The 118,878-nt window shown below is 45.0% G+C and overlaps 5 protein-coding genes across 10 annotated transcripts; 2 read left to right on the plus strand and 3 right to left on the minus strand.

Moving 5' to 3' along the window:
- Positions 1-247: 247 nt before the first annotated feature.
- Positions 248-10,919, plus strand: LZTFL1 (leucine zipper transcription factor like 1). Of its 2 annotated transcripts, none has more exons than XM_080385925.1 (10): positions 248-415; positions 1,987-2,111; positions 2,592-2,786; positions 3,271-3,331; positions 4,221-4,289; positions 5,703-5,768; positions 5,877-5,954; positions 8,386-8,544; positions 9,026-9,129; positions 9,941-10,919. In XM_080385925.1, exons 1-10 carry the CDS (start codon positions 413-415, stop codon positions 9,957-9,959), a joined length of 879 nt encoding a protein of 292 aa, XP_080242051.1. In that variant the 5' UTR covers positions 248-412; the 3' UTR covers positions 9,960-10,919. The 2 variants fall into 2 exon arrangements, with proteins under 2 accessions (XP_080242051.1, XP_080242050.1); XM_080385924.1 differs by having other exon boundaries at positions 266-415; positions 8,371-8,544.
- Positions 10,920-11,050: 131 nt separating this feature from the next.
- SLC6A20 (solute carrier family 6 member 20) lies at positions 11,051-32,389 on the plus strand. Of its 4 annotated transcripts, none has more exons than XM_080385903.1 (12): positions 11,051-13,340; positions 13,414-13,608; positions 21,414-21,554; positions 22,268-22,359; positions 23,032-23,259; positions 24,852-24,962; positions 25,358-25,599; positions 26,473-26,635; positions 27,122-27,326; positions 28,016-28,175; positions 29,219-29,384; positions 31,195-32,389. In XM_080385903.1, exons 3-12 carry the CDS (start codon positions 21,440-21,442, stop codon positions 31,342-31,344), a joined length of 1,632 nt encoding a protein of 543 aa, XP_080242029.1. In that variant the 5' UTR covers positions 11,051-13,340; positions 13,414-13,608; positions 21,414-21,439; the 3' UTR covers positions 31,345-32,389. The 4 variants fall into 4 exon arrangements, with proteins under 4 accessions (XP_080242029.1, XP_080242028.1, XP_080242030.1 ...); XM_080385902.1 differs by lacking the exons at positions 11,051-13,340; positions 13,414-13,608 and adding an exon at positions 16,791-17,493 and having other exon boundaries at positions 29,219-29,263; positions 29,350-29,384; XM_080385904.1 differs by lacking the exons at positions 11,051-13,340; positions 13,414-13,608 and adding an exon at positions 16,791-17,493 and having other exon boundaries at positions 25,325-25,599.
- Positions 32,390-32,661: 272 nt separating this feature from the next.
- Positions 32,662-39,146, minus strand: SNRPD1 (small nuclear ribonucleoprotein D1 polypeptide). Of its 2 annotated transcripts, none has more exons than XM_080385928.1 (4): positions 38,908-39,146; positions 38,233-38,309; positions 35,158-35,349; positions 32,662-32,843 (listed from the first exon to the last, which is right to left on the minus strand). In XM_080385928.1, the coding sequence occupies exons 1-4, from the start codon at positions 38,919-38,921 to the stop codon at positions 32,767-32,769; spliced, it is 360 nt and encodes a 119-aa protein (XP_080242054.1). In that variant the 5' UTR covers positions 38,922-39,146; the 3' UTR covers positions 32,662-32,766. The 2 variants fall into 2 exon arrangements, with proteins under 2 accessions (XP_080242054.1, XP_080242055.1); XM_080385929.1 differs by lacking the exon at positions 38,908-39,146 and adding an exon at positions 38,403-38,425.
- An 800-nt stretch (positions 39,147-39,946) lies between these two features.
- Positions 39,947-71,302, minus strand: SACM1L (SAC1 like phosphatidylinositide phosphatase). The gene is made up of 20 exons (XM_080385899.1): positions 71,077-71,302; positions 63,309-63,406; positions 61,660-61,734; positions 59,072-59,199; positions 57,909-58,058; positions 55,405-55,464; positions 53,833-53,866; positions 51,031-51,132; positions 50,250-50,335; positions 49,974-50,060; positions 49,461-49,529; positions 49,285-49,364; positions 47,218-47,316; positions 44,577-44,715; positions 44,277-44,346; positions 44,118-44,190; positions 43,583-43,676; positions 43,407-43,499; positions 42,701-42,758; positions 39,947-42,028 (listed from the first exon to the last, which is right to left on the minus strand). Exons 1-20 carry the CDS (start codon positions 71,136-71,138, stop codon positions 41,892-41,894), a joined length of 1,794 nt encoding a protein of 597 aa, XP_080242025.1. The 5' UTR covers positions 71,139-71,302; the 3' UTR covers positions 39,947-41,891.
- A 3,625-nt stretch (positions 71,303-74,927) lies between these two features.
- Positions 74,928-108,633, minus strand: LIMD1 (LIM domain containing 1). Its single transcript, XM_080385900.1, has 8 exons — positions 107,011-108,633; positions 96,456-96,557; positions 85,043-85,110; positions 83,683-83,745; positions 82,089-82,219; positions 80,924-80,975; positions 79,687-79,755; positions 74,928-78,875 (listed from the first exon to the last, which is right to left on the minus strand). Exons 1-8 carry the CDS (start codon positions 108,164-108,166, stop codon positions 78,738-78,740), a joined length of 1,779 nt encoding a protein of 592 aa, XP_080242026.1. The 5' UTR covers positions 108,167-108,633; the 3' UTR covers positions 74,928-78,737.
- Positions 108,634-118,878: the final 10,245 nt, after the last annotated feature.

Consider the following 118,878-nt stretch of genomic DNA (forward strand, 5'->3'; position numbering starts at 1 on the left):
TTTAACACTATTTTTTCTTTTGCCTTGCCCTGCCGTGCCTTCTTTCTTCTCCCTTTCCACTTTCTCGCCCCCTCTTCGTTTCAGCCCCAAACTAGAGCCTTTTCCAGGAGGGCCCTTGCCGCACAGGAGGCAAACTGCAGGGTCCCACCAAACCCCTCACACACGCGTGCGGACGCCCCCGGGCCGTCACTGTGCCGCTACCCAGCCGCACCGGGCTGTGCACGTACAAGCGCTTTTGAGAGGGCACCGCCGGGCGCTATTGCACGCGCGGGGCACGCCCCGGGGGCGGGCGGTCACGTGGGCGGGCAGCCGCCAATAGGAGCACAGCAAGGGCACTCGCGAGGCTTCGCTCTCCATAGCAACCGGCTGCGCGCAGCCCTGCGGCGGTCCGGGCGCCGGCGGACGGGCCGCCATGGTGGGTAGCGCGGCCGCCCGCGGCTCCGGGTGGCATCACGGGGCAGAGCAGTGCCGCGGCTGTGATGGGGGGCTCCGTGCCGCCGGAGGCCAGGCAGGGGGGCGGCCCGGTGGGGTCCGGCCGCAGGAAGGGGTGGCCCGTCGTCGTGCGGGAGCGGCTGGCGGGGCCGCTGCTGCCGCCTGGCGCCCTGCGCGTCCGCGGCACCCCAGCTCGGCCCTGCGCAGGGCGGCCCCGGTGGCGGCCCCGGTGGCTGGCTGGGACATCACGAGTGGCTTTAGCCATTTATTTGTTTATTCAAATTTTGGGGGTTTAGGTTTGGGGGGTTTTTTTCTTGGGTTTTTTTTTTGGGGGGGGGTGGTGTTGGGGGGGGTCGGTTTTTTGTGGTTTTTTAGTTTTAACTTATTTGTTAGTTTAATTTCCTTTCGAGGCTGCTTTCTGGATTGTGAGGTTTCAGCACTGGTGTTGGTGTACATCTTCCTTTCTCTCCGTGCTGGACAAAAATTTGTCACTTAAAGCTCAGCAACAGCAAAGGGAGCGTTAATCGAGCTTTTCATCTGTTCTCTCATGTGCAAGATGTGGGACTCTGGGGGAGACACCAGACTTGCAGCCACATTGTGAGAGCTTGTGTTTACTGCTGTTGCTGTTTCCTAGACCACCTGTAATTTCCAGGCAGTCAAGATCTGTGCCCCCTTTTTCAGTATCGTTCATCCCGGTATCACAGTATTGCATTTTTACCGAAGCTACCCTGTGCAGTCAGATTAATAAGGACAGGGTGATCAGATTAACTGTTTGCCTGAGTTGCCACGTTGCTGTCTCCAACACCAGCAAGACTAACCAAGTCCATTGGAGAGAAAGAAATGGGCTTCACCTGTGGTTGCATCAGCTCTCCAGGGACTGTGCTGATAACCTCCTGTTTGTGCCCTGCTGTGCCTCATTGTGATTTGTGCTACCTGCATGAGCAAGGCTTACTCCAGTGTCATTGGCCATGCCAGTAGTCTTTCTTCTGAAAGAGAGGTATACATAGTAGGACTAGTTAGCCAAATCTTTCTTCTTATTTTGCCCTGGGAATATTTGTCTCTGGACAAATAGGCTGTTGAGAAACAAATGCAGATGGGAAGTCTCAAGATTTTACATATAAACTAACAGAGGAACATAACATACTTTCGTGTATATTTTTGTTAGTACCTATAAAAGATGCATCATTCAGCTGCATTATATATGTGCACACATAATACAAAGACAAATTTATCCATGAGTTTTCTCTCCCCTACAGTCCTCCTGCTTTTGATCCTCTGATTTTCTCTGTCTCTGATTTTGTATGACTTTTCTGAGGGTACTGGTCACTTGAGGCCTTACTTCCAAGTACTGGCACTTTTAAAGTGGGGGCACTTATATGAGGTATATGTAGGGATTACACGTAGGAAAATGTGGTGGTTTTTTAACATACTAGTTAATGTGATAAACCCTATGAAGGCAAGCATAGAAACTAGTCAGAAGGGAAGTCTTCACAATGCTTATGCTCCTTTTTACTTGGTATATATTTGTCTTCGTGCTTATATCCTTATCCACAGGCAGAGCTGGGCTTTAATGAGCACCACCAGCATGAAGTCATCAACTACATGCGCTTTGCTCGTTTCAAGCGTGGTCTGTGTCTCAAAACAGTGGATTCTTGTTTCCAGGACCTTAAGGACAGCAGGTAACATGAGGGACAGTTCTACCCAAGAATAAAGCAAAACGTGCTAGCAATACTTGCAGGTTTAAATGATTTATGGGGCAACTTTTTTCCATTTACATTTGTACGTTCTTAGGGAGGAAGAAAGACCCAATAATTTTGTGAATGTTACAAGTCAACTCCTTTTAAAACTGATTTGTTCAAAATAGATATTGAGAGCATGACATTGCTTTATGTCTTGCTTCAAAAGACATGTCTAAATTTATGTCTAAATTTGATGCAAGGCTGTAACTGAAGTAATATTTGTAATTGTAATGTTTCCAAGGGAAAATTTAAGCACAGTAACCAATTAGCAGTGCCATGGTCATCTAATAGCTACTGACAGTCGATGTTTTCAGAAGGACATTGCATTGTATAAGAATGATACCTGCTTGAAGAGATCTCATAACAATGCAAAATTGTTACTGTTATCATACATGACTCATCTTGACCGCTTTGTTTTAGACTTGTTGAGGAGACCTTCACAGTTGATGAGGTGATAGACATGCTGGATGGACTGCAGACTGTTGTACACAGTGAAGTGGAGTCAGAGCTCATAAATACAACTTACACCAATGTTTTACTTCTGCGGCAGCTCTTTTCGCAGGCTGAGAAATGGTACCTTAAGTTACAGACAGACGTCTCTGAATTGGAGAATCGGTAACATATATTGGACTATACAGCATGCCTCTCAGTAATAAGAAAACTTGAGCATTGACTATTTGCATTCTTTTCCTAGCCATAGAAACCTATTCTTTTACTCTTGTATCAATGATAGTCAGTTTAAAGTCTTTAATCTGTAAAGTAGCAAGGTACACAATAATTTCAAATTTGTCAGGAAGATGTTTTTATTGGTAATGCTTTTACTTGAATTAATCGGTTCAGAGCAGGTGATGGGATTTGATTAAAAAGCCTTTGTTGTCTGAATAGATTATATTTTAATCAAGGATACTAAATCTCACAGTTGTAATGCATATACCGTACCATTGCGTGACATGATTTGTTGCATTTATTGTATTTGCTTAGGACTTCATTCTGTACTGAATCTTACATGCAATGAAGAGCATAGCATCAGCCTGGTAAAATGTGTTTCATAGCATAGCTCTCTTACTAAATAAATACTTCCTTTTTTTTTTTTTCCAAGAGAATTGTTGGAACAGGTTGCTGAATTTGAGAAGTCAGAATTTACATCTTCAAACAAGAAGGTAGAGTTTTATTTTCATCAAATCCTAATCGATTGTCACGTGGAGTCATTACAGATGTTTAAAATACTTAGTACTCACTGTTTGTGCTTAAGTGAGAAAAAGAAAACACCCACCCTTTTTCAAAACAATCTTTGAAAGTGTCCAAATAGTAGCATTTTGCAGTTTGGCTTCTGGGCTCACACTGAATTGCCTTGGCTGTTCCCAAATTGCAGATTCTGCATAGCTGGGGCATGCCTCATAATCCTTATCCCAAAGTCAGCCAGACCAGGGATGTGTTGGAGCATCTGCTCCTGGGTTCCCTTCTCCTGGAAACTGGGGTAAGACTGGGACATGCGTTTGTCCCAACATGGAGTCAAGAGCTGAGAAGATTCCGCAACACAAATATGACTCTAGTTTATCTTGTATGATTATGACTGCACCTTACTTGGTTTGTAGTGTAAAGGTACATTTAGTTAATATATATTAAATTTAAATACTTATGAAAATTATTTAGAGCTGTAAAAATATTTTTTACTTTTACAATCGCTCAAATATTTTTTCTGTTTTCCTTACTCCTTTGTCTTTTGGTTGCTGCAGTATCAGTAGTCTTTTGTAAACTCAAGTTTGCAATCCTGTTATGTCTCTATGCGGTATTTTTGTGTAACTTTAGCTGAAAGTGAAGTATATAACTTAGGGGCCAAGTTACCATTAAAAAATGAACTTGAAATAAAAGGTCTTTCATTTGCTTTACAAAGTAAAGTTGAATTGGCTGTCGTTAGTTTATATATACATACATATATATATATATACACACACATAGGTAGATAGATAGATATACAGGCTGAAGGAATACTTATCTTCCTCCTGCAAATCTGTATAATTTTTTTATTAACCTTTGTTATTTCTTTAGCCCAGTGCAGATCTCATTAAACCAAAACTGGCTCCATTAAATGAGGGTGGGTCAGAGCTGCTAAACAAGGTAAGAACTTGTCTGTTCATGCAGTTGTGGTCAATGACCATTCTTCATGTTCAGCTGAACAGGATAGCTGTACAGTAATGTTTGTATAATGTCCCTGTCTCTGTATAGATGTCAAGGTAATGTACTGGAGAATGTAAGGTAAAATGCTAATAAATTAATAAATATTGGACAGCATTTTAAAGTTACTGTGCAGTTATGGTCTCTAATACGTATGACAATATTGACCTTCCTTTTGCAAAGATGTTTTGGCCTTTGCAATTATTTATTTTTCAGTTTGATGAGGTAAATTAATAGAAACCAGTATTCAGTTTGTTCTGTGCAGCTGGCTGGCTTTCCAATAAGGAAGTGAACTAAAATATGTAGCTGGCTGAAATTATTAGATTATTGAACATGTTCTGTATCACTCACAGATAATCTTATTACATTCAGTCTTTTCTGTTTTTTAAGTTGGTTAAATTCCTCCTAAAGAAACTGTCACTTAAAGAATTTGGAATTTACTAGTTTTGAAAATGTCTGATTTCCCACGCTAAAGATTTTCAGAATTACAAAACACATTCTAGTATTTAATGGTATCAGTAGTTTTTATTAGGTATTGAACTCTTTAGTTCAACTGAAGCTTTTTTAAATGCCACACTTATTAGAATACACTTTTAAGTTATGGGCAGTCAAGATATTTAGCGAGGAGTTGTGTTTCCTGTCTTCTAGCCGGCATTACCAAAATGATCTGTCAAGTAGTGTCTGAATCAAATTGGTTTTACCCATTAAGATAATTAAAGCATTCAAGAATTCAGACTTGTATTTTACTTATAGATCAGTGTAGTTCTCTTTCAAAAAAAAATTCAAAATCTGTTTCGTAACAGCTTTTGTTGAATATATGCATCCGATGTCTTCTTTTTTTTTTCAAAAACAGTTCAAAGTTTATATGATGAATTTACTCTTGACTGATAAAACATGGTTATTTCCTGTGATACAGAACATGACAAGCGGTAACCTGGATTTGTCTCCTTTTAAACTGGAACTATGAACAAGTTCTTACTTGCCTGTTGATTGAAAATACAAATGAAGAGCAACAATGAGATCTGCATCTTTGAATATGCCATTTTCTTTGTTGTGAATCTTGATATTAACAAGACACTGAGCTCACTAATCTCAATTCAGTAAAGCATGTGCCAAATTTAAATGAAGAGTCCTATATATTAGACTAGAATTGGAGACTTAAATGTCTTGCTGACTGAGGCAGAAAACACAGTAAATAAATGGATAACTGATTTCTTATGAAGGCCATTTTTGTAAGCATTTAGGAGCTTGTTTGCTTTCCTAAGATATGAGTTGAATTTTCTTACCTGAAATATTTGGAAAATTCAAAATATCACAGGAGTGTTCACAAACTTTTTCTCATTCATTAACCCAAAGACTGTTGCTTGCCTCCAAGAAGAAAACGAAAAATTGAAGACCAGACTCAAGACCATAGAAACACAGGTAAATTCCCTGTAAGCTTGGATACTTAATGCTGTTTACATAGAATCCCATTCTTAGGTTTTCAATTAACATATGTTTCTGAGGTTTTATATTTTCAATGTATCACAGGCTACAGCTGCACTAGATGAGAAGTCCAAGCTAGAGAAGTCACTGAAGGATTTACAGATGATCCAAGGAGATCAAAAGGTAAATATATCAAAATTTCCCCCCACCCCTCCAGTTTAACACAACTGTTGCCTGTATGTCTAAAAAGTTGGTCTGTGTGGTATGTTTCTCTTCTGGCAAATATAAAAGTTCAAGTTAGTATTGTCATGTTCCTGATGATGTTGTCTGGTCCTGCTGATCTGTCAGTCAGCAGATAATCCAGAACATTAGCTGATGTTGTGACATGTATTTTGTGTCACATAGGACATGCTAAATTATTATCAGAAAGTAGTATTCCAGGTCCTATCTGGAAGTAGTATTCCAGAGTTCATATTCTTGGGGGTGCTATTTGTATTAACAGATACAATTGTTAGAATTGTATCTAGAATGATATCTAACCTGGTTTCTATAGCAACAATAAAACACTAATTCTTTCAAGCATTTGTCATGTTTGGTACTGACATGGACAAGCCAGACTTGCTGCTTCTCACTTCAGATTTTAAAAGCCTAAATACTGACATGTAAGTGTCCTATATTCTTAAAGATCAATTAAGTTTTGCTACAAATGTCGATGATCATGGGTCAGATGGCAAATGTTTGATTTTATGTAGTTCTGTCCATATCAACGTACTGTCCAAAATGGTTCGTTGTTTATTTTTACTACTTGAGGTTCTTAATCTTGAAACATTGTCATTTGCTGCTGCAGAAATCAAGCTGTAAAAACCTAGAAGGCATGCAGGTTGACACACATAAATCTGTTCAGGTCACCTAAGTAGTTTAAGTTTATACCTTTATTTTGTCAATAATTAGTTTTCTAAGGATTGTTCATGTGTGATTGTTTCTTAAACTTAAAACAGTTTAGTTCAAACTTTTAACAAAATTAGAGCACTTTAATCCCATTACTTTGAGAAAGTGACTTTTGTAAAATTCCTGCAGTGTTTATAGATTTGGAAGTGAATTTCAATATCATAAAAATTTCCACTTTAATTTTCACATTTTAATCCTGATTTCTTTTTATTTTGCTTTCTAACTGGTTTATGGTATGTACCTGGCTTTCTTAATGTGTTAAGGTTTTATCTAGTAACTTTCAAAATCTGTATTCAATAATATTATTGAGTAGGGAACTTAATTTATCAGTCATGGCAAATATTTTTATCTGTTTTGTTAAGCCTTAAAATATTAAAGGGGTTTATTAAATCCTGGATAATAGTATTTGTAGTTTTAGAAGATTGAAACTAAATCTCCTCCTACTTTTCTGGTTAAACATGAATTGGCTTCCATGTCAGAGCTGCTGAGTATCTTCAGCTTTCATGTCCTAATTTCCTCTCTATAATCTATCACTTGCTTTTACAGCTTTTACATTTTCTCAGCAGAATTCTACCTTTTCTTTTTTCTTAATAGTTAATATGATTCTACACACCAAGTGTGAACGACAGTTTGGGAGTAACCGCTCTGTTGGATCGGTTTAACTTGAGGATTTAAAATTTTTACATAGTTGACTTATGTCACAGTTTAGAAAAATGATCACTGTCTGTTCTGATCTGAAACACTATACAGTGTAGTGCTTCTCAGCATTGCAGCCTTGGACTCTGTATCAAAATGCAAAATAGCTTTTCTTCTGTACAGGTACTATTATCAAGTGGTTTCCTATGCTCAAATCTTACCTTCCACACAGAAAAATGAGCAGAGCTTCCTTAGGTTTAGATTTTTGTTTTTTAAAGCGCTGCTGGTTCAGCGTCATTCTGAGTCACTATACTTTTGACAGTTTGAAGTTGAGCTTTTAAACCTGAGAGGGGGTGTGTTTGTTTTTTAAATGGAAATCCATTAAACAGTTACATGAATATAATGTTTTGTGACCCAGAACTGATGTCCAGAAGAATTTGGGTTGTTTCTTCTCACAATGAAACAGGAAAGTTGCTTTACTAGCAACTTTTTGGCTCTTTTTGTAATGCATCTGATAACAGAGCAATATTGGTACTTGATCGATAATATGAGCCTTAACACTTTCATCCTGTTCTACCTGTACTACACCAACAGCTTCTGAAATGTCTGTGATATTTTACCTGCTTTAAAAATAGATTATAGCATAGACGTTCAGATCTTAGACTGTAACTTACTTCTGTACGCTAAATAACTTCTTGTGATATGCTTCATCCTGTGGCTTCACCTAATTCCTAAGGCAGTAAAGTACAAGAACTTGAAATCTCAACTTCGCAGAGAGGTCATTCCAGCCATCTTTAAAATGCATTAATTAACTTTTTTTTTTCAAAGTTAGTGCTTTAAGTTTCATTTTTTCTTTTTCCCAGTTAGAGCACTTCTAATTTAGGCTTTACAGGAAAAATGTGAACATAATTATTAAAAATTAAGATGTATTCACTTTATGTGGAATTCTGCATTTGACATTTTAAATATTTCTTCTCTTGCATTTGACATATTTTAAAAACTTCTTCTATTGAAGGCTAATGCAAACCAGGATATCGCTGAACTGGAGAATAAAGTGGCAGCTTTGAAATGCCAGTTTGAGAAGACTTTGAATGACTCTACTGCAAACCAAAAATTCTTGGAAGAGAACTTGGTGACAACAAAACATGACTTACTTAAGGTTCAGGATCAATTGTCCACAGCTGAAAAGGTTAGCGTTTTATTATAATGTAAACATGAGATCCTTACGTTTTAAATTATTAGTAATTTAAGAAACATATGCTACAGGATGCAGGGTTTACTGGGTCACACTTGTGCCTGCATATTTTTGTTATTTCCATGGGAAAACATGTTATATGTAAAATAACAAAAACACAACTAAGTGTGTGGTTATAGCTAGATGAATACTTAAAAATTGCCTGTTTGTCTGCATAGAACTTTTTGAATAAAATGTGTATTCCCAGTCTTCAGAAGACTTTTAGCCTGATTTCATTAGAAAATAAAGTTTGTGTTTCTCAGTCTCTCCCAGTAATCTCATTTGAATCTACTAGCTGACTTCATCTAAATTTGAATAAATTAAAGAAACTACTATTCTGAAAGTTGAGGAGGAAAAGCAAGTTATCTTTTTCAAAAAGCATGTTAGCCTTGTTTTCGTAATATGTAAATAATATGTTGATGGTGTTATTATGTAGGAACTGGAGAAGAAATTCCAGCAAACAGCTGCCTATCGCAACATGAAAGAGATTCTCACTAAGAAGAATGAGCAGATAAAGGATCTACGTAGAAAGCTTTCCAAGTAAGTGATGCTGTTCTGCCTGTCCAGAGAGGATCCTTGTTCTGGATCCATATTCTGTGCCCGTTTTCTTTTTGGAAATGTGAAGCTGTCTCTAGAGCAGGCTGTAAGTTTTCCCTGAAAAAGAATTTCAGATAGGCTGTTCCCTGCTTTTTGGCAAGCCAGTCCTTTTAATGGGTGCTAGGTGAAGAGGACTGGTGTGTGCAACAGCAGCTACCTTGTAGCAAAGTCATGAGAGAATTTAGTATGAAGAGGATACAAAGTATTCATGGGTGTGGTAGATAAGCCCCTAAGTGCTACACACAGAGGTAAAGATGGGAGATGTGCCAGATGCTTCGGCATTATCTTATTTCTTCCACACGTGTTAATGGACATGGAAGTCCAGGGTATGTAAGCAGGATTAGGCCTGTATTGAGTAAAGGAGGATGCGCCGTGGCCATTATGTTGCATAGAACACTATCATTCTGCAAATGTCAAGTGAACTTTGGCAACATGGGTGCCTTAGACCTGTGCAGTAGGACAACAGAGGTGGAACTTGAAAACTTCTGTCTAAATTTCTCTCTGTGTTTTGGGATTTGTGGTTAAGTTTCTGGTCATTCTTTCATTCTACTGTTTGCTAAACCAGCCAATTTTAAAAGGAGAAGATATTCTCAAAAGTGTGTATGTTTCTCTGTGCCCCAAGTCATACAGTGAACCTTAACAGGAATGTGTCATTAGTGGGAGTAATTTGTTACTTGGGTTTCATATTTTCTTTAGAGCCAAAATGTCTCTTGGGTATTTTCTGTTCTAATGATTTTATTTGTTTAATCCTCAGATATGAGCCAGAGGACTAAAATACTGAAACCATCTGATCTATCAGAAGCTGCCATGGAAAGAAAATGTAGACTGGTATTATTTTTCAGTAATTTTTGGTTTGAATGGTATATTTTTTCCTTCTAGTGCTTAAAGTAACTTTTTATTAATACTAATAACATGCTGAAACTCCTACCTTACTTTCTTGTAAACCTACAATTTATAGGTATTAGTTTCTGTAACCATGGTTTTAATTTTTAACCATCAACATTCCTTGAGAAATAGCAAACAGGAGCTTATTGAAGAACTGACATAATTCCCTACAAAGAAAGGAGTTTATTTTTATTAAGAAAAGAGGAAAAAAGAAAAAAAAAAAAGCATTAGGGTTTTTTGATGTCTTTGAGGTGGACCATTGTTACTTTTGTATAGGTAGTGTAGCCATGAAGTGGCATTGTATGTGAAAATTCCGTCAGTGGAAGTAAAAAAGTAGGAGGAAAAAAAATGTAACCCACTGATTCTGTAATGTTGTTTCATGCCAGACATGTCATACCTCAGCAAATAGGGTCAGTAATATTTTCTAGAGAGTGTTCATTAGATTGTGAAGTAAATACTTCATAGCAGAAGCGCTGGACCCTTTCAAATAAGGCCACTAACTGAAGTTACGCTTTTTCACTTGAATTTATTTGAAACAAAGTTGAATAGCAAAAGACAGATTCTGGTTTTGCCAGTATTCTTAACATTAAGATGATCATCTGAAAACACATAGGGAAGTTGCTAAGGGAGCAACTTTCTTGGGAAATCAGTGGGTTTAGATGGTTATCATCTCCTTTCTTAATGTAACCTGACCAGAAAACAGCTTACTTCTCTCAAGTCTTTTACTTGTAATCCTCTGCCTTGCATTTATCTGGCAGCCTCTTAATAGTGCATTCTACTTGTCCATCTGTCCCTGTTCATATGTATGTTGTATTTTACTCCAAATAAAACCATTACATTTTCAAACATTTAATCTTTAAGGAGCTGGATTTTTTTTATAGGAATGTTTTGTATAGCTGTTTTCTTAAGTATCTGTAGAAAGGAGTAGCAAACCAGTAAAGAATATTGCTAGAAATGTGAACATGTAAGTTACAGATTCATGCTCAAAGCCATACCACATCAAACAGCTGTAAAAAAGCATACTAGTAGCAGGGCTGGGGGAAAGGCTGGGGGGTGGGGGGGTGGTGTGTTACAGAAACTGGCATTTAACAGTGCTTGTCTCAGGAGCTGCTTGAACTGAAATAGATCTTTCTTCCCCTTTCTCTCTCATATGGGCAAAGCTGTTAAAGTTGCTCAAGCAGTGATGCCCCAGTCAAATCTGCCATACTCTTGCAGCCTGTAAATTCTCTTGTCCTTTTCTCCCCACTGGATAAGCAAGATTGGTTTGGGATAAAGTCCTGTGTCTGTAGCATGATATTATAGATGTAGCGCAATAGTTGGGCTTTATGGGGTGACGTACTCCTCATGCAGCGTCAGTTTAAATTCATGAAAGGTAGTATTTTGCCTCTTGCGTACAGTCACTAAAATGTTACGCTCTTAATAGGGATGTACTAAAGAGCTTTCTGGCCTGTGTTTGCTCAGAGCAATTATGTTGACAGCAACAGAAGTACTTATCTGCACGAATATTGTGTTTTTCTTCATAATAAAACTAATTTTGTTGAGATTGGTTACTGTTTCTAAAATGGCAGGCAAAGGGTGAAGAAAGGCAAAGAATCTCATGACTTCTGCTGGTCTTCTCTTTTCTGATAAATCTTTGGCTGTTGACTTAGCTAGAATATTGACTCTGTGATAGACCTTCATTATCTGCTTAGAAACCATCTCAACAAGAAAGCATGCTATCAACTTCAGTGTATGGACAGGTCTCAATAAAATAAGTTGGCTGTAGGCAAGCATGGTTACAGACCTTGTTATCTCCTCAAATGAGTAAGGCAAATCTTGTAGAGAACTGTGCAGTGCAAAATTGAAACCAACTTTGATTGCCTGTCTCGCAGATTGCCAGTTTTGTGAGTGTGAGATCAGTGAGATGCTCTCATCGGTTTGTGTTGCAAAATGGCGAAGTAAAGGTCTAGTTTGGAGCTCCTCATGAAAAATACGTCATCTGTCAAAGGTGATGTACCTGTCAAAGAAGACCTGGAACATTATACAATAGCGATTCTCCTTTTGTTGAGATAGGTACGACATTTTGAAGATGAAGATGACATCTGAACATCTCCTGACGGTGTCTGATGTTTCTAAAACCTCACTTCTTTCCCTGAGACGCAAATTCTAATACTGCTTTTACCAGCCTTTGTTCTTTGGAAGTTCATTATACTGCTTGAGTAGACATCATCCATTTCTTCTACTTCAGCTGTTAATTCCCTAGTTATGCCTGAAGGGAACATTTAAAAAGAAAATTTCTCTATAACTGGCTGATCTGCAGGAATCAAATCTTTTTCAGGCTGGGTGGGTTTTTATTTTGCTTGCAGACTGAAGAATATTTTCTGTGGGAATGAAATCTAGGCAGCTCAGCTTCACTAGTATTAACTCTGACAGCTAACAAACAACCCTATGCTCTAACCATGACTTGAGTTCAGCAGTTGGTCGTTAATAAATGAGCCAGGAGTGCTGTGTGCTACCATCTTAATGAGACAGTATATTACCCGATGTTCTTTAACTGTTAATAAAGTACTCCTTAATCTGTTTTTCTCTTGTGAATAATAGCCGTTTTTTAAAATGTCCTCAGATGAATACTAATTTATGTTGAAACTTAAACTGCAAGTGCTCGTCTTTATTTGATAGACTGATGTGAGGACAGCTGCAATTTGGACATTTCCCATGGGAAACCCACAGTCATCTGCCAGGCACTTAGATTTCAATGCAGCCAAAATGTCATTAAAATTCCTCAGTTCGATTCCCCTTTTCTGGCATTTTCAAGGATGGCTCTTGGCTTCTGTGTGATACCAAATGCTGTCAGACCACAGTGAAATGAGTCTTGCTGCCTCCGGAAACAAATGTGAATCGTCTTGGGGTGTCAAGTGGCTGAATGGATCAAGCTTGAAATGTTTGGTCTGGTCTGTTCTAGGAGGATGTGCCTTTTAAAACATTAAAAACAATTGAATGTAATTTGAAGGCAAGTTTGTATGTGAGCAGGTAAGAATTGTTATTGTAATTATTACTGTAAATGTTTCTCAACTGGCTTTGAGCAGAGAATGTTCCCACGGGAGTTACCCTAAGGCTGTTAATTTTGACAACGTCCCAGTGAAACTATTGGCCCAGGATTCCTGCCCTGCTCTGGCTGCCTGCAGACTCCCTGAAGGCACCTAGATCTGCCCTCCTTATCACAGTCTCCTCTCAGACATATGCTGAAACATTAGGCAGCCTATTTGGAGTTGACTCTTCTCCAAATAAAGGTGGGTAGATACATGTCATTCTGTTTCAACAGTCTTAATATCTAGAGACTTTTAATTATTGTTTTTCTTTTAGGATCCTATTAATATAGTGTCTTGGAGTGTCCATAGAAAGTAATGGTCATGCAGGACTCTGACAGGGCGGCCCATGACTGACAGCTGCTGGTGAACAAGAGAGCTGCCCGGAGATCTCCCCAAACTGCAGGCAAGGTTTGACAGAGAATGCACAAACTGGCAGATGACAAGCAGAACAACTGACTGGATAGGCCAGGTATCTTTTTTTTATTTTAGTGAGATGTCAGTTTGTGGCTCTCTTGTTTTACATAGGCCGGTTCTGAGGTCTGGGCGCAATTGGGTGAATTGGAACTGTGTTGAGTGCACCTTCATGGAGGGAGTATCCTAAAAAACCCACGTAGTCAGAAGATATATAGAGCTGAGGTGCTAAAGAAAAACAAGGAAAATAAAAAGAATGACTTTTCTCAGGCATGCTTTTCTTGGGAGGCTGAGGTAATGCAAAACAGTTTTAAGGATGATTAAGAGGCTGGATATGACTTCAGGGTACAGAGCTTAAGGGCATCATCTACAGTTTGGAACTAAGCAGCAGGTGGTAGTGATGAGCTTGAAGGAATAATTGCAGTCTAATAACTGCTTAGAGGAGTAACTGTAACCTCCAGTTACACATAAAGCAATCACCCAACAGTTGTCATGGTCTGTGTGTTGTCAAAGATCTGGAAATCCAGCTGGATTCTTTCTTTCCCCTAAAGTAAGGGAACATGGAGCTTAGATTAGCATCTGTAAACAGTGAATCCAAACAGGAAAACCATATGTGGGAGCTGTTACTCTCTTGACTACATATCTGTCTCCCTTGATAGTATCACTAAACGCTTGCAGAAGCTGTTTAGTCTCTTCTGTCATTCCCCTTTGATACTCATCTAATACACTAACAGCCAGCATGTTTCCATTTGGAAGTCAGTGCCTCCAGGAATAAGAGGTACTAAACACCAAAGCTAGCCACTGCTGACACTTTGTCCCCCTCCCATGTGTCTGGTTCATCAAGGAAAGTGCAAAGGGTTTATTTTTAAATCTAGGGGTTACAGGTCCTACATGTTGGATGTACCATAATGAAGTCCAGGCTACCTGGTAACGTAGGAGTTGTCAATACCAGACTTCTTCCACCGCTGCTTATTATTCCTCCCTTCCTTTTTTCAGTCTCTTTTGCCAATAGAAGCGTTAAGCTTCTCTCACACCCTCAAATCATGGTCACCAACCTGTTGCTAGGGCTCCTTTTGTCTGTATTTTAAGTAGCTGGAAAAGGCGCTTGGCTTCTTACTGTACGGGCATCAAGAGATGCAAGCCCAGGATTTTTAGCTGGTACCTTCACCTAAGTACTTCCAGTTTTGCTACAGTGAGAAATGGAGTTCTCTGCTTTATTTACCAGCTTCTGACTGTTTATATAGGGCAGTTCTCATGCTGTCCCGTCAGTCCCTGGCCCGCTGTGGAGATGAACCCCTATCCTTCTCAACCACCCCCCCAAACCCCACACTCTCAAATTTGATAGGTACTAGGGGGAAAAAATTCTTTCTAATTCTCCTTGAACATGAGCAGTGAAATGATCAAAATGTCTATCACAGGCTTGTCTTTGTCCCTGAAGATAGAGCCCAAGTTGTCCCCCCACCCAAATGAAGGAAGTTCAAAGGAGATAAAATCTTGATGAGCATCAGAAATAGCGTATTGATTATCTGAGGTGTGTATGAGAAGTCCCACATCAAGAATTCCTGAATGTTATCTGTTTAAATACCTTTAAATGTATTGAAAGCCTCAATATCCATCTCAAGGAGCCACTGGATGATGGGCACTTTGCTGGGTCCCTATATGCATGACTGCCTGTTAAAAAAAACCCATAGTAGTTTGTGGTCGGAGTGGCTTATGAGGCTGATGTTTGTGAGAGAAGCAAGGATTCGTTTCATTGCATCTGCACCTGATCTGGCCTGACCTGAGCTAAGGACGCCACATCCCTCTGCCTGCACAGTGTCCCTGGTCCATTAGTAAACTAGTTTGAAATGTAATGGGAAGGAGGTACAGAGCCAAGGAAATGTTTAACTTGATTACGCTCATCAGTAGCAGTAATCTATTCACACAGAAGCATCCCAAGTGCCAGTGATGTGCTATTTTTTAAGGCTGCCCTGTCTGCAAGTTATTAAATGCTGTAAGTTATTTATAAGCATCATTTGTAATAAATCCCACCGGTAGTGACAGACATTTCACTTTTTAACAATTTGAAAAGTTTTCATCATGTGGGACAGCTGACATATCTGTAGCTTCTCAGTGTCCTTCAGTTTAATAGATCTAAAACTACCTTGGATTTTTCCTTCCAGCCGAATTCAGGGTGATCCATGAGATGTATTTCCAGGGCTAGGGTGGCATGTTGCAGTTCTGCAGGCAAGACAAGAACTGCAAGGATGTTGCAGAAGAGCCATGAGCTCCCTCAGAGCTGTACTCTGGTAGGGTTTGGCAAACCCTGATGTTTTCCAATGACAACTTTGGTTTCTAGCAGTGTTAAAACACACTGTGAAGAATGGATTCATTTACAGGAGATGCATAAAGCTCTTGCAGTCACCTTTTCTAGCAAGCAAAGAAGTGGCGTCCCACTTTGTGACTTTTCTACTACAGATGGCTGGTCAGCAAGTCCACCAGAGTAGTTCTGCCATTCTCAACAGCACTGCGTGACACACTTTGCAGTTCGGGCTTGTGTCCAGAGGCCCCATGGTAGGGGTTCTCACCTGGACCCACAGCTGGATGTCTTGGCGCTGCCAGCACCTGATGGGATGCTGGAGCAGCACACGCAGTGCTGGCAGGGAGCAAGTTCCTGGTGCTGGAGGAGTAAGACTGGCCGCAGCTGAGTGAGTCTTATTTGTAAAATGGACCTGAAAGGTGCACAGTCCTGATCCAAAAAAAACACATTTAGAAGAGGAAGGAAGCTGAGTACTTAGAGTTGTTCAGCCCTTTTTGATTGCTACAGACGCTGCCAGCAGCCTCCTTTGCTGGGAGACCTCTGTCTGAAGTGGTTGAGCTCAAAGTGTACCTTGGCAGGGACCCAAACGCACGGGGTTCATGTTCAGACCTGGCTTCTGAGTGTGCATTCAGGTGACCCAAAGGCCTCCTAGGTCCTTCTGCCTCCGCAATGGGCCATGGACACCTTTTCCCAGTGGCATCCGTATATATTTGGTCCCTGCCGCTTAAAAGTATTTTAAAAGCAGCCCCTCAGACAAGTTCATCTGCAGCGGTGGGGTTTGAGCCTGAAGGCAAGTGAAAAGAAACTGGGCTATTTCATGCTCTCACACGTACACAGAGTATGTAGAGGGAGGGTGGTATTCCCAGAGGGTCAAACTGGAGTATCGTACTCAGGGCTGCGGCAGGCTGCAGACCTGTATGGCTGATAGGGACTCTGGCTGGTTGGGGTGAGCACTAGGGCACAAGTGACGGGATGCCCAAGGACCTGTTTAGGGCAAAGGATATCGGAAATAAAAGGAAGCTCTGACAACCACTAAGCCCAGTCCTGATGGTGTGGGAACCCCTTCCCTGTGCTACCAAATCCAAGCTGGCACCTCATGCACATGAATGCCACTCCTGGGGAAGAGAGCCCTTTGGGGAAAGAGTGTGCTGATTCCAAAACCAAACTGTAGCCCCAGTGTTATTTCCTCCCAAGTGTCAAGTTGGCATGTGAGCTGACAAAAATCCCTGGGCTCACATCCTTCCCAGAAATGCCAGTCAAAACCCAAGCAGCTATTCACCCAAAGTACCAATTTTATAGTTCTGTGTGTGTCTATAATCTATTTACCAGCATTCCTACTTTAGTATGTGCCTGTTAATAAGATTAGTAATTAAAAAGCTTGATAGGAATTGGCAAGCATAGCTCCTCCGCCTTTCCCTCCCCTCCAAGCTGGTCTGGCGTGGAGTCTGAGGCAAGGCTGGCAGAGTACCTGAAGGAGTTGAAGGCAGCAGGGCTCTGCTGAAACCTCTGCCTCCAAGTAGGCAATGGAGAAATCCCGGCCACTATGGGACAATCCCCTGCAGTTTGTTTTCGCCTGCATTTCCTATGCCGTGGGGCTGGGAAATGTGTGGAGGTTTCCATACTTATGTCAGATGTATGGAGGAGGTAAGTGTGGTTTTATATTTCTTGCTTCCCTCGAGGAGGAGTGTGGCAAGCTTTAGATTATGTTGTCCGTGCTAATGCCCTGTCCACCCAGCGGGGTCCAGGGCAGAGCAGGAGGTCAGGGTTTTTGTTGGTGTGCAATATCTTCTATTGACGCTTTATTTTACGTATTCTTTAGTATAAAGCTTTTTTACTTGACAGCTGCCCCGATATGGTGGCCTTGTTTCCTAGAAGTGCAAAGAAACAGTGGGAAGGCCCTGTTTTCTGAAAGGATGGAGATAGTGAGAGATGTAGGTCCACGTACTATTTATTGCTTTCTTGTCCTGTTGAACCACTCTGGAGGCATCAGAAACTAGTTTGCTTTCTGGTGGGTTCACATATGGGGACTTGGAACTTAAGGAGAAGGGGAGATGCTTATGCTGATTTAATTTAAGGATCAGCAGTATCATTTCAAATTTCTGTCATTAATGTATTGTCTTTTGTACAAAGCCTTACTTTAGGAGGTGATAACTTGGCTGCAAGTCTGCCTCAAAGTTGGCTGAAACTCCTTAATCAACAGGAGTTCTGCCGCTAAAGCCTCCCCAGAAGCTTTGAAAATGGAGAATAAATTGTTTTGGGCTCCAAAAAAAATAAAGTCTTTGAAAGTTTTCCTTCTCCTAGGACAAACTGAGTAAAGATGATGTCTATATCATATACCAGCCACAGAAGTTCTTCCTCAGAAATCAAATGTCAGTTAATTTGATTAATTAAAAGCCAACACTAATAATCTCTTCTAGTATACAGCTACCACTGCTTAATGACCACATTTTGAAGAATCCTTATAAAGACCGTCTCTTAAGACATCCCAGTTTTATACTGCTTCTCCTACTGCATCTGTTGTCATAGTGTTGGACCCATCTCAGTCACACATTAAGCGGCGGCTTGAGCATCTGCCTCATTTGCTTCTGGTCTGTTTTCGCCTTTTCCTCCTTTTAGGATGAAGCACACTGAGATGTTTAAGTGCTTTTTTGCTGGTTTTGTGCTTGTTTTGTTGGCTTGTAGCTTACTTCTAAATGCACATGTGATGGTAGAAGTTTGTTCACGCTGGTTTTTGAAAAGCCAGCTCAGCACAGGGACTGCATCACAGCTGCTCTGTGGGATCAGGTCAGAAAAATCCAGATAATACAGCGGGTGAAATTACAGTAGAAGCTAGATGCTGCAGTGGCTGAAGCTTTCTCAGACAGTTCAGATAGCAGATACGACAGACGTGATGCAGTTCTAGGTGTATTCCTCTACAGGGATGCTTTTGAGGGTAAAGACTTCATGTCTGACACTGAAGTTTAGCACAAAGCTTAAAATGCAAATATACCTGTACAGAATTAGACTGCGTGTGATTAGTTCGCTAGCAGCGTATTTTGGCAGACATCCTGAAGGACAGCAAAACTCAGACAGTGAGGGGCTTTGTGTGGTTTAGGCTCTTCTTATCAGCCATCAGTAGTGTACGTAGGTGGTGAAAATTCTCTGAAATGTAACCAAAACTGGAATGCTTGATTAACCTGACAAAAAGATTAAATAAACCCAAGTATTTTCTAAAAAGCATGTTTTTACACATGCACTATTTTTATCCTCCCTGGCTAAATTCCGCAGGGGAGAGGTAGCTCTCTCTGCTGTGAAGCTAACACTCTTGACAGCAGGCTTTTCTTTTCTTAATTGTTTTTTACTGTCCTCTTAAAAAGGATTTGGTTGCTTTTAAGGGGTCTGCAAAACCCATGCAGACAAAACATAATTTCAGGAACTTAAAAGCTGGATAATGCCAGGCACCAGGCTTAGGGAGGATGCAGCAACTGCTTGTTTGGCATCTTCCTTCTAGAGAGACACAGAGCCAGTCCCTGTCCTGCCCAACACAGCAACAGAGCCCTTATCGCTGATGACACTCATAAACAGGGTGTTTGCAGACTTTGTGACCTCCTGTCTTTCCATCCGTCAGCAGATCGCCTCCTTCTCCTCGCTCTCTTCCAGAGAGCTTGACCTGAGCAGAGCACGGGGGGTTCAGACCTCGCAGGTGCAGTTAGTCTGTCCGTAAGCAGGCTGGGCCAGGCTGGAATGACACCGGGATGGGTTTACAGCAGGGCAGGTGTTCAGCAGTGCTGAGCCCTGAGCGAGGAAGCCCCTGGGCACCCGGTGGGATGCTGAGCAGAGGCAAGGGTGCCGCTGGCCAGGCCCAGCGCCTCAACCAGACCCAGCGCACACTCTGCGTGTTGTGCCAGCTCTGGGGGTCTGTCCTGGGAGCCGGTTTTTGCAGGCAGTTGGCACCGTAGGGAGCAGCGCCAGGTGTAAGTGAGCGGGGAGGTCGGTGGAGCTGTGCTGGTTCACCGTGTATAAGGAGATGGTTCATACGGCTGCCCTGAGGCACTTACATGAGGTGCTTTAGTTTAGGAAAAGTAGCATCGGGAGCAAGATCTGCATGCAAACAGGGTGCAGAGCAAGGGGCAAGGGGGCTCAGCCCCAGCACTCCCAGCTGTGGGAGGACATCGGGGCGAAGAACAAGCCTGAAAGCACTCCTCCTCCTTGCAAGGTGGCAAAGCCGATGCCAAGCACGTGGCAACGCTGCTGCGAGGATGGAAGAGCCTTTGCAAAGGGCCTGACACTGATTTTCTGCCCCCCCTGGTACAGGGCAAAATTCCCCCGGGCGGCTGTGGGGGCAGCTCTCACCCCACCGGGGCAGGGTGGCTGGGAGAGCTCTTAAACCTCCGACAGCTCCCTTGCGGCATAGGAAGTTATCTAACAGACTAACAAAGGGGTTGTTAATAACAAGGGAGCCAGGAGGTGGGAAATTAATTCCCAGAATAAACCGGATTATTATTCAGTGTTTATTTCCAGTTCTTTGCTTCAGTCGCTGCCCAGAGTTCATTCCTCCGTGGTGCTGCACAGAGCCCATTGCAAGGAATGTTAATGCTGCAGATTAAATCCTAAATAAGAGATATTTACGTAAATATTTTTGGCTTGCTGTAAAAAGAGAAACAGGAAAGCCTTCACAAAAATCCAGGTTTTGACTCAGTCAGCAGCTCTTTCTGAAGTGAGCTCCAAGTCGAGGACAAGGATTTTTTTTTTTTTTTCCAGCAGAAATTTAAGCAGAAGCGCATCCTGGTTGCTGGGTAGGAAGGTCCTTTCCCCTCCACCACCACCATCCTGCCCAGTCCTGCTGCTGCTTTTCTGCAGGAGCATCCCTTTGGCTCTCTGTGCGGGGGGAGAGGGATGAGCAGAGAGGGGTGGGAGGAAGCTGTGTGCCTCGGCCTTGGGGTCTGCTGCCACAGGTGGGACCCTGGGGGAAAAGCCTTCACCCTTTTTCTGGTTCTTGTGTGCGCAGCATAGGGATTTGGGGGATATTTTGGGGTTGTTTTGGGGGGTTTTTTAAGCCCGGCCAGACTTCAACAAGTCACTCAAAACCCTATTCAACACAGACGTTGCTGTTACTTTTTCATTGAGCGCTTTGGCTCTGCTGCAGAACACCACGCACAAAGTAAATCTTTCCCTCGTCCTCCTTCTCTCATTATCTCCCGCAAGGTTTGACTGGCGGTTGGTTACCCTTTAACAGCCCCGGCCCGAACATTGCTCAAACCGCCTGCGAAGCACCTGGGCAGCCCTGCTGCACCAGCCAGGCCACTGGCACAGTTTAACAGCGGAAATCCCAGCTCTGCCAAGTGCTGGTGGAAAATTCCCTGCACCCAGGTGCTCAGCGCCCACCAGCACCTGGGGCACCACCTGAAACCCTGTGAGATGCCCTCAGGGTTGGGTCGTGCCCTTGATACACGAGGTGGCCAGACAGGACCTAGCCTTAGCCAGCTCCTGGGACACTAACAGGGTGATTTGACCACAAATAGGGCAATGTGGTGTTTAGTATGCTGCTCATATGCTGAAGGCTATCTGTTGGTTTTTTCTTGCAGGTGGCTTTTTGATCCCATATTTTATCATGCTGATCGCTGAGGGGATGCCGCTGCTCTACTTGGAGTTGGCCGTGGGGCAGCGCATGCGCCGGGGCAGCATCGGTGCCTGGAAAATAATAAGCCCCTACCTCTGTGGTGTCGGTATGTTCCCAATTTTCATCTTCAATTTTAAACCTGTGGAAAATGGGTGACACTTGAATGGAGAACTTTTGACTTTCAGAGGAGAAACCAGGTGGGAGCTGGGGTTTTACTGGGTCTCACCAGGCTGAGCAAAGCGGTGATCCAGACGCCACACTGCATGTATTTACCCCGTCCCCTGTGGGGCACTGGGGCCAGACCCCGGCTCAATGTGCTGGGTCCCTGGCCCTGGAGGTGTGAGTCCCTGCCAAAATTACGGTGTGAAGGCGAGTGCTGAATCCATTCCCTGGGGCTGCCTGGAGTGGGTTTTGACCCCAAGAGCATCTTCCCATGATCCCACTCAACATGGAGTGATAAAACAGTGCCCTAATTTCTTACCATCACTGCCTACTATTTACTAATGCCCCCTCTTATCTCCATTATTACGTCATTAAATTACCCTGATAACCCAAACTATCATTAATTTGCTTATATGCATATTCTATTTTTAACAATACATTGAATATTCACTCCCCAGTGGCTAATGTATAAAATCCAGTGGAAGATCGCCCTGATGAGAGGAGGAGCAGCTGCAGCAGCAGGGGCATGCCCTGTGTGCAGGACTGTGCGGGGGCAAAGCCCCTCCACGTGCCAGCTGTGGTGCCCTTCTGGGTATTATGGGGCCAGTGGCGTTTTGGGTTTTCGTTGCTGACCGAGTGCCTCTCTCCATGCCGCAGGTGTTGCCAGTGTTGTCGTCTCCTTCTTCCTCTCTATGTACTACAATGTGATAAATGCCTGGGCCTTCTGGTACCTCTTCCACTCTTTCCAGGTGTGTGGGCACCAATGGTACGGCTTGACCCTGCTGTGGCCACGGACATTCGTGGTGGCTTTGCATCAATGCTGGGTGTTGAATGGCACAATCATCAGTTGGGAGTGGGGGAGCCCAAAAGCTCCAGAAACCCTTCCAGGGCTTTTGTGGTGGGGAAAAAATGAGGCAGTGGTGTCCCCCTCCAGGGGGTCCCCAGGGGCATTGTGGTATCTTCTTCTCATCATGAAATGCTGGCCAAGGCCGGCCCTGTGATGCCATGCTTGCATGTGCCTTGGTGGTGGCCGTGGTGTCCTGCACCCTGGGATGGGTCTGTCTGAAGGTTGGGGAGAGGGTTGGCCCTGGGGATGAGGATCAGAGAGGGTCAGAGAGGCTCGGTCCTCCAGGAGAAAGTCAGTCTGGTCACCCCCAGGGAAAAGGGTCAGAGTGGGTCTGTCCTTGGGGAGAGGGTCGTTCCGTGGGTAGATGATCAGAAAACAGCAGTCCTTAGGGAGAGAGGGTCCGTAGATAACATCCCCAGGGAGAGGGTCATCCTCAACCCCAGGCAGCATGATGCAGGGACAAGCAAGCCGTGGGCAGAAAGCCACCCTCACCTTCATCCCCCCCACCCTCTGCTGGCACCCCAGCTCTCCCCACCACGCTGACGGCTTCTCTCCCCGCTCCCCTCCCTCCCAGGACCCCCTGCCATGGGCCACTTGCCCCCTGAACAGCAATCGCACTGGCTACGAGGAGGAGTGTGAGAAGACGTCGTCCACCCAGTACTTCTGGTACCGGCAGACCCTGAACATCTCTCCATCGCTGGAGGCCAGCGGGAGCATGCAGTGGGAGCAGGCGCTCTGCCTGACGCTGGCCTGGCTGGTGGTCTACCTCTGCATTCTCCGTGGCACCGAGTCCACCGGCAAGGTGAGAGGCGGGCGCAGCCCCACCAAGCCCAGGCAGGACATGGAAAAGATAAATGTGTGCTGAAAGGCAGCAGCCATGGCTGCTGTGACTTCAGGTTATGGCATCTCCCCCCGAGCAGCCAGCCCTGCTGCCTCTGCCACCCTGTTAAGTTGTAACTGAAGAAGGCACAACCAAAACACTGAGTGATATTAAAAAAATAATCCAGAAAAATCCTTTAAATGCAGCCACCTCTGCTGCAAGACCAGCCACCAGGCTGCTGGCCCTGCGGAAAGCCATCTGCCACGGCAAAGCTGCAGCAGGATTCTTTGGCCTTCGGAAGTAAAGAAAAAAAGACATCTACCAGGCAGTGTTGCTCACTTTTTATTCACAGCAGAAGGTGTGAGGAAGGGGGGGAAAAAAGCCCTAGCTGAGCCTGCACTAAGAAGCATGCTGAGGGTTGTAATCCCCAAATCGTCTTAGCTGAATGCAGAAAGCCAAGAGACTGTAAACTAGGAATAACCCCTTAAACTTGCTGTAGCTGGCTTTGGGGGCAAAAAGGCTATTTATATTAATATGAATAATAACAGAAATAATATAGTAATATTATTTATGGAATAATATAAATATGAATAATATAATATGAATAATGTATTTAATAAACAGCCAAGGAGCATTGAAACAGCATCATATAGGCAGCGTTTCATCACGGGGAGGTGGGGCGTGGGGGGTTTCCCCTGCACCCCTTGTGCAGGAACAGCAGTGGATTTGGGCAGTGGGTGCAGGGCTGTCCTGCAGTGGCAGGTGAAGCTGCTGCATCTCCGGGTGTGTGATGGGAAAAAGCAGATGCCAGCTGCCACCACAGGCAAGTGCATATTGGAGGAATATTGGTAATTACTCAGCCGATTTTCTTCCTAAGAGCTTAGGAAAGTGGGTTTTTATGAGTCAGTTTTTGTGTAAGTTTTGGCGTGAGCCACTGGGGTACATCCCAGCAAAGAGAAGGTGAGTGCATTCTCCCTTTTATTTTTTTTTCCTCACAAGTGTCTTTTTCCAGTGCAGAGATTGAACATTTTAGATTCAAATTCAGGGGTTTGATCAAAAGCTCATGGAAGACAACTGAAAGATTTCATTCCCCCCCATCCCCCATCTGAGTTACATTAAGTTAAAGTCTTTTTCACATCTGAATTAAAATGGTTTCGTTCAAGTTTGAGTTGACCTTTTATGAGGTCTGCTCGCCCTTCTTCTAAAGCAGATGATGGATGACCTTTGTCTAGTGAGTTCTTGAAAGATGGATAGATAGTTGCAAACTGGCGTTACTCCACTAAATACTGCGGAACCCAGTTTGTAAATGCTGCAAATATTTTAGATTTTCTTATTTCTCCAGTCAAAGAGAAGACTTTGGGAACAGTAGCACAGGTCATTATTACTAATAAAAACTTGACTCCCATAAACGTAGATCTAAAGTTAGATGTATCTAAAAGTATTTTTTCAAAGATGAATACAAGGTAACAAACACAATAATGGAAATGATTTATGCAAAGTAAGTGAGACTGACCACAGCAGATTAGCTGTTTTACGTATTCTTTAGACCAAGGCATTTCCCCTTCTTTCCCCAGGTCGTCTACGTAACAGCCTCTTTGCCATACTGTGTTCTCATCATATACCTCATCAGAGGATTAACGCTTCATGGAGCTGTGAACGGGCTCATCTACATGTTCACACCAAAGGTACAGAAAAGCCATACCAATTTTTTTCATTAAATGTTATTAGTTACCAAATGTGTAGGTTTTTAAAAGATATGATACTCCTTTTCCTTATATTGAATTTTTGCAGCAGTAGCTTAGGTCAGGCAGCTGGAAACACTGCCTGGGAGTGGCTGGAGCATGCTCTGCCGTGGTGCCCTTAAGCTGCTTGCTTTCTCCTGCAGAAAAAGCCCTGCCCATTCACACAACCTGTAGCATATTACTTTCAGTAATACTTTCAGACTGAGCAGTAATCCTCCCCCAAAACCACCCCTGAGCTCAAACAGGTGCAGGAAGGGGCCCATCCCCGCAGGGTGGAAGGGGCAGTGCCCGGCATCCTTGCGCAGCTTCATGCTCCTGCTCTCTGTCTGGTTTTGCAGCTGGAGCAACTGTCGAACCCCAAGGCGTGGATCAGTGCTGCCACGCAGATCTTCTTCTCACTGGGCCTGGGTTTTGGCAGCCTCATCGCGTTTGCCAGCTACAACGAGCCCAGCAACAACTGCGAGAGGCACGCCATCATCGTCTCGCTGATCAACAGTACCACGTCCATATTTGCCAGCATTGTGACTTTCTCCATCTATGGCTTCAAGGCGACGTTTAACTACGAGAGCTGTATAAACAAGTAAGAGCCTGGTATTTCACTTGTTTTCCATTCCAAGCCATTCTGGGCAAGGTAAGAGGGGAAGTAAATAAATAACAGCATGCAGCACTGCCAGCACTGCCCCAAAAACAGATCTAATACTGCTCTAATAAAGCTAATGGCACTATTTAAAGTGATGAAGTCTGAAACGAAAGGTCAGGGCTGGCTTTCCTTTTGACACCTGGGTGCCACTTCCAGGCACGGGCCAGGTCGAGAGGATGAGTTTGTCTGGGCGAGTCACAGTGGCACTACCCTGTGCCCTGGTCCTGGCACATGCTTCTGGGGGTGTGCGGAAGCTGGTTAATAAAACGCAGCAATGCCCAGCTCCCTTCGTTTAAGGCTAAGCCCAGTGCCAGGAGCTCAGCCTCCTTGGCAGCGATGCTCTGGAGGTGCCCAGCAGCCTGCAGGATCGTGCCCTGAGGCAGCAAGCTCACATGCAGCCCCTGGCACAGGGCCCATGGCGGTTACACTTTTACTCACATTTTTACAGTCTTCAATCTCTGCTGATCAGAGAGGAAACCAAGCTGCTAGTCCCTGCTTGTTGCCAAAAGGCTCGTTAAATTGATGGGCTGTGGACGTGAGACTGGAGGGCAAAGGGGAAGAGACGCCAGCTGGCACTGGCTGGCACCCAAAATACCTGCCTGGGAGCGACGGAGTGGGCACAGGGGCCGCTCCCTCTGCCCACGTCCCAACACGGTGCTGGAATTGCTGTGGTTCTGACTGGGGGAGACCGGAGCCCTGGGGCTGGCAGAGCATCCCTGCGTGGGGGCCAATGGAGAAGGGGATGAGGTGCAAAACTGGCCTCAATTCTGTACCTTGGCCTGAAAGCCATTAAATTCATGTCGTCTTTCCCAGGGTGATTCTGCTGCTGATGAACGCTTTTGACCTGGAGGAAGGCTCTTTAACAGCAGACAACCTCGGCGAGATGAAGGACTACCTCATGGCCACCCACCCCCAGGAATATGCCCAGCTATTGCCGCAGCTTAAAAACTGCAGCTTGGAAGCTGAACTAGATACGGTGAGTCCCCGCCTTGTGCTGGCACCTGGGCTTCACTCTCCCCTTTCCTCCCGAGCCCAGGCAGCCCCGCAGCCCCACGCAGGCACGTCCCCGCTCCCAGGAGCCGCCTGGCCGGGGGCTGCGGTGAGGGTCCTTCCTACACTTGGGGATGGGGCGGGGGGCACTGGCTCAGCCCAGCGAGGGGCTCGCTCGGGTCATTAGCAACTGAGCTGGGTGGCGATGCAGCCAGACCTCCGGCTCCAGCTGCAGGACAGGGCAGATCTTAAAGGTCTGGAGCAAATAATTTTGCTACGAGCGTCACTGCCGCACCTTCTGTGCAGTTTGAATAAGCTGGTGAAGATCTCATCTGCCTCTGCTGTGCAGAACCACCACCACAGGTGTATTTTGTCCGGGTACAGGGTCAGTCTTTTAAGTCCCTGTTCTTACGTCCTTTATCGAGCCGAGGAGCTGCCTGTAACTCATTTCTTCCCCCCTTCTTGCCGGCAGGCCGTCCAGGGGACAGGACTGGCCTTTATAGTCTACTCTGAAGCGATCAAAAACATGGAGGTGCCCCAGCTGTACTCCGTGCTCTACTTCTTCATGCTGCTGATGCTGGGCATTGGCAGCATGCTGGGCAACACCGCCGCTATCCTCACGCCGCTGACGGACAGCAAGGTCATTGCCACCCATTTCCCCAAGGAGGTGATCTCGGGTAAGCACGGTTGAAGCGTAGGCTGTGCAGCGAGAGGTCAAAGGGGGGAGCGGGGAACAGCAAATACGCTGCAGGAAGGGTTTGCCTGCCCTTCAGAAATCCTGCCCAGCACCTTCCTTCAGGAGGTCTCAAAGCACTCGGGCAATCGTGTGCTGTGTTGCAGGCTTCCCAGCACACCCCAGCTCCTTCAGACTGGTGTCTACTGACCGGTGACATTCAAATGGCCAAGACAAATCTTAAGATACCTGCACTGAGTGCCTCTTTGGCCACATAGCCAGTGTCCCAGCTGCAAACCACCTCCCTCAAAAAGCCACACAAGCAATATACCCTGCTTGGCCAGGCATGGAAATCAGTCATCCCAACTTAAACCTGTTTTAGCTGGATGCCCAGCAGTAACCACAGATGATGCGTGCACTCACGGCACTGGGTTCTCTTGACCCTACTGGGATGATGGACTGTGACTGTGCAGGTCTAAGGAGCAGCAGTTTAAGGATACACCAGAGTAGTCACACACACACACAGATAGGTCTTTTCCAAAGGGAAAAGAATTATCTTCCTCCTTGGAGAAAGCTGCTCCTTGACAGAAAGCAGTAGAAAGCCCACCAGCTCTTCAGTCACAAGCAGTATGACATTTCCCAATGCAATTAGATTTCCAGGCTAATGGCAGGGTCCCTGTTTTATCCATGCAGGTGTTGTGTGTTTCATTAACTGTGTGATTGGCCTGATCTTCACCATGGAGGCTGGAAATTACTGGTTTGACATATTCAACGACTACGCAGCCACCCTCTCGCTGCTGCTCATTGTGCTGGTAGAAACCATTGCTGTGTGTTACATCTACGGGATAAGAAGGTAAAAGCTTGAACCCTTCTTTTTTTGTAGCAGGATAGCTGGGGGAGTGACTGCTGGCCCAGATGATAATATATATATATATAACAACACCACCGCGCAGGCTAAATACACTATGGTATCAGCAAGGCAACGGGGATCTCCCCTGCCCTGCAGGACCCCTTCCAGGGCCTCTGGCTCAGGGCTGCGTGGGGACCAGGCTGGGCTGACACCTTCTCTGCAGGCAGGGGAGAGCTGAAGAGCTGTATGTGCTGCTCCCTGCTCTTCCCGTCTTTGGTCTCAAGAGCACCTTCTGCCAAAACTCCTCCTTGCGCAGTAATTCAGCATGAGCACGACAGTGCCGGTAAGCCTGCTTTCAGAGACGGTCACCTTGGGCGTTGCTGGTCTCCCAAGTCATCCCTTATGGGTAAAAGCAAGATTCGGCATCAGGGGAGGTTTTAAACAGCAGAGCTGTTTGCTCAGGGCGTCTAAGGGAAAAGGCTTTAGTATTTGCTTTGTTAGTCCGCTAGCACAGTTTATGTACAACACCTACGTTGGTATGACGCCCCCGAGGAGTTCAGAGCCTTCAGTCAGATCCAGATTTCCTGCACGAGTTCGGTATTCCAGCATTAATACTCCCAGCACTACTACTTCCCCAAAGACAGCTGAACCAACGGTGGCGAGAACAGCTCTTTTCTCTTAAGTTTCACTGCTCTTCTCTGTTAGCTTACACCAGGAACGGTCTGAACTTATGCTCCAGGCATTATTTCGTCAGGAATTTTCCTGCTGTACCTATTCCTAGCTACTCTTCTGCAGTTTGGGACCCTTTTCAAAGCCCTGCTCTCATTTTTTATTCAATTTCACCCTCACTATATGATCCCGCTAAGCCAGTTCTTCAGACAATACGCCTCTGCTTGTTACTCTTCTGGTCAACTACTCCCCTTTCCCATCTTGCATATTTAGTTCTGTAGGTGGTTTTGAAGTAACTCAGATCAAGGTATTAATTGAACATATACAGCCATTCTCAAAAATGTTGGTGGTGGTTTGTTTTTTTTTTTTAAATACAGATTTGAGAAAGATCTTCACACCATGATTGGACGCAAGCCAAACTGGTACTGGAAAATTATGTGGGCTTTTGCTAGTCCTTTGCTAATTATAAGCCTACTCATATTTTACCTCACCGACTATATCCTCACAGGAACGCTGCAATACCAAGCGTGGGATGCCACACAGGTAAAATAGGTTTGGTTTTGTGTTTTTTTTAAAAAAACTTTCCTTAATTCCTGCAAGGACACAGCCTTCCTTCCCAACTACACTGTTTCACAAAACTGTCTTCCGTAAGCTTGCAGCTTGAGCTGGGGCCACCCCTTAATTTTGCAGAAAGGTAAAGCAGGGAAAACTTGACCTAGTGACGACGCAATGGTTCTGTAAAATGGACTAATTTCCCTCTACAATTCTTAGTCGACCCCTTGAAATACCAAAATTTTGTTGATCTTAAAAAATACACTTTAAACAGAAAAAATACTTTCAAACTGTAGCATTTTGAACAGAATTAGTGCCACTTCCACAGAACTGAGCTGCTGCTGGAATAGTTTTCAGAATTTCCCTATACATTTTTCTTCACTGTCAAAACACTTTTGTACGGATGCTGAACTGTGTATTTATCACAGCGGAATTACAATTAGGTAAGTCATCACTGGTTTCATAACCTTTTGTTGAAACATTCCTAGCACGCAGAAACAAATTACACAATTGTTTCCATGTCATGGCTGATTTGGGACCCACGGCAGGCCTGGCATGTTGACTGGGTGTCAGCATGAGCCCGCAGGCTCTGGAGAGGAACAGAGACCTGACAGAGGTCAGGGCCAAGCCGTTTCATTAAGAAACATTAATCAAGCCTAAATCTGCTCTTTACCAAAGCCTGCAGAAGTTTTCCCCAGTATTTTTGTCAGCAGCTCTGTTTGTGTCAATTTTAAGCTCTTATGGTTGGACAGAAACAAAAGCACTGACATTCGTGAGCTGCTACAGCTTGCAAGTGCTTCTCAGATGTCCCGGTTAGATACGTAGTTTAATGTCATTATCAATGATTGGGAAGAGGGGATGGAGCCCACCCTCAGTAATTTGCAGATGCCACCAAGTTGCCAGGGACTGTTGATCTGCCAGAGGGCAGGAGGCTCTGCAGAGGGATCTGGAGGTTCAACAAGGCCCAGTGCCGGGTCCTGCACTTGGGTCACAGCAGCCCCAGGCAGCGCTACAGGCTGGGGGAAGAGTGGCTGGAAAGCTGCCTGGTGGGGAAGGACCTGGAACAGCCACCTGAACACGAACCAGCAGTGTGCCCAGGTGGCCAAGAAGGCCAACAGCATCCTGGCTTGTATCTGAAACAGTGTGGCCAGCAGGACTAGGGCAGTGACCGCCCTCCTGTGCTGGGCACGGGTGAGGCTGCCCCTGCAATCCTGCGTTCAGGTTTGGGCCCCTCACTTCCAAAGGGATGTAGGGCTGCTGGAGCGTGTCCAGAGATGGGCAATGAAGCTGGTGAAGGGTCTGGAGCACAAGTGTTCTGAGGAGTGGCTGAGGGAGCTGGGGTGGTTTAGCCTGGAGAGGAGGCGGCTCAGGGGGGACCTTGTTGCTCTCTACAGCTCCCTGGAAGGAGGCTGGAGGCAGGTGGGGTCTGTCTCCTCTCCCAGATAACAAGCAGTAGGACAAAAGGAAGTGGCTTTAAGTTGCACCAGGGGAGGTTTAGATTGGAGATTAGGAAAAATTTATTCACTGGAAGGGTGGTCAAGCACTGGAACAGGCTGCCCAGGGAGGGGTTTGAGTCACCATCCCTGGAGGCATTTGAAAAACACATAGAGGCAGCACGTAGGGACATGGTTTAGCGGTGGGCTTGGCAGTGCTGGGTTAACGGTTGGACTTGATGATCTCAAAGGTCTTTTCCAACCTGAATGATTCTGTGATTCTGTATGCACAGCTCTGCCCCAGACCTGACTCCAGCACACTAAAAACCACAGATCCCACAGATCCAATACTGCTTTCTCCCTTGCAGGGGCAACTGGTGACGAAGGATTACCCAGGCTACGCCCTGGCGGTGATTGGGCTGCTGGTGGCGGCATCCACCATGTGCATACCCCTGGGGGCACTAGGAACTTTTATAAGGAAGAGACTGAAGAGGGAAAGGGTTTCAACCGTTGCATGAATGCCAGCAGGATTTGGGAAGACCTTACCCCCATCGTCTGTGACTGGGCACTTCTGGAAGACAGCAGCAACCATTATTTGTAGCGGCTATTTATAGAGTTGAGAATCGCGGGTGCTACATTGACCAAAAAGTGCTCTTAGGAGGGTCCGCAATGGTTTGGAAAAAAAAAGCTTTTCTGTAACAAGATGAAGCTTTACAATGGCCTCTGTAAGAGAGGGGAAAAACAGAACAGCAGCTCACAAAATGATAGCTAGCACAAATTAACCAGCATATCAACCCATTACGCAATGTTAGGTAATTCTTTTCCACTCTGTTGTAGCGCTGCCCACGCGGAAATACACGAGCACCCAACTAAGCATGTTCCTGCACCAAAGTACTGGCAAATACCCTTTCCATTCAAGAAAGCCATGCTTAAACATGCACGTTATTTGAAATGACATCTGTATTTCAACAGATGAAACTGTTCAAGTCTTGCAGTGGGAATGTGATAATCCCTTTCCTACAAGGGAAAAGTCAGTAGGACGGTATTTGAGATGAGATAAATGCGGCCAACACTGCTTCTTTTATACTTGTGTCCAGCAAAGCAGTTTATATGTATATTTCTATATATACAGCCACACACACACATATGAGCTGCAGAAGTTCTCTTACCTCCAGAAGAAGTAAGCTTCCACTTCCAGTACGCAATTGGGCACTGTGCTGTACTTTGTATTTTCTAGGGATGCACTGTAAATACACTAGAAGAAATCGGTGATAAAGCTGCTTTACAAGCCCCACCCAAACAGAAGTATGCCATATAATTAGCTTTGACAAAGTTCATATCCAGGTATACTTTAATCATCAGATGTAACAATGCAGCAGTTCCACAGAACTGGTTAATTTCCCTAAGTAAACTTTTATAAAGACAGCAATACCTTTAACTTTAAGCTTCATGTAATAGAAAACAGTAAAATTGTATCTATGAACTTTAAAGAGGACACTCTGAAGAACAACAGTAGAGACACACTCATGGAATGTGGATTCTTAATACAGTGACTTAACTATGTGAAGTTCTACTACTATGTGAAGTTCTTCTACTTAACATTAGAAGATGGCAAGTGCCTTACAGAAGAGGGATTAATTTCAAACAAACATCATTAAAGCACACCAACCATTGCTTGCTATGGGGCAAAAAGCAAGAGGCAACTGTACAGCCTTCAGGGGTGGATGAAATCTTGACGATGACAACCAAGAGCCACAAGGCATGCTTGGTCCATAACAGCCTCTAGAAATAGGACCTGCCTCCCTCCCCAGACTTAACTAACACAGGAAAAGACAACTTTTTCACATTTGAGTTTATTAGAAATGGATACCATAAACAAGACCTGTACAAAAAAATAGCCGAAATTGCCCAGAATTTGGTAACAGTTGCACGGTGAGAAGTTATCGTCTTGGGCCCCCTCTTCCTCTTCCACGACCTCGGCCTCTGCCACGGCCTCTGCCACGGCCTCTTCCCGCAACTAGCAGATGAAACAAAAAGGATAAATCAAGTGAGACCCAGAAGTCCTTTCATTTTGGTTAACACATTCTGTTTCAAGCATAAACAATGTAACACACTGTTCCTCTGTGATGAGACAGATACTAAGTCTGTTAATGCTTAGGAAGTACCAGACAATATTTTCATCTTTTGTGTTAGGTTTTTCAGTATACCACCTCCACAGACCACTGTCTGTGGCTTCACTGCAGAAATAAAGGGATGTAATAGTTGGCTGGTACCAAATGCTAGGGTAAGTCTGACAGAGAACTATGATTCCTCCTCTTTTTTTTTTTTTTTGTACAAAATCTAGTTTTTCAGGCATCAGTAAAAGCGTATGCAAGACAATTCTATTTTGTTACTATTCATTACAGTAGAAAAGATTATTTTTTTTTTGCCACAGCTCGCACTGTGGTTTATAAAGTAGTCTGCTAAAAGGAATGTGAGTTTTAACACTCTGTGAGATTCCCAAGCTCAGCCTTTCTCAGGCACCATGTGAAAGGGCAGAATTTTGAAAGGATCCCACCACCAGACAGCTCCTACTGTTTTCAATGATGCCTCTGCCAATTTCAGATGTGATTCTCAGGCCAGGGACTTGGCCGTGTGCTCTTGCTTTTAAATACTGCTATTTAATGGTAAAGGGAAGACAACCACAGAATAATTCAGGCTGTGAGCAACTGCTGGAGGTCAGGTGATCCATATGGTGATAACATGTCATTTCACCCGTTTCTCCTAAAGAAACATAACCTGTCCCATCAGATTGCAAGGCTACCTACAAACTTTTGAAATCACTGGTTAATTTCAAGCAAGTTTGTCAGGCTAGGGCCCAAAAAGATACTTAAAATTCTGTGGAGGCGGGTGGACGGGTAAGAGACACACACTAGCATCCACATTCAAGAAAGAGGCTGTAACAATTATTCTGTGCCATCTGATAGTACGTAGGTTAGAAATGCAGTGAAGACAGAAAGACCAGAGGCATGGGACAAATTTGCAAGAAGCAAGCCATCAATGACTTGTTTTGCTGGTAGTAGACTGTAAAAAACCAGAAGCATCAACACCTGACTAAATGATTACAGCATCTACACGCATCAATATAGTAGTGTTCACTAAGTGGTCAGACCCAAGGCACACGTGTCACGTACATCGCTCAGCCAGCACCCTGCCTGCCACTGACAATCTCATTTCCCGAGGACAGATCATGTGTTACACACTTTTGAAGCCCAAGGGAAAAGCACAGCACAACAAGTTGCAGTCAGAGTGCTTTGGTACACTGAAGATACAAGGAGTATTAAACTGAGGTAAACAGTGCTATCACAGCTCCTTTCCTTTCTTCAAAGTTAAAAAGAAATAGTGATGTTCCTGTTCACATCACATCATGAGGTTCAGAAAAAGAGCAATCCAGCCGCTCTCATTTTTCCATGTGGTCAGATTATTTTTAAGGGACATGAGAGGAGCAAAATGTTTTCAGGAGCTTTATCCTTATTTTCTATAAAGCCAACAGCTGTGCCACTTGCACTGTGTGCTGCACCCACCTGAGGGTTGCTTACACCATTTCAATAAGGTAAGCACACCAATTCATGACATATGCATGGATCAAAGACCACAGATCCAAATACTTAAACACCAATTACAGGAGAATCAGTATGACATTATTTTAGAGTCAATTACAACTTACTATTTTAAAAACAAACAGATTAACTGCTGAGCAAAATACATGCTGCCTGAAGACAAGCTACAGATTTTCAGGGGTTTGCTGGATATTAATCTTTAATAGTATGGATCAAAACTGAATTACTCTCTAGCCTGTTAGGCTTCTAGGGAAAAGGGTTTTTTAACAGCCTTTTTTTTGGGGTGTGGGGTGTGTGGTGTCGCAGTTACAGGAAAAGCGGAGTACAACACTGCTGGGAGCCAAAGCTAGAGAGTTGCTCATCCGAATACAGCCTTGACTCCCTTAGATTCTCACCTCCCAAATTTGGTTCTCTGACAGATTGTTTTTACCCATTACCAAGTGAGATTTCAGTGAAGCATTCAGCACTGTTCAAGAGGCTTTTCTGTACTTTCTTATTAGGCTATGTGAAGTTCCCTGTACAAACCGGGGAAACACACATGAAAGAAAGCTCTACAGATGCCAAGAAGGTGGGCAAGGCAGACTTAGCTAGTTTGGTATCAACCCACCAAAGATGAAAGAAATAGCTGCCAAAGGCAGATATTAAGACACTCAAATCTGACGTCTTCAGATTCAGAGTATTAAAATGCATACAAAGGCAGAACAAACATGTACTGGAAAAGCACAAACTAACCTGCTTCTCTTTTCTTCGATTTGACTTTTGGTTCAACATCCACTAGCAAAGTATCCAGAGGCAAACTGTCTGGCAGAATGAAGTATCGGATGTTATTCCCTCGAATGCTCAGCGTCTCCAGCTGTACAGGTTCTCTGTTCTTCAGTGTCATTTTAACTGCCTTGAGATGCGTATTCATACTGACATCCACCCCTGAAACAACAGCAAGTCTAATTTCAGGGATGAAAGCCTATAAGATGGTCCCTTGTTAGCTATTTTTAAGCATGCACATACTTTGAGATTTATCCTGTTCATTAACACCTGCTTCTGCCACTCATTAATTTCAGCCTCTAACTGAAAGAAATTAAGTGTCTTTTTCCTCTCTTAAATCCCTAATTTATCAGTTGCCGTCTTTAACACCTCATTGCTAGAGATCTTTATCTAGGTTCTGGCAATAGCAATTTCGTAAATGGTCAGAATTGAACAATAAATAAACCGCCACTTATTACAGAAGCCTAATACTAGTCTTTTTACTCCTTTAAAAAGAAAGGAAACAAACCTTTTGAGGAAGAGATCTAAATTGATCATTTCCTCTTTCTGTAAGCCTTAGAAAAATCCAACTGCCAAAGTAGTGCTTATTTTCTGATAAATACTAGTTATTTTCTGAAAAATACATCTAATACTAGTGTGGCATCTTCTATGAAAGTATGTAAAACACACTCCTGTAAGGAACCATCATTGTGGTTGCAAACTCCATGAACAGCCAGTATGTAAAAATGTATGGAATCAACACCATGCTCACTATATTGTGCTATGCATAATCCAAAACTGGAAAAAAGTCTCAGTTGGATGCACGTATTCAGTAACACCTTGAGAAGCATTTAAAAAAAAAACAAAAAACCCCCAACCCCACCCCAACAAAACCCCTGTTTTAAGTGTTTATTTTGCACATCACACATTTGTGTGGAATCCGATCTCAAACTGTTAAGATCAAAATGAAACTAACTTTTTCAGATGAAAAAATGTAGGCAAAAAATACAAACTGCAGTTTACAAGCACCTGCTGACTCAGTGACAGGACACTCACACGAGCAGAATTCTAATGTGTTCCAATACTTGTACAAACAACCCTTTGTGGCAAAAATAATTATTGTCTTGTTTCATAAACACAGAAAGACAAACTGTAAGGCGTCTTGCCAAGGTAAGGAAGCGAGTGGCAGGCCAGAAGAACCATTGTGCTGTGCTTATTCCATGCATTTTTCTGTCTTCTCCCCTTAATTCTAGATTTCACAGCTCACTCCACCTGACCGGCCCCCCTGGTGTGTGTAAGGTATGCATTACACGCAACGGGCCGCTTCAGCAAGCCTGCTCCGGCCAACCGACACACCGAGAGGAAGAGCTTGTACCGTTCGCAGATGGCACAGCAGTCACAAACAGAAATTCACAGACCAGTGTGAAGGGAAAGTTGCCGTTTTAGAAAGAGGGATTGCATTCAAAGTTTTTACAGATTCTTAGCAGAAAAATGAGAGAGAACTTGCTCAACAATTAAGCCTGCAAGAACACCGAGGTCAGGAGAGAAGCAGCTTGTTTGCTTCCTACCTAGCTGGGTTCAACAAAGCGTGCTGCAATCAGACACCAGGGTGGTGCATTCAGGTCTAATCAAAGCTGATGAATCTGGCTGCAAAATAATGGCAGTTTTGAACTTTGCCAAATCTCAGAAGATACTACTGGCCAAAAAAGCACCTCAGCAATCCCCTGGAATCTAACTCTGCCAAGTTTGAGTTTTCTTTTCTTTAACAGTGGGGAGAAAAGCTCCTAAAGGCAGCCTGGGGTGAGTGAAGGAGATCAAGCACATTCATCAGCTTAACTGTAAGGGTTTGCTTCACTGTATACAATGTGCCCCTTCGACATACCCAATCGTCTCTAAAGTAATCCTAGCACCAATATTCTCAGAACAATACCTGTTATTGACATTATTAAAGCAAACAAAAATAGTCCGCACGTTTTTCAATACATACGAGAACCATAAAATGAACCATAAAGGCTTTCCCTACAACTTCCAGTTCAGTGACACAGGGAAGCACCTGCTAGACAGTAACACCCACAAACTTGCACACAGACAGTTGGCAACAGCAGGGGACCAGATTCTCAACACCAGGATTCCTTTTTGCCCAAGCTATGTGTCTTCAAACCCATTTCAGGAAATCTATGCAAATATATGCAAAGATGCATTCCCATATAATGGAACCATTATTTTAACCAGAGCAAAACCAAGCTCAACAGAAATAATTCATTTTTTACATTAAAACTGCCTATACACAAAATTTAACCAATGTAAGACCATATCAGCACTTAAGATTTGCCATTTATCTGTGCTACCATTAAAAAAAAGAAGTCCCTCTTCTGATGATTCAGCTGTAACGTTTTTATCGCTTACTGCAATTTCACAGATCGAAGTCAGATATACTGAAACATCTTATATAAAAATTTAGCTGCATATCCCCTACCAGTTTGATACGGTAGTAAAACCACCTCAGCAACATTATCATGCTGCTAAAATTCTAAAAAAATATTGTGCTTACACCGCCTTTGCCACCAGTTTGGAAAAGTTTACTTCCTTCACCCTCAAGCCCGTTTGTAAGCAAAGCCTGCAGTCTGGCGCAGAGACTCCCAGGCCTACAGCAAATTTACTGCCTCCCAGCACTTTATAGAAAAGAAAGCTTGTTATAAAATGTTTCAACAACGTAAGTTTGACCATGGGTGAACTCACCCACAAGGATGTCAAAAGATGATCTGTGACCAACTGAAATTTCCATGCGTTTTCATGGTTGCCCACTGAAAGCTGGGCGGTCACAGCTCTGCACTTTGTCCCCAGCAGCTTTTGCCATCGCCCAGACTCTTTTGTAACAAACATAATTCACGGCTGTACGTAAAGATCTGAATTAAAAAGAACATCTCCTGCATCTTACTGAGAAGGCCCCCACAAGAGGGAGTACAAACCGAAAAAGCTCAGGCCAAGCCAGGGCTGCCGACTGTTAGCAGAGAGGTGACGTTAAGGCCACGCTTTGCTGCAGGCCCCCCACCCGCCCTGCCGTACCTGTGATAGTTCCATGCACTTGTGTCCCATTCTTCAGTTCAATGGTCACAGTCTCGTGGCTCAGCTTCATCAGAAACCTAGGGGTTAAAAAAAAAAATAATCAATTGTTCACTCCCACGTAAAGCCTTAACACTTTTAACGCCCTCCTGTTGAAGAAAGCCAATATATACCGAGTATTCACACCCCCGAGCTTCCAGAGCCACCGCCCCCCGAGCTCGGGGACCCTACGGAGCGGTTTCGCGAGACGGTGACGACTGCAAGTGACAGACACGCGAGTGCCCCCCGGCCCGGCAGCGGGGACGCCCCACAGACAGCGCGGACCCCGCGCCAACCCCCGCCAAGCGGCCGTCACTGCACGCCGGCGGCGCCGCCCGTTACCGCCTCAGGCCGGCGCCCCGACCCGGGCGGGGTTCCCCTCACAAGGGTGGCTTTGCCGAGCGGCCTGCGCAGGCCGCGCCCCGGGAGCGCCCCCCTCGCTGCCGCACGGCCCCGCCAGGCCCCACAGCCGGCTAACGGGGGTCGGCAGGCCCCGCGGCCCGGCCCGCCGCCGACACTCCGCGGGCAGCCCGAGGGACCGTGGGCAGCCGCCGCCGCCCGCCCCCGCGGCGGGATGGGCAGCCGTCGAGCGCGCGGCCTCCCCGGGCCGGGCGCTGCAATCCGCCTCCATCCGCTCACCTGACGAGCTTCATAGCGGCGGGAGGCGGGCGGCCCGGGGCAGGGAGCGGCGGGCGGCCCGGGGCAGGGAGCGGCGGGCGGCCCGCGGGGCGCGGCGAGCCGCGGGGCGGTGCGGGCCCGGGCGCTGCGGAGGCCTGGCGCAGGCGGAGCGCTCGGAGCAGGCCGCGGCCTCCCGCGCCAGCAAGCGGCCACCGAGCGCGGCGATGAATGGGCGGAAGCGCCGCTGCGCGCGGGGCGGAAGGGGCGGGGCGGCGCATGCGCGGGCGGCGCGGCGGGGGGCACCGGGCCACACCCCGCCCGTGGAAGGGGGGGCCCTGGGGGGTGTTACAGCCGCTCCTGCCTTACACTTTAGAGAAAAAGAAATAAGTTTTTCAGTGAATATTTGAGTAGTTCATTTTAAACTTGTCTAAGCTTTGCAAAAAAAAAAAAAAAAAAACCACACAAAACCCAAACCCAAGCGTAAAACCTTTAAATAATTTAATTTTTTTAAAAAACTTGCAGGCTCAGGATCCGAAATTTCGTTTGTAACAGTTTGGTCTGTGCACGGCCGTCTGCTCACCGAGCACAGCCCCAGCCTGGTGCGGCACAGACCAGGCACCGGTGACTGACAGACCCAGGCTGGAAGAGGTGCAGCTCTTACCGCGATACAATTTAAAAAAAAAAAAAATACAAGAAAGGAGACGTGCGCCTGCAGCAAGGGAGGGAAAGGAACGACCCCCTGCCTTTCCGCCCCGAGCACCCATTACCGTGGTTAACAAACCCCGACAGCCTTGTGAGGGAAGATTAGCCCCGAGCAGAGGTGACAGTGCAGACTTTAAGCATCAGAGATGCAGGCAGGTCTCGTGCAGAGGTCCAGCCGTGGCTGTGAGGACTGGCACATGATACTAACACGAATTTGTGACATAGGGTGCGGAGCCAGATCATCAGTCTTCACGCACAGAATAGCAAGATCTTCACATGCAATCACCAAGCATCCTTCTGGTAAGAAGGAGCTCCCAAGGAACACTTTGGGAACACAAACTGCACCACAGGCAGTGTATCTAGAAAAGTTGAACATTTTATTGTCATTTATGAGAACACCATTTGTGATTTTAGAAATACAGACTCTTTGCAAAGCTCTGAAATACAGGTGCCTTCCAACTTCTAAAACCTAGCTTATTCTATGTCTTACAAATTTCTACTAGCTATTCCAGTTTGGTCTTTGCCGTAACAAGTTTTTTAAAGATGCAAAGATTTAGTTATAGGCTGCAAGACAACTGAACTGAGTTTCAAACACCACCTACCAGTGAGCTACCGAAACCATTACTTTCAAATATTGAGTCTAGGATGGTCTTGTACTTCATGCCCATAATGGAGTTCACCTTTGAAAATTTTAAGTTAGAGGATTTTCCAGTTAGCCATCAACTGGTATTTCCATTATAGCATCTAGAAGCAAACAGATACTTTGCAAGTACTAGTGCTTATGAACAGGTTATGTTTACACAAAACCCAGAGAGGCCTCCAGAAACATTCAAGGTTAAAATGAAGTTAACAGTTGCAAAAAAAAAAAATCTGTACATATTTTCAGTCATAACACAAGGCAACACTGAAGTATCAGCATTTTGTGTTTTAGCTTCAATAATGACAACTGTGCTACTCCTAGTATTCTACATGTTTCTCCCTTCCCCCCATTTAAATTTTATACTCGCAATCTGAATATACAGCTGTACTTACAGGAAATATTAAACAATGCACAGCGCCTTAAGCAAGCTCCATGTCTGGTTTGGAACAAACCATATAAAATAAGTGACAAAATAGTTTAAAATTGGTCCTTGATTAGGATTACTTGTTTTTATACAGCTTGGAAGCACTAAATTTAAAGACACACATTTATTAACCAGCACAAATTATTCTGTAGCTTTTTTTGTCTCTTTTAAAGAGTGTTACAGTATCATGCATGAAAAGCAAGCTGCTGCTCCCAAGTGCAAACATGGGGTTTAGACTAAACACTTTCTCCCCTGGTTGTTATTCCTTCCATCACAGATTACTTCAACATAACCAAGAATAGAAGCAGCTGACTAGCAAAACAATATGAAGTTCACCTTTACATTGTGACCCATTCTTAAAATTAAAGCAATACTTTGGACCTTTAGCATAAGGAAGGTTCAATAAACACTGTCAAGGACTTTTACATTCTTCGATTTCATTTACATCTTTAGAAAGAAAATTCTGTATTTCAACTCGCTACCTAATGGATCTTCATCTGGAGACTGTAGTACTGAAACAGTGCAAGACATCTGCAACTTCAGGAACATCCAATTACACTGTCCTTTCACCCAAACAATTAGTAGAATATGCATCAGTCCTAGATAAACAAGACAGGATGAAAAAGCTCATTTTGGAAGAGCATTAGGATTGAAAACCTTTCATATTTAGTGAAAAGAATCCCCACACAAATACGCATGAAGGACTCCTTAACATGGACTATCACAAGTGTAATCCAGCTGTAAATCTCAGAATAGACTTTTATTGGTATGAAGCCGTATTTGTTCAGAGACCACGATTTGAAGCTCCATTATTAATGCTTCAACATCTGGGTCTTTTGACACAGGAACAGCATCAGAGCTCTCTCCTGTCAAGCCAGAGACCAAAAATTCAACTGAAAGAGCCCAGGTGGACTATGAGCTTAAGCAGTCCACTTCTGCTCTAACACACTCCAGAAAGCTGGCTTTTGCCTTTGCATTACCTCAGCAAGAGTGGAGTCCCCTCCACCCATGCAATATTCCAAAGACCATTGCAACTAAGACTGTTGAGTCGGGTCTCAGTTGACAACTACCACTGGCAAAGGACATGATTTTCTCACCACCCCCCCCACCCACCCCCCCCAAGGCTGCCAAGGAAGAAAGTTAAAAAGACCACTCTTTGGTGTGGAAAGCAGGTCAGTAGAGACTCCAAGTGTGGCTTGAGGAATCCTCAGTACCAAGCCGCTTTCCACACACACAAATTCAGTCCATCTTCTCTTTCTGGACCAGCTTGGGTGCATCTACAAAATCCTTGCCATTGTAAAGGATGATAGCAAAAGTTCCAAAGCTTGCACTTCCCCAGAAAAGCACATAGGCCAGTGTCTCAGTCCATGTCTCACCTGTTAAGAGTCAGATAAACAGTTTATTATCTCCAGCTACCACAGGAAGTATTTTTAGTACAAAAAGGAAAATATTTCAAGCTCTCCCTCAGAGATCTGCTGCCCACTGAAGCGAGAAGCCCTTCATGGGTACTGGTGTCTTTTCTCTTTCCATTTCTACCTAGGAAAACTGTTTGCCACACAGTTCTTGGACTTTGAACAGACAGGTACAGAAGTCAGTCAAGAGATCTATTAGCACTAAGGTCAGAAAATTCAAGCTAAAAGCAGAAGGAAAAAAGCCTTCACAACTCCTAACACAGATTTAGATTAGGGGGACATCCATCAAGATAGTCTTATGCCTATATTTAAGTTTTCAAGATTGACTTTCTGCCCAAAATTAGGTAGGTATTTTGGGGTTTCATCCAGCCTATACAGCTAGATGTCTACTCAGCGACTGCTACAGTCTACTCACTATTAAAGCGACCTCTACAAGAGTTTTAACATTGTTTTCTACAGTACCTCAGGTTTTTCCACACTAATGTTATGGAGTAACCCTCAACCTCCAGAGCCATGCTCAAACACCTTTTAGTATGACTGAAAAGTGATTTTTTAGTGAATAGTTTCTGGGAAGCATTTATAGAAAGCCCACACATGAGCAAACTTTTTGTAAAATTAAACAAAACAGTGACTTACCAGCCATCAGCAAACAAATAATGCACATTGAGAAAGCAACCACCATAATAATAGGCAACTGGGGAAAGAGAAGAAGAATAATCACTTATTATAGCAGCACATCTATTCCTTAATCTCCTTTAAGATGGCCTGTACTGCAGAGCTATTTACCTGCTATCAGGTACAAAAAAATTTGGATGGCTCCAAAATTTGGAAGAGTGTGTTCAATAACTACTAGATAGGTGTATTTTAATTCTTAACCTATTAAGAGAGGTTGAGGTTCATCTTTTGTTTAAAAAAGAAAACACACCAGCCACTAGTCAAACCCATAACATCCCCAAATCCTGTTTCACAAAAACAGAAGGGAGAGGAAAAGTTTGTGTGTGTTACTTCATGCAGAAACAGACTGTATGAGAAGAGATTTCCCACAAAAGAAGCTTGTGAAGGAAACAGTCATTGATGGTGACTAGTAGAGTATCTCCCTCTCCACTTCATGAAGCAGATCTTAAAGAAAAGCAAGCAGTGGGTTTTTTTTCAATACCTCAAGGACACTCCGTTTTCTGTCAAGGGAACAGTCTGGGTTTGGTCTATAAGCAGGTATCATAGAAACATAACCAGATTATAGGGATGCTTCATTAATAAATAGACAAGTTCTACTTAATCATATGAAACAAGTGACTAAAAGGTTGTACATGTTTCTCCAATCATGAATAGTCTCCATACTCACAGCTAAGAACTTCCAGTCTTTCTTGACATGTAGAGGACTAGCAGGTTCTACTTCATCCACTGAATAATTTCCAAGAAAGAGATCAATTGCATCCTGGAAGAGAAAGGGAAAGCAAGAGTTAAAATGCACAGCAATGTTTATCAAATACATTTCCCCACGTTAAAAGCTTAACTTACTTGTCTAAATCCATCAGAAAAGTTATTTTTGTAGTAACGTATTAATGAGTTCCAGCCATCCATTATTAAGCCCCACTGAGTTCTCTTCCCAGTTCTGCAAAAAAGTTTCGAAAGATATTTAAAATAGATCTGTAAATCTGAAAATTACCTTCCTGAATTTATGAATTTATAGCTCATTAGTCAAGTGTGTAGTATGTTTAATGAATACCTGCATGTAAATACATTTGCCTAGTGTTGCCTCTGCGTTATTACCACACATGTAACAAATTACACTTCTCTCCAGCCCACAATATATGTCCCTTGAAGAGACACATTTTCTTGGTTTTACGTCCAAATAGGCTTCTCTCCTTTCCTACAAACACAGTGAAGAATGGTGTTCTGTAGATTTTAGTCTGACATTTTACTAGTTGAACCACTGCAAAACTCTGTAATGTCTAAGCCCCAAATTAATAACCTTCTCAGATAGGAAGACCTAAAAGAAAATCCCAAACATGCCCAAAATCCCAGAAGGCCTTTACAAAAAAGGCTGACTTGCCTTGTATAATCTGTCTTTAAGGCACCAGTTCCAGCATATTGTTTGGCACAAGCATTAGCATTATCAGCCCATGCTGTGAATAAGAAAACATTAACATTAAGGAAGTTATGTACTCTGTTTGGGAAAAAAGCAATTGTTTGAACTCTATAAACAGCTTACCATTCTTGTAGATTTTCTCAAAGTCTGCTTGTTCTTCAATTCTCTGTCCAACATGCAGAACACCTAGCCTCTAAAACAGAAAGCATGTTGAGGCTCACTAGTAGTTTGTGAGAAAAATTAGGATTTGCTTCCAGAAAAAGCTATGTTTATTAAAATAAGAGTCTGGCCAACGCATTTCAAATACATAGTACAGTGACTCAAGTATGCAGAATGTTATTGTAGTGTTAAAGTGACATTTCTGTTCCAAACAGAAAGCCTCTCCTCTTCCAGCTCATTAAACAAGAATACAAAAAAATGTACCTGAAGCTGAGCTTGAAGTGACCTGCGTGCTAACAAGCTCTGAATCACATTAGTTCGATCAAGGCAGTCCATGCAGTTACTGCGGAATATTCCTTCCTGCTGAGTCACAATGTTGCCATCGGAATCAACTAGAAAATAACTAACACACACAATGGACTTCAGTATTTATAGATAACAGTCCATATAAACCACACATTTTCAGAAGTATTCTAGCAACCAAAATACAGCTGTCTTGAGCATATGAAGAGTTCTTAGCCATGTCTTTGAACTTTGATGCCTCCCTGAATTCTTCCCCTCCCACACTGATAAAACATTTAGTAATCTCAGGGCAGTATTCACTCTGATTTAGATAGCCAACCAGCAATACAGAGTTACATGCCACTGCAAAGAGCAGCTTCTGATGCAAAATCAGTGACTTGCGTTTTATTTTTTTTCTAGTGACTACAGGCTGCTAGCTCCACAGATATCATTAGTAAAGTCTAACAGCAGAACTAGCCAGATTTGTATGTATCTGGGCACCTGGTTCAATCCAGTCACCTCTGCACAAAGAGTCATATAAGCAGTCAGGCATGCTTCTTCCAGGAAGGTATTCAGATCTTTAAGTCCACTACTGAAAATGTGCTACTGCCACACTTATCTCTCCATTATGCAAACATCTGGGGTATCCAGATGTTCTCTTGCAACTGCATATGCTGATTGTTACCTCAATATTTTTTAATCAACAAAACTAGGTATTTCTAGTAATTGGTAACAAACAGCTCACTTTAAATACTAAACTGCATGCAAGTAGTCTGATAACAGAGCTGGTAAAACAAATATGATGGTCAAGTTACAGGCTAGATGTGTGAACAGGACAGAACTATACTTGTCCTTCTGCCACAGCATGAAACTTTCTTGCCTAAAGATTTACAGACCATATTCTACAGATTAAGTTACTCCATTATGCAATTAAGAACCCTGAATGTGGACTAGCATACAACCCACTCTTACTATACAGCATTTCAAGATTATAGTCTTAGAGTCATGCAGTACTAAAAGTCAAGAGCCTTAGAAGCATACGCATTTACTTTGATCAACCTTGTGTTAACAAGATCCATTTTTGTCATTCTTTGAGAACTAGTTTTGTTAAAACATGTTCTACATTGTTGTATGATTAAAGGAGACCATAACACCTGTTCTTCATCTCCCCCTCAAGCTTTGCCTAGAACTGATAGTAGAATAATTGGCATAGTTGAAGCGTAGGTATTTCTGACTAATGATACAGTTTAAGTGCTGCAAGTAAGTAATTTCTCAAAGAAAAGTAAAGAGCAAACACCATGCCACCACCCCAAACCCAGCAAGCCAGCTCTCATTTCTGACAGGTCTTTCACAAGTAGATTTAACCTGCAGAAAATAGAGTTGTTAATCTCGCTTACAGATGCAGTATTTTCTGAGAATATCGGAACTCCGCTTTCTGTTTCTATTTAAGCAATAGTCACCCTAGATGAAACAAGGCAAGGTAGAGCCAACCTAACCTTGAGGAAGAGACTTCAGTTTTGTATCTTTAGAAACACATGGCCTTTTTTTGTTCTTTTCCTTTATTTCAAGGAAACCCAGTTCTTTTGTAAGCCTCCAATGGCAGGTGACAGTAAACAAGTTATGGGATTCAGTATTCATTCTGAGAATATGAAGGATCCTTGCTGTACAGGAAACCTACACACTTATTCCTCCTTATTTGAAGTCCTTAAAGCCCATTTATTCTTCACCTTGTCATATGTTTTTAGGCTTTTTTTTTTTGGTGGTGGGCAGAGAATATCATTGATTAATTTCTACTTTCCCATAGCCTTCGTTCCAGGCAGGAGATCTAATTCATGAGACTCCTACCTTAAAAAAAAAAGTGAGGTGTGGACCAGAACAGAATATACTACTACCAGTTTTGTAATGTTTTAACTGACCTACTTTGTGCTTTATGCACAAGACTTCAGGTGTATAGGAAGGAAGCAACCAGAAAAGCAGAACAAAGTAAAGCTTCCTTAACACACTACATGCCTACAAGTAGCAAAGACCAGGAAGTGCTTAAAACACTTGTGGGACATTTAATCTACTTTTATATGACTAAACAAAATGAGAATTTGTTTCCTTGTGGATTACTTGTGCTAGCAAGGGCTAACAGCACCAGTGCCAAGGTTTGGTGCCACAACAATGTGTGTTAGAGAAAACACCCAAGAGAGCAGGTGCCTGTGGAAGGAGCACTGTTTGACACTATGTAGCAGAACAGTTTGCTGTCAACAACACATGGAATTAATACTGGATGAAAAAATACCACCTGAAGAGACTTTTTTAAAATAATAGCTTCAGTTGTATGCACACTTATTTCTGTTTGACCTTTCACCCAAAAGGTACAAAGGCAGCTCTTGCGTCACAATGCGGGGTTGCTACAATTCTCAAAAACATTTTACTGGGACATAAGAAGGGCTCTACATCTTACCCACCACCAGGTCTCCAAACCTGCACATGGTTATTGGCAAGAGAGCAGAGATACAGAAACACTAATGAATACATCTTTAGAACATTACAGGTCTGTTTTGCTGTGCCTTAAGGCACTAGAACCTATGAGAAAGTGGTCTCATTTTATAAGTGCAGAAGGACTGCACAGCCTTACCTAAACTCATCTTGCTGCTCTGCTAGTTGATCCATCAAAATCTGAAGTCGATCCCACCTCATCCGACTGCACTCTTTATGGAAGTCAAAAGCTACATACCTGTTCAGAAAGAGAAACATCTTTTCAGGTTACATATGTATCGCAGTGAAGGTCTCAAAACCCCACAGGGAAGATATGACCTATAAACCAGATAGTGACAGAGGGCTGTTTTTTCTTTAGATATGCCTTCCAGCAAATATCTGTGGATTTTGTCAGTGCTCTGTAATCTTCCCGAGTCTGCACCCTTGCATGCATAGTGACAACATTTACATTTCTTTACAAGATGCCACTAGTCTGGGGAAACACATCCAGTTTCAAGTTACTGAAACTACATTCTGGCTAGTGTTTTTCCTCCAGTAAGTACAGAAAGGATATGAGTCTGATTTCACATCTTTTTTCCACCAGGATTCTTTTGCCCTCCTCTCTTCCAAGGAAATGCATTGGGAACTTCAGTTCACTTTGAACTAGACCCAGGTGTTGAAATGCAACATTCTACACTGGCATGCAGCATAATTCCCTTGATAGCTCTCTAGAAACCCAAGACAAGTTCTGTTTAAACAGCTAACCTAGCCTGTCATAAGAAAATAAAAAAGCTACTGACTTAGAACAAGATTTTAACAATTCAACTCTGGCAAGAACTACTCTAAATAAGTGGCATTTGATTCAACACACATGAATATACATGTTTAGCTGTGAATTACCGGGCATTACATTACTCCCCTCAAGTATTTATAATCCAAAAGTTATTATTTGCCAAGTTTTCAAGACTATTCGCATGAAAAAAGGTATATATATACACAATGAAGCCTCAAGTCTTAGTCTGGCAGGTAAACACCATCAAAGCTAATTAACAAAGAAAAAGGATTTTGGCAGCATTAATAAAATGGGGCTACCAAACACCACTTTAACATATACAGATCACTAAAACAGACCCTGACAGAATTTTACATCTTTGTTACTACCAGATAACTTCATACCAAACATGCACAGAATTCCACAAGCTTTGTATAGCTAAGGTGTCAATACCAGCCTAGGTGTAGAGTGAAGAAAGAGCTCACCATTAGAAGTGGTCTTTTTAAATTAAAAACTAAAGAAAAATGCACACCCACACACCAATAACACACACAGACACCCCTGAGGATAGTAAAAGCAGCACACAAGTGAGACAGACATCTATAACTACCCTGGTGAAGGCAGCAGTAGGGCATCATACAAGCAGAAAAAAGTTCAAGTGTGTCAGGATTTATAAGGACATCTTGAACATACTCTGCAATTCCTTAATTATGCTTAGACAGAAGTGAATCCTTATTAAAACAGGATGACCTTTTTGCTTACAAGTAGGATTTTGTCCTTTGACATACAGGAGTGACAGTAATACTGTATAGCAGTTTCAAGGAAACCTGAGGGGTAAGCATCTGTGGGAGCTGGATGCTAGCCCTCCCTCTAGAAGTTAGTGAAAGCAAGCACAGGGAGGTTGTAAAATTGTGTCCTGCACTCAACATTCCCACAAAGAGATGTAATTTCTCTTGTTATCAAAGTGCATTCTCCACTCTCTTGGTCCATTGTTACACTGATGTCCAGACATTTAAACTACATGTTCCCCTCAGTGTTTCCTCCTTTACATCAATACCAGTTTGCTCACACTCAGCACTCCCTTACTAGGTTAGCAATGTAACTACACCCTTTTGCCAGAATCTAGTACTACAGGGCATGATTTCTTCTCCCTAAAATGCAGATCTCCACAGTTCTCATAGCATACTATTACTCCAATACTAGCATTACCATTGCCTCTGAGCTCCCTTCTTTATTCTGTTTCTTCTTTGTCCCATATTCACTTCACAGTCTCACTTCTGCTTAGAATGTAACCTCTGAAGTAGGGACATTGGTCATATGCAAGTTACTTCACAAAAATAAAACTCAAACAAATCAGACAGTTGGTAAAGGCTCCCAAAGAACTGATGATCACTCTGTGGGTCTCCGAGGCAATGCTCACTTAACACAGAACATATCATTTCACTTCACATGTACCTGACCATTCCATTTGCCATGCTGTTTACCATTTTCGCAAACGTTTGCTCAAGAGGCTTCTCTGAACCTTTTTGGTTAACCTGAGAAAGAAAATATTTTTTTAAAAAACACAGTATTACTCAAAAGCCTGCTTAAAAGAACAACAGCTTTTTCAGGAAGAAAAAGTAAAAGCATACCAGGTTGACAACCATTTGCTTTCCATAGCTAATTATTTGTGAGTCAAAGTGTCTTTGGAAGCCATCCATCTAGTAGAGAAAGGAAATGTGTTGACAGATGTACACTGCTATTAAGATCTGTGGTTTACAAGAAATATGTTCTAATCTTATTGATGATACCGCATAATTTTAACTGTTTGATGTTCTCTATTGTGCTAATATATTCCTACTTTCACCCCTCGAGTCCACTCAGCTCTCCTTAATAAACATGCCACATAAGTATTGTGCAGCTGTTTCATTTGCAGCTGCTGCTAACAAGAACCAGAAAAACTATCCCCATTGATGTACGGATCTTTTTTTTTGTCAGGCTCTGAGCTCATCTTAAGGAGTACAAAACTTCTCACTACTACTTTTTAAAAATTAAGCTCAATTCAGTACTGCTGATTTTTATTCTTCTAATTACCATCCGTTACCCTATCACACACGAGCCCAGAAATATATTAAAGCACCAATATACAACAAACACTCACATACATGGTTTACTGACTTGCTGATCTGTGGCTTTGGTTTATACTTGAGGTTTGGTCTTTGAGACCAGAAAAAAGGAATTGATCCACGGGTCTGCAAAAGAATGGGAACAGTTTTAAACAAAAAGACTTACAAACTCACTTGCCATTTAAAAATCAAGCAGACTGGTTTATTTTATTTGTGTGCATGCACATCTTGCATACAATCTATATTTAGAAACATATATAGATAGGTAGCTCTGTCTAATTTAAGCCAGTTTGCCATTCCTTACACTGACTTTACCTGAACGAATGATGCCTTGCTCCCCTTGTAATGCACAATTTGTTCTGTTTCAACAAAGTTAGCAGCATGTCCTTCTGAATCAATACCTATGTAGGAAAACAGAACTCGTTAACCAGCTCAGACAGGCTGCAGTACAGTGACAGTTTATCAGCAAAAGGCTTCCTACCCTTCCCTTTCAAGTGCTCACAGAAAACATGAAAATACCACAGAGCTACCTGAAGACTGTAAATTAAACACTTTTGGAAAAGTTTAACATGATCTATATCACATTTAACTTGAAAAAACAAAGTATACTTAACACATTTTGATATTTCTAGCCTTAGAAATTGAACAGTTGAATACAAAATGAAATATGAGTGCTTTGATACTAATATCCACTATTTAATAGCAATGATACTGTGGAATCTGCCAGTTTCTTCAGAAGTGTGTATGTTGGGAGTAATAACAGAAAGTAATTTAAATCCATTTCCTTGTTCACTTCTTAACTTGAAACAGTTAGAGAACATCGCTATTTAGGGCTCCCCTGACAGCGCCAACAATGCTCTTAGTTGAATCTATTGCTAGGCCAAAAGGGCTATTACACACTTGCATTTAACAGTGTTAAAAACTCCTACAAAACTGTTGCAGTTACGTCTAGAAAGAATAAAGAGTCAGTTTTAAGAAACACCAGAACATGCTTGAGTTCATCATACAGGTTCCTAATATTTGCTTCGGAGCAACAGCCTCTGTCACACATATAGATAGAGTTTGCATTATTTTCAAAATAAATTTGCTATTTTACCTCTTACATAGTAGCGTACACCAGCCCTGAAACAGCTTCTTCTGGAAACCAGCAGCCAGTCAAAACACTTGCCATTAATAGAACAAGAGTGCATAGTGATAACTAATGAATAACACTAAGGAAAACCCCCAAGATTTCATTAGGATATTTCTATATATCAAGAGGTAGGTAACATCAAGGAACCAAGTGACCACATTCAAAGAAATTTGTAAACATTACTCATATCAGTAACAGTTTAATATTCAACTTGAGAGAATATTAGCATCAGCATAAGCATCACAAAAAGACAGACTGCAAGCAATGTCACTGATTACTACACATTAAAACTGCTTTAATTTTGAGAAAACTGGATTCCAAAGATTAATCTGTTTTATGATCCTATGTATATCATTAAGTGGACTGACTTCTGAACTTCTGTTCAGTGCTTCACCCATCTTATCCATAATTAAGCTATCTTAACATTTTATTACGCCTATTGCTTTTAACAAAAAAAACAAAACCCCACACTTCAAAAATGTTTCCTAGGCTTTTAGAAGAATCAATACCTTGGGCTGTTACAGGTGCAAGGTATAAGTGCAACACACATCACATTTACAGATGCCAGAACTAGCAGTAGGCTGGCTTTCAAATCAATGCCAAGAAAAATATACATGTATCATCTCCAGTGCAAGTTTCTTACACAAGAATGGTTTCCTGCTCAGCCTAGACAGCCCAAGTGCGGCAGATACACCATAATCCGGGACTAATCAACAAACAGCAGCCATTAATAACTATTTCCATTTTAGAGTCTTGTTCTGTGCTGCTTATAATTGCCTTTATTTGGACTATGGTAAACTATCAAGTCTAATAAAAAACAGCATTCATTGTGAGTAATTTCTCCAGGTAAATTCACAAGCTTTCATCCTTTGCCCCTAAAAACTGAAACCCACAACTCCAAAGCAAGCAAAAGATCAAAGTGGTTGTTTTCTGCAAGCTGCAGTATTAACATACTGCAGTTTTCTATTCTTTGAGGAATCTAGATACTTTGTCTTAAGGCTGGTAAAGTAAACAATTTATTTTCTCTTTTAAAATAGCACACTTTACAGTAAAATCTACATTCTGCATTTATGATTAATTAGGACAAAGCAGCTGTGTCACACAAGCACCTAAGCTACGTCAAAGAGCACACTGGCTGCATACACTGAATATCTTGATTTGTGTGTGTTCACACTAATACTCTCTGTAAAGAATTTGAAAAATATAATACAAACTGGCCCTACATAATCCAGAACATTCTCACAGTTCAAGAATTAAGACTGCAAAAAAGACCTATTCCTCTGCTTTCGTGGAAAAGCACTGCCAGATCCTACACCCTTTGATTCAACACTTGTACAGCCAACAGTTTCCTGCAAAAAAGGTTTCCTCTAAACTTAGCTGCTTAGAAATAGTCAGCCCATTTTCTGTCTGCAATCTGTCCAACTTAAATGACAACTTGCTATTGGCTACTTCCACACAAAAAAAGAACTCTTCCTTAGAAGGGGGATTTTTTTTTTTTTAATCAGCAAGGGAAATATTAAACAGTTTGGGTAACCAAGACTTTTATCACCTATAGCCTAAGTATGCCCATTATTTCTCATCACTGCAAGACCTGAACCCCAGTACAGACTGTCGAGCAAAATGTATTTAAGTTATATGGGGCAGGGGATATAGGGGGGGAAGAATCTTATTTCATTTAAATAACTGCTAGTGGCACTGTAACAGGTCTGCTTAGGGCTCTTCCTAGCATTTTCGTCACTAAAAATCCAGTTTCTTTCAATTCTTGGGTTCTCTAAGGTGTTTGGTTTGTATTAGAACTACAACAGAACAGGTATTACTCATGCTAATTATTTATATAGTGAAAATAGGACAGAGGAAGGTGTTAGTTGCAGTCTGCTAACTGTGGTCCACCCCGACTCTTCCACCCAGGACCTGCAGGACAAAGATTCGGTTGTTTTGACAGTTCCTATTTGCTATCTTTCCTTGCTTCTCCACTTACTCCTACTACATTTTCCATTAAATGAAGTCACAGGAAAGAAGGACTGAAGATCTGCCAGCTGCTTACAGTCCTACTGGAACAGACCCAGGCTGGAAGCCATTCCCTGCATACACCTGAGGGGTGTGCGCAATGGAGGAACGAAGGAGGACAGGCAGTCCAGTTTTGCTATTCCTTTTCATGCTGCCAGTCCAGGAGCACCTCAATCACACACTGCATGAACAACACAGCCTCCAGAAAGCATTAGGCTTACTCACAGCATACGGCCTCTCTCAAAAATAAACTCATGATTGCTTTGCTAAAAAGGCTATTACCCAAAGCGCTGGTGCAGGAAGAGCAGCTGGCTAAGAGCAGCGTTCCAGCAGCCTTCGGCAGAACTCCTTATCCTTTTACCATCAACAGGAACATCCAAAAGCACTCCAAGTCAAAACTGTTCTCCCTTATTTTATATCCAAAGCAAATGCTAAGTGAAGGTATACTTACAGCAAAATAAAAAGTACTACTAAGGCTGATGTAAGTATTTGCCACATTCATCTTAACCTTCAATCCCATTGAAAGACAGTTGTGCAAATCATGCCTCTAAAATTAAATACGTTAAGCCTTAAAAGCAGAGTATTTGAGTTAACATGAGTGGGCTATCAAACAATGTGATGCTCCTATCTGAGCTACAACTTAATTCTGACTGTGTTCTGTTACAGTTGCCAACATGGCCACTAGAGCAGCCTCACTGGCAACCATTTTGCTGCTAGACTACCACACTCAGCACAGAGCTTTACAACATAAAAGGATACATCCGTGCATCACTGGCGTAGCAAACCTATGGATCTGAAACACACACATAATACATGTTAAAAATATTAAACACTAGCAACCAAAAAGGATAAGTGAGTGACTATGCCTTGTCTAGGTGGTGGGTTTGTTTTTTTTGATAGTTATTACTTTTTTACTTTGTTTAGGGTGCAGTATTTCTTTGAGAAAAAAGTTCAAGGAAAACAGCACCATACATAATCCTTATTAGCAGGGAAAAAGTTGAAGTCTAATCCCAATTAAATGGCCTTGACAAAAAAACAAGCTGCTTTGTCCTCCTGTGCATGGCATTTACTCTTCCACAAACATGCCAGGTATAAAGCAGTACACACTGAAAACCTTTTGATATTGTATTTGCTGTACGTCCACAGCAGGATGTAAGCAGAGGCAGTAATTAACACAGGGCTTCAGTAGGGAGTACTTTTATGCCAATACTCAAAACACTTGTTCCAGGGTTTCTCCCACCCTGCCACTCCTGAAAAACTTGGTCTTTCAAGAATGTTTAAAGTTCTCCAGAACTAGAAGTCCTAAGAACTTTTACCTAAAACTATTACTATAGCAAGCCACTTCTAGTCAGCATTAGGTCATGCTTCCCCCCCATATCATTTATCTCCTTTTTTCTGTTTTCATTGAACAGCCTCACTTTGCTTTCTTGGCTGTTCCCAACACTGCTACTCTCTCATTGCCCAAGCTTTGCTTGCATAGCACTATCCAAACCACATACCCAGTCATATGCCTCTGGAATATGCACAACAGCCCTTGACCAATTCCTATCTTCACATTCCAGAAGCACTGCACAAACCAGCCTTTTAGAACAGTGCTGTAACGTAAGAGCACATCTCCACAGGTGACCAAGACAGAAATAGAAGCAGTGCACCATTTACTTCAATAAATAAGAAGTACTGTTAGAGATAAAAGGTTGCTGTAGTGCAGAGAGTTTTAGAAGTTTAACACACAGCTGAAGTCTCTACTAGGAAGGAGCTTTGATCAGCCTGGTCATTGAGGTACTACAGCTATAGCTCACAGCCATGCACTTGTATTTGCTGGACTCAGTGAATTCAATGGTTACACTGTGCTAGTCCTCATTTGAAATAAACTGAAATAATCGAAATGGTTAGTCTTACTCAATTATCAGCTTTATGAGCTATTCACTAAGCAAATGGAATTTAAACTACATTCAGAGCAAGATGTTAGCCAAGAAAGTGAAGAGTGAACCTTGACTATACCTAAAGATAAATAAATAGCCAAACTTCAAAAGCTTGAGAAGCATATGCTGTGCAGTCAAACTTTCCCTTTGGTTTACTAAACATGATCTCAGTACATCAGATCTTCAAATGTAGACATTCCCAAAAGTCAGCTTTACTATATGTACTACCAAGGATGCTGACATGAAGTTTGAAAGCAGAAGACTGTCACTGTGCTAAACTAGAAGATGCATAGCCACATTACACTAGATTCTGGCTGTCTGAAGTAAGAGACAGAATTACAGGAAACTTGTATACTTCTAGTAAAAGTATATTAGTCTTCTACCAATATAATCATTACGAAGTGTTTACCTCTGGTTGAGCAGCAAATTCTCTAAGAAGATGTCCATTCCACACAAACCGTGGGTCTGCCTGTAGCAAGCAAAAAGCCAACATGCTTTTAGAGACCATCAGTTCTGTTTAGTTCAGCATAAAGGTAATACTGTAGTATCCAGATGGGACACCCTTCTTTCATCAGTACCCTTCATATCCTCAACATCTAAATAAAATAAGTTAAAAAAAGAACAGTTGTCTCAAAGCTCTAAGGGTGCTGCCTGACTCTTCAGACATGCGACACCACCACCAACTAAGCTGCAGTATCAGAAGAGCATTCTGGTCTTTGCCCTAAGTAATCAGGCCTTGAAGAAATTATCCAGAATTAAGAACAGCAGTAAGGTAATAATCCTAATGGGCAGAATGTAAAAATGCAAAGAGTCCTGTATGCAACAATCAACAATTCTGAGAACTGAAAGTTAAACAATATTTGTAGTTTATTTATATTCCACTACATAAATGATCCTCTTCAGCTTTGTGTATTTCCTATTCTTAATTCACCTCAAAAGTGTCTTGAGCAGGTTGCTGAGCACGTTCCAGAAAGCTACCAGATTAGTTACAGAAGCGCCATTTGCTGCAGAATGTTAGTGCAGACTCTGGGGAAGTGGCATAAATTTCAGCTTTATGAGGCAGCAAGCAGACAATACATCGCTGAGTATAAGGGTTAATTCAAGCTCGGTGTTGGAACAGTTCTTTGTCTATCAGGAAACAACACACACAACTATCTGCCAGAAACTGTTCAAATCCTACTTGCAGGACCTTGGACTAGTGAAAGAACACAATATGATGCTTTGGTGCCCCCCTGCATTGGGGCTGTTTCTTTCTACCAGCACTGTTTAAAAAAGAAAACGCAAACCCACAAGTACTGAACCAAGACACCCACACATCAACCACAGGCCAGGCTTCTCTTGCAAAGGTGGAGACACCCAAAATTGGTGCCATCCTTTTGTTAACCCATTATACTGCAGCCACATGACTGAAATGACATTAAAATTGTTTTAACCATCTCACATCTGAACTTCCTTGAAACTGATGCCTTTTTACTGTACTTTGCCTTCCAAACAATCTGAAGTGCCAAAATTGTAAGGCAAACCAATCCTTTTGTATCAGCAACTGCTCTTCCTGGTAAGAGTACTGCCGAGCAGCATTTGATAATGCAAAATAGTCCCCAACTATAAACTGATTTTAATTTATATATATATATATATTTGTGTGCTGCTTCTCCAGCTTAGATAGTTACTGTAACTAAGAGACAGCTTCTCATGATTCCACTGCCACCTTCTTGGCAAAAGAAGTACCACCATTGACTTCCAATATTTCAGTATTTCGGTGCCTAGACAATTTAGACCTCGTTTATGCTGCCGTGTAATAAGTTACCAAATTAAAGATTCTGGAACTCTGGAAACAAGATAATTTCAAGCTCAAATTGCATTTAAGACAAAAGCAGTATGTTGAATTCATGCTTCAAACATAAGTAATAGGCACAGTTTAGACAGAATACAACATCCCAAGGGAAAGAGCCACAAACCCCACAGTTTCTGTTCCACGTTATCCTGGAACAGAATACCAAGTTGCACACCATTTATTCCACTTTGGGTGTGTCCACCCCCTTATTCTAGGTCAGAGAAGTGACCTGCTTTCTTAGTTTTTTTCTGCTTAGTTTCCTCTTGTTGCAATTAGAAGTGCTCAATATTAAAATCAGAGACAAACTTTCATTTATTTTGAATTCTTAAAATCCATTTAAAGCAGAGTTCAAAAAGTACTTCTAACTGCCTGATCCAGAAGTCTAACATCACACTAGAACAGATTTCTAGAACTTCATGTTGCTCACAAGCTATAAGACTTAAGAAAGGGTGGACTAGTAAGCTCAACCACAACCCCTAACAGTTTTGATAAAATACTGCAGCACTGAACAAACTCATGTGCTGAAGCTTTACAAAACAGCCATTTCCACCCTTCTTCTAAGTACCCTATGATGCAAACTCAAATTGTAACTTGACTCTGTATACTTCGCACACTTGCCTAGTTACTTGTATTTCCTCTTGCTATCAGCTGCTTATTCCAGACAACTGTCACAGTACAACTCAATTAAAATCAGAAATAAGTCTAGTTACACAGTTCAGCAACATTGGGCTATTTTTTGCTAGTTCAGTTATAAGGACTTGCATTTAAGCAACATATAAATCTGTCTCACTAGTCTAGGGATTAAAATAGTAAAGCCATTTTTAGTTTTAACAGAGGACCATAAAGGCTTTAAGTGTCTACTACCATTTAACATACTAAAACATTGTTAAAAAAAGGTTTAAGCTCAGGTGCTGCTGAAATTTGTGATCCCATTACATCATTCTAAGCTTTACATAGTTTCCTTTCGTTTGTGATAGTTTGTTTTGACATCTAAATATCAGCTGCATAAGCTAAACTTAAGCCATGTAGAACTGATTGACAATGTCTGAGAGAAATAGTAAGTAAAATTAAATCCTTACCCTCTCTAGGAGGCTCATTTCCTGGAACTCTGGGCTCGTGTTCGCTAACCGTTGCAGAGTATGTGTTAGGTCATATGTTGTTGAGAAGTAAAATCCATCCACACTCAAGACATGATTAAGCATTGATAAAAACACTTTATTGTCCTGCAACTGTGGGGATGAGAAAAAGAGGACAGAAGAGCTCTCATTTATTGCCATTGAATATCTCAAACTACTGCTACTTTTAGAAGTGATGAGATTAGCTTTGCTAGTGCTCTAGCAACACCTGACATCACCCAGATATTACTGTACAAGAAGGAAACTATGAGATTACAATTTTGATACCAGTTCACTGATAACTTAGAGCTAGCTAGCACACTGCAGCCAGATTCTGCAAGAACAGTAGAAGGGAGAGTAGAAAACTGTATTCCTGTGAGGTATATATTCCAGCTACTGGTATTAAACTAATACTAGCTACTTCCAAACAAAAAGGAAGCCATTAGTTATCCTACAAACCATTTGGTCAAAAATACCAAAACAAGATGGCAATGCAAAAGGAAGGATATAACTTACTGTCAAGATTATGCCAATAATCTTGTTCTGGTTCAAGACTATGCTCATTCCTTTCCTGAAAGAGCATCAGATTTCCTTTCAGCTCTGTTGGTTGGTTATCCACCCTTATCTACTCTATCAATCCACAGCACATCTGTTTTAAACGATCTTCATCCTTTCCCTCCCTCAAAAAAAATATCAATTCTTCCTTTATATCAATTATGTAATTGAACAATTCTACAAATTAGGCAAGAGATAATTAGATAACAGCAAGGCATCTTACTGTAGGGACTATCAGAATAGCAGAGCTGTGAGAAAGACTTAACAGGAAGAGCATGAAGAAGAGTGTGCCAACTCAAGAGGGGGGAAAATGCACAATATGCAGATCAAACTCTGGGGATGATATTATAAGTCACACAAAGTGACTTTGTTATCTTGAATGACATAACTTTATATACACCTGTACTCAAATACTGCAACAATATTTGATGCCTGAACAAATCTGAGGGAAAAAGTATAGTTCAAAGAGCTTCTTAAAAAAAATGTTCATAGTCTCATCAAATTAGGTCCTGTGGTAATGGACATTAACATAAGGTAACGTTCCCCCACACTCCTCTAATCAATCCACCTACCTGAATATCAGTTAAGTGCAGCATGGTCTTCTTGTACGAGAGGATGTCAAAGTCTGTTGCTTTCCAGATTGCATGACTGAAAATCTCACCTACTTTTTTCTTTTTTGTTATTACAATAAGATACGTGCCTGCAAACCAGAAAGAGCAAAGTTAAAAAAACAATAGATGCACTATATTAAGAAAAGCAGCCTACAGCCATACCAGAAAACTGAAACCAATAGCTAAGAGTGAGGTTTCTTCAACTTACACCTAGGATTTTATATTCTATGTTCTCAACAGCAAGCGTATGGAACAAACCAAACACTTCCTAAGCTCCCCATTTCTCTATGCTCACAGATCTTGAGCTATTCATTAAGTTCAAGAAATTTTTTTAAAAATGGACAACATAAGTATCAGCTACACTTTAGACCTGAGACAGTCTGAAAGTCTCTAGGCTTGCAAATGCAGAAAGTGGCCAATGGTCTTGAAAGTGGTTTGGAAAGCGAGTCTGAAATACACAAAAGGAAGCATGACTCAGAATCCAAAAAGCTGATTCATCATATCCTGAAAAAAATATTTATCCTAATAGGTTCAAAATGGAGCAAGGAGAAAAGGGGTTCTTTTAATAATTTAAGACAGGAAGCTTGCCCTTTTCCTGGATGCATAACTAACAAAGCAAACAAACCCATAGTCATGACAGTTCACTTAAAGCAATTTTTACACTTTTGGTAAACACAACATAGCCTTATTTCTAAGGCTACCTTACTCTGGTGCCTTTTTTTTTTTTTTAAGTAAAAAGTTTGTTAATTAAATTGTATGTTGATAGATAAAAACGTCTCAGCATCTACATCTTATAACCGTTAAATGCTTGCTTACAATTCCAATAAAGCAAATCAACAAGCAGGCCATACAGAAGCACAGAGCCAGAAGTCTAGTACATTTTTGTACTAAAGCATTCAAAATATCAATGCCAAAGCAGAAACAGTTCACACTGTATGTGGTAAGTTTACCCATTATTTGTATTTACTACTGTATCTAGCTATACACCAAGTTTTATGGACAAGTGAATTATATCAGGTATCTATTCCATATAATTAGTCAAAGAACAGGTACCACCCCCACTTTGACATCCACAGCTCTAGTGTTACACATTTAGATGGAATATTCAACCACTTGAGATGCAAACATGCTAGAGCATTTTTAAGTTTAAGTATTGCTTTTGGCTGGTATGTCAGCAGAACCCAGATACCTTACGAGAACAGCACATTACATCCACAACTATGCTACAAAGATGCTGCACAAATAGATACATTTAATCTGACGGGAATTTTCAATGTTGTCTTTTCCTATCTGGGTATCCAACCTTCTGTTTGATATTTTAGAGCTTCAGGTGTTACTTCAGCAATTTTTCCCCCCTTAATACTGCAATAGGCAAAGAATATTTATGCTTGTTAAAGATACTGCATTGCTAGATAGGCAACCAATTTTACATTTATTTGTTAACTGAACTGCCTCACCACTTAGCTAAATATTTACTTTAACTGTATCTTCTTTAGTTTGACAGCTGTATACTAACACACTGCTTGGCAGAAGTGGAAAGAAAAAATCCAACCTAGTAAAAGAATATATTGCCTATATTATATAATAGTCAGATGAATGAAAGTCATTATCAAGCCTGTAAGTTGTGAAAATTTCCCTTTGGGGCAGTTCAGTTTTAAAACTGTCAGGGCTTGTCAAGTACCCAAGACACAGGTCTCCATTACATTGCTCTTACTCTGCAAGATCCACACTTCTTTAGAATATGTGCATATGAAGTTCAGCAGATCCTGCCACAAGTTACTACTTTTAACACAATAATACTTCGCTTCTGTTGAGAATACTGCAGTGAGTGAACCTAAATCCTTTCTGCATATGGAAACTTACTCAGTATACATGGTTCTTATTACACCATTTTTCAGACTACTTTAGCCTCAAATAATAAAGTCTACACAAGAGATCTTTTGAATAGCAAGTTACTTTCTTGGAAGCTCAGACTTTACACATCAGGTTTATATGTGGCAGTAACTGTTTAGATCGGAATGCCACCGAGACAGAGAAAGCAGACAGCTTATCCTTCCTTACCTTATCCTACAACTCCCTAAAATACAGACTTGTTCCAGTCTGTCCTTTTTCTTTTAATGTTGAATTTTCTTTATATTTGTAGGATAGCTGGCGCACAACCATTACTTGCACATGTGCATCTACTAGTCTATCACCCTGAGTCACTCCAAGTTATTTGTGTGCCAAGATTACTGATTTTAAGTCAAACTTCATGACCCAATATTTGACTGCTGCATGAAGTCCTGCAACTAAGATCAAAATAGTTATGAAGAGTAAGTAGATGAAGTTCTTTGCATGCATTTAAAATGCATTCCTTAAAACTCAACAAGCTGCCAGTTAACTGTACCTTTAGAGCAGCTACACCACCCTCTAGCAGCCACAACGAAAGCCCATCATACTGACGAAAGTGTATCCTCAGACACTTGCAAATACTACTTTTGACATTAAAGCTTCTTTAGCAATGTATTTTGCCTAAGTATTTTCAAAGAGTACAGATCTCTTTTCCTTACCTGCCACCAATCGGATTGTTCCCAAAATACCATATATAGGCCTCGTAACAGCTGAAGGAGGAACATCTTTCTTAACTGAAAAGCAGAAGAAAAAATTCAGAATTTCTGACTGCATCTTTCAGGACTATCTAAAAAATGATCAAACTAGGTTTGACAAAGCTTCTTGGTCAAACCTCAAGTTTTGCTAGAGTCTGAAGTACAAGAAGCAATGCATCAGAATTTCAAAGCCTGATGGGGGGACAGAGGGGAAGATGTGGAAGCATTTCTCATGTTTAGTCAAAGTGGCCATTCAATTTAATAAATTCAACCTCATTCACACGATAGTATAGCAAGTAGACCCCTCAATGTATTGTCCTGTCAGCTTCCAGAACCTTTTTATTTTGAATACATCAAGGACAAACAAACTGTAAATGCTTGTGCCTCCCACTTCTGACTGCTTCTTCTGAGCCTCAGTCTATTGCCATTTCAGAAGACCTAGTTCACTTTTTTATCTATCTCTGCAAAACTACCAACAACAGCATTCATGTGGCAAGGGATACAGTATTCCAAACAACATACTAAGAGATCCAAAAGGTATCCAGATATCATTTAGAAGTCCTAGCATGTTAAACTTTCATTATCCACATTTTGAGGATAACAGAAGGAATACTAGAGAAGTTTAAAAAACACACACCCACACCAGAGTTTGGCATTTTCCCAGAGAATACAGAACAGAGAAATACAGTGCTTGAATTTTCCTTTGCTTTAAGCACCTCGCAGGTTCCTCTGATAGAACACCAGCAATGAGAACAGACGTAGACCAATAAGATTTGGGATAGCTATCTTTACAGTTTTGAAGGAGAAATTGAAATATTATACTACCACACCAAAAGTATCAGTGGGAAGAGCACACTGCTCTGCATGAAGTATACAAGAGGCCAAATAAAAGAAAGAGAATGACTGCTTTTACATTAATATTACTGTAGCATTTCTGTCTGTTTAGAGATTAGTAATACTGAGGTACAAACTCCTGAAGCATCACAAGGGAAGTCACCCATTGCCTTCATCTCATGTTGTCATTTAATACAAGTTCTTTGATTGTTTTTATGCATTAGTTTCACACTCTCAAAAAAAACTAAAATTTTGAAGACCTCAACGTCAGAATGCTTAAGAGTACTTGCACTGACATTTGAATCCAGATTTGCAACACAGAACCAAATTTAAAGTGAGGGCTTTTTACTGGTTTTGTTTCTACAGGCTTTATTTAAGGCTAAAACCTGAATTTTCACAAAAGACAGCACTTCAAAAATTCAGCAAAAGCTGCAGAAGCCCAGTGTTCAACCCTTCCCATGTTTGATCTTCCAAGCCCAGCTAGCTTAGACGAGTCAGTTCTTACTATTGTGCTGGGCAGTCTTACAAAAAAAAAAAAAAAAAAAAAGGCAAGCACCATCACCCTGGTCACCCACTGCATCAATCCCACAGCAAAAAGGCATTTCAAACAAAGTTCTCTGCAGGACAGAATACCCAGCACAGTTTTAAAAAAGTCACTAAAGATAAAACAATTATCCCCATACCAACTTAAGGTTCTGAAGTTCTTCTCCGAGTGCCTAAGCAAGACAGACAAAAAGAACAAAGATGCCTATATTGAGAAATATTGCTGAGGAGAATACCTGTAAGAGTAACTTCCGTGGAGACTCTATCAATTGCAAGCACATCATCTGCTCCATCATCACAAGCTTCCACATAGAACTTCTCTGGTGTTATATGCCTTTAAGAGAACGGATAGAAAAAAGGAATTTGTTTAGCAACACTTACTTCAGGTTTGTTTATTCTTCACAATCTGAAGAAGATAAAAAAATTAAGCCTTATTTCAGCTGCAAAAAACAATTCTCACTGAATTGCTTCCCAACAGCGGGGAAAAAAATAAGCCAAGCTAATCAGTTTTTGCAAAATCTATGGCTTGTTTAATAATCTAAATTCCAGTAATAACCAAGAATTAAAAGACATGTAAGTGAGTTTGTGTACATAGTGGTCCACTAATTCATGTAAACTTGAACTATAGACTTAGAAGTCTGATAAGCCAAAACCAAACTTCAAAATCACAAGTTTAATCAAACACTTTTAATATAGCAACCTCAAGTACTACATCCCTTACACAAGTCTAGTAAGCAGAAAAATCACATCCTAGGTGATAAAAACCACCTACTACACATTAGTATTGTAAGCATCCACTGGAAACAACACAGAAAATTGGAAAAGTTAAAGTAGCACTAGTTTATTGAAGCAGGTGTCTCAGCATTGCCATGTCACAGCTTAGTTAGCCAGGGCTGTGTGACACACATGGGGTCGGTAACATGTACCCTCCCCACTGAACACATCAGACAAGCCATACACTGACATCCTGTTCAGACTCCATAGCTATCCTTCCTGACAGAAAAACTGTATGTAGTACAATGCTAGCCATAAAATTAAACATAGTTTTCAGAAATATTCTTTAAAAATACATCAGCTGAGGTACTTGCAAGAAGCCAGACATGTTATACTGTGCAACAATTCAAGAGTTATGCAGAAAGGACTCGTAGCTGTGCATAGGAGATGCTAAACAAACAAACCCAAACGCTCTTGAACTAGCATTCTTAACTCTCATAATTATTTTTACTTTCTTTAAAGCTTGACAAGAGCAGAGATCAGAGTTTTAAATATCTTGTTCTGGGAACTTATTCTACCAGATAGATATTTTTAGGCTCTGTCTCCCTAAATAGAACTTGCATTTCTTCACATCTTTTGTGCATTTTTAATCCTTCAGAAAGCTGAATTAGAATCCCAATTTAGATCAGAAAAGCCCGTGTTAAAAGAGGTCTAGAGGACCACTTAACATGTGTAACACCCCCTTCCACCCACCAAAAGCAGGACCAGCTTCAAAGTTTATCCACCTTCAAAGTTAAACCCTGTTTCTTAGGATGTGTTTTGACTCTCCCCAAGAATGAGGGTTCTACAACCTCTCTGGGCAATTAGAGGAAAGCCAGAGACCACCAAATGCTTAGCTGAACTAAACCCCAAACAGCATAACACAACAAACTGAAATCTATAGTTAAGTGCTCATCAGGTCATTTAACTTCTTTAAAGGAAAGTTAAGTCTATGGGCCCTAAAATGGTAAATGTATCAGTGTTCCCTTTGTAGAACAGCCTCCTTAATTTTCACGTACATGTATGAAATGCTTTATCTTTGAAACTAAAAACACCCGACTAAGAAACACAAATGTGCTGTTTGTTAAACACTGAAGCCTTAAAACCGCTGCTTTCATTGCTTTTAGTTTTGATGACATGCACATGTGCACCCCTGGCTCTTTAAGGGGGTTTCATGACAATAATAGGAGCCATTTTTACAGTGAAAAGCAAACAAGCTTACACAGCTAAAATGGGCAAGACAAGTTTAAGGATACTTAGAAGCCCTCAATTTGTTAAAGAACTCAAAAAGAAATCAGGATATGCTATCTAAGCTGCAGTCAGGAACTTATTGCTACTTGGCAGGAGACAGTAGCAGGCTTTCTTCCCCACAGCAGAAAGCTGCAGCTACTTCTATCAGTTTAGTTGAACAGTCACCTTTTTCTGGGACATCAGTTGACACACAAGACTCCAGCTAAAAAAACTGAGGAAAAGATGCTGCAAAGTTTAATATTGGACCCGTTATGCCTTTAACAGATGCTTACGTACTCTTACTCATCTGACTCTCTTAAGCAAAATCATTTGAAAAAATCCTTTAAACACAGCAGGATGTAAAATAGCACCTAAAGTTGTGAGAACGATAGTTTCGTTTTTTAAATACTCTGTACAAAAACCACAGCCTAGGCAAGACACTTACACTGACAGTACAGAGCACAACTGAGTATTTCCATCCATGATCAGTATTTTTAAAAGCTGCTTTTTTCATTATAAAACACAGCCATGACAGTATCATAGTGTCAGCACTCATTCACCTGTGTTTAGTTATAGCCTGTTCTCAGACAACTGAGAAAGTTTACAGGTGTAGAATAGTCATCATATAAAGAAGTTTTATATTTACTACACTCGAATAATAATTTCTCCTTGAAGAACATGAAGTCTTTTACTCTCACCATCCACAAGTTAAGATAAATGAGAGAATTAAGGTGCAAATTATGCCTGGTCTCTCAGTATGTGTCATATGCCCTGCATCACTAGACCAGCCCCCAGCATTTCTCTTTCAAATCCTCACCCATATTTTGCCTTCTGTCACCTACCACTGCCTTTTTAAACATTTTTTTTCATCACCTTGATCTCTTCTTACACAATGCTTGCACATTTCTAACTTTGCTTAAACTACATTTTGCCTTCAACACACACACACAAAAAAGAAAACTTTGCAATCAAAATCCTCCTTCCCATGGTCTTCTACAAGACCAGATTTGGTCACAAAAGCATCATGGAGAACACAAGACAACTTATGCCTGTTTTCAGTTCAATGAACCAAATCAGCTCTAGGCTTCAGCAGCTTGCAGCACACTAGAACAGTCTCATTGTTGACTGTTTCAAAGCTTTGGGTGGTTTTGTTTTGGTCATCTTTTAGGCGGGACAGGAGGACATCAAGCTGCTAGCCTATGAAGTTGAGAGAACTTAAATACTTCTCTCTTGGGATCACCATTAAAAACTGCCTAAAACACAACTGTACAACACCAACTGAAAAGCCTAATGCCCTGCAAAATGTTAAATCCTTGCTTCAGAAGTGGGAGAATTAGTGCTCTTCAAAGTTTTTAACAGGAAGATGAATCACTTCATCCTTGCTTCATTTGTGTAAATAGCTGAAAGTTTTCTATAGTTAATATGGTTGAAGGAGAGGACAAGACTCAAAAAGGTTTCAGCTCAAGTGTTCATTTACAATCTTAACAATTACCAGAACTAGGCTAGTAGTCTCATTCTCATTTAGATGAGCTTTTAAACCGTAAGACTGCTATAACTAAGATTGCCTCTCACTTCTCTTTCAGGTAGGAAACTTATGAACACTGCTTGCAAGAACGGTGTTTTTTCCACAGACTCTACTCAGCATCAATCTGCAAGTCTGTGACAAGGTTGGAAAGATAACACATGCTTATTTTAGTGATCTTAGGAGATATTAAATGCTGAACAAAGGATCATTCACAATGAGTAGGAATCTGTAGACAGATTCATTCTATTCTTTTAATGAATTAAGGAACAGATGAAAGTCCAAGTGCTAGTATTACATGAAATATAATAAAGAAATCTGTATTTTCAAGATGCCCATAAAGTCTGTAGTTATTTTTGAAACTGGTTTCCATTCAACAGGCCATGTTCTGCTTTTGTATAACCTTCATGTTTGATAGCATAGCCTACCTTCTCCTTGGCTATGTTGTCACTGCTGTCTATAGCCATCCAAAACATCAAGAACTTTAACAGCAATATCTTGCTTCCCCTACAGCTTAACAGCACATAAAACCTTCACAAAATTTGGGTTCTTCTTACTTTTCTAATACAAAAAAAAAAATCATGACTACCATCATCACGGGCTATTTCTCAGTATTGCTAAAGAACAAAGGGAGTGATAAATGGAAATATTTGGCATCGATACTACTCAAGAAAAGGAAAGGTATTGAACTGCAACCACCAAATTCATGTTTCAAATATTACTGAAGGTGACTTGGATGTCATTTTGAAATCTTCTCCTACTGAAACTGTGTGGATTGCTGCCAAGAGATAAAGCAACTCACTCACTAGATTTCATTTCTACAATTCCAAGTTGAGAAAAGTGTTGATTCCCAACACAACAGAAATGTAAAAGCAAAAATCAACCTCTGCCCACTTACACCAAGTGCAAAATCAGGCTTTTTTTCATTTGTATATTTGTTGTGAAATTTCACTTCATTACTTAGACTATATAAAGCACTGTTGTATATCACGAAGATGATGCAGAGTTACAGCCCACATTTTAGTTCGGTTGATCTTGCAAGAATATTCCTGTGTTCAGATACAGCATGAAAGAGGACCCATCGTGCTCTAATGGCAACTAAAGATAGTACTTCACTCAATATCATTTAAACCTTCCAGGCCTCAATCGCCAAACCCTTACTTCAGTAATTGATTATTTCACTATAAATACTTAACATTGCTCTAATGCAGGAAAATCTTTGATGTCAGCCTCTAAATACTGTAATAAAGCAAGCCAAAAAGCACACCCTGTACCGCACAGCAATGCGTTTGCTGTACTCAAGATACCGAAGTGGTCTGCAGCACGATACAGGGAAGGCATTAGTATATGCAGAGTCCCAACAACATGTTAAGTAACAGTGCTAACACGCTGATGGTTTCAACACTCCAGAGATTCCAGATTTTCTAGGTGAACAGGTGTGCTAATTATACATCTACCATAAATATTACTCCTCAAGCAGAAACAGCTCAAGGAATTGGAACATCTCCCATGGAGCAGTAGTTGTTGCAGGGAGAAGAAAGGGAGTATAATCCCAGGATTAAAAAACCACTAATGGAAATACCATTTAAAACAACAACAAAAAAAGCACATATTAAAGGCATAGCTTCATAACAGCTATGTCCAGTTAAGTGTCACTTAAGATGACAAATAATTTACTGCATAAATAAATGCCCTCAATCAACATCCCTGAGCTTGTCCATGACAGCCACTTAATTTAAGTACAAAAAAAAAAAAAAAAGATGTGTAGCTGTTTTTTCCAGAAGTATTATCCAGTCTCTGAAAACTCAGTCTAGAAAACAAGCAAAAAAAACCCAGAAAGACAAGATGCACTTTTGATCCCCTCCCCAAATACAGACAGGTGGAAGGCACTGTGTTCAAGTGCAATAGCTACTAATAACTGACAAGTACTTTCACAAAGCATGCAGGCATAACTGTAGGCAAAAGGAGTTAAATTTGAAACAGACAGTATCAGAGACCCACAGGATACTGAGAATGCTATCAGCAAGATAAGTCATCATCCAAATACAAAGGAAAAGTTATTTTAACTGAGCCTAAACAACAGCCAGAATTCTCTGTTCTGCAGACAGCTTTACCGATCGGTTTTTATTCATTAATTGGAGTGGTAGCTTCACTACCATCTACTAGCTTGCTACCTACAGCAGCTGTTTGAATTTTACAATTTATTCATGAGGCTATGAGAGGAAGCTAAATAAGTATAACCGTGACATAGATGACAGCTATAGGTAGCAGTTTTCAGGTTAATAGTTTTCCCCAATAACTGCTGGTGTAACTCCACTAGCTCTGATGGTAGCAGACACTAGACACCAGCATTTTTACCTGTATCACCTGAACTCGTCTGATTACATTGGTCAAGGCACAAAGGGTTTGAGTCACTACTTTTGACAGAAAAACATAAGGTTTGCCTTCTGAGCTAGATCCTGTGATTGCATGTAATGAATGGGACCCCACAGAGCGCTACAATCAGTGTGGCTTCGTAGAGGGCCACCAGACTAGCCAGAAAAGGTGCAACTGCAGTATCTGACCTCTTCATAGTGAAAATGAGAGGTCAGTTAAAAAAAACCACCAAAACACTGTTACCACTAAAGCCCCCAAACTGATATCTAGCCTGGATTTCTCAGAACATTCTCCTTTGACTTTGCCAACCTAGTAAGTTTGACTCATCACCCAAGTTGTGGCCCTGTATCTTAAAATGCTTGGCAGAAAGTCTGCAGGCATCACCGCAGCTTGGTGTAACAACAGGGAAAAAGCCCGTTTTTCAGAACATGAGACAACTGTTTTCAAGTTTGTAAAAAAATAATTCATGTTAAACCACATTTGAGACAGCCTTGTTCTAAAAAAATTCACAGCTTACTTTTAGTTAAGATTAAATGAGAAAATTCTTTACTAGCCTGTACCCAGAAAAGTGCTTTTAGTTAAAAATTCTCAGTAGGAATGACTGCGTACTACAAGTCACACAACTGCTACTCCTACAACTTACCTTTTCTCTTCTGCTGGCAAAAAGATCACAAATTCAGCTTAAAGACAGACAAATACTGTTCAGGTGACAAGAGGAGAAAAGCTTTCTGCCAAATAAGCAACTCTTTCAGCCATCACTAATGACCTTACTTTTCAGTAATACTCAATTTTATCTCCAGTGTCTGTGTACCCTCACACAGCTACCTAACCAAAATAAGGAAAGAAGCCCAGTGATTTTTAAACACATAACAGCGTTATGTCAATCTGTTTACACAGATCTGTAAGAAATATCTGTTTGCTCCGAATCCAAAAGATGACAGTCAAATGAAATTTAGAAGAGCATTAAATACAGTTAAGCCAGGCTTAAAAATCACTTTCAGATACCGCTGCCTGAAAATGGCATCAGTAACTCAATTACAAAGTTTCAAGCTAATCTTTAGAGGTCAGAAGCCTGGGAATGCCTTTAGGACAACACAAGGACATTTCACTTGGCTTCAGCCATGGAGAGTCTCATGCTCACAGTCATTTTTCCAGGAGTCCCAGCCGGCCAGGACGAGGGCTTATGGCAGAAACGCCTCTTCAGTTTTAACTTTGCAGTGCTTGGGTTACGCAACTTCTTTGGCTGTATAAAAGGCAGCAAGCAAACATCTGGCACGCGTAAGTTCAAAGGGCTACATTCTCCCCCGAAAAACTTTAACAAAACGATTCCAGCGTGAGGTTAGAAGAATTTATTTGAAAAGTTACAGCAGGTGCTGGGCAGAAGAGTCCTAAACGTTTCAAATCATCAGCTGGCATCAAAAAAACACCACCCAAAACCAAAACCAAAAAACCCCAAACCCAAACCAAATCAACATGAAAGAACCAACTGTGCCACAACAGACTGACGGGCAAGTACGCCTAAGGAGCCTTCTGCTGGCAAGCGCCACTGTACACACAGACCTTTACATCAGCACCGGCACTGGAGCTGCTACGAGTCACCCGCGGGGCGGGCCCCAGGCAGCCCCCGCCCGCTGCTCCGCCGGCGCCCCCGGGACAGGGCCGGGCACTGCGGCTCGCCGGCCGCGCCGCGGAGGGCACCGGGTAGGGCCCGCCGGCACCCGCCCTCCGGTGTGTGCAGGAGCGGAAAGGAGCCGGCCGGGTGGCCGCCAGCAGCGCCTCTGCCCGGAGCGGCGCTATCAGGCGGCGGGCGAAAGGGGATCGGGTCCGTGCCGCGGCCAAAGTCCGCCCGCCGCGGGGGCTGCACGCAGCCGCTGCCTGGGGCCGAGCCCTCCGCGCCGGCCCAGGAGGCGGGGCAGCGGCGGCAGGCACGGCACGGCGGCGGGGGGCGGCGGGCAGTCGCGGGGCTCCCGGGGCGCGCGGGTCCGTGAGGGGAGCGCGGGACGGGCGGGGAGGGCACGGGCGCCCGCTTCCCCACGGCCGGCCCCGCCCCGCCCCTCCGGCGGGACCGGTAGCGGCAGGTGACCGAGCCGCGTACCCCCCCCCCGCCCCGGCGGGTCACTCACAGCTTCAGGCTGGCGTAGGCCGCCGCCGCCGCCGCTGCCGCCGCTCCTGCTGCTGCCGCCATTCGTCCGTCTCCGGCCGCCGCCGGCTCCGCGTCGCTCTCGCCCCCTCCGGCCCGGCCGCTCCCTCCCTTCCAGACTGACGCGTCCCCCAGCCGCGAGGGACGGGACCCCGCACAGGACAAACCTACTCGGGCACGTTAGCGAGCCCGCAGGGCGGGGCACCGCCTATAGAGGAAGGGGGAGGGCCCGGCCTGACACTCCAGCCCCGCGATTGGCCGGACCGCCGCGCTCTAGCCCCGCCCCCGGCGCGGCACGGGCCAGCAGGAGGCCGCTAAACGGTGACGCGCTGCCGAGAGCGGGAGGGGCGGAGGCGTTCGAACGGAGCCGGTGGGGACTGACTAGCGCGCGGGTGGGTGGGGAGCCACGCTCCGGGAGAGCCGCTGGGAGGGGCGTCGGCGGGGAGATGGTGTCGGATTAGCTGTCCTCTGGGGGACGGCCCCGCCCCCAGGCGCGAACTGTGGTGAAGTGAGTGTGAGGAAACACTACAACCCGAGCAGGGCCAGTGGCGCAATGGATAACGCGTCTGACTACGGATCAGAAGATTCTAGGTTCGACTCCTGGCTGGCTCGGCTGCTCATTTTTTCCTCCGTTCTTGCCCCACTTTAACTCTCTTTTTTTAACCTCATGGACTCCAGCCTGAGGGTGCTGCCTGCACCACCGCTCCTGGGCAGCCCCCGCTCCTGCTCAGACCCACCGTGGCCACCTTCATTCCCCCAGTGTAGGGGTCTGTCAGGTGCAGGGGCTGGCTGGCGTTACAGGGGTTCATGCTCTTGCCAGCACCCCCTGACCCCGCAATCGCCACCTCGGAGATGGCTGCTGTGGGGGAGGCTGGTGCCCACCTGGGCACCCTGGCTGGGGCGGGGAGCCCAGTTCTGGGGGTTCAGTATAGACCCAGCCTGGGGCACCTCCTGGCCAGTTTCCCACTGGATCCAACCCCCTGGGTACCATCCCCCAGTTTTGGGCAGCTTCTTGCCTCGAAGAGGGGGAACCCCACACTGTAATTACAGTTAATGCTATTTATTCACTTCATTTTAGCCAATAGCTCCATGTTGCCGTGGTGCTCTTCTGCCAGTGGTACCTGAGCATCCTGCCTTCAGACATAAGGTGGCATGGCCACTGATAATGAAGCCTATGGTGGCACCCCAAAACCCTCTAAGGAACCCATCCCCACCAGCACTGCAAAGGAGAGCCCCATGCTGGGACCAGAGCCTGCTCCCACCCATAGACATCCCTCCCCAGTCCCTCACCAAGGGAACCAGGTCTCCCCAGAGGGACGCTGGGGCAGGACAGCCTCCGATGGGGCTGCAGCAAACACGGCCTGCTTGTGAAGGACTGAAAATCCCCAGTGAACCCCACTAAGGAGGTTCCCCCGACCAGTCACAGCCTCAGCCACTGATGTGGGGGGGGGGGGGGGGCAGGAAGAAGGCAGAGCTTGGGAAACAATCATTCACAGCGTAACTTCCTCCTCGTGGACTCTGGGCGATGACAATCGCTGTAATTTTAGGAAAGAGTTCACGCTGAGCATTGCTTGATGATACTGTCTTTAATCACTGAAATCACAACAGGCCCATGGCTTCGCTCCCGTTGCCGGCCTTCATTCTTTATAAATATTTAACAGCACAGAAGAAAAGAGGGCTGTGTTCACAGGTGGCTAAGGTTAGTTACACCAGCACAAATCCTAAAATACTCTCTCCCGGAGTTGAGCTTTGAAGGAAACACGAAACCAAATAATTAGTACCGTTCAGTATCGTTAGCGAGGCTCTGGATTTGCTCTCTGCACACAAAGCCACAGCCTGCGTGTGTGTGCCCAGGTCCCCGCCTGGCCGTGCACCGCAGACCTGCTGCGCGGGGACCAGGGCCGGTGCCAGCGTGGGAGCTGCAGCCTGGCCACCCCATGGGGACAGTTTCTTCCCGTCTCTCATCTTGCCTTAGCGGGCTACGGATGCATGTTGCCATGCGAGCTTCTGGCTGCCCTGGAAGAAAGCAGGGGGAGGATTTTTATTGCTCTGAAAAGCTTAATGTTGCTTCTCCTTAAGAAAAGGGTGGGTGAGCAGCTCCAGGCTCCCTCTGGGTTCACAACAGGCAGTCTGCCCAGCCAGCTCCGGTAAGCACACCTAGCGCCACTGCAACCAGCGAGTGGCAGGACGCAGAGATGGAAAAGAAAAATGAAAGCGCAAATGCAGTGCCATGAGAGATGCACCCCCCTCCCAGCTTCTCCCAGCGACGCAGGCGCTTGGCCTCAAGAATCTGGGGCAAAAGGGACGTGTATTTGGCCATAGCCCTTCCCTGCCCACAAGTACTGACTCCAGAGATGTTTCTCCAGTGATGAAGCCTGGGTCAACTAACTTGTCCTTACACTCATGCACAGAAAGTTGCTCAAAATGCATCTACAGACACTTGGTATGGGCACAGAGGCATGAAGGGCGGGTGTCTCACAGCAGCACATGCCGCGTATGTCCACGTGCATAGTCACGACAGCACACGCCACCCCCCAAAAGCGAACACAGAGCATGAAGCCAAGGCTGACATGGGAGAAGCACGGTCCAGACCAGTGTATGCAGCTGCACTTCCCCACAAAACCCCCTCTAATAAGTGTCCAGGAACACGACAAACTAGAACAACTCCTCTCCGTGCCGCCTTCTCCCCTGTTCTCTGTAATCACCTGCTCTCTTTTTCCTACAGCTACCGTATTTTTAAAGTCGCATCCTTCTTTCTCTGTGCACCCCCACACTGTTTTTTGAGCAAGAAAGTTGACAGTCCACTTCAGTGGTCATTTCAAGGCAACTTTTACACTGCCACAGATTTACCCTCAAGTATGTCTCACCTGCAATAAAATAACTCTGCCCTTGATCCCAACTGCCCTACACACACACATCGATTTTCATGTACATGCGCATCTTACTGGTTTCAGTGGGACTGCCTGCGCTCCTCAACTCCAATGCTGATGGAGCCCTTCATGTGATTTTCTTAGCAAAAACAGTACAAAGCTTCTGCTGCATCGACTGGCAGCAGCCTGATAATCAGGTAATTCGGAGGATCAGGTCAAAGTAAGGATGGAGAGCGTGTGTTAATTTTCCTTCCAGCAAGGACCTGGTTTTGCTGTTGCTGAAATAATGAAGTGGTAAGATTTCCAGGAAAGTGCAAAATAGGGACTAAATTCATTAGGAAGCATACACTTGTGATTCTCCCCATGGCGGTGAACTCATGGGGGACAGAGGCAGAGGTCACAGCAGTCCTTATGAACAGACCTGAATACTGAATTTCAGGGATGCCAAATATTTTCCCAGTGCTAAAAATCAGTACAAGGAAAAAGCATGGGAAGATATTTACTTTTTTCTCTCGGCAGCCAAAGATAACCCCTTTGTTGAACAGCCAGCCAGACCCACACCAGCTCTGAGGGGCCCAGTCTCCTCCTTTTGAGGGCTGCCACAGCACACCTGATGCTGATGGAACTCCACCATTTCCACACCAAGGAGCTGGTCACTTTGTAGTAAAAAGATCTACTGAAAAAAAATCACTTAAACCCTGAAAGACTAGGAAAACATTTTAAAAGCCCCCCAATGAAACTTGGAAACTGAAGAGCCACAGACCTCACCAAACACTCCTTACCAGGATGTTTGAAACTGCTGATCCGTGTTTAGCATCAGGGCAGTTCCCTAAATCGCTCTGATCACACAGGTGTTTGTTACACTTCAAATGACAGAAAAATGTCTGCTGCTTCTATAGCTGGGGCTTTTCCCCAGCTTTCATGCAAGAATCCCGATTTAAATGAGTTTCTGTATTCTAAATGATAGAAATTTAACAGCATGATCTGATTGAAAAAAAAATATCTATTAAGCCCCGGTTCCTGAAAGCAAGTTTCAGAGAACTCACTTGAATAACTATTTGCATGACAGTTACTCATTACCAGCACAATGGGACTTCCAAGGGTCCCTTACCCTAAAACCAGTCAGAAGAGCACTCTGGGGGAGGAATAAAGACTAACTTTTCATAGCACATTTCAGCACCTTAATAAATAAAAACCCCAAAGTTCACACGAACAGCAAAACCCAATGCTATCAGCCAGGAGATAGGCAGAATTCAGCATGTTTTCTGACATTCTTCTGCAGAGGATGCAATTCTCACACCTCCAACTCCAGAGCTACCTGCCTGCCCGTTCTTCCCTGCGGGGGAGCTGCCTGGAAGCAGGCAGCGAGGGTTTGCAGCTCCACAGATGTCTGGCGGGGGGGTCAGGAGGAGAAGCCTCCCCCGTGCAGGACACTCCTGCCTCCCCCCTCCTTGGACCCACTGTCAGGCAGCTGCAGAGCCAGGGACAAGCCCGGGACAATCAACACGGACTCAGACACCCACAGCCTAGGAAAAATAACAACGTGGTTAAACGAATTCAAACTCCCAAAGATACAAGCGGTGCAAGTGAGCCCGCGTAGGGGAGCAGAGCAATGCAGTAGTTGCCTTCGCTTTAAAAGCATGAACTCACACGCTCCATCTGCAAGAGCTTCACATTGTCATTCCTAGCTCTTTGTAAATACAGGAAAGGAGAGCATTGGCACTAAATAATTTATACGGGACCTCAAAACTGAAAGTAGGGCAGCCTTCATTTCCCCAGCGCTGAGGGACATGGGACAGCTGGTAGGAGTAAGGTGACACGGCGTGGGAGCAGAGGCCAAGCTCCCCGGCGATGCGAAGGGGGCTCCTGCAGACAGCTTACCGCACAGGCTGCTCCAGGCCTTCCACAACGGGAAACCGTCCTTCTCCCCCTCCCCTTCTTTCCTGCTTATTTTGGGGTTGTGGGGAAGGCCGCAAGAGTTAGACAGCAGTTTAAACCACAGTTTAAAAAGAAACTCTCAGTCCCATTGGCGTTTTTCAGATCTTTCCGAAACAAAAGCCAGAAAATGTGCGTGAGGGGCTGCTCTAAAAATCAAGAGCCAGCGAAAGCGTGAGCCACACAGCAGCAGGTATTGTAGAGACAGAGTAACAGCTGATGGAAGCTGGTGTTTCCAGCTGATTTCCAGAAGCCACTTCCGTATCTCCCTGCCTTTGCTGCCAAAGGAAGCTCAGAGAGGGAAACCACTTCCCCGGGACTATCTGACTTTTTTACCAGGGACATCAGCTGGCATTATCTCTCACCTCAGTCCCTTCAGACAGTCCTAAGATCACAATCACACCTTGAAATACACATCCCCCTGGCCCTGGCTGTGCTGCAGGACACAGCTGATGCCATGCACCAGGGTGAGAGCACTACAGGATCTGCCGCGGCTGTTGCTGCCCCGATCCATACTGCCTGCATGCAGCACCGGCTGTATCTTGTGTCAGCTCCCATCCCTTTGCCATCCAGCATTTGGAGGCTAAATTTACGGCTCTAGGGGGCTCACATATTTGAGGTCAATTTTACCTCCTCTAAGTTCACGGGTAAAACTCTCCAAAGACAGATATGCCCCAGAGCCACGTGTACTGGTGGGAAAATCCCCCCACTCAGGCTTTTGGTCACTCACTGAGGGGCTGCATGTCCCCAGGAGAAACGGTGCCACACAGCCAAGCTACACAAACCTGGAACTCTGGATGGTTTCTAGGGCAGGACCCTCCAGCCACTTGCTGCCACCCCTGTCCCCAAGGGCAGCAGCAACAGTAGAGGCGCTTATGACTCGATGGGGCAGAAGGCTGGATGATCTGTCAGCCCGATGAAACTGCATACCAAAACCACCGAGCTCGTGAGGCTTGGGCAGTTTCGGATGTTCACATTTCAGCCGAGGAAGTTGATACCAACATGTAGGAGGGTGCTAACAGGCCACGGTCTCCATTTGTTTTACAGCAGATGCTTGTGCCTCTGTTTAACGCTCAGTGCAGCATCTTGCACCACTCAAAACAGAGGCCTGTGGTATTTATTAGCACAAGCAGACAGGCAGCTTGCTGCTACCTGGCACCTGTGCTGCTCCAGATGAGTACACAGGGCAGTCTGACTCCATGATGTAAAGTTCAAGCACCTATCTAGCTACATCCATGCTACTGGAAAAGAGGTTTGTTTGAACCATAGTGGGTTCTTGGCACAGACTCATTTCAGGAGTCCCAGTACCACTGCTCAGCTAATTTATTGTAGTTTCCTCACTAAGAAGGTATGAAAGAGTATCATTTCATTCTCTGCCAGCCAGAACCAAATTTACATCTTTAGCATAGACACATGAGGATTTAGCTAGTTTTCCACAACAGTACGTTGGAAAAGGTAGCTAAGATCCCCAACTGCATGTGAGGCTTTAAATTAAAGAGCTTTTTCTTCAACAAAAACTTTGTACCTGTACGTGAGGGGCTGCACAGCTTTGGTACCTACAGAACATGCACTGCAGGCACGCTTACATATTAACACATATTGAGGGAGCAGATTTCTTTGCCTATAAAGCAGGAGGGTTCAAAAAGCGAAACCATCTGCCATTCTGCTTTCTCAGCAGAACAGAAAGTAAGTGCCCTCTAACCCCTTGCTCAGATAAGCTGTTATTATTCACAGGAGCAAATATGTTTATACCAACATACTCATCTGAGTACAGGTTGTGGAGCTGGGCTCTAAATCCCTGTGTAACAAAGCCTTCATAACAATCTCAAGTTTGTTCCCAGAGCTCTAAATAAGCACCATTATGAAATGGCTTTGTGCTGGGCAAACACCATGGAAAGGAGTGGCCAGGCTGGGGGCTGAGCCATGGGGACAAACTGGAAAACTCAGGCGAGTGTCTGTGTACAGAGAGCTTTTTTCCAAAGCGAGCTCTGCAAGCAAGAATGAGGATGGATTTCCCCCGTGTCCACACTTTCAGCATCCCGACCTTTCCTTTTCAAACATGATCCTCTGTTCGGTCTCTGACACAGCAGACCGGCCCCTGCGTATCATGCTGACATGCAAGCCTGGGCCCCAAGTCATTGCAGTAGCTTTGCCTAGCTTGTTCCAGTTTTTTGTTCTGTTTGAAATGGTGTGTCAGCCTCCAGCTGCCAGCCAGTGCACCTGGTTTGTCCTTGGAGAGTTGGTGCTTTTGAAGCCAGACTTGATACCGGAGTTTGGGGAATTAACTGAAAGGTCTGAGTGCACCATTTTGTACAGACCTCTTTCTTTTCTTTTCCTAAAGAATTAATTAAAAAAAAGAGCATCTAAAACCTGATATTAATAGCTTGATGTCCTTCAGGGAATCTGATGAAATGTGCTTGTCAGGAAACATTTAGTAGACTGACGGGATGTCCCCAGCAGGCAGGCAGACAAGCCAGCCTCTGGCTTTTCAATTGTGCATGGCACGATCTGAGTTCATAGGCACGATAGCAAATTGTGCTTTCACTGAAGAAGCTTCCAAAATGAGCCAAGAGGAAACTCCAGAAAGCAGAAAAAGGCACGTAGAAGTAAACCAATCAGTTTAGATAACATGCCACATTCTTGGTCAAGTAGACATGGTTTGATAGAGCTGGAACTCACAAGCATAGAGACTCTGGGAATCCAGCAAAAATCTCTCATATCCTTTTACAGGAATATTGCCAACTGGCAGAAAACATGCACAGGAAATCAGCTGAGGATGGGGAGAGGGAGATCATGTAACAAGTTGTCTGTCCCAGCTTTCCGATGTCGGCCACGCTGGCTAGTAGTGGTGCTGGTAGGCAGCTGCCGGGGTTGTGCCGTTCTCTATGTGTTTCAGATGACAGGAGTGACAAAGCAAATGTTCGTCTAGTGGGTAACAGCGATGCCCATCTTCATCGTTCAGTTCCATCCCGCAGTCCTGCAGAGAGGCCGTGCAAATTATTAGAACACGAGGAGGAAAGCACCTGACGGGTATTTTGAGGGCAGGCTTGTACAAATTTGTCTTAAGCAGTTTTATTGAATAAGCTTTATCTTGTTGTGAGGCGAAACCACCCTATGTATTTTAAATGTGCTCGTGTCTCCTTACACTCTCGGGTAGGATTCACCTCTTCACATTACATTAATAGCTGTTGTACTGATGTGAAACCAGCCTGACGAGTCAGGGCTTCTTTTCACTGTATTATGAGCAGAGTGAGAGAAGACATTTAGGTATTTTAATTCACAGCAGAAGTATGAAGACACTCTGGGAAGCCCTGCACAGAGACAAACTGGTGTTGAAGAGCTGCCATCTCTTGGGATTTTTTTGTGCAGCCATATCCTTTCTCCAGCCCCAATGACACCTTCACTTCCGATAAGAGTGAAGGTAACTTAAACCACACGGGGTGAGTCACCACCTTAGTGTTTTTGAACAATCTAACTTGGAAATCAGATACATTAATGTGATCTGGAGCTCAAGGCTTCTGAAAGGCAGCAATAAACCTTACTAAGTCACCGTGTTTCCTTCATTAACAAATAAACTGCCAAGTTTAAAAGTAATAATTAACTCTTTGCCCATACCTTTATGGATAGCAAATGAAATAGCAGCTGAGACATTAATGCAAAAACTTTTGTCCTCAGACTGGAAATCTTTCAGCCACTGATATAAAGGGTCACACAATGCAAGGTTTGAATTGCTTGTCTACTGCAATTGGAAACGAGGTGCCCACTCCCTGAGAAAGCTGCTGACTTACCTCACAGTGGTAACATTCCACATGGTAATCCCTGTCCATGGACACAACCCGAATGGTTTCATCAGACCCCTGTAAGCATTCAAGCAAAAAGAGAAGGGAATTTACAAAGGATTACAGCAGGGTCAGACACATGCTCTCTGTAGATTGCTTCCTCCGACAATGTCAGTGTTGAGGTTGTGCATTTGGGCTGCTGGTTGGACATAACAAATAAATCCTGTCACCTGCAGTTATTTTCACAGGAAAGCATCATCCAGTGACTGCAGATATTGGAAGAAGGGCTTGCCGGAGTCAAGAAGACGCTCAATATGAGTTATGCATCTTGCTTAACTTTATTAGTTTCTAACACTACTTATATAGAACCGATACACATGCATATTCATAAAGCAGAAATACAATTTGTTAGTAGTCTCTAAACACACGTGGTTCTCACACCACTAATTATCATGACTAAAATAAGCATTCTATCCATGTAGCTAATTGTGTTGCTGTGCTTCAGCCTCGTAGCTTGTTACTCCCTATATTCCCATACCGGTCCCTATCTTTCTTGGCCCTGCACCTGCTTTCCCAGCAGCTGTATCTTGTTACAGCCACGGCCTGTTGGCACAACATAATTACTTGGTCTCAGGATTCAAGAATAGCTCAAGGCCACCTTTCTTGTTAACTTCAGCACAGCAACTTCAGTACATTTCTGATTACAGGCCTATTCTAATACCAGGCCTGGATTGTGCAGATCTTCAGAGATTCTAAGGCCACGCTTCTGCAGCCATTCTTCTACATGCAGATATTGTCTATGATGTAGCACCAGGAATGTAAAAGTCTCGCTGACAGTCACATCTATCCATGCATTAATGATTTGGTAATTTCAGTATATCACAATTTCTCAGCATTTCGAATTAGTTTTGCCCAAGAGTCGCCTCCTCCAAGTATTAAAACAAGTTAGTCCCAGAGGGGTCACACAGAGGTCATTCACGAGTGCCACCAGCAATTGATTGACATCAAGGAAAGGTATCACAAACATAAAACTAGCAGCAGTATAACGCTGCAGGAGATGAAAAAAGCCTAACCCAGCAAGAATAAGCTTCATTATCAAGCAAAAGACGGGTCACATCTCAAGAACAGCCTATGAGCTTAGGCCACAAGGTTGCACACTGGGGGCAGTGATCATCTCTCCCCATCTGCAAGGGCCTGAGAAACAACGCCTCCTCCCCTGGGGGCATACGGGAAAAAAGGCTCTCACCTCAGAGGGCAGGATGGGAAGTCCACACGCTGCACACTTCGGAGCTAAAACTCTGGAAGAGCAATGAGAAATTGAAGACAAGTTATAGATCAACATAAAAAGAGAGGCCTGTATGTTCTTGGCTGTAAGATGAAAAGCTGCAGCTGTAAATAACATATCCACAGGAAAGCTTTGCATCCTGAGATCATAAACGCATTTCAGCATTGACTGTAAGTAATCCTTAGCACACGTTGCTCCATCAGGCAAAAAGAGACCTTACATTTCACACAGTGCCAGAAGAAAACCAAAGCCCCCTGCAAAATTCTTGGCTGCTACTGAGAGATTTGGAAGAGAGAATGAGGAGAAACTGGGCAGAACCATCCCCAGAAAAACATATCAAAAGAAGTGGCAGCTCTGGGGCAGGAAACCTCAGATAAAATACTGCAGGACTGCATGGTTCTTTAAGGCTTTATAACACAATGTAACATGATAAATAAATAACTAAATTAAACTAAATTGCAAAGACATATGCATCATTTCAGAGCAACAGTGGCACACGGAGGTAAATCTAGTTTTGGCACAACGCAGAACAGTTCCGGGGGCTGCCTGAGCAACACGTAATACCCTGCCTGCTCAGAAAATGGAGCAAGGAGCAAAGCAAGTCAGAAGGACACTCAAATTGTACGCAGCTCTAATATCGTAACTACCAGCTAAGAGCACAGCCGTTTTATCTTACTGTCTAAATGACAAGTGAGTCTTTAAGTGGATTTATCAGTCGTTTAATTTAGAGCTGGGTAAGTTCTGCTTTGCAGGCTCGGTGGTGATTCTTTAAAAGTGAAACTCTGCCCCTCAACTATTCAAAAAGTAACTCACACTGATTTCCACAAGCATTCAGTCTTACCTTAGAGCAGACTAATTTCTTACCTCACTGAACACTTCATGAGCACTATTTCTCACTACCTGTGCTTTGCAGAAGGGGCAGCTGAAGCCTAGGCGTTAAATGACTTCCTCAGAGTTACACAGGAGTCAATGACAGGACAAGAGGAGACATCAGGAATTTCTAGGGTCTGGCCCCATCCTCAAACTTCTAGCTTCTAACCCTGCCCCTGTTTTACTAATCCACACTTCCCAGCTAGCTGAAAAGCTAAATTAGCTTGTGGACCTCTGCTGTTTATTTTGTCCTTACTTGTGGTAATCTCTGACACAGTAGATTTTGTTTTCAGAATCTACGGTGAATGGCACACCATCCAGACACTCATTGCAGACCACACATCGGAAGCAGCCTGGATGATATGATTTCCCTAGAGCCTGCAGGATCTGTAACAAACCAAGAGACAGGGAAAATGCATGTGAACAGCCAATAAAGGTAAAAATAATAAACACACAGCTTTATACCAGACAATGCTGCATATTGATCAGCAGGGCTGTGTCTTTTTCTAGGCACCTCATCTGAAAAATGAATTAACAAGGATGGAAAGGGCAGCTTGAATCAATATATATCACCTGGTTCCAGAGAAATGAGTTATTAGCATGGGTAAGAGAACAATTCAGAGTCTCAGTCAAGATATTTAGCCTTACAAAGGAAAGAAGTGACAGAATTTAAAGGAAAGCAAAAAATTTTTGAGGCCAACAGGTAGACAATGCACAAGGTAATACATACCAAGCCAACAAAAGGAAATACATCTTTATATTCTCCATGAGAGGCTGCAACAAATACTATTGCCAGGTTTTCATAATTCCTTAGATATCAAAGACCTTTGTACTTGCTAGCCTGGCTTTCTAATTAACACATATCATGGAAACTGTGTTGAACTCAATAGCTGCAATTCACCTGCTAGCTTTGGGGCAACAATTACGACCTAGAATGCCATGGTCCATCAGCTGAGCGATCAGACTTCGGAGTATAAAGTAGCTTTTCTCACTTTATATGCTTTCCAGTGTAAACAGGAAAGCAAAGACTATTAACAATAAGCATGAGAAAATCTTGGAAAGCATGCTGTGAACTGACCATCCAGAAATTCCTAATTTCTTTGCCTCAGCTGTAGTTATACACCACCACCTACATGATCATGAATTTGTCCCCCTCTGAACCACCCAAAACTGAACGCTGCCTGGTGCTGGCTAAAGGCCAGCTGATCCCCAGAGCTGTGACCTGCTTTGTGCACATCTTGAATGGATGATACCTGTCGTAAGCTCATCAGAACCACCTGCTTCAGCAGGATGTCTGCACATCTACCGAAGAGTTTGCAAGGACTTGGGCAGATCTGAACAGAGGTCTGGATCACATACTCTGGGTCAAACCTGTTTCCCACAGTATCAGCACCCACAGAAAACAGCAATGAGACAGTAGCTTCATCCTGAAGACACAGGGGAAGCCACAGCTTGGCTACAAGGAAAGACAGGCTCAGCAGAGCCATGCCGATCCTCCACAGCAAAGGAGCACTGCAGAGGCATGGCGCTTCTGAGCAGGAAGCACCAGCAGATTACAAATACACTGTCCAGGAAAGCCCAAAAGGGGATGAAAGAGCTGAAGGCTCTATTGTTCAGCACGCCCTGATGACAGGCAGAGCAGCCTCTGCACCTCACACAGCAGGGTGCCAGCTTCACTTCTCAGCAAAAATCAACAAAAGCCTTAGTGGATTTTTTTTCTGCCACCAATCTCACACTAGACAGACTACCAGATGATAACAGACAGTACTGGATATGAATATATTTTGCTTTTGATGCATTCTTCTAAAAAGCCGTGGGATTTTTTTTCTCCTAAAGCAATTATCACTTACCATGTCCATTATCAAATGACCACAAATGAAACACCTGTCAGCTGACTGCTGGAAACCAGAATACTGCAAGGACAAAAACAGAATTCACTTAAAATTTCACAAGGCTAGTCGAGCATAAACAAAAGTGCATTGCAGGGTGTTATTTGCACGGCCTTTTTCTATACTTCTTCCACAAGCTAAACTATCCAGTGCTTTTTTTCAGTACATGAAGCTGTGGATGAATCCCCAGGGGATGTTCTATAAAGACAGCAGACTTCCAGTGTTCAGAGGGAGTACGAGTTCCTGTAACTTCCAAGTCCTAAATTTAAATTTAATTAGGTATAAAAGTAAATACCATAAATGCACATGCAAATAAGGCATTTACTGATCAGACTTACATGCTTATTTGATGATGTGAATCTACAAGCCAGGAACTACTTGTGTTTATCACATTCATATCACAATATCTGTATATATAGGCTTGGGAAACCAAATTCTTCCTTTGGTTACACTGTCATAGGTCTACCAAAGCTTCTCCAAGGTCAGTGGTGTTGTCCCAGCTCCCTGTTAGGGTAACAGCCACATTTGGCCCAGAGCAACTTTTTTTGGTGCTGTTGCTGAGATCTAATGGTGAGGAACAGCCTGTCATGTCCATGACATGCACCTCAGGCACAACACATCCTCTGTCTAAGGTTTCAGTCCTGTCTGAAGGGTGGAAAAATGAAGTGTTTTATACGCATTTAACAAATCTTTCCATTTTCAGCTTATATAGAATATACTGATGAGAGCAAAGATTAACTCACTTCTCTCTGACAGAAATTACTAGACTTCTCAATAAGTGGGCAAATATGACTTTCTCAAGTCCCAATGAAGGCTTAATCTATCAGGACTCACGGCAGAAGGGTATATGGCTTTTTATCTCCACCAGCTAAGGACAGGACTGTGGGGCTGCTTCATGCTCAGGTACGTTCACACAAAACCCATTGAGGGCAACAGAAAGATATTTATTAAGAAGCCCAAGCAAACCCAGTTCATTGGAAAGGGAAATTCACTCATTCATTCTTCCGTAGCCATCCTTTTCACTCCTGTCTCCACAGCAGAGCCACAGAGACATGCTTTGAAGGAGCCACCGCAAGAGATTATGGCTTCAACTAGGGGCTGTGTGCTGCAAAACCATGGCCTCCCAGCTTGGCTGTTTCCAGCACCACATGTGGGCAGCCACCATGGTTGGGGCTGGCCCTGGGTTAATGGTGGAGAGAAGGGTCTGGCAGAATGCCGGACTAGAGCTGTGTGAAGCACAAGTAAAGCTGACAGGCAGAAAGGCTGCATGTCTGCCGGGGAGGCTGAGACATGCCAGCACAAGGGTCAGCTGCATGCTTACCAGGAAATCTTCTTCACAGAACACCTTGCCATTGACAAAATAAAAGGCTTTTCCTCTCAGCTTTCGACCTGACGAAAAAATGCAGAAAAAAAGAGAAAGGTCAGCAGAGAGCAGGGAGAAGACAACAAGGACATCCAAGCACAGCTGCTGCACAGCTGTAGAGAAGCACCCAACCCAGCAAGGGTCTTCCCAGTCTCCAGCCCAACTAACCCCGTCTCCTCTTCCCCTGGTGATGGCTGATGAATGCCAATCACTGGATCCAGGTAACAGTTCCACCTCTGGGTGGGAGGGGGTAGCTTTGCAAACCTGGACCACCTCCTGGCAGATTACAACATGAAATAACAACCTGGTGGCCAGAGCAAGTGAGGGTACTCTGACTCACACTGGAGAACAGCCCAGGAGAGGAGCAAGGAGGAAAGCAGAAAGGGCATGCAGAGAGTGATCCATGCTTGACGTCCCTCCTCAAAATGTCACACCAATGCTGTTTCACTAGAAGGTGCTTTCAACTGGCAGCTGCCACATAAGCCACTGAAACACCCAGCAACCTGGTCCTCCCCCAGCAGAGCACAACACTGGAGCGCTCACCACCAGCACGTTTGTTACTGCAGCTGCCAACAAAAGTTTGAAACCATTTAAAGAATATTTTTTTTCAAACCAGAACACCGTAACAGAAAGAAGATGACAAAGGTTTTTCCAAGAAAGCACTCTACATATGGGGAAGATTTATATTTACTGCAGATTTTGTATTTGAGCCTCATATTCACCATCTGTTTTCAGTTCCACGTAACTATGGCAATGCATGCTCAGGCTGCTACCACCTCTCCTAAACGCCCTGCCTTCCCCCCAGAGAAAAGGGCCAGATTTTGTTTGTTCATAAAAAGCTGCTCCTATCTCTTACTCTTTGCAGCCCAGTTCCCCTATTCAGCCAGGGGGTTGAATTGCAGCTGGGCACCAGAGCGGCTCTGCCCGTGCTGCTGGGCCAAGGAGCCCCAGACACGTGCCTGGAGGCAGCAGCACCCCGGGCAGGGCGAGCAGGCTGCCCGGGCACAGCCGGAGCTGCGTGCTTTCAGGAACCTGCCAGGCATTGCTGGAAGGGAATCAGAACTGAGACAAGGGGGCCCCCAGAAGCCTCCTGCTTGATATGCTACACGTGGCAAGCATCATTAAAAAAAGTGATCATCGGCTGCCGGGTGGATGTGGACGACACGCAGGACTGGTCTGGAGGTCACATTTCGGTGCTTTCTGGCATGCACCTACCTGGCGGCCTTCAACGAATAACCACGGTGCCTGCAAAGCTTTAAGAAAAGGAGGAAGCCAAGTAAAACCAGTTCGGTAAACTACAGTTTTTACTGTCTCCCGAGCACGCCAGAGGGCACTCTCCGGCTGGGAAACAGCTCCCGCCGCTCCTTGGGAAAGGGAGATGCTCCGGTGGGGTTTTGCCATGAATTGAGCCAGCCCAGCGTTCCCCAGTGACCCTCGGTGCCCTGGCCAGGTTTCAGCCAGCCAGGCAGGCGGAGGCCGCGGCAGCTGCTTCTCAAGGGATGAAGCCCCGTTTGCACATGCAGCAGCTTCGCGGTTAAGCTGCAGGCGTTGCTCAGCCACGTGTTTACCGGCAGCGCGGGAGCCAGAGGCACCCCAGCAGAGTCCTCATCCCCCATCCTCCTCTAACCCCCGCTGGGGACAACTGCGCTACCCGGAGGTCAGAGATGAGTCGGGGCACCAGCCCATTGCTGCAGTGACGCAGGCATCGGATGGGACATGGAAGAAAACCCAACAAACCCAAAAGCATCCCACTCCGATTTCTCTCACCCACCCTGATGCTTTGCCAAGGTTGCCAACACCGAAATAAAAGGTACTTGATCTTGGATGTGTTAGCTTTGTGGCTCATAACCCAGAGCGTGTATTTGTAAGATAACCCCCGCTCACGCCTGCCCATGCACGGGGAAGCCCAGCACGCTCGCCAGCAGCTGCAGAGTACCAGCTCCTGAGGAGGGGAAGAAGCATGGGGACACCCGGGATTTGCAGCACCCTTGTCAATGGTGGTCCTAAGCAAGTTAACAACAAGCGTAATATGCCAAGAAATACCCCTGAAAATCTCCCACTGATTTAAATATACCATTGGGATTTGGTGCTCTTAAAAATCAAAAACAAAAACCGTTTAACTTTGATTTTAAATTCTGCAACAGTGTGGGCTGCAGTTCAGTGCAATAAGCAGGTGCCCAGACAACTTTCCACCTGTACGCAATGCCTCTCCTTAAAGACAAGCTGGCAGTGGTGAGGAGCCATGCAACGAGGAGACACTCCTTTGGATGAAGGCCCTGGCTGGTGCATGAGCAGCAGCCGTTCAGCAGAAGGGATGAGGTTTGGATCGCTGTCACCACACCACTCTTCACTGGTGACAAAAAAAACCATCTGCCAGCCATTCTGCACCCGGTGTATTTTTAACCCCATGACATTAGCAGGTCAAGACTGATGGCAACAGACCTTCAGAAAAGGTGCCACAGCCAGCACACTGTGCCTGGGCTTCTGTTGTACACTCTTTCAGCAGAGGGATAAACCCCTTCTTTATAAAGGATTTATAATCTGGCTGTTGGCATTACGTGGGCCCATGAAGAAGAGATGCTGACACCAAGAACACTTTGAGGGAAGGGCGGAATGATTTAATTACTTTCTTTAGGAAAGAGGTGGTCATTTTAAGTATTTTTAGCTCCTTTCCACGAATCTCTTTAAGCCCCTGTCAGAAACGTAACTGGAAATTTGCCAAAAACATGGGTAATCAGGTAGCCCTGCAACCACTGCAGGAGTGGTGCATGCAAACAGGGCCAACTTCTTTCTCTCAGCCTCTCCCTGCCCACATCAGAATGGACTTCTCCCAACGTTCCTTGGAGGTAAAGAAGCATCTCCTCATCATACATAAGGGAAAGCAAGATGCAGGAAAAACTCACTTGCCCAGGCTGCGGCCACACCAGTAAAACAAACAGCCCTGGGAGTGCCCCACAGCACAGAACAGCGTGGCAGTGGCTTCTGTCCCTGTGCTGAGCTCCATGCCATGGACAGTGCCTTAAATTAAACAAGTCCCTCTCAAAAGCAATACTTCTGACTGTGTGCCTGCAGAGGCTGGCATACGTTTCACTTGTTCACAGGGATGCTGTTCACCGAAAGGAAGGACTGAGAACGTAAATGGCATATAAGGAATCACACATTGATCACTGCCTGGTTCAAACATACATCACTATAAACATGCATCATGATGACTACAGAGACCATATCCTTTGATAAACCCATGAATATCAATGCATGGCTTGCTGCTTTCAGGATCAATTGCTCTGCTACATGCCTTAAGCTGCTGGATCCTGACCATATTTCACTTTCACTTCACCCTGAATTTAGCTAATCTCTCACCCCAAAAAATTCAGACAACTAAAATTCTTCAGCATTTCAACCCTACCCTCTTCACTCCTTGTTAAAACCTTTTTGTTCCTCTCCCTCACAGGAAGTTTGAGCCCTGAGCTTTTATGTACTGCTCATCCCTAACACATCTGTCTGATCTGTTTAGCTGTGGGACCTTCAGGATGACCTCGAGGTCATTTCAGCACCAATTTCAGAATATTTCAAGCTTAGTCACTACTGCCTCTGTGCTAAAATAAACACACTTTGCTTAGCAGGTGATAATAGGCATACCATCAGGCTCCACTCCCAGGATGCTGGTGCTTTTGCCTATCATTTTCTCAAATGACAGCTCCCTCCTTTTGAAGTTCATAGGGAGAGGGATTTGCCAGGGACTTGCAACGGCCATAGGAGAATGCTGGGAGATTCATCATTTGCTTGCTGGGGACCTGGACCCAACTTTCTCTTTTGAAGTTGCTTTTCCATTATTTATTAAAAAGACAATGAGGTCACAAACCCATGTTCAAAGACAAGAGATTGCTTTCAATGCATGTAATGGTACAGGGCCACGTCTGGATCCCAGGGCTCTATGGGGATGCACAACCAGGACCCTGCCTTACTGGGGAGGCAGTGTGGACCTCGCTTATCACTTATCTAAGCACTGTGGAGCTCCCTGCGGTATCTGCACAGCAGATTGGCAAGAATCACTGCAGACCAGCAGCTGCTTCTTGGTCCCTTCCATGCTGACAGCCCTGGGCCTCTGTCATTATAAAAATCAGTCCTTCTTAAACAGCACCACAGCTGTAAGATAAATTTGGACATGTGTTCACTAATGGCAGGTTAAATACAAAAGGATTCCAGGTTTTAAAATCACTGAATGTAACCTCCTGACACATTAGTGGGACAGCAGGCTGGAAAAAACATCCATCTAGCTTCTAAGGATTGAAACAAGCTCCTCCCCAGTTCCAGGTGGCTCTGGCTCAATCTGCAGTCCTTACCCTAGTTTTATTTTCTCCCATGTAAAGCTGCAAGGAGGTTCAGATCAAAGAACCTACTCTGGTCCGTGCACACCCTGCAGGCAGTACAACAGGTGCAGGCAGAGCCCAGAGACCTTGGCTCCCCCATTCCATTCAAAAGTCCCTGCTGCCCACAGTTCAGCATTACGTGAGACCCACCAGTCCCCAGCCAGCACATGCATTTTCGGAGCCCTCCATGGATAATCTGCTGACAGGCAGGATGGTGTCTTACCACGTGCAGCAGACTAGGTCAAGCATCAGAGAGCTTTACTTAATTTCTGCCATCTGTCCCATTTCTGTTGGCCACCATTAAAGCAGGATGCAGCACTGAGACTGACGTAGCAGTGTCACTATTCCCAATCCGCTCTTAAACTGGAGTTGCAAGAAACGGTCACTTAAGATGCCTGCACATCCTCCAAATCAGGTAAATTCAGAGTGTGATCAACCAGCAGTTATCCCAGGTCAGACCAAAGCTTTGGTGAAACTGTGGGCAAGAGGGTAGGGTATCTGTTAGAAGAAACTGTGCTAGGATACAGTAGTAGCTCCATTACCATGTAAGATGTTCAGTCTGTCTTTCATCTATACCAGCTGTACTGTACAATTGCAAAAAATGCCTTCTGTGCTCTCACCACACACTTGAGGCAGTAAAAAAAAGAACAACCACCAACAAAAAAAACCAAACCCACCAACTTTGAGAAAAAGATCTAATGTCTGCAAGCCAAAAGCATGTTCTGGCACACGTAAGAGGAGGTCAGCTGCCTCTAACAGCAAAGAACCACAGGTGAAGTCAGAAACGGTTCCTCAGAGGGAAACACTGCTAAACCACAGTAAGCCACACACAACTGAGCAGCATCTCTCCTTTGCTGACGGCAAACCATTGCAGGAAGTCAAATGTTTTTCTGTTTAGGGAAAACCTCTAGAAGCTTCAAAATTCAGAGGTAAGATAAAGCCACCCTGGGACAAAGCAGTACTATCTGGCGAGTCCCTGCTGAGGTACCAGTTTTCAATCCAGTGCCCAGATGCTCTCTGCACCACTCGGGATAACTGCCCTGTTCCCCAAAACACACCCAAACTAGGCTGGCTCCCCAGCCCATCACCCACCGACTGTCACTGAAATGTGTGGAGGCTCAGAGGAGGAAGAAGGAGAAAGCAATCTCTGCGTCCTCAGTGAATGCAACTCTGCATCAAAACTATAAGAGAGCAATTTTTAAATTCCTCTAGGTATGGAAGAGGCCTTAGTGCTTACTGAGCCGCTACTCAGAAGATTACTCACAGGTACCACTAAAACATCATAAGAAACCCCCTAAAATCTTTACAGCACAATTAACCCCATGTCTATTCTTAACAAAAAACAGTACTTTGAATATGACATTATAAAGTAAAAAGACCAGAAAGACTGGAAATGTATTCCATTAAAGGTTTCAACCTTTTTTCTCACATTGTCCCAACGCCTTCAGAATTTCAGCCAGTACTAAAACACATGCAGCTGACTCAAACTACTAGCATACTGATAAAGCCCTGACCGCATCCCCTGTTGTGTGAGCTGAACGCTTGCACCTTTCCAGCAGGGATATCTACTGAGGACACCTGGACCATGCCAAGGCCCCTTCAGCTCAGACCCCGAAGCGCTACCACCCTGAAACCTTGGCCAGGAGAGGAACAAGTACTGCATCCTACCGTGAAGGCTGCCCTGGCATTTCTCACCTACAGCAAGCACTTCTTGTGCCAAACAGTGGGGATTTCTCACCAGTGAGCTGAGAGACCGAAGACAAGAAGTCAGCAAGAACAAAGCAGGAATTTAGACTGGAGCAGAAACACACACTGATGCCTTCCCTATTTTCCAAACTGTAAAACCAGGCATATCTGAATCTTTTCTGACACTACTTTTGGTAATTAAAAAAAAAAATAAATTACTACGTGGGCTCTGGCATGATAATTTTATTGAAGGGATGCTGAGGAAGGATTACCAGCAATACTTTGCACACTGCTTTGAAGATCTGCACATTTCTCACATGTGTCAACCAGTGTAGCGGGTTTATATCTAACTACAGGCAGTAAAGTCTGCCTCCACCAGAAGAGCTGGCAGTTTCTGCATCTGAAGATAACCATACACTCACCGTGGGGAAATTCACTTGGCAAGGCTGGCTGTCCTGCTGTCTGGGATTAAGTCACACTTGCAGAAAAAGGCAACTTTTTACTTGTAGAGTTATTTAGCAGTGCCAATAAAAAAAAAAAAAGACACGGCCTTGTTGTTCCAGGGGTTACATACCAATACAGGGCATGCTTATTCAAAGTAATTAGCCCAAAGACACCAAGAACTGCATTGCTCTAAGTAGCCATGCTTTATAATCACTGCAGCAAGACTAATTAGCCCGAGCAGAGGGCTACACTCGCAAATAAAACTGCTTTGACAGCTTAGCTACCGCGTTTAGTAAATGACCCTTGATACCTCTAAACACAACTACATTGTGAAATATTAAATGAAAAATACATATACCCAGAGAGTAGCAAGAGACAACCAGCTTGTGTGATTTCAAACTCTGCCACTGGAGCAGCAGCCTGTTACCCTTACACAGACATCATCGTTAATCTGAGTTTACAAAAAAAAAAAAGAAAAGTAATGCAGTAATGTGACATGTCAAAGGTCGAATTCTGTAATCTGGCAAACATGCCGAGTTTCCACCTCTTTGCAATAAGGGGCCAAAAGCTGGTCCTTGTTTTGGCCCTTCCGTAGTTCAACATCAAATCCTCCTTCAAACTACCTTGCAATCAGTTCTTTCTTTCTGACTTCCTTCCTTGCCTACTGATTTCCTTCACAGTCATCACTGACACTTCCCTTGCACTTTTTTAGCTTTCAGATTTCCTCTGAGGACCAAGTAGCTCCAGTACAAGACCCTTATGGTCTGAACTACGCTTCTAGCAGAGTTTTCCAGGCAACCTGTGGCAGTTGGATATACGCCTGGCTGAATCCTAAATTAAAAACTAACACACCACAATAGGTTAGAGCAATACTGTCTAGTTAAATCTATATCATTTATAAGGTATTTATATGGGCATATATATATACACATTTACTACCCAAACAATAAACACTGTCATCTGGAAATACCTGCATCTTTTGTGTTCTGAGGAGGCATAAACTAGTGATTTAACTGAAATGGTTAATATGTAACAAACCATTTGATAATTATAACTGTTTGCCCAACAAAGTTTTAAAAAAACAAACAAGACTGAAACAGACACCTTCAGCTTGCAGGAAATAGCTGTATGAGTTTCGAGGATGACTTTTTTTTTTTTTTTTAACCTACTTTCATGGCCCTCCTGTAAAGCAAATATAATTTATTACTAATCCTACAGAAGGAGCCTGAAGTTTTTTCCTCTCTCTCTGCAAAAAGCTGTCTTGTTTGTGCCTCTGCCCTGTAACAAACATGAAGACAAATGAGAAATTTATGCCAAAGTAATAATTCTAAATCTGTTGTTTTGACCTCTAAGCCAAATTTTCTGCATTACATGCCAGTGGCTCAGATAAAACAGTACATTTTTTTTCCTGACAACTGAACCCCGTAATGTATGTGTAGCTCTGCTCAACAAACTGCTTTATCATTTATCTCTGAACATATGTGGTATTGGGAAACAAGGGTGTAGGAAATTTGGCACTACGAGGTATCACACACCCCTCCTCCTCAGACCCTGTTTTCTGTGTCAGGGAGCCAACGCACATTTGGACACAAATTCAACTATAAGCAAAATTAGAAATCCCCCCTAAAAGGAGAACAGCAGGACAGCAGATATAAATATCTGGAGCACAATATGCTTTACCTTAATAGGTAATTTTGTGTATTTTATTTATTGGACTGGAGATATTCAGTGTTCCACCAGAGCAGAAATTTTAGGATTGAAATCATGAGCAACCTTGACTTCTCAAAGACAAATTTGCACTGGATGGTGTCCAAGATGAACTCCACTTGACCTCAAAAGCACTGTGTTTCAGCTGGAAACCAGAGTTTCCACATAGGCTGCTCAAGATGTGCTTTGCAGCTAGATAGACAACACCATCCGGACAAATATTTTGTTTCCTAGCAGATAAAACGGTCTCCTCACATTTACTGCAGTGGCACAGATGACAGAAAGCCGGCAGCCCTCTCTGGGTGAACAACAGGGCTGTGTGCCCTTCATCCCCGCAGCAGCTGATCGTCTGGGGGACTGGGAAACCACCTCGGTCTTTGAAAAGAGGGATTCCCCTCGGGTACACTTGCTCCCTGAGCGCAGGGCAGGATGCTGTGTACCACCCCAAGCACCAGTTAAACAGCTGCAACACGAAGAGGCTTTGATGAATCAGAAAGTCAGCCCAGCTTCCCCGTTCCAGCACAACAGGCCAGGCAGCAAAGCCCTGCAGCAAGAGACTGCAGGGGCAGTCCGTGCAGGAAACACCCCTCGGACTGGAGGGTTTCTTGTGAGCCTTGCCACTCACAGAGCTGCGTGCACAAGAGGGAAACACCGCTGCTGCAAGGGCCCCCCTCCAGCACTACCCTCCTCCCAGTGCTGGGAATCCCACGCCACCACACACCCTCCTCTCCGTCCATCCGCGTCACCCTGCCGCCCACTGCTGCGTCCACCTTCCGCCTTAGTGCGGCCACTGCCCCAACGGGAACAACTTGAGCTTTCATGAGTCACTACTCTCCTATTTCCCATTCTCAGCCTTTTTCAGACTTTTACCAAATACTTGTGATTTAAGGATGGAACCCTGTTTTCTTCCACAATATGTTCTTGGCTTCCTGAGCTTAACTCCAACGTTCCCTCAGAGCATTCCTTACATGAATGTAGAATTATATTCCTTATACATGATAGTAGAATTACATGATAGTAGAATTAGGCTTTTGATTACGCTCCCATGACTTGCATTCCCCTTTTTTATCTTGTATGGAAATACAGTATTTTCTACTCACGAAAATATTATTATTGCTCCCCATCCTTTTGGGTTTTTTTTCCCCTACCATTTTCCCTAGATTTTTTTTTCCTTACTTCCTATTTGAAACCCGTTGCCCCAGCACATCTCCTCAGCATGTTTATCAGCTACAGCCAGGGTAAGAGCAAAAATTGACTTCACTTTGCTAAAGTTAGCTTCTTTCCATCCATCTAAGTCACCTGACACCCACACCTTTTTGTCTTGCATTAGAAGTCTTTGGAAAGGGCTTCCTTTTAGAATAAGCAGCAAATAGCGAACAGTGTTGAGACTTCACAAACCCCCCTCATTAGAAATGGGATTAAGCTATTTTTTAACCAAACACAAACAAACATAAATGGAAGTAACCACTGGTACCTCTGCAACTGCAAGTACCTCTCACGCTGGTCTCCAAATAAAGAAGGTAAAATCTGTTCTAAAAGGAGGATTGAAAGTGTTTCTTTCTAAAGCACCAGTTGCATGGTAGTAATTTTAGAAATTCAAGACAGCTCGAACGTAGTGCTGGATTATTTTTAACAGGAACTTTGTGTGAAAGGGCAGCTCAGAGGCTGCCTGGCCACAGAGGTTGAGAGGTCTCTGAAGCAAAGCCCTGGCTGCAGCCACGAATCCACTCTACAGAAGATTTCAAGTTAATTTACAAGAGAGGACAAAAGAACAAGTTGTTGACTTCTGAGCCTTTAGGGAGCTGCCACTATGTGCAAACACCACTTTTTCTTTTCAGTTTTCCCGCCTTTGGTCAGTCACCAGTGAAGTGCTCTACTGAAAACATAGGTGAGGCAAGGCAGCTGGTGTTGGACAGCTGGGAAATGAGCACAGTTCAAGGTTCAGCTATTATTAAAAAGTATACACATCTTTCTATATTTACTCCCACTTTACAGCTCCAAATAAAACACATGCAGTCCTGATGAGTTTACAACTCTAAATACAATGCAGGAGAAAACCCCTAAGACTCATCTGGGAAAACCAAACTCATGTATACAAAAGCATCAGATGGATATTTTTTTTCTGCTACCACATATACAGCTATGTTTCTTAAAATATGCTATTAGCCCTAGAGTTAAACGTAACAAACCAGGAAAACCACTGTCTTACAATCACAGCTGTGATTTGAAATCAAGCGTGCTGTTCCTCACCCCAGTTCCATCACAGACGTCTTTGAAAAGCTGCTTAGGAGGATCCATACACTGCAGCGTGCTGTACGCTCCAGCAAACTTTAGATGTGGGTCTGACAAGTGGCAAAGAGGTCAGTGGGGCCAGCTGGAACTATTTACCCTGCTTCTCAGGCAGATTCCACAGAGGCTCATCATCACTGCTCCCAGCCTGATACCTCTGGCATAATAACCAGCTCCCTCCCTGCAATAACCAGCGAGCAAGCTGGCAGAGACATGCCCCCCGGTCTCTGGGCACAGCTTCATTCCTCCGAAGAAAGAACAAGCAAGATGTGTAACCTGAGTCGTTCTCATCATCATTTGACGCCTTGACTGCAGGTCCCTCAGAAAGGCAAAATGATTTTAGAGTAAAAGTAATGCACACGAAGAAAACACCATCACTGGACCGACTGCGCAGCAGTTCCACCTATAAAGGTGTCTCTGGCACTCGCAGAGCCCACTGCTGGCACCTGCACCCTGCCTGCACTCACGGCATGGCACCGGCCCGGCAGCTCTCCCTGGGGTCTGCAGACTGAAAGACCAGGATGGCTGTACAGTTTGCCATGACAAACAACAAACATCCACGTGCTAACTAAGGCATATTCACTGCCACTTTGAAAAAATACTCTTACAAGCAAGAAAATGTGGCTGTAACTGTGAGGCAGAGGAATGAAAACAACCACCCCCCTTACCACGGCCAGCACAATCCAAAATATCTTTTCTACATGCCTTGCAAGAATCCTTTAAAAAACAAACAGCAACCACCACCATCAAGACATACAGCTGCAGCAGACTCCAGCCAGCAGATAATTCAATAACCACCTCCTTTCTTTCCCCCTTTACACCAGAAAAATGTTGAGCCCAAAGAGTGCCCCAGGGCCCCACACCAGGGTACTCACTGCAGGCTCCGCAGGTGAAGCAGCCATCGTGGTAGAGGTTGCCCATGGCCTGACAAGCCTGGTTTGCTCCATACACCCCCTTGCTGCATTTCACACAGGTGCCTGGAAGAGAGAGGGAGACAAGAAGTCAGAAGCGGGACTCAGTGAGGCAGCTGGGGTCACTGGCCAGGTGACCACACCTGTAATTCAGCATGGTAGCTCAGCAGCTTAGGACCCAGCAGTTCACCAAAGCCATAAGATGTACACAACATCGGCGTCACCCACCCTAAGAGATGCTATTAAGAGCAGTCAGGATGGTCATCAGACCCCCATAGCAAAAGCCTTCTGCAAACAATTAAACTGCACAAGAACAGCCCTGTCTGGCTACAGCGACATCTCCGTCCTTCCCCAAAACCTTTATATAGATTTAAAACCACTTTTAAGGACCCTCCCAAAAGCTGGGGTGGTAGTAAGTGATACTCAGGGCTGTTCACAGGCCGACAGTTTCTGCTATGTATTGCATAAAATAAGCTTGTTGGTTGCAACCAGCGTGAGCAAAACACACCTCTTCACTTAGCCCCTTTAAGTGTAATGATTTCAGATCCTGGTCGCATCTGCTGAAGGCCCTAAGGATTTCCCACCAAAACAGAGCTGGACTACCTGACACCTCCCTCCCTCCCCTCTGTCAGTCACATCTGAACACAGACCCAGTGTAGGCACTACGTACTGACTACATATCCTGCCCAGATGTTCCTCTGGCCTCTTGCAGGACAAGGCAAGAAAAAAGTCAGTTTTAAGGAGAGGACACCCACTGGTGGCAGCGGCCGAGGGGGGCTGATACTCAGGCAGCCCTCGGGGCAAAGGAGAGCCAGGGAAAGCACATACAGCCAGCTTCTGGCTATAAGCTGTCCCAAGTGCAAGTCCAAGCTGCTCCTCACAACCAGGCTTTTCCGTCAGCACCATCACCTAAAGAGCAGGGTCAGCTCTGGAGCTCCAGAGGAGGGACATGACCACGTTTAGCTCTTCAGCTCACTCTCTTGCTGGCACAGCCAAGCTCATTTCCACCAGCGCCCACCCCAGTGTGGGGCTCCAGCCCAAACCCCAAGCCAGGCAGAGAGCAAAGGGTGAGGACTTCCACCTCACAAGGAAGCCTCTGCTCTGGGACCCTCCAGGAACAGACCTGCCTGATGGGGGATGGGAATCGTGGTGATGGGGCAGATGCGCCGTGGTGCGGGTGAAGAAGTGCAGGGAGAAGATTTTAGCACTGCAGGTTCACAAAGGGCGTTGACCTAGGGCCTCTCAAGTCTCACATTTTCATCTAAAACTATTTTACTGAGTTTCACACCCTTGTCAGCATCTGCTAGCAGGACCTGCTCCCTCCACCTTGCAGGGAGAAACGCAGCAAGGCCACCCAAAGCCACTATTAGTGGCTGTGGAGAGAAAGTCCTTGTCCAAGGAAAATGACACGTCAAACCAGTTCACTTACTTCAGGCATTACACTGTGATTGCCACAGACTGGTTTTAAAGCAGCATCACCCTTCAAATACCTCGAAACAAGCAAGTTTAAGCCCTGTTTAAGCAAATAAACACAGTTCTACCCAGGACAGACAGTGTGAAGGACAAACAGATGATGTGCTTCTGCCTCTGGTTTGATAGGACCCTGCAGATGTGACTTCATCTCCAGGTCTATCCTTCCACTGCTGCTCAGTCCCATTTACACTGGTTCTTAAACTCCCTGGGGCAGGGACTGTCAGTCACGTCTCGTTCCTACTGGGCCAAGAAGAGGGACAGTATCATCCTGCTGGAGATCCTTAGTCATGCTGCGGTTAACAAAACTTCACTTCTTTTGGGACACCGCAAGCTCCACAGTAATTGGAACAGTCTGGTGAAAGTTGGGAAGAAACACGATGCACTTACGACAGTGCTGAAAACTAACTCCCAGCTCCAGCAGCACCACACTGGCACTCCCAGGGTGGTTGACAACTCCCTCCTGCAGCCGATAGCTGCAGCTGCCAGTTTTCACACTACGGGGATAAAAACGCTCAGGACCCCTCCGCAGCAGCTCACACACGGCTGCTGAATAGCAGATACTTCCATTTTCCCAGAGCAGACCTGGCGCTCGGTACTGCAGCTGCCCCTGTGCATTCAACCAGCATGCTGGAAGCTGCCCTAGCACTGCTCCAAGCCCCGCTGCACTCACAGCCGGAGTTCACACTGACACAAACCTGGAGACAAGGCTGCAGACAACAATTAGTTACTCTGCTTTGTCCAAATTTGACCTGAGCTGAAATGCTAGCTTGGCCACGGGCCCACTTCAGCACGCAGACTGGCACCAAGTTAGCAAAACTTGCTGGTTCTTTTTGAACAAAGCAGATTTATCTCATTTACTGAAAGAAACATTTAAGAAAGCAAAAGATAAATCATGCAAGCGTTACAAAGCAAAAAAGAAAAGACGAAGATAAGAAAATTCAGCTTTTCAAATAGATATGTTCTTCCAGGAATAAGCACATTCAGCGGCAGCCTGAGGTGCTGCACTATCATCTGACACAAGAGCTAACAGCCACCTCACAAAATTCCAATTTGAACAACAATGCCAAGCAGAAAGTTTTGAGAGCGCAAAACCTGCCAATTTTGCTGGTCGAAACCTTTCCACAACATCCACCAGGCTTTCCAGATAACCAAGGTATTTATTGCACTGCAAGCGCTGCATTTTCCCCTTCCCCGTGCCAATGAGTGGCTGCTCCAGAAAAAATTCACCAGCGTGCTCTGATTTCCTCCTTTCCAGAAAGCAGCCAGGTGACACTGAATATGGATGAGCAGCAAGAAGAAGCGGGAGGCAGAAGGCACAGCAGCTGACTGCACACACAGTGCACGGTAAAGATGCTGGCAGGAACCCGAAGCTGCTATAAAATACCCTAATGCAAACCCCACGGAGGGCAGAAACTGCCTCTGCTGCCTCCAGTCGATCCCATTTAGGCTCCGGAGCATAGGCACTGCCCCTGTGTTTTCCCCAACAGGACAGGTGACAGTCCAGCCAGGTCCTGCAGGAGCTGCCTGGGCTCCTGCATCCTTACCCAAACTTTCTTCCATCTCCTGCCCCTCGACCACCCCCATCATCCTTCCTCCTTGCTTTCAGTAGGTGCTCCATTTCATCGTGATTAACCCTTCTATATCCACTTCTTTAAATATTTAGGCCCTCAAAACATGAAAACTTAAGTCACGGAATGAAAGGGCTTTTAAAATAAATCGACAATGTTGTCTGCAAAAACTACAATGTGCTAAATTACCCAACTATGTAATAAGCAGTCATGCTATAAATATTTATAGATGTCCTCTAGCAAGGCTGACAACCGAAAAATGGCACTACAGCAAATCTATGTATAGTTTACGTTTTCACTTTTATCTGCTAAATCTTACTGGAAAGCCAATTAAATCTCAGTAGCAATTGGAATTATTCTAGAAATAAATCTTTGCGTCTTCCAAATACAGTATGATGAAGTATTTTAAGCAACATACTTGAGCCTTCACCTCTGACTCCCAACACACCTGGCCTGAAAGGGGAAAAAAAGGTGGGTTTTATTGACTTTTTCCTTTCTACTTTTCCCCGCCCCCCCCCCCCCCCCCCCCCATTCATTCCCTGCTGCCACAATGATCCTGTTCTTTCGGCTTAGACTGTGCAAGGAAAAACCAGTACCTGTTGCTGAGAGTGGCCAGTCACTGAGCTAGGCAACACATGTGCAAAGCCAGCCTGATGGAAGGCAGCACAGCATGAGCCACATCCAACCCCATCCTGCTGCAAACCAGACTCTGCACCCTGCTCCATGCCAGCTCCAGCGACTATTTCCCGAAACAGTGCTGAGCGTGCTTTCCGCTACCCAGGACATAAGAGTTAAAATGTCAGCAGCATCAGTCCAGCTCCACATGCCGCTGACACTAGTCAGCGGTTCTGCGTAATTTTCTTGGCATAGAGCTGCTTTTAGCAAAAACTTCTGTCCTCAGCTCGAAGCAGGGGGATGCCGAGTAGCCACGGCTCAGCAAGATGCCCAATTTCTGCACTCAGGTTACTTTGCTGGAAGTAACAAGCGCTTATGCAAGCGCCGACTGGAGCAGACATCCCCCCTGAAATTATGGCTTTTAACTTCAGACAATGTTATTAAGGCATTATTAAAGAGAAATAAAAGGCTGACAAGCCTGAAGCACCACACATGCACAGCACCGGTAAATCCATGCTCAAGCGCAGCGGCAGAATGGTAGCCAGATTTGGAAAGCGAAAGGGATGGAAATTGCTGATTTCGGCTCAATTTCTGCCGGCAGGGCAGCCGGGCTCCGGACAACAAAGAAATCTCTGTTCCCTTTCGCATCATGTGGCGAGCAACCGCCTGCACTGCAGCTGAGTGCCTGAACAAAGGGACCTTTGGGGCAGAGCTGGGACGGACAACATGCCCTGTAAGGCACTTCCCGGCGCTCACCGTACTCCATCTCGGCACTGCAAACCGGGAGGTGGGCTGCCACTGGGAACAGCCTCAGCTCGCAAGATCAAACAGGTCCAATGCAGACCTCAAGGGCTGTCAGAAATGAAAGTGAACCCGATGCTCGGTCTGAAATGCCAGTCCCACCCTTAAAGTTCAACAAGTTTATTTCCATTCACTGCTGGACTCAAAGCCTTTAGAGACATTTTTTTCCTCTAAGTGTTGCTGTTTCACGCTCACCAGAAGGAGGCTCCGTTATTTGCTATATCCCATTTGCTAAAAATTCAAGGCAAACCATGCTAAACAGCAGCATTTTCTGGGACTGGTCGGTGTGGTTTATCTCCACGTGCCAGACATCATCTATCTACAAAGTTGTGGGTTTTCCAGCAGCATCCCCCTTCTCAACATCCAGGACAGCCAAGCTTTCCTACACGTGCTCATGGTTGGGTTTGCTGTGCCTGTCACTTAATTTTGGAGAGCCAAATGTGATGGTGCGTTGCTTCAGTGGTGAGATTTCCATGCCAGTCTGGTCCCAGATAAGAGTACAGCAGCAGGATGATTCTGCATGTGGCACGGGTCTGCATGTACAGCTAATCCAGAAACACCACTTGGAAGAGTAAGTCTGTCCCACCCTTCCACTTACTCCCATGCAAGCCACATTTCCACAATCAGCTTGACCCTTCTACAATACACAACTAATTTTTTTTCCCTTTCCTTACAGGAGGCTGAATTTACGCTGAAGAACCCCCAGTTGCATTTGGAATAAACGCCCAGAGCCTTTGCGTGTAAATAATCTGGTATCATCTTTCCTATCTGCCCAGACACGCAGGTGGTTAATTCAGAAGCAGACCCTGATGCCTCTTGGCAGAAGTGGAACCTTCACGAGGGCCCTCCCCGTCAGGGCAGGAAAGGGGAACAAGGTAAGGGGAAAGCTGGCACATGCCTCGTGAAGGTACAGCTTCGGCATTTCCAACCCACCTATTCATTGCAGGAGAACCAAGCACTCCACCTGCACACACATTTTTCAAAGACTGACCACTGAGAAGAAAAGATTTCATCCTGTCACACCTAATGAGACGCTCAGTTCTTCACGTTTTACTTCAGACCTTCTCCAGAACCTGACGCCATCTCCCTGCGGCTCACCTTAACCAAGCCACTTCTCCATCAAACTAAATCAGACACATTGTGTGCCTCACTGTCCCGTCATCCAATACTGCGCAATCACTCTTGCCAGAGAGCTGATTTCAAGGAGATACGGAGGCCCATGTGGGATCCAGTGCTTGGAAAACCTGGCAGTTTGGTCCCATTCACCACTGGGCAACTGGGTCATCACTCAATGGTAGCAAAGATGTACAGGTACTCCCTGCCCAAAGAACCACAAAGCAGGTAAATGCAGTTTTTCTGTACTGTTTTTGCATGCCACATTCTTGACCTCTTGACTTTGCTGTAGACAATCACATACGCACTGCCAGCAACGTACAAAAATGCCATCAAACTCACACCAGTGACATTTTAAGTACCCTATAGCAATGTCAGACACTATGTTAACTCCAGTGCCACATGAATGAGGCTCCTTATTCCTTTCAGTCTCCACTGCCACAACATCCTGGCTGAAAGGCCTATTGCTACTCTGCCTCAACTCCTTCCATTTTTTTTTCCTTTTTGTAGATTTGTCCTTAGCTTGCAAACCCAGCTGAGCTCCCAAGAGGAAGGGAGGAGAAGTACATACTGCTGTAATCTTGAAGAGCCATATCCCTGACACATACTTACTTACTTCGTTCCTTGCAGTGAGATAAGCTTTGCAATCTGCACACACCCACTAGTCCACATGCCACAATCTTTCCAGCTTTTCTCATTCCACCAGGACCCACCTTGCCCTGCCACCTCTCCCTCCTCTCCGCTACAGGCTGGCATCTCCTTCCAGCTGTGGTGTTCTCCCGGGGACAGGCAGTGGGGGATGCCTGCACTCATTCCCAGTGGAAACCACACCATTACCATCAAGCATGTACAAAACAAACCTCAGAAAAACTTTCATTTTAACCAGAAATTCTCCACTTGGCAGCCCTGGAATTACCCTTGTTGCCACCAAAGCATCCTGGTGCACCAGCAAGGTTTGGTAAAGTCTGCACATGTGTACAGGCTTGAAGTTAAACAAATTGTGGTTTTGGCAGTGGTAAAACACTAACTTCACTAGGCACAAGACTTTGGAACAGCACTGCTGGCCTCCAAGCTGATGACACCGATTCAGAGGTGCTGGGGTTCCAGGTCTTCACAGGGTTCAGCCATTTGGTTACTCCTCTGTTTCTGCCAAGGGGAAAAGAAATCTGCAGACTTCGCTGTGAAATCTTCTCTGCCTGACTGCTGGGAAGCATCCCAGTATTTTGCTGCATAACAAGACACCTGGCGCGCTCCTAAAATACCTGTAGCTTATCAGCTCTGCTTAAAATAATAAGGAAGCCAAAATGCAACACCTAACAAATACTTATAACTAGAAAACTATTTATAAAAATTGCTTTAGAAAAAGATCTTGGTAAGGGTGTAGATGGTCTTCATCAGACAGAGATTTCCATCTAGCTATATGAAATAAGCCCGGGTGAAACCACGATGCTACATGTTACACCTCTAAAAGCACCCACCCGCGCCTGCAGACCAAGGAGCGGTGTGGTACCACAGGCACTGCTAAAGCAAACGGTAAAACCTCGCTGCAGACCCTGGCACCTCTCAGCCAGGCCTCTCCCCTACCAAGTCACTTTCAGACAGTGCAGGCAGATGCTCGCTTTGCTTGTGCACCTGCCCGGCTCTCACCTGAAAACTCACCCAGCACCAGTCCTTGGGATGGTGGTGCCTCACCTAACCCACCTGCCTTGCACTGGGTGGTGCTGGCGGGGCAGTTGCAACTCCCCCATTCCCTCCTGTTTAGTTAAAATTCCTGTTTGCCGAGTGGAAATGAAGGCTGGTGCATCCAAAGGAACACCACAGAAGATCAGTGGGATTCAGGCACCTCACTCCTGGGTGTTCCCTGGAAACAGTACACCAAAAACGTGAATACGACCTAAGCTGGCTTTCAGCGACACCACGCAGGGACATGGGGCCCCTTCTCTGCTGCGTGGGAACCAGCCTCTCCAGGAGCAATTTCAGGATTTCCCTCCCCAAGCTTAAGACCTGGGTGATACCTGAGACTCCCTACTTCCTCCTCGACAGCCCACATAAATCAAGTCAGCACTTCAAAAGCACTCTTGGATAACCCAAATTCTTCCAGAGACACGTGTGGCTCATGCTGCTCACACATAGGCCGCCATTAATAAAAATAATAATTCTTGGCTTTGTTTGCTTCTTTCCTTTCACTTACACATACTCTGAGCAGACAGAAGTATTTTGTACAGCAAGCTAGTGCTGACAGATAACGAGAACCAGCCTGTTACTCCTCAGCAGAGCAGCCTACCTATTTTGCACCTAGCCCCAAGCTTACCCTTTCCTGGTCTTTCATTTACAAACACTCATTGCCACAAAGTAAAGTAAAAAGCAGCTCCTTTACTGTGATCAGAATTAAAAGTTCATGATAGGTATCTGGTCCAGACTGAAGGACTGTATGTTACCAAGACGGACAGACCTGTCTTAAAAAAAAATAATCCCCCTGTTACAAAAGCAGCACTCAAAATTAAGAGAGATGAAAGTATTTTAGATAAAACAATTTGGTCATTTGCACTTCAGTCCTGGTTTCGTTTCCTGGCTCAGATGTACTGTAAAGCTGCTGCATTAGACTTCCCTTTGCTGGGGAAAAGTCTGCAACAAAACAAACTGTTGATCATTTTTATCACTACTGCATAAAATAATTTGTTTTCCATCCTAAAGTTTGCTAGCTTGAGGGTAGGGCATAGCAAAGATAGAATCAGATGATCTGCTAGGTTCCTCCAAAGGAAGTAAGGTAATTGCGAAAAAACGAAAACAAAAGTGAGAAACCAAGGGGGAGGAGGCCTAGAATTAAAACACCTTGGTACTTGCCCCGTCCTGCTCCTCCACAGGGCAGATCTGCTGAGCCTTCACCCCCAGAGTTCAGGCTCCACAAAACTTTCCTTCTTCCTCTGCCGTGAGTACTACATCATTTCATTTTTCCCTCTCCCTCTCCTCCTTCCCGAATTTCTAAGACACTACATCATGGTGTAAAACCTCCTGTCGGGAGGATGTCAAAAGACCATGACCACACCAGGGATCAGGCAGCCTCCATCCCTCCTCCCTCCCTGGGGCTCAGCAATAACTCGGCCGCCTGACCAGCAGGACTCTGTGCTGCCAGAATTACTCCTGCTTCACTACCAATTTTTCACAGGATGAAAGCTTCCCCCTGGTGCTACCCCTCATTTTGTGACAAAACTGCAAAAATCTGACCACCTACTAGGTCCTTTGGCTTTCTCATCCCATCCCCATGCACATTTTGGACAAGGTATGATCCAGCTGATTTACTTGCATCACGAGGAGAAGATGCATGCAGTGGGGTCTGTTGAAGAGACCTCCGACATGTCTCCAGTGGAGCTGAATGCCACCTCCAGCAAAATACTCCCACTTTTGAGCACCACCTCCCAGGAGACTGTTGTCCCAACTCCATCTTTGTTACCATGGTGCTCCCTGTCATGGCACTAAGGCCCCCCTCGCCCCTGAGACAAGGCTCCCTGAGCTCATTCAAACCACATGCTGCCCGCGTGGGACAGAAAGCACCAAAACATGTTTCCAGGCCAAAACGCTCCAAGTACAGCAACTCAACACATCACTTTTCTGTGACAGAAGAAAAACACATCTGCCCTGCCACAAGGCTGAATCCAGCCTCAGATATTAAGGTAAACATCCCAGCACAGCCCTCTGCAGGCAAGTGCCACTGCCTGATGCCAAGAAACACATTTCGTTATGCAATTTGCAACTGAGCACTCAGTGGTCCCTCCAGCTGCGTCCCCAAAGACTGGCGTGAAAGCCATGGCTGCTCCTGTGTGCGCAGACCACCGCCGAGCCACCCAACCTCACCAGACAGGACCCTGTGCAATGGCACCTGCGCAGCCTCAGACGCAAACTGTTCCTCTGCACCAGGCTGAGGAGTTTATTCTGCCCCCACTTCTACTTCTGTGACAGCGGGTCTATAATCGTGAGGAAAAGCCATACGCTAGACCTGCTCCATCATTCATTAAATTAACTGTGGAGTTCTCAGCCTTCCCAGCAACTTCAAGTTTCCTTCTCCCACAAGCTGAACTCTCTCACCCGCTATTAAATTGCAAAGTGGCACAGTAGGGAAAGGTAACACTCGATTTGCCCCTGACCTTCTGCCATCCTGGGGTAGTAAATCAGTTTAATCCAGCATGGCATTTAATATTCTTATTGGGAGATCCTCACATGTAAGCGGTCCTTTTTCAGTGTCAAGCACCAGCAATAACCTCTGGGTCTGGACTACTTGCAGACCCCAGATTTAGGGAGGAATGTGCCTTCCACCTCCCATGCTGCCTTCAGGATACACCGATCCTCTCACAGCTGACGAGGACCAGCCCCTGGGGGTGGGGGGGGAAATCCTGGAGAGTCTGAGAAACCACCACCCCTTTCATCCCCAAGCAACTCCTCTTCGAGGGACCCCACAAGCATGCTCGGCCATGCCCACCTCCATGGAGGGTACCAGCAAGCTCCCCTGAGCTCTGTACCCTTCTCTGCGCCCGCAGCGTACGCAGGCGTGACTCCTCTGCACGCTGGACGGCTGCCTTCCTACCCACACGTGGTCAGGCAGCGTGCTTTTAAGACACAGAGGACCAGAAGTACTGTCAAGTAAAGTTAGGTGCCTCCCTGCAGGCAACGAAGGGCACTTCAAAAGACACTGCTCCAGCTTCTTCTCAGCGCTGCCCCCTACAAAGCTGTTAAACTACCTTCGCCTTAAAATTTCATAGGATTAAAGAAAAAAAGCATTGCAGGCGGAAGAACCTCCCGTGCCCAATAAATGCAAGTTAAATAACAAGCCAGCCAGCAACTGAAAAAGCACAACCAAGCGGGCGTATGGGCAGACACAACCCTGCAGGTGCAAACCCTGCAGCGACCCTTCGCAAGGAACCCTCTCCACACAGCCTGGCAGACTGCCTCCTTACCAAAGTAATCGGCCTTTGGGCGAGCGTCCATCTCCTGCTCCAGGCGCTGGGTCAGCGCCTCCAGCTTCAGCTCGGCCACCGAGGGCCCCTGCTCCGGCTGCGGGAGGAGGGTCTGGCAGGGCAGCTTCACCTTTGCCGTGCCGGAGCCCTCCAGGTGCCCAGCATCTGGCCGCACGGTGCTCGCACCCTCCGGGAAGAGATGCGGCGGAGCGTGCGGGGCATGCGGCGCATCCGGAGCCGCCGGCCCGCGCGAGGCCAGGCGCGAGGAGCCCGGCTCGGGGCTCGCGCTGCCACCGTCGGGCCGGTGGTTGTGACCGTGGGCCACCAAGGGGCCGGCCGGGCCGGGGCAGGCGGCGGCGTGCTGGCAGTCCGCGCCGGGGGTGGCGAGCGCGGAGCTCGGGGGGAAGGCCGGCGGGACGCCCCGGTACCACGGCTGGCTGCCCTCCCCGCCGGCCCCGGGAGCGCCGGGCTCGGCCGGGCCCGAACACCCGCGCGCGGGCTGCGCCGAGGGGGCCGAGAAGGAGGCGGACCTGTGCTGCGGCGGGGCGCCGGGGGCGCCCTCCTCCGGCCCCGCCGGGGGGCTCCGGGCGTGCGAGAAGGAGGAGGACCGCTGCCCGGCCGCCGTCGGGTCGCGGCCGCCGCCGCCCCGCCTGGCCTCGCCGCCGTTCTCCTGCCCGCCGCGGCCGGCCCGGGGGTCGCCGGGGCTGCCGGCCCGCTGCTCCCCGCGGCCGGCGCCGGGCCGTGAGCCCCCCGCCCGGGGGGCCCTGTCGGGCTCCGCTTCCCAGCCGCGGCGCCCAGCCTGGCCGCCCGGGGCCTCGGCGCGCTCCCCGCCGTCGCACGGCCTGAGGCGCGGCCCCTCGGCGGCGGCGGGGGGCGGCTTGGCTCCCCGTGCCGCCGGCGGGCTGGGCCGGGGCGCGCCGAGGGCAGCCCCTCCGTTCAGGGCGGCCATCAGCATCTCCTCCTGCTGCTGCTGCTGCTGCTGCTGAAGGTGGATCTTGGCCATTTTGGTGGCGAAGACCCGCCGGGTCTCCTCAAACTCGGGGTTGTTGCCGGCAGCTTTGTCCACCCGAAAGAGACCGTCCTTGGAGGCCTCGTACATGTTGAGGTCTTCAATGAACTTGCTGGCTTCCAGACCCAGATCGTCGTACTTATCCATCCCGCCCGGCTTGGCGGGCTGGCCCCCGCCGTCCTGCTCCTGCCGCTGCTGCTCCCCGCCGGGCTGCGGCCACTGCCGGCACCGCCGGCCGCTCCGTCCCGCCGCGCCGCCGCGCTCCCGCCGCGCCCGTCCCCGACGGGGGCGGGACAGGGGGAGGGGGCGGGGCCAGGAGGCGGGGATGGGGCACGGCCCCGCCCCCGCGCCGCGCCGCGCGTGGCGGCCGCCCGTCACCGGTCCGACGCGATGGCGTCTGCGGGCGATGGGATGAGGTCACGTGTGGGGGCGAAGACGTAAGGCGCGCAAGGAGCGCGCGGGGCGGGCGGGCCGGGTGGGGGAGGGGTGTTATTCCCCACGTCACTCGCCCGCTACGGGCCACTGAGGAACCACCGCAGCGGCCTGAAACCCCGGTGCAAAACCCTTGCGAAAGCTCGCACCCACTCGTGGTGAAAAAACAGGCTCCTCCCCCCCAAAACAACAACCTGTTGGGAAAACTAATTCTGTAACTGTTGCGCCAATTAATCTTCATCATATGAATTTAGTTAATACGGATGTGTTTTACGTCGTATTACATGCACAGCCGTGGCTGCATGGCTGTGCTGCAGAGAGCATGAGGAGAGGACCCCAACTCGGTGCAAGGACAGCCCCCACCCTGGGGAGTACAGGGCACCCCTGGGTGCTCCAGGGAACACCCCAGCCCCGCCAGTGCCTTTGTGACACCACCACCACCCCCCAACACCCCCCCACACACACACTATGTAGCATCACAGACAGTAACTGCAGCAAGATCAGTGCCGGGGACGTTCAGATCTAGGAGGACGCAGATGGGTGACGACATCCTAAGGTGATAGCTGCTGCGGAAGGTGGCCGCATGCGCGTTACACAGCCGCCAGCCCAATCCTGTGCTCCGGGGGTGCTGGGGGGTGTCAGAACTGCATGTAACACCACCTTCGTGGGTGTTAATACTTACCGGTGTGATGCTATACCTCGCATCCCAGCCCCTCTCCTCCATCAGCACGGTCCAGGTGTGCAATTTCCGTGGCAAAATGCAGCTGGGGGTGCCCGGAGGTGGGGGGCTGCGGCAGGGTCTCTGCTGGGCTGGGGGCAGAGGGAGCCGTGGCACCTCTGAGGGAAGTGACTGGTGCGGTTGATCCTACGGGCCCAGGTGTGTCCCCTGCGCTCCCGGGGCTTGTTTTAATTCCCCAGGCTCCAGTAGGTAAGGCCAGATGTCAAGGAACCTGAGGATTTGCTGCCTTTAATAATCACAAACTGGGCTGTGACAAAACCACGGCAGAAACCAAAGCCATGGCAGAAACCAAAGCCATGCCCTCCCCTCTTTGACCAGTCCCTTACAAAAGTGCTTCTGAGCAACGGGGGCCAGATCTAAAATGGCCTGCCTCCTCCAGCGAGCTTCGGCCCCATGTGCTTAAAGATCACAGCACTGGGAGCCCCTGGAAGAGGTTCCTGTCTTCTCCCAAAGCAACTTCCAAATCGGTTTGGAGCCTCCAAGGAGGCTCCTGGAGGGGACCAGCTCCAGGAGGCATCTCTGCAGCAGCAGCCTGAGGCTCCAGCCTGAGCCGAGGAGCTAGCGGCCTTCACAGAAGTTAGCCCAGCAGGAGACAGGGTTAGATAAGGGTTTTTTTGGTTTGCAGGGAAGGCAGGTGGGTAGGAATGCCAGGCACAGCAGCGGAGCTCCTCCAGTCCCCAGGAGCCAGGGAAGGGGGACCCTGGCATGTGCTGCCCCTAACCACAGCCTGCTGAGGTTTTAAGGGATCGATAGCTCTGGAGCTTTCACCCGGTATCAGGAAAACATCCCATCTACCAAGCAACCCCGTCTATCAAACCTTCTGAGCCTTCCTCTGGTGGCGGTGAGGGAAGGAGGAGTATGGCGGCTCCCGCCGGCTGGGCCCCACAAGCCCTGCTTCCCTTGGGAGGAGCGGGGCGCTGGGGGCTGAGCCCCGCTTGGCACAAGCCCCAGCAGTTCAGGGGGGTTCAGCTTGCACCTGGATGTCTGCCGCACACCCCCGCCCGAGCTGGGGGCTGGCTGGGGTGGAAAGGGTTCACCTCTCATGTGGTGGCTGGCAGGGGTCACGGTGGCCCCTAGCAGCTGCTTTGGGCCAGGCAGGTGTAGGCTCAGGCCACCAGTTACCGAGAGCCAGAGTGACCACCTCTTTTGAGGGACTTGACCAAAACTGTTGAGTCTGAGGCTAAGCTCAGCTGGGGTGGTGAAAGCCAAAACCGAGTGCCGTGTCTGAAGAGCATCCTCAAAAAGGGCTAGTGCAAGGCCATCTTTGGCAATGTCCTGGGCCGATGAGGAGAACCACAGCACGTGACTGAGCTGTGGGATGCCCCCTCCTCCTCGATGGCTTCAGTGGGATGCCAAGTTTTCGTGTGACTGCTCTCATTTAAAATGGGGAGAGCCCAATGTTAAAAGGATAAGCAACAAAGTTGGTGCTGAAGAGCGGATGGGTTGAGTCCATATTTGTACAGCCCGAGAGAATGATGGAAAGTCAACAGAGCAGCAGGTGGATAAGGATGGGAGTGTGAACCCCTCCACACTTCTACTCATGGGAGGAATCTGCGACATTAGTGGACAAAGAGCAATCGAAAAGGAAATTACACATGGCTCTTGCACCTTCTTCCCTCCTTCTCACCAAAGGGTGTAAAGTTAGTTGAGGGAAGGCACGCTCCTATCCAGCATATCAGAGACTCAGCCGCTATCTATGGGGTTTTTTTCTTCAAACACACCGAGATGAAGCTCTTCAGACCTCTAGGAAGCAAACCCCTTGGTGGAACAGAAGTATCTGGGAACAGACATCTCTACTTCCAGCAGTCGACAAACAAACCAAGGAAGAATCTATAACTTCCCTCAGATCATGATTGTTTATTTTTTTTCCTGACTTTCTTTTTTAAGGGTCATGCATACATTTTCTGCCATTACTTTTTATCTAACATCTGTAAGACATTTTACAGTTGGACTCGCAGGAGCTCACCACTTTGGGGGCGGTGGGGAACGGGGGAGCAGCCTTCTTGCCAAATGGCCTCTCTGGGTGCTGCTGACCTTCACCAGCTACGTACAGTACATTTCCTTCCTATGCCAAAGGATCACATCAGCTGTCTGCAGAACAATGCGCGCGCGGACGACGCGGGACAGGCTGCCGGAGCCCTTCGGATCGGGAACCGTCGCGCCGGGCTTGGCCTCCTGCCAGGCTCCACACGCATGAGCAGACACTTTGACGGCAAGTGCCTTTGAAGGGAGATCGTCGCCAAGCGATTCAAAGGCATTTTGGTGTTTAATTCGCAATGCTTTCAGCGAACGTTAGGCAGCAAAATGCCTTTGAAGTTTCGTGCTTGGATATTTTTTTTTTTCTGTGAGACTTGGGTATTCCCGAGTGAGCAGATGATTAACTTGAACTTTCTCCTAGAGCAGAGATGTAATACTACACTGACTTGCAGACCCTTCTGCTGCGATTAGATGTGGTCCCACATTTTTGTAGTTCCTGGGAGTTTTACAACCCATGCCTATAAAGAAATTAAGGGGTCCAGGATTGGATTGCTGTTGTAGCACAGGACCAAAATGAATGTGCCGACTTGAATTAAATTATTCTAAACCCTATCCCTCGGAGGAAAAAAAAAAACAACCATTGCTTATTTAATCTGGTTTTGTTCCTGTGCGCAAGGCTTACATGCTGCATTTACTCATGCAAAATAATGCTGACAGCTTGTAACCCAGCCCTGCTCCACGTGGCAATCGCAGCTGCTGGTGAGGCGGAGGGAGGTGGCAGTTTGGGGGTAGCAGCCCCCAACAGTGCTCGCTGATTTCGGCCCCATGCTGGCAGGCTGGGGCAGAGGCCAGGCTGCCCTGATGAACGGCGAAGCGGCGAGCAAGAGCAGGGAGGGATCGTCTGCCTTCATTTCTTGCTGCCACGTTTGACTCCCGGCTCACGTTGCAGAGAGATGGAGAAAATATGGAGAAATCCACCACTCCACCCCCCGCCCTCCTGATCATTTTTCTGCCTGGGAGAAAACGCTCTCAGATTTTGCGGCACAACATCAGCGTGGGGCTGGATAGTTTATGGAGAAAGATGACTAGGACGTGCCTGGGCGACCACTTGTAGCTCACTTGCTCGCTCTCCAAAAGCAACTATCGTATCCTCATGCTACCTGTTTGCCACCGAAGGAGCGTGAGGAACCAGCGGCTGGCAGCACACCTTTGTCTTTCTGGACATTTCCAGGTCTAATCCCTGGTGCTTGTGCCTCCCAGGGACTGGGGCTGTCCCAGTCAGGTCATTCCCTGCGGGAGCCTGGACTGTGCACACCACTGCCATGCCCGAGATATGTGCTCTGGTGTGTTTTAACAGGAAAGTAATAAAGACTTCAGCGCTAGAATATAAACAGTGTGCGGTTCATAGAGCAGAAGCGTGCTCAGGATGGAGCCTGGCGTGGCTCTTGCAGGAGCAAACGCATCTCTGGGCTCTCGCAGGGCAGCACCACAGCATCCCCAAGCTGTGAATGGCACCGGGAAATGGTGAACGCTCCCTTTGGCTTTCTCATAGAGGTTTTCAACAAACGTGCCGCTTATCTGGGCACTTTACACAGAGGGATGATGCACAGGCCTGCAGGGTAAATAAGCGGGTGGCAGAGGGAGGGTTGGAGGGGGCCGCTGCATGCGGGAATGCCAGCTTGGCCGGGCATCAGGAACGAGATGCTGGGGAGGTGGAGAGGCCAAACCTCTGCCTCTACCTTGCAAAAAATTTGCAGGAAGGCAGCAGGGCAGGCAGGGCTGGGAGATGTAGTTCCTCCCCCCCAGTGCCCCAGGGGCCTCTGCATTCCTCCGGGAGCCTGCCCTGCCTGCTGCCTGCATTTAACCCCCCAGCTGCAGGGGCAGCCTGGGGGCTGGGGGCAGCCGGGGTTTGTGCATTCCCTGCCCCCAGGGTCGGGGCGGCGGTGGGTCCACACTCGGGATGTTTTGCTTCTGTTGCTGCACAGCTGCCTGCTACGGGACACCATCTCTGCAGGGGGTTACGCTGAGAGTCATTTAATTAACGCTAATGGCACAGAAGGGCCAGGGGACAGCCTTCCAAACCGCGTTCTGGAGTGACAGGGATGCTTCGCAGGAAGGCTCTCAGGGTTGTGTTCCTGAAATAACTGCACCAGCAGCATTGGTTCAGTGGGGATGCTGAGGGCCCTGCTCACAGGTGGGTAAACCGAGGCAGGGAAGATGAGAGAAGCTACGGGGAGTTACCAAGATCCCAAGCAGAAGCCCAGGAAGCCGCAGAGAGGGAAAAGACGCTGCAGCGATTCAGTTTCCCTGAGGAAGGGCAGAGCTGGCTGCCAGGTGCTCAGCTGCCACTCCCTTCGCCTTCCTCTCTTCAGTTTCTCCAGGTGCCATCAGCAATGGTGGAGACCCCCATCTGCCTTCACCATCACTCCATGGAGCCAAACACTTGCTTTTGGTGGCTGCAGAGTTGCACCAGAATGACGCAGGCAGCTTTGGTGGTTTTCCTACTGCTGCTCGAAATAACATGGAACAGTTCGTTTTCTCCATTTTCTACTAAAAAAGAGCCTTTTATCAGGACTAGAATTCGCCTGGAGAATTTTCCAGCTCCATTTCCATGCCTCTTTATCAGCGCATTAACACAAACAGCACTGTGACCTGTTTAACCAACATACGTGGCCTTTAGTAATCCTGGGCTGGAAGTACTCCGCAGGGCAGCTGACATCCTGCGATCCATCATCAGCCTCACGTGCCTTGGTGGACTTCAAGTGGACTTGCCAGATGCAGTCAGTGCATCCACCCCATTCTTCTGTGCATGTCCTCGGAGAAGCTGTCTGACTAACAGATGTTTTTAAATGCTCTTTCACATGGGAAAATTGGGAAGTGCATATTTTTATTGCACCCTTGCTATTTCATCCAGCCACATGGATCTCCAGGGATGGAGACGTACTTCAGAAAAATATTCATTTTTAAAAGCTTCTACAATTCCTTTTCACAGTACTTTCTTGACTTAGCCTGCCTGGCAATGCACACTGGTATTTCTGTTTTGCAGCAATTAGTAAGATTTGCTAATGACACTGCTGTGTATTTAAAGGCAATTGATTTCCCTTTGTAGCAGAAAACCATTTCCTGCTATGTCAGTTCTCTTAATCTTCCTCAGAAACAAACCCAGGCTGCCATCGCCAGTAATGTGTCACGCTCTGTTATTAAATGGCTCTCTTTTCTGCCCCAGTTATGTGTCCTGTGTTTATTACTCCTGATCAGTGCATTCGATCACCTACAGCTGTTACAACTGTACGTATTTCGCTTTGTATATTGTTGGCACCAAACACGGTTATCATAGAGCAATTCCCCTCGCTCGGCAGCTCATGCGTCTCTTCTGGCAGCGGGAGCTGGCTGTGCTGGAGAACCTTGGACCTTTTACGCTTGGGTTTGGCACGTATAAAAAAACTAGTGGTAGATAAGGGAGTTCAGAGCCTTAGATGTGACTGTGGGCCTTCCGCTTGCAGCCAGCCCAGAGTGTGTTGCATCTACGAGAGCAAGCACAAAGGCGCTCATTTCTGCCCCTAGAAACATACCCATCCTGCTTAGAGTTACGTTGAAGAAGAACAGGCTTTTCAAATAAAGGAAATTCTTGTGCCCTAAATGTCCCAGGCTGAGTCACAAGTGCGAGCAGAAAGAGAATATTCGGCTCATTATAGTTAAGCTTTTCCCATTTACGTGTTCCTTTGCTGAGCGAGCAATTCAGCAGCCTAAAACGCAGAGCAAATCAGTGTGGTGCAGGCAGGGGAACATACAGGGACCTGTCCTGGCTGTTCGATATTGGGGGGTTACTTTTGATGAGATTCCTGTGATCAAAATCTCTCACAGGTTTGGGCCATGTTCACCTGACAATAAATACATGCATCTGCTTGATGTTGGCTGTGTTTCCAGTCTCTCATGGCCACCGTAAAGGCTGGCAGATAAAACAAAAGCCATAAGGACTTCTCTCAGCAACTTTGCTGCACCCAGGCAAAAATCCTCCCATTCAGAGGCACTAACAACTTACAAACCCAAGAAAACCTGTTCAAACTCTGACTACACATAAAACTCGAGCTAAGTTTGTATGGAAGGTGATGTGGGTTTGCAGCTCTTCAGGACTAAAACTAGGGCTGAACTTTTCCGCCCCAAGGCTTACTTGGGTGAGAAGCCCCGAGACACAAAGGCTGTGTGTGACCTGAGGCCTCTGGGGACAGACGGGGTTAGTGAATTGCAGAATGCTTCACGGTGCTGGAAAGTCACTTTATTCAGGAAAGGGGAAAAAAACCCCCACCTTTCCTCCACATGTCAGGCAAGATCTCTTTTTATCATCTGGGCTGCAGATGACAGCGTTGGTCCTGTGCCTTCCTGCACAGAGATAATGCTCCCATTCAGTTCTCCTCCTGCTACAGCTGGGACACACTAAAAACTGCCTCCGATCTACTGTGATCAGCTTCATGCTTCTTCTTTGAGACATAAAACCCATTTCCATAAAAAAAGCCCCCAAACATGGCTGCAGTTCCAGCAACATTTTTTAAAGTCAAAAGCAGATGTTACCTGGACCGGTGGAAATCAGTGGGCTCGTAAGTGCAATCACCACTTGGGTTCTGGTGATGGACTTGGCTTCATTCATTCACTCAACCCTTCTCTTACAGCCCAGTCCTTTGATACAAAATCAGCTCAGATCAGAACAGGAGGGGACCGAAAAAATAAAGAAGCAGAAAAAGCATCCAGCAAAACCAGTGCATTTACTCTTCCAAGTTGGTACACGTACATAAATAAAGCCAATCCCCTGAACTGTGTGTGTGAACTGTGATAATGCACTGCAAAACCAGAAAAGAAACCCCAGTGATTTCTCCCCCTGTCCTCATTTAGAGCCAAGCTTTTAGAAAACACTTATGTACTACAAAGCTCCCTAGGAAGGAACAACCTGCAAAGTGCTAATTAACATCCCTCCTAGTTCATGTTGATCGTAAAAAGTTTAGAGAAGGGGGATAGCTTTCTATGAGGCTTTACAGTGAAGAAGGAGAAACACGGAATAGAGACACTATGACCTGCATCATCTGTGGATTTTCTCCCTCCAGGAGAAACAAGCAGGCTTTTACAAAGACAGATCAGAAAAAGCTGTCATGAACCGGCTGTCACTTCTGAGGCATTACTTTAATCCCGTAAGTCACTGAGAGAGCACAGAGATTTTATTTTGCACCAAATCACCATGCTTGGATTCTGGTGAAGGGCTTGGAAAAACACATAGGTTTTTTGTGAAGCATAGGCTGTCCTGGCTAAAGAACTGCCTTGGCCAGTGACCTAAGCTGTAACATTGTTCCTTGATGTGATGTAAAAAGCCCTATTGCCTTATTGCAAAGCAGCGTTGGTATGTTCGTGTCATCTCAGTCATTGGAGATGACTACAAAACACCCACGCCTAGTAACACATTTTTCTACATGGTGGTGTCTCCCAGCACATTTCAGTTTCCCCATTATCCCAGCACCTGAGATCCTTTCTCATGAAATCAGTGGCATTGGAAAAGTAATAGTGACCTTTCGGGACTTTGCCAGTTTTTATTTTTCCAGAACCAATGTTTGAAGGCTGGACTTTGGAAATTCAGTTGCGTGAATGATTTTGGGGTAGAAGGTGTGCCCATATTTCTTTTTTACATTTTCTATCACTTAAAATAAGAAATTTGACAGACTGGATCAGTGCTGTGACCAGTCTTCTATCACCTTGAGCAACAGGATGCAGAAAACGCCCCTTTGGTGTCATGGATGCGCTTCTTGGAGTAGTTTGTCCTGGGTCTGTCCCACTGGGTTTAGCAAATCTCCCACGTCTTCTTTGGCTCATCACCGAGTAAGGACAGCAGCATCACACCCATGTTAACGTGTGTGACGAGCACACTGCAGTTCCACTGATGGCTCGCCAGCGCCCTTCCTTCTGACTTCTCCAGTATCCCCTCCCAGACTTAAAACTCCCATAGTAGTTAAACACTGAACTCTTCAAGGGTGCACAATCTGTAATAACATTTAATACTACCTCCAGCGTAAAGATCCATCTGCACTGCGAGACAAGTAACAACTGTTAAATAGAGAAGAAGCACCTGTGATAAGTTATTTTAAAAAGGCTCGGTAACAGGCCACAGCCCGTGTATCAGGATCAGTCCCATCTAGGCACAGACCAAATCTGTGAGTCATGGGATTGTGCTTCAGAGCAGATTAACCTTGTAAGAAATGCCAGCAGCTGTCAGGACAACAGCACGCCACCATGGCCAGCACCTCTGCCATCTTTCAAACACACGCTCACCAGGGAATTAGGCTCTGCCAGGCTTTCTGCATCATCTCTCTCACTCACTTTTTCACCACCTTTTTTGTATCCTCTAGACCCCACTGAATTTCAACTTACCGTCAACACGCTGGCGTGACTTCTGACCGTACACTTTTTGTGCGACTGCTGTGAACTACCTTGCCTTTTTTAGCTTGTAGAAGTCCATTCCTCATTTTGATTTTTGCCTGAATCACCAAGTGTCATCTACAATTCACTTCCTCCCGCAAAAGCAAATACCGGCCAGTGCTAACAGCAATAAACGCTGTGTCCTGCTGCTCAGCCCCAGTGACTGCAGCTTTTGTTTAAAGGCACCATAGGGCTGCTGGCCTTACAACATCTTTCTTCATCCTTCTACATTTTACAAGTTTTTTATTTACACCAAGCACGCCACCTTTTCCCCAAAGAAAATCTCTGTTAAAACGGTTCCACAGACTGTGTTAAACTTTTATACAGCGGGAAGGAAAAAAAAAAAAAAAAGGCAGGACTGTGCTGTGCTACAGATTTTACTGCAAAGGATCTCTTTCACAGTCCTTTTAGGGGCTTCTGAACGAGAGTTTTATGAATTTATAACAACATATATGTCAGGCAGACACTGGAATTCAAATTATTTTAACTCCAACTGAAGGCCTGTGTTTGAATGTCTGAATGCATTCCTTTGTGGCTGAGATTTCTCGAGTCTTAAAACTGCAAAGACCATATCTTCATTATAAATATTCCATTTCTTAGTCATTCTTGTGTCGAAGGACTGCTGGAGAGAAAATCTGCACGAGTGTGGTCCAGGAGGTGACAGAAATCAGAAGAATTTCGTTGCAGAGGTAGGGATGTTCTCTGAGGATGCTCACTGAGCCTGGCATCTCTGCTACGTAGCTAGACCTTTGGTACCAAAAACGCGTAACACCAAACCCAACAATGGTATTGCTTGGCTAGCACTCACACTCATAGCGAGCCGTCTTGATCCTAGTGCCTCAGAATCTATTGGACTCATTTACCTTCAATGTGGGAGATTTTTCTTGGTTTCCTTTTGCTCTAATACAGAGTCTGGATGCCTGCTGGGCTGGAGGGTTAATACAGACCTCTGTATCTCCCCAGCTGGTTGTTACTGTCCACTTCTTAACTATCAGAATGGCTCATAAATGGCTGGCTTATTGGACTACTTAGTTTAATGGCTGTTGAAGAAAAGACATTCTTACACAATGAACCCTGTAATTGTTTCTTTGGAAACCCTTTTGCAAGCATCTGCTAAATACAATAAACATTTCCATGTGGATATAATGGCAATGCAGTGTACAAATAAAATGGTTGAAATGAGGCATGAGAATGGCTTTGTATTTTATGAGTGTCTGATCGGTTTTCAGAAACATGATGGCTATTTCCACTTAAT

Source organism: Falco punctatus (genome assembly GCF_963210335.1).
Source record: "Falco punctatus genome assembly, chromosome: 4".
Lineage (NCBI taxonomy): Eukaryota > Metazoa > Chordata > Aves > Falconiformes > Falconidae > Falco > Falco punctatus.

Bases quoted from the DNA above. Each gene is read 5' to 3' on its own strand.
- SNRPD1 (XM_080385928.1), bottom strand. The intron at 35,350-38,232 runs GTACGGCAGGGC...CTGTTGTTTCAG, and splicing joins AGTGCATGGAACTATCACAG to GGGTGGATGTCAGTATGAAT. The intron at 32,844-35,157 runs GTTAGTTTGTGC...TTCATCTGCTAG, and splicing joins ATCGAAGAAAAGAGAAGCAG to TTGCGGGAAGAGGCCGTGGC.
- SLC6A20 (XM_080385904.1), top strand. From the start codon at position 17,373: ATGGAGAAATCCCGGCCACTATGGGACAATCCCCTGCAGTTTGTTTTC. The intron at 24,963-25,324 runs GTACAGAAAAGC...ATCCTTGCGCAG, and splicing joins TCTACATGTTCACACCAAAG to CTTCATGCTCCTGCTCTCTG. The intron at 27,327-28,015 runs GTAAGCACGGTT...TTATCCATGCAG, and splicing joins CCCCAAGGAGGTGATCTCGG to GTGTTGTGTGTTTCATTAAC.
- LZTFL1 (XM_080385924.1), top strand. The intron at 4,290-5,702 runs GTAAGAACTTGT...ATTAACCCAAAG, and splicing joins GGTCAGAGCTGCTAAACAAG to ACTGTTGCTTGCCTCCAAGA. The intron at 5,955-8,370 runs GTAAATATATCA...CTTCTATTGAAG, and splicing joins TGATCCAAGGAGATCAAAAG to GCTAATGCAAACCAGGATAT.
- LIMD1 (XM_080385900.1), bottom strand. From the start codon at position 108,166: ATGGATAAGTACGACGATCTGGGTCTGGAAGCCAGCAAGTTCATTGAA. The intron at 82,220-83,682 runs GTAAGTGATAAT...GGTTTGTTACAG, and splicing joins GTCATTTGATAATGGACATG to ATCCTGCAGGCTCTAGGGAA. The intron at 80,976-82,088 runs GTAAGGACAAAA...TTGCTCTTCCAG, and splicing joins TGTGTCAGAGATTACCACAA to AGTTTTAGCTCCGAAGTGTG.
- SACM1L (XM_080385899.1), bottom strand. From the start codon at position 71,138: ATGGCGGCAGCAGCAGGAGCGGCGGCAGCGGCGGCGGCGGCGGCCTAC. The intron at 63,407-71,076 runs GTGAGTGACCCG...GTTCTCTTAAAG, and splicing joins GCCTACGCCAGCCTGAAGCT to GCATATAACACCAGAGAAGT. The intron at 59,200-61,659 runs GTAAGGAAAAGA...TCTGGTTTGCAG, and splicing joins AACAATCCGATTGGTGGCAG to GCACGTATCTTATTGTAATA.